The sequence below is a fragment of the Mustela putorius genome, unplaced genomic scaffold (genome assembly GCF_011764305.1).
Source record: "Mustela putorius furo isolate JIRA1106 unplaced genomic scaffold, ASM1176430v1.1 tig00000874_pilon_pilon_pilon, whole genome shotgun sequence".
In the NCBI taxonomy this organism is placed as follows: domain Eukaryota; kingdom Metazoa; phylum Chordata; class Mammalia; order Carnivora; family Mustelidae; genus Mustela; species Mustela putorius.
In genome coordinates this window covers 6,681,004-6,823,692 of record NW_025421505.1, presented here as the reverse complement: position 1 = coordinate 6,823,692, position 142,689 = coordinate 6,681,004, and the positions used below count along the sequence as shown (strand labels likewise).

At 45.1% G+C, this 142,689-nt stretch overlaps 3 protein-coding genes and 1 pseudogene across 6 annotated transcripts; 2 read left to right on the top strand and 2 right to left on the bottom strand.

Annotated features, from left to right (window-relative positions):
* Window positions 1-29,370: 29,370 nt before the first annotated feature.
* On the bottom strand, window positions 29,371-41,409 carry TMEM230 (transmembrane protein 230). Of its 3 annotated transcripts, none has more exons than XM_045086029.1 (4): window positions 41,256-41,409; window positions 38,969-39,089; window positions 37,533-37,655; window positions 29,371-30,420 (listed from the first exon to the last, which is right to left on the bottom strand). In XM_045086029.1, the coding sequence occupies exons 2-4, from the start codon at window positions 39,065-39,067 to the stop codon at window positions 30,280-30,282; spliced, it is 363 nt and encodes a 120-aa protein (XP_044941964.1). In that variant the 5' UTR covers window positions 39,068-39,089; window positions 41,256-41,409; the 3' UTR covers window positions 29,371-30,279. The 3 variants fall into 3 exon arrangements, with proteins under 3 accessions (XP_044941964.1, XP_044941963.1, XP_044941965.1); XM_045086028.1 differs by lacking the exon at window positions 41,256-41,409 and adding an exon at window positions 38,508-38,604; XM_045086030.1 differs by lacking the exon at window positions 41,256-41,409 and adding an exon at window positions 38,526-38,604.
* Window positions 41,410-41,900: 491 nt separating this feature from the next.
* Window positions 41,901-49,114, bottom strand: PCNA (proliferating cell nuclear antigen). Of its 2 annotated transcripts, XM_004751519.3 has the most exons (6): window positions 48,694-49,111; window positions 47,740-47,837; window positions 47,511-47,578; window positions 46,592-46,786; window positions 43,256-43,379; window positions 41,901-43,172 (listed from the first exon to the last, which is right to left on the bottom strand). In XM_004751519.3, exons 1-6 carry the CDS (start codon window positions 48,912-48,914, stop codon window positions 43,093-43,095), a joined length of 786 nt encoding a protein of 261 aa, XP_004751576.1. In that variant the 5' UTR covers window positions 48,915-49,111; the 3' UTR covers window positions 41,901-43,092. The 2 variants fall into 2 exon arrangements, with proteins under 2 accessions (XP_004751576.1, XP_044941962.1); XM_045086027.1 differs by lacking the exon at window positions 46,592-46,786 and having other exon boundaries at window positions 48,694-49,114.
* Window positions 49,115-60,913: 11,799 nt separating this feature from the next.
* On the top strand, window positions 60,914-123,360 carry CDS2 (CDP-diacylglycerol synthase 2). The gene is made up of 13 exons (XM_004751520.3): window positions 60,914-61,261; window positions 101,368-101,504; window positions 102,750-102,846; window positions 103,602-103,699; window positions 105,622-105,761; window positions 107,540-107,598; window positions 108,455-108,537; window positions 110,449-110,536; window positions 111,079-111,147; window positions 112,050-112,202; window positions 113,902-114,021; window positions 114,996-115,099; window positions 115,360-123,360. The coding sequence occupies exons 1-13, from the start codon at window positions 61,205-61,207 to the stop codon at window positions 115,490-115,492; spliced, it is 1,338 nt and encodes a 445-aa protein (XP_004751577.1). The 5' UTR covers window positions 60,914-61,204; the 3' UTR covers window positions 115,493-123,360.
* Window positions 74,216-81,796, top strand: LOC123393566 (annotated as a pseudogene).
* Window positions 123,361-142,689: the final 19,329 nt, after the last annotated feature.

The window sequence follows — 142,689 nt, the reverse complement described above, 5'->3', positions numbered from 1 at the left end:
GCACTGCTGATAGGAATGCAAACTGATACAGTCACTGTGGAAGACAGTATGGAGGTTTCTCAAAAAATTAAAAATAGGGGCACCTGGGAGGTTCAGTTGGTTAAGTATCTGCCTTCAGCTCAGGTCGTGATACCAGGGTCCTGGGATTGAACCCTGCATCGGGCTCCCTGCTTAGTGGAGAGTCTGTTTCTCTCTCTCCCTCTCCCTGTCCCCCTCTGTGTGCTTGTTCTCTCTCTCTCTCAAATAAATAAAAGAAATATTAAAAAAAAATAAAAATCTTTTAAAAAGATATATGCAGTCTTATTTATTGCAGCATTATTTACAATAGCCAAAATATGGAAGCAACCCAAGTGTCCATCCATAGATGAATGAATAAAGAAGACATGATACATATGTATACAGTGGAATGTTACTTGGCCATAAATAAAGAATGAGGGGGCGCCTGGGTGGCTCAGTTCGTTAAGCAACTGCCTTTGGCTCAGGTCATGATCCCAGGGTCCTGGGATCGAGTCCCACATCGGGCTCCCTGCTCAGCAGGAAGTCTGCTTCTCCCACTGACCTCTCTACTCTCATGCTCCCTCTCTTTCATTGTCTCTCTCTACCTCTCAAATAAATAAATAAAATATTTTAAAAAAAAGAATGAAGTCTTGTCATTTGCAGCAACATGAATGGATCTAGATAATACTAAGTGAAATAAGTCAGTCAGAGAAAGACAAATACCATATGACTTCACTTATATATGGAATTTAAGAAACAAAACAAGAAAGAAAGATAAAAAGAGATAAGGAAAAAACAGCCTCTTAAATACAGAAAACAAATTGGTGGTTACCAGAGGGGAGGTGGGGGGGGGCGATGGGTGAGGTGGGTGAAGGGGATTAAGAGTACACTTATCATGATGCCCCCTGAAGAATGTATAGATTGTTGAATCACTATATCGTACACTTGAAACTAATATAATACCGAATGTCAATTATACTGGAATTTTCAAAAAGATTTTATTTATTTATTTGATAGAGAGAGCATGCACAAGCAGGGGAGTGGCAGGCAGAGGATGAGGGAGAGGGTGCATGCCTTCAATTCCGATAATAGCACCACCCAATATTCCAAAGTGGTTATACCTGTTTATATTCCCACCAGTGGTGTAACAACGTCCCTGTTTTCTATAGCTTTCTCAAGTCTTGGTATCCTCGGAGTATAGGATTACTGATTATTCTACACAAATGGAGGAATAGCATATAATTTATTCTCCAATCTTGCCTTCTTACACATATCTTAGAATTTATGCCATCTAGAAGACACAGATATTCATTTTCATGCTTACATAACACTGTATGGTATGAATGACCTTTTTCTCCCTCTAGTCTTGAATAATACATCATTTTCTACATAGAGATTATAGGGCAGAGATAGCCTGTATTCACGGTTCACGCCTCTGCCCACAGCAGACATTACTAGTGGATCATGGCACTCTTTCCCACTGAGCACAGATGCAGCCTCAGATTCTTTCTCAGCACAGTGCTCTGAGACCTTGCTACTCAAAATGTAGTTCCGGGTCTGGCAGCCTCGGCATCATCTGGTAGCTTTTGTTGGGAATGCAAGATCTCAGACCTTGCTTTAAATTCTTTGACTCAGCGGCGCCTGGGTGGCTCAGTGGGTTAAGCCGCTGCCTTTGGCTCAGGTCATGATCTCAAGGTCCTAGGATCAAGTCCCGCATCGGGCTCTCTGCTCAGCAGGGAGCCTGCTTCCCTCTCTCTCTCTGCCTGCCTCTCCATCTACCTGTGATTTCTCTCTGTCAAATAAATACATAAAATCTTTAAAAAAAAATTCATTGACTCAGATTCTGCTTTTAGCAATATTCCCAGGTGGTTTGCCTACACAAGGAACTCTAAGACGTGCTGGGGTAGGGAGCCTCTGGCAATCAGAGTCATTGGATGAAATACGTATGTCCTCCCTAGTCCAAGGCACACTTCAAGGCTCCGTCCTTGGTCCTTTCCAAGCACTTATCTGTGCTGGCATGAGCACAGGGCAGGCTGCTCTGATCCACCGCCAGTAAGAAAAACTGGATTACAGAATCAACACTGGGAAGCTGAAGTAAAGGACTGACTCTAACCATTAGGTGGAACAAAATTCAACCAAGACAAAAGGTTTCATAGGAGTCTATTCAAGAATAGGGCAACATGGAATATGTTGTCTGTTCTAGAGCATTAACCTAGTGTCCTACAGAAGGTTCCACTCCAGATTAGTTTGGGGAACACAGCCATGCTTTTCCCTCCTCTTATAAAGTCAGTTAACACACTAGCAGATACAGAGGATCTGAGATGACATAGTAGTCAGTTATCTTTGTTTAATTCAACAGTCCCCAAACATAACCCTTTCTGTCTATCACCTATTAATACCTACAGAATTGGTGTTCCATGGAACCTAGTGTGGTAAACTCTGGTTTGGGGCTTAGTTTACAGTCTATGAAAAAGATAAAGTTAGGGGCGCCTGGGTGGCTCAGTGGGTTAAAGCCTCTGCCTTCGGCTCAGGTCATGATCCCAGGGTGCTGGGATCGAGCCCCGCATTGGGCTCTCTGCTTAGCGGGGAGCCTGCTTCTCCCTCTCTCTCTCTGCCTGCCTCTCTGCCAACTTGTGATCTCTGTCTGTCAAATAAATAAATAAAATCTTTTTTAAAAAAAAGAAAAAGACAAAGCGAACTCTGAAACACATAAAGGGAAGTATGTTTTCGGGGAGAGAGGAAGTGCACAGCGCCCTACAGTCTGATGAGCACTATGTTGACTTCAGAGGTTTACTAAAGAGGGACACTGAAAGGTTCAAATGTCTCCAGAGATGAGCCTCAGGACAGGATGGGCTACGCCACAACTGTCTTACAGTGAATGTTTAACTCAGAGCAGATTTTCCTTTCCTGTCTCAACACATGATGACAATGATGGGGTGAGGGACAGAGGGCAGGGGCATCCGAACAGCTTAAAAAGTCCCCAGAAGATGGACAATGCTCTGGGGGAGTCCCCTTCTTCCCCAGGGACTGCTAAATAACTGCTATCAAATTTTTGGAGCATCCTGTGAAAGAGGAATTAAAATGTCTTCGAGAGGAACTAGAGAACAGACCAGAGACAGATGGATGACCGTTACAAATAAGTGAAAATTCATACAACTTGTATCCTCTGACAACTAGGCAGTAGAATTACAAAATAACAATAAAAATTTAACCAAAAATTTGTTAACTTGAAAAATCATATGAAAGCTTATGCAAAGATTCTTGGTTTCAAAAGGAAATTAAAGAAAAATTAAAAAGTAATGGGACGCCTGGGTGGCTCAGTCAATTGAGTGTCTGCCTTACACTTAGGTCATGATGGGGTCCTGGGATCAAGTTCTGTATTGGGCTCCTGTTCAGTGGGGAGCCTGCTTCTCCCTCTGCCTGTCACTCCCCCTGCTTGTGCTCTCTCTCTCTATCTCTGACAGATAAATAAAATCTTTAAAAAAATTAAAAATTTTCAAAGTATTCAGAAATAAACAATAATTAGAGAGCTACATGTCAACATCTGGGAGATGTGTGCAAAGCAGTACTTGGGACAATGCATACCCATAGGTGCATTGATAACAAAACCGGAAGGTGAATTGAGTTTCCAGCCCAAGAAGCTGGCGGGTGAACAGCAAAATAAATCCAAAGAAAGTATAAGCAGAAATTATTCAAAATAAAAGCAGAAGTAAGCAAAACAAAGGCAAATGAAACACAATAATAAATTTGATCAAGCAAACGCAATGCTAATTCACTGAAAGAAATACAATAAAGGGGCGCCTGGGTGGCTCAGTGGGTTAAGCCGCTGCCTTTGGCTCAGGTCATGATCCCAGGGTCCTGGGATCGAGTCCCGCATTGGCCTCTCTGCTCAGCAGGGAGCTTGCTTCCCTCTCTCTCTCTCTCTGCCTGCCTCTCCATCTACTTGTGATTTCTCTCTGTCAAATAAATAAATAAAATCTTAAAAAAGAAAAAGAAAGACAATAAAATAGGGGCACCTGGGTGGCTCAGTGGGTTTAGCCTCTGCCTTCGGCTAAGGTCATGATCCCAGGGTCCTAGGGTCGATCCCCGCATCAGGCTCTCGGCTTAGCAGGGAGCCTGCTTCCTGCCCCCCTCTGCCTACTTGTGATCTCTCTCTGTCAAGTAAATAAATAAAATATATTTTTAAAAATATTTATTTATTTATTTTCTTGACAGAGAGAGATCACAAGTAGGCAGAGAGGCAGGCAGAGAGAGAGGGGGAAGGAGGCTCCTTGCTGAGCAGAGAGCTTGATGCGGAGCTCGATCCCAAGACCCTGGGATCATGACCTGAGCCGAAGGCAGAGGCTTTAACCCACTGAGCCACCCAGGTGCCCCATACTTTTAAAAATTGTGATACAACTCGCACACTTTAGTATTCACTGTTTAAAGTATATAGTTCAGCGGTTCTTAGTATATTGGCAAAGCCGGACCGCCATTACCACTACTGGGATCATTACCTGAGTCAAAGGCAGAGGCTTTAATCCACTGACCCACCCAAGTGCCCCTATAAATAAAGTCTTAAAAAAACACACACACACACACAATAAAATAGACATTTCTGAAAAATGTTACTAAAGAAAGAAAAGGATAATGAAAAGATAACATTTGTAATAAGAACAACGGAGCATAGACATTTCAATAGACAAAAATATTAGGTATAATTTTATAGCTACAACTTTGAAAATTTAGACAACTCTATGAATTTTGTGAATGAAATAAAAATTTCCAATAAACATACGAAAAGATGGAAAATTTCATAGAAAGCAGGTTTGGTTTCTTCATATGCAATAATTTCCTAACAAAATGGAATGGTCCATGAATGGCATGACCTAGGTCTCTAGGAAGGGAATTTCAAAGGCTTAGATGCAGGTTGACCAGTTGTCAGGAGCGATGAAGGCACTCTTAAGAGGTACTGAAACAAAGAATTCTCTTTCTTTGATTTCCATGGTCCACCTCCCTTAGCTGTTTGTTGCTTTTCCCAGTGGCCCTTGTTATGGGCAGCAAAGGTGCTCTGACAATCTTAGAGACAAGTAGGCAGCAGAGAGGCAGTGGCTATGGCCAGGAGACCAGAGCAGAGGCCCCTTACTACCACCAGCTTCCCAGATTCCCATGTGGGGATGCTTCTGGAATAACTGGTTAAAGTCAGGGCTTGTGTAAAGACTGGGCTCAAAGCAGGGCTCTGGCATAAAGGGCAGGAAGTGACCAGCCCACAGACTGGACCACAGAGTTTGTGACTCACTGGTTGTGTGGGATGCAGGTCACGCCCTGACAGGCCAGCTACCACAACTGTAGGTCAGATTGGAGTTGCACTGGAGGTGGGCAGAGCCAGCATAAGGGGTGGGATGCATTGAAAATCCCCATCTGTGTGAAGACCAGAAAAGTGATCTTCACAGAAGACCACAGAAGTTGATCTGAGCAAGGGGCAGAGGGATTGATACGCCATGAAAGGAGCCGACAAAATTTCCTGGCTCTGGTCTCTGCCCTCAGCCCTAGTTCTGTTCTGCCCACCACCCACACTGACCCAAAACTGGGAAACCTCACAGCCTTGCCCAGTCATGGTCAAGCCAATCATGGCCAGCACACCCAGCTGGTGACACATCGTTGCCACACTGGCAGGGCTCCTGGACTGGGCTGGGACTGGCCAGCCACGTCCTGGGTCCTGGCCTTGGGCCATTTCGCCAGCCTGTCAGGGTGGAGTCAGTTTTCCCTGAAAGACACTGCCTTCCCTGAAGGAGGATGTGAAATACTTCTCTGTCCTCCTAGTGTTGTTCTAAAGGCCATCCTCAAGGGGGACAAGACTGGGGAGCAGAGACAAGGATATTTCTTTAAAAACAAAAACATGTCAAAATCCCAAACATGCCCAAAGAACCTTACTCACACCTGTGATTCACAGAGTTTACACCTGGAACATTTTGGACTCAGACAGAACATCACCGACCTGGGTCAGCTCGCAGACACGAGTGTGCTCATCCCCGCATTGACTTCTTTGTTTGCAATTTCCACGCCCCCTAACCAGGGTCCCCAGCTCCCAACCGGTTCAGATCTGAGCCCCCGCTTACAACTGCTAGGTGTCCGCATTGACCTCAGAAGAAGCTAATATCCCCGCTAGTCTTAGTTTGACTTCTAACAGAAGCAGATTTTGGGTATAAGTAGTTTGGGAGTGATTCCAGGAAGCAGTGCGGAAGTGATACAGGGAAGGAAGGAAATCCAAGGAAGAGAAGCCCGAAGAAGTTGTCTTGATACCCAGAACTCTCCCTGGGGTGGAAGCCCAGGCTCCCTGCTCTGCCATCCTCTTGTCCCAGGTGAGCCAAGAGCTGGGGCAGGTGGCAGGTGGCACTCTTCCACCACAGTGGTTCCAGTCATCCAGGTGTAAGGCGAAAGCAGGATTTAATTATTGAGTGGGAGAAGACTCAACAAATATTTGTAGGAGAGGATTTTTGCCCACCCCGGGCAAATCACCTGGCAGGTTTTATTAGTTTGTTGTGATTGGTGGTGGAGGGTCTGCTCTGGAGCGGGTGTGTGGCAGAGGAAAAGAAACGGGTTTCTCGGAAGATGCTGGGGATTTTGTTTGTGTGTGTGTTTGTTTTTCCTTGATTGCTGGGAGCTGGCATTGTCTCTTTTCCGGGTGAATGGCAACAGAGTGGTTGTCAGGAAATACTCAAAAGTCAGAGGGTGATATCCGTAGATGCCCCAGAAATGACCGGAAAACTTGGAAATGGGAATGTATTTGACTCCAGTCATTCGTGAATGTCTTGGCTCCGGAAATATTTGTCACTGGGCCCCGTGTGGCTTACCGCAGGGCTGCGGCAAGTCAAGAATACACAGACGGGGCACTTGGATGGCTCGGTGGGTTAAGCATCAGCCTCTTGATTTCGGCTCAGGTCATGATCGTGAGATAGCCCCACATCGGGTTTCACGCTGGGTGTGGGGCCTGCTTAAGATTCTCTCTCTCTCCTTCTGCCCCTCCCCACCACTCTCTCTCTCAAATAAACTGTCACAAAAAACTCTCAAATAAACAGTCACAAATAAACTGACAGAAACAGGTGTGAGTACGGGGAGATGTGGAGCTGGAGAAAGATGGGGACATAAATAGACATACAAGGATATCTAGGTTTTTAATTAAAGTGATATATATAACAAGATGAATCTAGACAACGATGTGTGCATTTAGAGAAAGAGATACCCAGAAAATTACAAAGAGGTGTTACACAAACAGACACACACACACATATATGTACGTATAATTTGTGTGTGGTGAGAATGTTCATGGATATTTTCCCTTCCTGTTTATCTAATATATTCTGCTTTTCCAAAATGAACTTGGGTCATTTGCCCAAAAATAAGGGTTGCTTTGTTTTGTTTTAAAGACTGAAGATAGAGAAAAAGTATACAACAGCTGGTAGGAAGCTGTCAGACTAGTGGACACCTTCACTTATCTCCCATCTAGGGCTGAGGCAATAGAGGGCTTATAGCATCAGGGAGGAGAGGGAACTGGCTACCCTGGAAAAAGGGTCAAAGCTATGCCCGTGGTCCAAATGGCCAATAACGTCCCTCACGCTGTTTCTTTCTCTCAAAAGGGTTAGGCTTTGATGACTATGCATTGGCAAACCAGCTGTTTCAGGAGGACAGCCACGAGTCTCTGTGGGTATTCCTGATCCCAGAGGCCCTTTACATGCACATTTTGCTTCCACAGCCTGTGGCGCACACTTCAAATAAATCCCACAAATAGGCCCATAATTACATGGACCCATGTAAACGACTTTTCATCCTTTGAGGGAGGATTTGAAAGATGAAGCATCAAACATGATTGCTAACCCTGTGTGGGGACTAAGATGGTTTAGAAGAGGCATTGTATTTGCTATTTGGTGCCGTGTAAAACTTACCATAAACTTGGGGTGCTGGGTGGCTCGGTTGGTTAAGCGTCTGCCTTCGGCTCAGGTCATGATCGCAGGGTCCTGGGATTGAGTCTCATGTTGGGCTCCCTGCTTAGCAGAGAGCTTATTTCTCCCTTTCCCTCTGCTTGCCACTCTGCCTACTTGTGATCTCTCTCTATCTCTCTGTCAGATAAATAAATTAAATCTTTAAAAAGAAATTATAAACTTAGCAGCTTACACCTACACATGTTGAGGGGTGCCTGGCTGGCTCAGTTGGTAGAGCATGTAACTCTTGATCTCAGAGTTGTGGGTAGCATTTCCCTAAAAAAGTAAAAATAAAAATAAAAAAACCAAAAGCTTACACCTATTTATTATCTTATACTTCCGTAGATCATTCATCGAAGCAGGCTAGGCTGCGTCTTCTGCTCAGGGGTTATAAGGCGGAAATCAAACTATGGTAGGGACACATTCCTCTCTGGAGGCTCTACTGGGCCAGAATCCACTTCCAAGCTTTTTTAGGTGTTGGCAAAATTCAGTTCCTTCGTGTAGCAGGACTGAGGGTCCCGTTCTTCCCCGGCTATTGACTGGGGGCCTCTCTCATGGTTTCTTAATAGGGCCCACATCCCTTCTCGTGTGGTTCTCACAATCTTCTAACAGGGAATGACATATCAAGCCGTTCTCATGCTATGAATTGCTTTTTCTTCTGCCTTCTTCTGCTGCTTTGGGAAGGCTTATTGTGATTAGCTCAGACCTATCCAGAGAACCTCTGTGTGTTAACATCTATGGACTGGGAATTTCCATTACAGTTGCAAAATCCCTTGACAAAGTTGCCTATAGGTTAGTGTTTGAATAACTAGGGGATAAGAATGTGGTGTGGAAAGAATCCTATCTTTAGCATTCTGCCTACCGTAGGCAAAAAGTAGGAAGTTCAAGATGGACCAAATGCCCCACTTGAAAACATAACTTGAAGTGTTATTTTCAGCATAAGGAGAAATTACCAAAATAATTTTAAGTAATACTAAAATCTAAAGCAATATATATTATAATTTAAGTATTAATATAAATTATAATTATTATATATCATTTAAATATTAATTATATGTTTAAGTAATGTATTTGTCTACTGCTAGTTCAGCAGACAAATTTATTTATTTTTATGTATTATAAATAAATAAATATTTACTTATTTATTTAAAAGATTTTATTTTTTTTATTAGAGAGCTGGAGAGACAACACAAATAGGCAGAGGGAGAGGGAAAAGCAGGTTCCCTGCTGAGCAGGGAGCCCGATGCGGGGCCCGATCCCAGGACCCTGGGATCATGACCTGAGCCGAAGGCAGCCGCTTAACTGACTGAGCCACCCAGGCACCCCAAATTTATTTAAAAAGAAAAAAAGTTTGGGGTGGCCAGGTGGTTTTGTCGGTTAAGCTCCTGACTCTTGGATTTGGTTCACGTTGTGATCTCAGGGTCTGGGGATCCAGCCCTGTGTTGGGTTTTGCGCTCAGCATGGAGTCTGCTTGGGATTCTCTCCCTTTCCTTCTCTTCCCTCCACCTCCCCATCCACTGCACCTGTGCCTATGCTCTCTCTCTCAAATAAATATTAAAAAAAGAGAGAGAGAGAGAGCTTAAGAAAGAGTTGTATATGGATGAACAAAATGAGTGGTGTGTGTACGGGTGTGTGCATGTGTGTGTGCAATGTATATTATGCAGCCTTAGACAGGAAGGAAGTTCTGACAACTGCAACAACAGGATAAACTTGGAGGACATTATGCTAAGTGCAATTAGCTAGCCACAGAAAGACTGATATTGTCTGAGTCTTCTCATCTGAGGTACTTGGAGAAGCTGAATGACCAGAGCCCGAAGGCAGAGAAGTAGGTGCCAGCGCTGGGGGGAGGAGCACAGGGAACTTGTGCTCAGTGGGTGTGGTTTCAGTTGAACAATGTGAGAAGAGCTCTGGAGATGGATGGTGAGGATGGAGTCCAACCAGAACGTCCTTAATACTGTCGAACTTCATACTGAAAAATGCTTAAGACGGCAAGTTTTATGTTATAGGCACCTTCCCACAATTAAAAACGAAGAAAAGAAAATGTTATATAAAAGAAATAGTGGTGAGCAAGGAAACTAATAAAATTTTAAACCAAGTCTAAGTGATTCTTGTTTATATTATTACACATTACTAATGTCATGTTATTAAAAGAATTAGAATTTATTATTAGTATTTTTATTTTTAAGAATTAGAATTTAAAAATAACTCATTACAGGGGCGCCTGACTGGCTCAGTTGTTGGAGCACCTGACTCTTGATTTTGGGGGTTCGAGCCCCACATGGGGCACAGAGATAACTTGAATAAATAAACTTTAAAAAAAAAGATTTTATTTATTTATTTAAGACAGAGACAGCACAAGCTGGGGGAGAGGGAGAGGGAGAGGGATAAGCAGACTCCCCACTGAGCAGGGAGCTCAACATAGGGCTCAATCCCAGGACCTCAGGATCATGATCTAAGCCAAAGTCAGATGCTTAACTGACTGAGCCACCCAGGTGCCCCATAAGCCTAGTTCCTGAAAACACCCCTCCTTCCCAGAAGTATCAGGGAGTGTGAATGCCATTGGTGTCCTCTGTGGGCGTGTTAGAGGTACATGCACACATTTACAGTTCTGAGAAGTCCTGTGATTCGAAACAAACACAACCAAAGAACTTCCTAACATACCTTGAATTTAGCACAGCATGTCCCAAATGCGTCTGATTGTGGAACCCCAATTTCCTGCCTGCCACCCCTCTCAGTAACCCTTGGGAAAAAAGGTTTTGTAGAATATGACTGAGAGGCACTACTTTATTTGGAGGGGGGGATATTTTATTTATTTATTTATTTATTTGAGAAAGAGCGAGACAGAGAGAGAGCCTGAGTGGGGTGAGGGGGTGGAGGGAGAAGAAGGCCCCCCACTGGGCAGGGAGCCCATGCAGGACTCGATCCCAGGACCCTGGGATCATGACCAGAGCTGAAGGCAGATTCCTAACCAACTGAGCCACCCAGACACATTACTTTAAGTTGTTTCTTTTTCACGCTGGCCTGCCCACCATTTCTTTGAAATCTCAGTTGCTTTTTCCAGATGCCCATAAATATAGTATTTGAAGGGAGTCTTGGAAGACCTGTTATCTCCCAAAGTTTCTTTTCCTTTTCTTGCAGTATAATGATATTTTAGCTGGGCACATGGCTGTCAAAAATAAAATGGACTCTGCCCAGCCTCACTCGCGGCTGGATGTGGCCACATGATTAGGTACTGGTCCATGGGACAATGAGAGAAAAGGTTATAGGAAAAAGGAATATGCTCTCCCCTCTTCTTTCCCCCTACCTCCACCATAGTGATTGCAATGCAGGGGGGTAGGGAGCCATACTGAATAGTGCAGTTAAAAGCAACACAGAGCAGGAAGGGCAGAGCAAGAAGACAGAAGCAGCCAAAGCTTCTGGCAACATCACTGAGCTGAGATGCTATACTACCTTGTACCTTTATGTCAGAGAAAACATCATTTCTACCTTGTGTGAGGCGGTATTATTTTTGATCACTGGCACATGCAATCAAACTTACTATTTTTTTTTTTTAGACAGAGGGTGGTGGTGGGGGGAGCAGGCAGAGTGAGAGGGAGAATCCCAAGCAGACTCCCCGATGTGGTGAAGCCTGATGTGGAGCTCAGTCCCAGGACCCTGAGATCAAGAGCTGAGCCAAAATCAAAAGTCAGACAGTTAACTAACTGGGCCACCCAGGTGTCCCCCAAAACCTATATTCTTACAAAAGCAATCATCTTGGGCGCCTGAGTGGCTCAGTGGGTTAAAGCCTCTGCCTTCAGCTCAGGCAGTGATCCCAGGGTCCTGGGATGGAGCTCTGCATTGGGCTCTCTGCTCAGCGGGGAGCCTGCTTCCTCCTCTGTCTCTGTCTGCCTCTCTGCCTACTTGTGATCTCTGACTGTCCAAAAAAAAAAAAAAATCTAAAAAAAAAACTAAAACAAATGCAATCACCATTTATTGTTTTGTTTGACTGGAACAGTAGCTCTGTCACTTAGGAAATGCTTCCTCACCTTTTTTTTTTTTTTTGTAAGACTTTATGTATTTGGGGGGCGCCTGGGTGGCTCAGTGGGTTGAAGCCTCTGCCTTCGGCTCAGGTCATGATCCCAGGGTCCTGGGATTGAGCCCCACATGGGGCTCTCTGCTCAGCAGGAAGCTTGCTTCCCTTTCTCTCTCTGCCTGCCTCTCTGCCTACTTGTGATCTCTCTCTGTCAAATTAATAAATAAAAATCTTAAAAAAAAAAGACTTTATGTATTTGTTAGAGAGAGAGAGAGCAGACGGGAGGGACAGAGGGAGACAGAGAAAGAGAATCTCAAGCAGACTCCATGCCGAGTGTGGAGCCTGATGTGGGGCTCGATCCCACAACCCGAGACCATGACCTAAGCTGAATTCAAGAGTCAGCAGCTCCACCGATTCAGCCCCTCAGGTGCCCCACTTTCTCACTGTGTAGTTGTTGGGGAGTTTGTAGGACCCCATTTTCCCATCCATGGTGATGATTACAGGGATGGACACATGACTCATGTCCGCCAAGCAGAACTCTCTCTGGGATTTTTCTCTTCGGAGTTTGACAGGGAAGAGCTTTTTCCTTTGCAGGACATGAGGCTGTAAGAACTTGAGCTTGGAGCTTCTCAAAGATCGTGCTCCAGCTTCCGGAGGGGACTTGGGTCAGATTCCCCAGAAAGAGATTGAAATGAGGCTTCCGTGTGCACTAGAGGATATTGAGGATATTGAAGGGTTTGTAGGGGTGACAGGAAGGGAGTGGGAAAAGTAGGAGGCGGGTGGAAGGAGGAAGCTGAGGTAGGGTGGCGATCCAGGTGAAGTACGAGCCTCATCTGGTCCCTCAGGAAGCTCCGGAGTGTTGATTCTATGCTAAGGTTGTCGTGCCTCCTGGCGAGAAAACTGGGCTTGCCCTCTCCCATACTCTCACTCAGTGATTAAGGGCTGCCCTGGGAAAGGCAAGATCCCATGCCTACGGAACAACTCCAGAAGTCCAGGACAGGCCTCCCACAAAAGTCACAGGCATGGGGGAGAACGGGAAGCGCCCACAGGCTGAACACAGGGGAGAGAGCTGCCCCAGGATCTGGACCCCGTGCTGGTAGTAACAGCTATGCAGAGGCTGAGCCCAGACAGAGCCTGCCTGGAGGTCCTCCGTGTTTCCTTCCCGGGCCCTGGACCTCAGTGGCTCGGCCCATAAGCTACAGGGTTTTAGCAAGGCGCTACTGAGGGACAGAGATGGAGCCTAATCCAAGCAGAGGGTCTGGGATCTCAGGGCCCCAGAGCCCTGGAGTCTGGGTGCAGAGCAGCTCGCAAACTCCAGACAAGCAGGCTGCCAGCTCGGAGCTGAGGCTTGGGTGGTGGGAGCTGATACCCTGCCATAGGAGACTCTGGAGAAGGGTATCCTCACTTCTGGATTGGCCCAATCAACACCACACTTTGTATACAACACCACTCACTTCTATAGCGGCATTCTCCCAGTCATGTACTGGGGTGTGCCTTGGCCCCACCTGCAGCTTACCGCTCCGTGTGGCACTCTCCGAGGTGTCTCCCTTCTAGGTGCTACACTTGCCGAAGCCCTGCTCTCAGTTCCCCTGGGGCTGCCCATCTGGCATCAGCTTCCATAGCAGATCCTGGTCACTGCCTCTCTGCAGTAGGCTCTCTGGAAGGCCTGCCTCTGATTGGCTCTGTGCATCCAGATCGCACCAGCTTTGCTGTGAGGGGCCTCCACCAGCAAGCTGCAGAAGGCCACCTTGGGCATCAGATCCTCCTTGACTGCTTGGAGGATGGGACAAGATCTGAGAGTTTTAAGATCCTCCTTTGCAAAGGCCAAGTAGCTAAAGACTGGGGTGAAAGTATGATGACAGCCCAGTTCCTTTTCCTGGGGGTGTAATTTTATTTTATTTTTTAAATTTTTTTATTCATTTGAGACAGAGTGAGAGAGAGTGTGAGCAGGGGAGAGAGGCGGAGGGAGAGGGAGAGGCAGGATCCTGGCTGAGCAGGGAGCCCAACTTGGAATTAGATTCCAGGTCCTTGGGGTCATGACCTGAGTCGAAGGCAGATGCGTAACTGACTTAGCCACCCAGGCACCCCAGGGGGTGTGATTTGATACTCAGTTCTGGAGGGATCAGGCTGAGGCTGAATCATCACCCCAATGGCTTCCTTGCTGGGCCTCCCTCCCCTTCCCCGTCTTGCTCCTTCTACCCCAGTCCCTTACAGGTTTCTCCTGGGAGCACCATCTTCATAAATCACTTACACCTGAACCCTTGATTTGGGGACAACCTGATCCATACCCCAGAGGTTCATCAGGATGTTACTTTGTTATGGGACTCTCTGAGTACTGATCGACTGACCTAATTATATAAAATGCATATCAGTGATAACATCACAATGTTGCCCCAGCATCTGTTCCCCCTTTATCACCTGCACCCAATTTTCCTTGGTTAAATTGTCGCTCTCCCATTCTCAGGCATGCAGTTTTAAGGGATCAACCCCCTACCTGAGCTCCCACATGGACCCCAACTGGCTTAAGATAATCAACAGACTCCATTGCTCTGGTTATAGAGATCAGTTCCACTGTGGGCAGGAAACCTGAGCTGATCCAGTGGGGATCCGGGGAGGCATGTGCCTGGGTTGCCAGAAAGGTCCAGAAAGAGAGGGTGGGCTGGTGGTGCTGTCCTCTGTCTGGGAGAGGACACAGCCCCCAGGGACAGAGCTGAGAGGCAAAGAGAGAAGCTAGGGCAGGTCACATCATTTAAGCTCTGGATAGAAGAATGTTTTATTACCGGAGTCTCCAAATTCCCTTTTACTATTTAGCCAATTTGAGTCAGACTGTTTTTCTTTTATTTGCACCCTTAAGAATCCTTATTTGCACCTTAATGACTCACTGACTTTTTCTGGAAGTAGCCCTATTTTGAGACTATTTTAAGAAGTTCCTTATACATTCTGAATGCTCCATTTTTTAAAAAAGATTTTTATTTATTTATTTGACATAGAGAGATCACAAGTAGGCAGAGAGGCAGGCAGAGAGAGAGGAAGGGAAGCAGGCTCCCCGCTAAGCAGAGAGTCTGATGCGGGGCTCAATCCCAGGACCCCGGGATCATGACCTGAGCCAAAGGCAGAGGCTTAACCCACTGAGCCACCCAGGTGCTCCCTGAATGCTCCATTTTTAAGTAAAAAGAAACGTTTCCCCTGCAGTAAGGGGGAAATTGGTATTTACTGGAGTTTCAGTTTTACAAGATGAAAAGATCCTAATGGTGGGTCACAAAATATGAATTTATTTCACACTATCAAACCAGACACTTAAAAATAATTAAGATAGTAAATTTAATGTTAGGTATTTTTTTTAACCACAATTAAAAAAAAAAAAAGCAAGCAGAATGTGAGCTTATATATTTATCTAAGTGCTGCAAGCTGGGCAGTTCAAATAAGTGTTATCTTATGGCATGTAAGTTATAGCCTGGTAAAATGGATTTTCATTTTTTTTAATAAAATTTTTAATAAAATTTTTATTATTTCTAAAGATTTATTTATTTATTTGAGAGAGAGTGCATGCACGTGCACGAGCAGGGGGAGTGGCAGAGGGAGAGAATCTTCAAGCAGACTCCCCACCTGAGCAGGGAGCCCAGCACGGGGCTCCATCCCACGACCTGGAAGATCATGATCTGAGCCAAAATCAAAAGTCGGTTGCCCCACCAACTGAGCCACCCAGGCGCCCCACGGTAAAATTGATTAAAAAAAAAAAAAAGTATTTCCCTACAGGGCCCAACCTCAGGATGTCCCATAAGTGTACATTTCATAATGATTATCAGAATTTCCAGCAACAGGTCAAGACAGACAGAGATCACAAGCAGGCAGAGAGGCAGGCAGAGAGAGAGAGAGGAGGAAGCAGAGAGCCCGATGCGGGGCTCGATCCCAGGACCCTGAGATCATGACCTGAGCCAAAGGCAGAGGCTTAACCCACTGAGCCAGCCAGGCGCCCCTATATTTGTTTTTTTTTTTTTTAAAGATTTTATTTATTTGACAGAGAGATCACAAGTAGGCAGAGAGGCAGGCAGAGAGAGAGGGGGAAGCAGGCTCCCAGCTGAGCAGAGAGCCCAATGCAGGACCCATCCCAGGACCCTGAGATCATGACCTGAGCCGAAGGCAAAGGCTTAACCCATTGAGCCACCCTGGTGCCCCCGTATATTTGTTTTTAAAGATTTTATTTTTAAGTAATCTCCACACTCAGCGTGGGGGTCAAACTCACAACCCTGAGATCAAAAGTCAGGCTCTACCGACTGATCCAGCCATGTGCCCCTCAACTGGTCTGTATTTTCATTTTGCACTGGGGCCCACAGATTACGTAGCTGGTCCTACACACAATACTTTACTCTTTTGGATAGCCTATGCCTTTTCTCCAACACTCCCTTTGAAAACGCAGATGCTTCCAGAAAACATGGATGGTTTGCAATTCTAATACATTGGTGTGAATTGCTTTTCCTCAGAGAGTTGTGAGTAGGAGACAGCAGCTGTACCAGTCAGGGTAGCTGTGTAACAGAAATCCCCAGATCCAGTGGCTTAAAACAGCAAAGGTTTATTTCCCTCTCACTCTAGATGTTCATCATGGGTCAGCTGGGGCCTCTGCTGTGAGTCACGCTCACTCCCGGACTGAGGCTGAGGGTGAGTGAAAATATGGGAAATTGTGTAATGGTCCTAAAAGCTTCTTCTCAGAAGTGACACCCATCTTGTGAGATGGAGCCCATTGTATCCCACTGGGCTCACGATGGGTGTGGAGCCTGCTTAAGATTCTCTCCATGTCCCTCTGCCCCTCCCCACCAAAAGAAGTGACACCTATCACTCCAACACACATCTCATTGGCCAGGGCCGATCACGTGATGGCACCCAGCCCTAAAGGAGGAACTCTAATCCAAACAGGCCCAGGAGAATTGGGCAGATTTGTTAACCAGTTGTTTTAACAACGGATTTATTAAATAATAATAATTTATTTTATTTATTTATTAAATAACCCATCCTTTCTCTCTTTTCATTGTCCACTTATCGTATACTAAATGTTTATTGATCCTCAGGCATCTTTCTGGATCATCTTTCTGCTGCACTGATTCCCCCGTTGATGCCTGGGCATAGTTACTGTTTTAATTTCCATAGCTTTGTAATGCTATTGAATATCAAAGAAGATAAGTACTTCAGGGTTCTCCTTTGACACTTTTTTCCTGGTTATTGTCATCCTTTAATTTCTAGACTGAGTTGAGAATCAACTTGAAGTCCTCTTAGCCCCTGTGTGACTTTGATTAGACAGGGATTGCACTGGAGACAAACTGACACCTCTTCACAATATATAAGTTACTACTAATACAGTCTAGATATCTCAGTAAGGTCTTCTGATGTTTTCCAAGTATATTCAGTAACTTCCTACTCATTTGACCTCCAAATATTTAGTTTCATAGTCATTGTGAATGACACCCTTGCTGTATTGTTTTCTAATAGTTATTCTAGCCCAGCAGAAACACTCTTGATCTTGACCTTCTTTGTAACTGTTTCATCAAGGAAGTTCACTACTGAACTTCCTTAATAAAACCATTCTATAGTTTGTAATCTGCTTACTTCTAAATTATCATTAATTTTCCACTTTCCTCATTAAAAACAACAACAACCCAATCTTATAACTTCTCATTTCTGCAGCAAGAGGGAAACTGGCTGTGTGGACTGATGCAATTTTCATTTCCACTATTTTCTGTGATCTCATGACCACTTCTCTCCAGCCTGGCAAGCAGCTAGGGTACTCTGTGCCCACTGGCTTTGGGAAGGGGTGACATAGCAGAATGCACAGGAAAGGGAAGTCATGTTCTTGGAGTCTTTTTAAGACTTTATTTATTTGGGGGGCGTCTGGGTGGCTCAGTGGGTTAAAGCCTCTGCCTTTGGCTCAGGTCATGATCCCAGGGTCTTGGGATCGAGCCCCGCATCGGGCTCTCTGCTCAGCAGGGAGCCTGCTTCCTCCTCTCTCTCTCTCTGCCTCTCTGCCTACTTGTGATCTCTGTCTGTCAAATAAATAAATAAAATCTTTTAAAAAAAAGACTTTATTTATTTGGGAGAGTGAGTATGTGAGTGGGGGGAGAAGCAGAGGGAGAGGGACAAGCTGACTTCACACTGAGCCCCGCGCCTGACATAGGGTTCCAGCCCACGACCCTAAGCTCACGACTTGAGCCCAATCCAAGAGTCAGACCCTGAACTAACTGAGTCACCCAGGTGCCCCACGTTCTATGAACTTTCAGTTTTGGAGGTCTTTACCAGATTTAAAAGAACAGTGGAGGAGGTGACAGCCTTCATACCAGGTTCCTCAATGTGGCCTCTGACCTCTGCTGGCCCTTGAGCTGTTTAATCGTGGCCCATGATGAAGTAAGTACAGGTATGGAGAGGAATCATTTAGAAACTTTTATAGCAATTTGCTGTCACCACAGGATCCAAATATTTGCATGATAAGCAGACTGGCCTCACTGTACGGTGTACGGACCAAAATATTGCTGCGCGACAACTGGAAGTGAAATGGAAGCTGTTTCATCACAGCTTGTTTGATCTTCAGATTCACTTCTTTAGTTGATGTGCTTTAGTGGAGTGCTTCTTTACAGTAACCAGAAGGCTCCGGATTGAGAGAAAGGAGGAGAGTTAGAAGGAAGCCAGTGGGTGTAGAACATCACCCCCACCCCCAGGAGCCCAGCCATAAATGCAGGGCGGGGGCTGGGTGAGGAGAGCTACCAGCCAGAGAACAACAGATACCCTTGACCAACTGGGAAACTGCAATCGGAGGGGGCCCATGCCCTTTTCTAAGTAGAGCCTGGAAGCAGCATGATTCTATCATTTCTTTGAGAAATGAAAGGGCTCTGGGCAGAGCTGGATGGCTGGGTTGGAGATGGCCCACACAGTTCCCACGCACCCCGGCATGCAGCGAGGAGCAGGGGAATGATTTGCTGTGTGTTCAGAAGGAACCCTGAGGCAGCGAAGAACCACTTGGGCCACCTGATGTTCTCACGGACCCAGAGGAGCTGCAGAAGGAGTTGAGCAACAGAGACCTAGGAAAATGTGCAGCTGAGAACACGGGACACCACAGCTACACAGATGGACCAACACCTAACCTCTAGACCAAAGTTTATCTCGGCAAACACTAGTGAAGAAACACAAGGGCCAGCTGCTTCCTCTCTCTGGAGGCCTTGGCACCACTGGAAGCCTCCTCCTGCAACTGAGATGGCAAACTGGGCAGTGAGGGGACATTCCCATCCTAAGTAAGTACGTTTCAGTCTCCTGGTGGCATGATGACTCGTGGTTGGAATTCAGTGGAATTATTTAAAAAGCAGAAAAGATGAACACCTTCCCTATTGCAAACTTCAATCAATGAACTGAGATTCAAGCCCACTTTTGCTTTGTTTAACCAGAATGACAGGTGTTAGTGGATACCTTTCCCCTGCTTCTGATTTTAAAGGTAATGCATCTGGGATTATACTGTATGGCATTTGATATTGATTCCTCATGTTGTTGTTGTTGTTTTAAAGATTTTATTTATTTATTTGACAGAGATCACAAGTAGGCAGAGAAGCAGGCAGAGAGAGAGAGAGGAGGAAGCAGGCTCCCCGCTGAGCAGAGAGCCCGATGCAGGGCTCGATCCCAAGACCCTGGGATCATGACCTGAGCTGAAGGCAGAGGCTTTAACCCACTGAGCCACCCAGGCGCCCTGATTCCTCATGTTTTTAAAGATGCCTTCTCTGAGTGTCTACTCCTGAGTCCTGAGTTCATCTGAAAGGAGTATTCGTGGACTCCGAGTGACCGCTCTGATGTCCTCTCCAATCTCGCTACAAACATGAATCTCCTCTTGGCACCCATATCCCATTACTGAAGCAACACTCTCCTCATTTGCCTGCTCCATTTTCTTTTGTGTTCTCGAATCTCTTCATGTGCCTCTTTTCATCTTTACCCAAAAGAGTCTGTTTTTATCCAGTGTCAGGAGTTTTGTGGGCTTGATCAAAGGCTGGAATTTTCTGTTCTGATCTTGTAGCCTCAGAGGAGGAAAGTTATACTTTCTGTGGGTTATTTAGCAGAAGTAGAGGATGAGCTGAGAGTGAAGAGAAGAACCGGAACCCCAGCTAGGGTGGGGGACAGGAGGCTGGCCTCTTTCCCCTGCCACAAAGGGCTCTCCAAGATCTCACCAGCCTGCCTCTTCTCTCAGGATCCTCCTGTCACAATGTACTGGTCAGAACTGAGTCAGGCTGCTCTGAGGCGACATCTGCTTTGTCGCCGCTCACCTGACTGTCTGCGTCGCCCCATCTGCCCAGGATGCCCATCTGGTGATCCCTGACTTGACAGGTGCTTCCCTGAGTTTTCACTTTCTAATTATCTAAGCCATACATGTATGTTTTGTGTGCTTTTCTGTATATGTATATTATTTGACAATGAAAAGAGCTGAAAAACAATCTGCATATGGCTTTATATACGCACTTTTTTTTTCCTGAAAGAATACAACGGCAAACTCATAATGGAGAGCGTTTAATTTTTTTTACTTGATACAGTTCTGTATTTAAATAAATTACTGATTTTCGAAGCCTGGGAAATGACCAGGTAGCAGGGAAACCCCAGATTGACCCCAGATGACCAGAGATGCTCTCCCAGGTCTGGCTTTGTCCAGACAGATTTCAACATGCAGCTGTCTCCTTCCTGGACCACAGACAACCACACCTTTGACCTGCTGCCTTTTACCCTCATTGCAGACCTTCAATTACTCACTGTGTTTTGAACTTCAGGACCTACTCTTTGCCAGGTCTCGTTCTATGGGGCTTTCTAAGGATCTCAAAGAGCAACAGGATGGTCTTTAAAAACAAAACCAATTTGTTCTAATCTGATTTCCCTTAAAAAAGAAAAAGGAGTCTTTTCCAGGGTAGAGATTTGAAAAGGAAGAAGCCGTTCTGGGGACTGTCAGAACATGTATTTCTTGAGCAGTTTTGGTTAAACAAGTCAGTGAGTGAAGCAGTGCTTGGGTCTCCTGACTCAGCGAGGTCAGCCAAAGTGTGAGCAAAGGCTGAGCAACTGGGTCTAATAACAGAGAATGCGTAGGTGACCGGAGTCCAAGCAGCAGGCAGATGACACTGCGGATGACACCAGCTTATCTGGATGCGGGGTGGTGGGAAGAAGGCAGAATTCAGGCCTTGAGGGATTTTGGGGGAAAGAAGGAAACAGGGTTAGCAAAGCCCCTGAGGTATGAATCCATGCATAAAAAGTAAAAAATAAAATGAGTTACACTCTATCTCTTCTCAGCTCTAAGCAAAGATCACTCCAGCATCCTGGCAGGAATCTGGAAGTCTGATCTTTGGAGAAAGTTGTGAAATCAGGCTTTTGACTGAGAAGCTGGGCAATACCAGCCGAGGTGGGAGGAGCCAACTGAGAGCAGGGGGCTAAGCAGAAATCGAGACTCCCAGCCTAGGTTGCCAGCTTGGTTCCCAGGCACTGGTGGCTAGCCCTGTCTGGGAAAGATAAGCCTCAGGGAAAGATCTAAAGTTACTGACCATGAGTACTCCCTTGTGAATGGCCCAGGCAGACTATTGTGCAGAGGATCCATCCCATGGTCAACAAGGCATGGAGCTGTGCTGGGTTTTGTGTCCTCACTCTTTTGCATGAGCTGAAAGCCATGGATCACCTGGAAGGTCAAGACTGAAGCAAAGAAATAGAAAAAGCAACCTAGAGAAAAGACCAGTATGCAGGGAGATGGAAAGTTCACAAACCAACCATGAAAATCCTCCATAAGATTCATCCATTCACATATTCTTTCACTCAGCGAAGACTACTGTTGTCCCACGTGCCAAGCATGGTTCTAATGTGCTGGGAACACCAGTGAACAAAGCAGAGAGGTCTGCCCTTCTAAGTGGGGGTGGGGTGAGGGAGTAAAATGGAACAATGAAGAACACGCGGAGTAAGTAAGTAAAATTAGCGAGTTAGAATGTGACATTTACCATGGGAAAGAAGAGTTGAGTGGGAAAAGGAGGCCAGGCGTGGGGGTGCTCTAGGCATGGATGGGATGAGAGTGTGGCAGGTTGCAGCATTACTCATGGAGGCCATGGCCTTACTGAGAAGATGCAATCTGAGCAAAATTTTGAAGAAGTGAGGGATTCTGGGCAGAAGGAACAGTCAGTGCCAAGGTGCTAAGGTGGGAGTGGGTCTGGAGAAGTCAAGGAACACAGAGGAGGCCAGTGTGACTGCAGTCGGTGAACAGAGGTAGAAGAGCCAATGACAGGGGGCCAATGACATTGGGGCACATCAGTCCCTGCAGGGACCCGGGCTTTCCCTGTGAGTCAGATACAGACTCACTGTGGTGTGTTGAGAGGAATGACATGATGTGATATATATATATATATTTTTTAAGATCTTATTTATTTATTTGACAGACAGAGATCACAGGTAGGCAGAGAGAGAGAGAGAGAGGAGGAAGCAGGCTCTCTGTTGAGCAGAGAGCCCCATGTGGGGCTCGATCCCAGAATCCTGAGATCATGACCTGAGCCAAAGGCAGCGGCTTTAACCCACTGAGCCACCCAGGCGCCCCTATGTGATGTATTTTTAAAGGACCATTCTGCCTGTTATGCTGATAAATGAGTGTTTTTATGTCTTTTAAAAATATATTTTTTAAAGATTTTATTTATTTGACAGGGAGAGAGAGCACAAACAGAGGGAGCAGGAGAGGGAAAAGCAGGCTCCCCACTGAGCAGTGAGCCCAATACAGGACTCGATCCCAGGACCCTGGGATCATGACATGAGCTGAAGTCAGAGGGTTAACTGACTGAGCCACCCAGACATCCCTGTTTCTTTCCTTTTTTTTTTTTTTTAATAAGCTCTACACCCAAGGTAGTGCTTGAACTCAAGACTCAAGGTCAAGGGGCGCTTGGGTGGCGCAGTGAGTTAAGTCGCTGCCTTCGGCTCAGGTCATGATCTCAGGATCCTGGGATCAAGCCCCACATCGGGCTCTCTGCTCAGCGGGGAGCCTGCTTCCCCCTCTCTCTTTGCCTGCCTCTCTGCCTACTTGTGATCTCTATCAAATAAATAAATAAAATCTTTAAAAAAAAAAAAAGACTCAATGTCAAGAGTCACATGCTCTACCAACTGAGCGAAACAAGTGCCCTGATTAATATGTACACTGATAATATATTGACATAAGAAAAGATGTTAGGCCACAAAATAAAACTTTATTGCCATAAAAAGAACACTTTGAACATTAAAGAGATTCTTTGGACATTGAAACCACGATAGCAAAAAACCAAAAAGCATGACAGAAGCATTGGAAGACAGAGGCAAGTACGCCTTCCATAAAGAAGATAAAAAACACAAAATATGGAAAAATAACAAAAATACGAAAAATCGGAGAGAAAAGGTAAGGGCCAACCCCTAAAGAAACAATTCCAGAAACAGAAAACAGAGACTTCAGAGTGAAGGAAATTATCAATGAAATTCATTTCAGAAAATTCCCTAACACTAAAAGATATGAGTTACCAGAGCACCTATGCTGAAGAAAAAAGGGCCAACAACAAGATGTGTCCCTGTGAAACGTCAGAACACTGAATGCAACAGTAGCCAACCGAAGAACCTGAAATCTGAGTGGCACCAGACATCTCCACAGAAGTCACATGGGATGGTTGAGGGCTCCGCAGTCACATCCTCATCTCTGGAGGACAATAAGCAGGTAAAGAAAGGGCAACGGGCTCTAGAGGGAGTTCCTGATGACAAGGACAGAACACCAGGGGTACATATAGAAATGGCAGAGTTTGAATTAGTGACAGTACATAGAAGATCACATAAACAAATGAAACAAGATTGTCAGCTCCAGGGAAAGCTAAAAGTTGAGCCAGAAGGGAGATTTAAGTCAAAATGTATGTCACATCACATCACAGTGTTGAATATGGATTCATCTAAAATGACACAGTTACAAGGAGAAAATGGAGGGCTTGCAAGTATGTGAGGATAGGAGACAGTGAGGGAACGGAGCAAAATCTCCACTTAAAGTCAACTGGTTAGGCCTAGTACTGAAAATTTGTGAAGTGGTAATGTATCATGTAGAGAGCTCAACGTCAATACAAGGAGATTCAGCTGGAAGAACCAAAGGTGGGTAAGGTGGGTGGTTTGTCCCTTGGGGAATGAAGGAGCAGGGATTGCTAAGAACAAATGATTTTCATAATAAGCCTGGTTTAACTGCTTATGAAAAATAAAGTTTAAAAAGAAAACTACCATAGTTTCTCATTCTTTAGCTGGTCACAGCCTAGTCCCACGTAACCTAGGCAACCTTTATCTCCAACTCTCCCAATGCCCTGCCTGAACACGACACCCATTACCAGTGTATGTGTTATGTGGGTGTGGGGAAGGGGAACAAGTTCATCCAAGTTCCCTCCCATCTGCCCTTGGTCCAGCTCAAGTCCTGTCTCCACCAGACCTGCTCGGAGCCTGCTGAGCCTCCTTTCCTCTCCAATCCACCTAGCAGAGCAACAATTGTCTAAATTATTAGTGGATAAATATTACTTATTACATTGGTTAGCTAGGTCAGATATGGAGCTCTCCTCCCTAAGTAAGTTGTAAACTTCTGGAGGAAGTGCAAGATTCCTTTTTGATATCTGGCAAATGTCCATAGTAGGTACCCAAAAAGCATTTCATGAATAAACTCAAAAGTAGAATTCAAGGTGAATTAACAGACAGATCTAAAACAAAGTCTGGAGATAAAACTAAGGTTAGATTAAAGCTGTGACTGTTAATGGTTAAGGCATCTAGAGGACCTAACTGTATCAAGATACAGTGGCCTTCAAAGCTCTGTAGTCTACTTTTTCAGTTAATGTTTAAGTTGAGTTGTTTTAATAAAGAGATATCTTGCCCTCAAAGTACTCTCAAGTTCCAAGTTTTGGTGACCCAGGCCTTGGAAAGTAAATAGTAAATGTACTCTACCCTGCCAGCAGCCCTGGGAGAGGAATACAGTGGAAGACAATCTTGAGTCAATGTTCAGAATGAGCAGGAGTCCTTGATCTTGGGCCCATTCATTCCAAGCTCTTCTGGTCCCACTGTGGTTTCACTTTCATTAAATGGAGAAGATACCCGGCATTTGCTGATGTCCCCGAGAAGGGGAAACCTGGTGCTCTTGGCAAATACCCTGGCAATATGCTCTGAAGTCTTCAAATGTTCAGATCCTGGCTAACGGGACAGGAGCCTGCAGCTATATCCAGAGATCTGTCTCAGTCCCAGCCCCTGTTGGTGACAACTCTTGCTTGGTGCCTGTCATCTCCACTCCGCCAGGCCACAAACCCTCCTAGCTGTGTCGGTGATTCAGCTGCTGTCACCTTTTCAGTTGTAGGAGCATACTGGTTCTGAGGGTGGTGGTCTCAGAGCAAACTCTATGGATATTAATCCCAGAGAAAACCCTCCTGAAGGATCAACGCCTTAGCCAAGACTGGAGCATTTTCTAGTTGGCTCTTCTCCTGTTAGTAAGAGGGATGAAAGCATGTAGGTAATAAAGACCCACAGAGCTAGGGAGGAACGACAGCACCTCCAGGGTTCAGGGGAAACTCCTGAGTCACAAAGCCTCCCTCTCACATATGCAGGAAAATACATCCTCCCTCTCACTGCATCTTAAATCACACAGCTCCCTTCCCCTGGCCTTCAGAGCACTCGAATGTGCTCCAGCTCCTGCCACAGACCTTCCCCACCTGTGGAACTTGTTTCGGTTTCTCAATGCTCATGCGAAGCATCTTCACAAAGCCTCCCTGTGTTGTGTCTGTGCCATTTCTGTGAAGCTTCCTCAAGACACTGGGTGTTACCGGCTGGAGAATCATGGTGGACCAAGGGGGGGGGACTCTAAATTTTGGTCCCCCCCAACTCAGCCATTGGTGCTGCCAGAGGAGGTCCAGGCCCAAAGGGAAGAAACGGATTAAGAGGCACAGGGAGCCCCAAACAGTGCTCTTCAGGCACCGACACAGTACAGGTCTCATCGAAACGCAGGCTTGGATTTAACAGGGCTCGGGCAGGCCCAAGATTCTGCATTTGTAACAAACTCCTGGTTGCAGGCCATGCATCGAGTAGCAAGGGCCAAGACTAAGGAGGAAAAAGTGGAGAAAGAGGTGAGAACAGGGCCCACGGAAGATGAAGGGGGGAAGAACAAGCTCCAGGCAAGCTGGTCTGCTAGAGCGACCACTACACCACCTTGCGTCTCCGAGGACCTCCCCGCAGGGCCTTCTGGGGCACAGGCCTCTGTGGCCCACATGATGGCTACAACGGGGTGCTCTGGTACTCTCCCTTCCCCTTGCATTCAGGACTGGAGCACACAGTGTGCCCACCAGCTGCATGCTAATGGAGGGCCAGAGGCTGGAGACTGTCTCATTCCCTCCATTCTGTCAGGTCAGGGAGGCCTGCCTTGGCTGGGGACAGCTGCCATGCTAGCTCGGGCCCCTAACTCCAGGGCGGTCCACCATGGAACAGCAGATTCTACAGGCTGGGCCCAGGGATAGCAGATGGGCTCTCTCCCCTCCTGAGTTTCACCTGAGAAACTACTCCCCGAAGCCAAAGGAGTGACTGCCTTCACTTCCTCCAACAGCAGCTTCCATTAACCCCGCTTACCGTGCGAAAGGCTGTATGTGCAGAGCCCTCCCCCATGGTTTTATTGAGTCCTCACATTTACCCTCACAGGTAGGAACTGGCTTATCCCCACTGTATAAGGCAAGTGAAGCTCCAGACTAATTTGCCCAAAGCCTCACAGCTAATAAGACTCAACCCTCCCCACCCTGGCACTAAACCCTAACCAAACTCGTGAGGCCAGGAGCCTAAGGGATTATGTCTAAGAGAGAAACCTCAAGATAGTTTAGAGGACACAAGTCAACCAAGGCAAGTTAATCTGGTTTATAACCCTTTGAAGGTCCCTCCACCAGCTTCCACTGAACCAGTAACAGAAGGCTCTTTGGTGCCAGCTGGCAGGGACACCCCAGGACCCCGAAGGCAGGAACATGCAGGTGGCTGTGAACTGGGCTCAACGGCTGAGCAGAGTATTAGGTGGAGTGGACTCAAATCAATCTGAGGAGCTGGCCTGCTCGGCAGCCAACAGGAGGGTCATCTAGGACCATCGGAATCAAATAGCACCAGCCCAACTATCCACACCTCGAAGGAACCTAACACAGCATCCTGGGATGGAAATGAAGAACTTTGGTTCTTCATTTAAGAAACTTAAGTGCCCACAAACACTGTGCTAGACTTTGTGAGACTCTGAGACACTCTTGCCCTTAATGAAAACAACTAGTGGGTTGGGCACACAAGCAAGCAGTGGTGAGGACTGTGGTGACCTGGAGAATTCTGCTTAAAGCTGCTTTACTACCTTGTTTCAGTTGGTTGTAGCCTCTCAGGAAGGAAGAAAAATCTAGAGATTTTTCAAGAAAATCCCCAAATCAAAACGTGAACCTTTCCATTTTGAAAAACAAAATGCAGGCCAACATGTGTCCACTAGTTTGCAACCTCTGCTCCTCACTGACCATGCTCAGTTTTTCCTGTTATGTCCTTAGCACCTCACAAAACCTGGCAGGAAGGAACATACACACTGACCAGGCGAAGCTTATCCAGGGGGAACGAGTCTGAATCTCCATCACAGTAGAACAGCTGATGCAACCGGGGAGGATTTTTAGCCTTGGAAATGACAAGAGGCCCGAGAGTTGTTGCACAAATAAGAAAATCTTTATGGGCGCCTGAGTGGCTCAGTCATTAAGCATCTGCCTTCTGCTCAGGTCATGACCCCAGCGTCCTGGAATCGATCCTGGGATGGAGGCCCACACTGGGCTCCCTACTTGGTAGGAAGTCTGCTTCTCTCTCCCCCACTCCCCCTGCTTGTATTCTCTCTTTCTGTGTCTGTCAAATAAATAAGATCTTAAAAAAAAAAAAAAAAACTCTTTATAAAGCTAGAGCATATGGTTCAGCCAACATCATGGGGGACAGGGGTAGGGAGGAGGCTGCTTTTAGGTAAAATATACATTTGACAATTGACTTGGGTCCCCACTACTGTCCTTGGCTCTCTCCACCTATACCCCTTCTTCACTTGCCTGGCCCTTAAAGGCATTCAGGCTTTCATACTTGGTAAGGGGAATTCAGGCTTTACCTTGAGTCCCAAATGTCCAACCTATTACCTATGAATACTATCCAACTTGGTGTTTTTTTCTAAGGATTAAAATTTAACAGTAAGGAATAAAAGTGCTTGTCACATTTGGCAAAGGTTCAAGAAACACTCACCATTGTTATTTAGACTTAGATGTTTTCTAAAAAGGACCAAGATACACACTTACTGTCAATGCAAAGTTACAGGGAGTCTGTAAACAACACTTGAGGGGTACCCGGGTGATTGAGTTGGTTAAACATCTGACTCCTGATTTTGACTCAGGTTGTTGTCTTGGGGTCATGGGATTGAGCCCTGCTCAAGCCCCGCAAGTCTGCTTCCCCTCTCCCCCATCCTTGCTCGTTCTCTTTCAAATAAATGAAATCTTAAAAAAAAGGACCAAATAATTTGGTTTGGCCAAAACCTTCTGGTCTGATCTTTGCTTTACAAACAGTTCCCACGATGGGAGCCTGGGTGGCTCAGCTGGTTATGCCACTGCCTTTGGCTCAGGTCATGATCATGGAGTCCCAGGATCAACAAGACCCAGGATGGAGTCCAGCATCAGGCTCCCCGCTCAGCAGGGAGTCTGCTTCTCCCTCTGACCCTCCCCTCTCTTGTGCTTTCTCACTCTCTCAAATAAATAAAAAAAAATTAATCTTTAAAAACAAAAGAAAACAGTTCCCAGTATAAAGCTTTATCGATCTCTTTACAACTCCAGTGTCAAGGTCCAGGAGCTTCAATTGAATACTGGCCTCCCCACACTTCTCTCCCGTTACCAAATGCACCTAACTTCAGAGGTTGCTTCACATCACACCCCTCTGTCCTTCATTTCCCGAGTGCTAGTTTTTTCCCCATATGCACTCACTCTGTGAGTAATGTCATCCAGCTTTTAGATATTGTCCCAACAATGACTCCCTAATTTCTATCCCTGGCCTAAATTATCTCCTGAACTCCAGATCCACAGTTTGCAATTGCCCACTAAACAGTTTCATATGGATGTAGAGTATGCATCTACAATTTAACACATCCAAAAGTAAACTCACCTCCCCCAATAAACTTGCTCTACCCACAGCCCTCCAAATCTCAGTTGATGGCCCTTCCAGGCTTCTAGTTGCCCATGTCCATAAGCTCAAAATAAGAGGATGACTGAAAAGCAGTCTGACCCACAAGGCCCATTATCTAAAAAGGAAGGTGGTCCTGGGTACTGGGATCAAAGGTATCATATAATCATTAAAATGTTTTCTGAAATATACTTGAAATTAACTCACTGGAAGTCTACGTTTAGATTTTGACATTTTAATTTCTTTTGAATATGTCACTTTGTGCAAGCTAGGAACCAGAATCAAACTAAGGCAGTCTAGTCCATTTAGGGATCCAGGCTGAGTCTTGCAATCTTCAGCAGAATGACATCATAATGCAAGATGCTAACAACAGGTTTATAATCTCTAAATAACAACCACTTATCTACATTTTTTTCCTTAGGAAACAGCCAAAATCCAGTCCTTAAAGGCATGATATACAGAACATCTTGATCTACAAAGAACAGAATAACCCATATTTTATGATGGCAAGCTTACTGGTGGCTGACCAAGGACTGGTGAACAGAGGGGTGTTTACCTTCTAGGAACTTGCTCTGAGACTTAAAAAAGTCCTGGCTGCTGTTAATAAGAAAGCAAGTAAAAAATATTACAGATGCACCTACACTGACATTTGATTTGCCAAGGTCTTCCACTAGAACACAAAGTGAGAGATGAGTGTAGAGGTAAGCTACTTAGATGTTTTCAAAATAAATTACTAGTAACATGAAATTTGACATATTAAATTCTTCCATTTGCTACCAGAACTGACAATGAGGACTATTTAAAAGAAATGCTGAACTCTAACATTCTGCACTACACAAGAACCTCCTGCTTTCCCACATCATTAACATTGCTACTCTTCCAAGATACACATTCGTGTGGAAAAACTTATCAGCTTTTGCCAGAGCCAGGAGATGAAAAATAGAGCATGTCCTAATTAGTTATTTTGTAATTGTAAGCTCCGTTGACATCTTGAGGATGGACCCATTCTTTTGTTTAACATCTGCAAACTGCAGAATGCCTTAGCCCTTTGCCAGTATCTGCTCAGTATCTTAAAGCTGGTCTTAGTCCCATCTGTGACTCTTCTCCTCAGGGTTGAGGGTGGGTTAGCTAGTCATCAAAATCTGGAATGTCATCGTAGGAGTAACCCCGGTAGCCTTTGGATGCATAGTAGGCGATGCGCAGGTGGTAAAATCCTGGCAGGAACACCAGGATGCCAATGATCAGGACAGGAACGGCCCGGTCTGCCCCCTAGTGGCAGAAGGAGGCAAACACATTAGTACCATACAAACGATCACTTAAAGCCATAGGTTCAACCCATACATCAGTATTTTACACTCTTCAGAGTATTTTCCTTTGGGTAGTATGCTACCAATGAAACAAGTATACATCTCTTTTCCTCCTTATTATAAAATTCAGAAAAACTACAAAGCACTAAGTATTATAAATAAATTGTCCATCTGCATCCACAGATAGTTCCCTTATTTCCTTCTGTTCTCCATTCTAGTTTCTAGTTGTGAACACACCATACTCTGTGCCTTGTTTTAGTCTCTTAATATAACAAGCAATTGCCAAAGTCTTATGAAAAGTTCTGCACTGGGGGTGGGAGACAGGCAAAATGGGTGAAGATAGTCAGAAGGTACAAATTTCCATTCACAAAGTAAGTTCTGGAGATGCAGTGTACAACATGGTGATTCTAGCTAAAAACACTGTATTGTGTATTATTAGCAAGTTGCTGAGAGTAGATCTTAAAAATTCTTGTCACAAGGAAAAAAACTAACTATGTGTGGTGATGGATGCTAACTAGACTTATTGTGATCATTTCCCAATATATACTATATTGAATCATGTTGTACACCTGAAACTAACACATTATGTCAACTAATGGTGTCTACCATTCCACTGTAATGAATGCACCACAATTTTACTTAACCATGCCCCACCAACTGTTGGATACTTTGGTTGTCTCTCACTTTTTTTACTTTATTTATTTATTTATTAAGACTTTATTTATTTATTTGACAGACAGAGATCACAAGTAGGCAGAGAGGCAGGCAGAGAAAGAGGAAGGGAAGCGGACTCCCTCCCGAGCAGGGAGAGAGCCTGATGTGGGGCTCGATCCCAGGACCCTGGGATCATGACCTGAGCTGAAGGCAGAGGCTTTACCACTTAGCCACCCAGGTGCCCCTCACTTTTTGTAACTGTACAGGATAACACAATAAACTTCTTTTTCATAGCCTTTCAGATTCTTTCTTTAGCGTATATTCCCATAATCACAATTCACAGGTCAAAGAGGAAGAAATGGTGTTTAGTGTAGGGCTTCAACTATTTGGGGAGTTCCAGGAGGGCAGGGACTTTTGTTCATTTCTAGATCACCACCTGCCCCCAACATATAAATAAATATATTAAATGAATGAATCCACTCTTATAAAATTGCTCTGCCTTATTTTTAGGTATAGTTTTAAATGTTTATACAGTTAAGCTTATCCTCCTTTTTCTCTGTGATCTTTTTCCAATTAATTTTTTTTCTTTTTCTTTTTTTTTTTTTTTAAAGATTTTATTTATTTATTTGTCAGAGAGAGAGAGCGAGTGAGAACGAGCACAGGCAGACAGAGTGGAAGGCAGAGTCAGAGGGAGAAGCAGGCTCCCTGTGGAGCAAGGAGCCCGATGTGGGACTCGATCCCAGGACGCTGGGATCATGACCTGAGCCGAAGGCAGCTGCCTAACCAACTGAGCCACCCAGGCGTCCCTAATTTTTTTTCTTTTTATTAACATATAATGTGTTACTTGCTTCAGAGGTACAGATCTGTGAATCATCAGGCTTACACATTTCACAGCATTCACCATAGCACATACCCTCCCTCCCCAATGTCCATAATCCAGTCACACTATCCCTTCCCCTAACTACCCAGCAACCCTCAGTTTGCTTCCTGAGTTTAAGAGTCTCTTATGGTTTGTCTCCCTCCCTGGTCCCTTTTTGTTTCATTTTTTTCCCCTCCCTAACCCCCAAGAACTCCCCCACTCTCCCTTTCAAATTCCTTGTATCAGAAAGATCATATGGTAATTGTTTTTCTCTGACTGACTTATTTCACTTAACATAATAACCTCTAGTTCCATCCACGTTGTTGCAAATGGCAGGATTTCATGATTTTTTAAAAATAATTTATTTTTTAAATTAACATATAATGTATTATTAGCCCCAGGGGGATTTTGCAGTTTTTGATGGCTGCATAGTATTCCATTGTATATCTATACCATATCTTCTTTACCCATTTATCTGTTGGTGGACATATAGGTTCTTTCCACAGTTTGGCTATTGTGGACGTTGCTGCTATAAACAGCCCTTCAGATCACTACATTTGTATCTTTAGGGCAAATACCCAGTAGTGTGATTGCTGAGTCATAGGGTAGCTCTATTTTCAACTTTTTGAGGAAGCTCTATACTGTTTCCCAGAGTGGCTGCACCAGCTACCAACAGTGTAGGAGGCACCAAGGAAATAAACAAAACAAAACAAGGAAAGAGAACTTGAAGGGGCTCTCTCAGCCTAAAGATGGGACTATGTGAACATCAGAAACAGTAACAGTCTACAACTCTCACAACTGACATAGTTGGTGCTATTTCTGTTATCTTATTTTTCATTTTCTGCTTTCCTTCTTCTTTTTTTCTTTTGCAAGATATTGACTGTACATCCTTAGTGGGATTGAAGAACTGCAAAGGAAATTTATAGTGCATTTAGCCTTCCTTTACTTAGCATTAACACTCACGCTGGTATTTTTTTTTTTAAAGACGTTATTTATTTTGATTTGTCAGAAAGAGAGAGAGACAGAGAGTGAGCACAAGGAGCAGCAGGCAAAGGGAGCTGAGCCAGGAGCCCCATGTGGGACTCAATCCCAGGACCCTGGGATCACAACCTGAGTCAAAGGGAGCTGCTTAACTGACTGAGCCATGCAGGCATCCCTGTTATCTTATTTTTTTCAAGATTTATTTATTTGAGGGGCGCCTGGGTGGCTCAGTGGGTTAAGCCGCTGCCTTCGGCTCAGGTCATGATCTCAGAGTCCTGGGATGGAGCCCCGCATCGGGCTCTCTGCTCAGCAGGGAGCCTGCTTCCTCCTCTCTCTCTGCTTGCCTCTGCCTGCTTGTGATCTCCGTCTGTCAAATAAATAAATAAAATCTTAAAAAAAAAAAAAAGATTTATTTATTTGAGAGAGAGAGAGAGAAAAAGAGAGCGTGCATGTGCACACACATGAGCAAGCTGGGGGTGGGGTAGAGCACAGAGGGACAAGTAGACTCCACACTGAGCATGGAGCCCAACATGGGGCTCAATCTCACAACTTTGAGATCATGACCTAAGCTGAAACCAAGAGTCAGAGGCTCAATGGACTGAGCCACCCACATGCTACCCACAATATTATTTTAAAGCTACTATACGTATAACATAGAATAAGGCAAATAAGTAATGACATCATTATCATAGGATAGATATACCCATACAATATCAAAGAAATTAAGCTCTAATTAAATTAACTCTAATCTTAAATTTGCACTGAAAACTGTTTTCTAAAAAATACCTATTTCTTGGGGTGCCTCGGTGGCTCAGTGGGTTAAAGTCTCTGCTTTCGGCTCAGGGCATGATCTCAGAGTCCTGGGATTGAGCCCCACATCAGGCTCTCTGCTCAGCAGGGAGCCTGCTTCCCTTCCCCTCTCTCTGCCTGCCTCTTTGCCTACTTGTGATCTCTGTCAAATAAATAAATAAAATCTTAAAAAAAAAAAAAGAAATAGGTATCTTTTTTTTTTTTAAAGATTTTATTTATTTATTTGACAGAGAGAGATCACAAGCAGGCAGAGAGGCAGGAAGAGAGATAGAGAAGGAAGCAGACTCCCCGCTGAGCAGAGAGCCCGATGCGGGGTTCGATCCCAGGACCCTGAGATCATGACCTGAGCCAAAGGCAGCGGCTTAACCCACTGAGCCACCCAGGTGCCCCAAAGATACCTATTTCTTGATTCCATTGCTGAAAAGCTCTAGAAACAATCAAAATCGAAGCATGAGCACCACTAATGCCCAGTCTGTGATCTCTACTTCCTATACAGAAACCAAGGCTCAGGCGCCTGAGTGGCTCAGCTGGTTGGGCGACTGCCTTCAGCTTGGGTCATGATCCCGGGGTCCTGGGATCGAGTCCCGCATCGGGCTCCCTGCTCCGTGAGGAGTCTGCTCCCTCTGACCTTCTCCCCTTTCATGCTTTCTCACTGTCTCTCTCTCTCAAATAAATAAATAAAATCTTAAAACAAAACAAAATAAAACGGAACACCAAGGCTCTCTGGAGAAATGGTTGTTTACAAGTTAGGAGACAGGAAATATATAGCTGGGCCTGGGATAACTTTCTGTGCCAGAAAGCAAGAAAGCTATCAAAGGCTACATAGGCCATGTTTAAAAGACAAAGAAGTAACATGAAGGAGTCCTCTGACCAAACATGGAACAGTTTAATACTAAAAAGAATATGGGGGACACTTGTGCGGCTCAGTTGGCTAAGCATCCGACTCTTGATCTCAGGGTTTTAGGGTTTTGAGCTCAAGCCCCGCACTGGGTTCCACACTGAGTGGGGAGTCTACTCAAAAAAAAAAAAAGAATATGGACTGTGATTGATTGAAACACAAATATGTAAAAGAAAAAATAGGAGTTTATACTGATACCATTCTCTGACTACCTTTTGCGGTTTTGAGGTTACTAGGTTACTCAGGCTCCCTGCTGAGCAGAAAAACATTTTTCCTACCTTCACTATACACATTATATTTTGGGGTAAACAGATGGTAGATTTGAGAAAGACCTTTAAAGCTAATGAACGCAGAAAATGACAGAACTGCATTCACTAGTATAAATGGTAATGGGGAAATTTATAATAAATTAATTAGGCTGAAGGCACTTAAACCCAGCAATCTACCTTAATATCAACTAAAAGCAGGATAACCATTACATGCCTCCTAATGTAATACCACAATTTGGTTCTCAAATTGTGGTTTATGGACCACCAGCATTACCTGGGAACTTGTTAGAAATGCAGATTCTCACAACCCACCTACAGAACTGGAATCTCTGAGAATGGAACTAAGGAATCTGTGTGTTAACAAGTCTGCCAGATGATTCTGATGAACATTGAAGTTTCAGAACCAACCTGCCATAGCAAATACACAGCACCTCCCATGAAATATACTTTCTAAAAAAAAACTATTCTGAATCTAAGCAAGTCTCTAAAACTAACAAAAATATGAAGATCAAAGATATTAATACAGGGGCGCCTGGGTGGCTCAGTGAGTTAAGCCGCTGCCTTCGGCTCAGGTCATGATCCCAGGGTCCTGGGATCGAGCCCCGCATCGGGCTCTCTGCTCGGCGGGGAGCCTGCTTCCTCCCCTCTCTCTGCCTGCCTCTCTGCCTGCTTGTCATCTCTCTCTGTCAAATAAATAAATAAATAAATCTTTAAAAAAAAAAGGATATTAATACAGCACCTGTAAACTTACATAAAAACTATTACAGATGCATACTGAAGATGCACACTTGAGAATACCAGCAAAATAGAGGTGCCTGGGTGACTCAGTCAGTAAAGCATCAGTCTCTTGATTTCATCAGCTCAGGGCTGTGATATTGGGCTCCACGCTGGCTGTGGAGCCCACTTAGGATTCTCATTCTCTCTCTCTCCCTCTCCCTCTGTCCTCCACCCCACCACCGCTCCTATGCGCCCTCTCTCTCTCTCAAAAAAGAATACCAGCAAAATATAAATCTGGTATTTGGTTTCCTACACAGGAAAAAAAAAGTTGGGGGGAATACATGAAGCAAAATGTTTATAACTGTTGATGAATGGGAGACATGCAGGGGTTTAATACATTATTTCATTTACTTCTGTTTTTGAACTATCTGTAATAAAAAGTGAAAAAAAAAAACTCCAAACCAAACTTATTAGTGATTCTCTTAATTAACATCTTTATCCTTATTTATAAAGCAGTCTTTTACAAGGTAAAACGATATTTGCTGCATGTGGATCTCACCTCCACTCTCAATATTTGTAATTAACAGAATCCTTTGGGACTGATACCTCATACTGCAATGAAAGTTAACTGAATGGGGCATCTCGGTGGCTCAGTGGGTTAAAGCCTCTGCTTTCAGCTCAGGTTGTGATCCCAGTGTCCTAGGATCGGGTCCCGCATCGGGCTCTCTGCTCGTCAGGGAGCCTGCTTCCACCTCTCTCTGCCTGCCTCTTTGCCTACTTGTGATCTCTGTCAAATAAATAAATAAAATCTTAAAAAAAAAAAAAAGAAAATGAAAGAAAGAAAGTTAACTGAAGGCACAGTCCTGAAGTTAGATGTTCAAACAAAGACTGCACCAAGTAAGCATCTGGTGACCACACAGTGATTTTAAGTAGTTAAGACCAATGGCAGGGCGCCTGGGTGGCTCAGTGGGTTAAGCCGCTGTCTTCGGCTCAGGTCATGATCTCAGGGTCTTGGGATCGAGTCCCGCATTGGGCTCTCTGCTCAGCGGGGAGCCTGCTTCCTCCTCTCTCTCTGCCCTCCTCTCTGCCTACTTGTGATCTCTCTCTGTCGAATAAATAAATAAAATATTTGAAAAAAAAAAAAAAAGACCAATGGCAAATCAGATTCACTTCTTAAAAACCATATGCAGCGATTTTATTGCTACAGTGCTACTATTCTCAATTTCTATAATGTCCACAGTTTTTCAGATGTTGGCTATGTTCCCTCTGCAGGACAATATGACCATGACTTGTGATCATTATTAGTTCAGATCAACTTGGGCACTATTAGCACATGTATATAGCCCAAGAAAAAGAACCACCAAACACTCCTTTAGGTAATAAAGATAACATTCTAAAGCTCAACAAGAACTCCAACCAAACCCAATGTAGTAAGGATCAGAGTCAAGAGTCACAAGTCCTGGCATGGTCAGTGGCCCCAGACCTATACAAGCCTCACTGCTTCTCCCCACACATGGAACATCTATGGCACTGCAAAATTATAACAACACATTCTACTCTGGCTACAGCCTTTATCAATCAGAAATCCTCAATGCTAGGCTCACCTTTGCTGTTCCAAACTGTGACAGTAGGAAGACTGCTTGACATCTCAGAAGGAAAATGTCACACACACACACACACACACACACACACACCTCATAGAAACTGGGACAAGCATGTTGTTGCTCAAAAAAAAAACGTATGTTTTGTTACCAGAGAACAAAATCTAAAAGAAAACTCTCTTCTTCTTTCTGCTGGAAACTCCTGTACTAGATATGAATATAAAACAGAGCCCAGACTCACACTTTAAGGATTTCATGCACACCCCCACAAACTCTTCAGCTTACCCCTTTGCTGATATAGCCAGCCAGCAGGAGGGAACCTATGATTATGAGAAAGGCCCCAATCAAAAACAGAACTGTCGCAAGCGCAATGGCCTTATACGGGATCTTCGGAGGACTCTTCTTAAACTGGAAGAAAAACAAACAAAAGACAGCATTATGAAAATACCAGGACTGAAACACTTTAAAGCAAGGAGGATAATAAGAACCAATGTGGTTAGTTTGTGCGTCTTGAAGGAAGTCCTACTACCCACTAGAGCTCTGGGAAAGAAAGGCAAGGGACAAACAGGAGGTGAAGCTCTAATTACTGCTCTAACAGCCACTCGGAGGAGTCCCAGCAGAATGTTACTCTTTCTACTTCTAATTTTATTCCATATACCACTCACCATAAGAAAATATTTTCTCACAGAAACAGAAGATACTTTATGGTCATTCACTGATTAGATATTAGATACTTATTAAGTGCCTGGCACATGGAAGGCTGTACTAATCTCTAGGGATTCAAGATGAACATCGTGATCTGGAGAAGTAAAGAAAACAAGTGACTTCTGGCATTCAAAGTTAAGTGAGCATACAAAGGTTTTAGAAACAGCTTTTTCTCAAGCATTAGTTGCCCACCCCAGGGATCAAGTAGCCTGACTTGTTAATAAGTTCTATTCAAAGTTAAGATTCAGACACAAGCTTTCTAAGGTTTGCCTCATTTCTGTATCTGACCTAATGGACTAGAAGATTCTCAGATGTGCTTTTAAAAAACAAAACTCCTCTCCTTCAAGTATGGGTCCAAAGAGTACAAAGAGTCATTGATTTGTTTATATTTAAAGGGATGGGTTCCTGCCTCTTCCTCCTTGGCCCTGGTTCCACCTAAACCATTCCAAGGGAAAGTGGGCAGAAGGAGATATGCTACATCATTAAGTATTTTATAAATAACGAATCAGGGTAGGATACAAACTTAACAAATATTAAATATTCTGTTTTACTTACTGTTTGCCAAAAGAATACCTTTAATAAATTGGATCTCATGACATCAGGAAAGAAGGAAGATTCCCACAATCTGTTGGCTTTAGCAGTTAGTTTCTCCCTTAAAAGATGAACTGGCTTTGACTAAAGTGTAAATGAACCAATGACACAGTCCTTAAAAAAAATTCTACTTAACAAAACACAATCTGAGCATTTTCCAGAAAAACTAAATAAAATTTGTAACTACTGGGTTTTGGTGTTACAACTAAAAATTCTTAGAAATGAACAGTGTTTATATTGGTTTGAAACTGCTCTACCAAGGCCTCTCCTTCTGCAAACTACGGCTGAAAGGGTCTCAGAGATAACTGTCCTTCTTGCTGCTGCTTCTAATCCCCAGAGACAGCAAAACCTCCACCTAGAAGGTCTTCCTGCTAACTCAACAGAAACGGAGCCAGCCAGTCTCATTAATTCCCTTCCGCATTTACCTGAAGGTCAATGTAGCCATCGTCTGTGCTGGAGAGCCTTGAGTATTTCACTTTACTACTGGGGATTCCAGTAGCCAGGTTGGTACGAGACGGCATCATAACACACTGACACAGCTACAGTCTGAAGACAAAGAAAACTGTCATTATATGCCACTGACCACAGTGTGTTACATATATTAGAATTTGGGCTAAGATGTCATACTAAGCAACTGGCAATTCACGCCCCACTGCACTTAAAATCTGATATTTCCTTTGACAAAGTGAAAACATTCTCCTATGTACCTTCTCTGCCTTGTCCTGGTAGAATGAAAGTCAAGACACTGACCAAGAAACAGACCTCATGTTTATCTTCTCACCAATATTCCTGTGCCTCCTAATTTTTCCAAACCCTCCACACAGAGCAGGTGGAAGAGTGGTGACTTAAATACAAGTCTGACACCGAAGTCCACATTTTCAGTCATTCTGCTATAGTACTGCCTGGCCCCTGTCCCTGCTTCAGGAAATAGCAAGAGGAGCATAAGCTCAAATGATTCTTACCTGCCAGGGACGGAGAATGGGTGGGATATGGAATACACTCACATTAAGCATTTTGTTGATCCCCCCTAATGGGTATCATTCTTTTATTTATTTTTATTTTTAAATTTAATTTAATTTAATTTTGAAAAGATTTTATTTACTTATTTGTTAGAAGGAGAGGGCACAAGCAGGGGAAGCAGCAGGCAGAGGAAGAAGCAGGCTCCCCACTGAGCAAGGAGCCCCATATGGGATTTGATCCTAAGATCCTGAGATCACCACCAAAGCCCAGCAGAAGGCCAACACTTAACGGACTGAGGCACCCAGGCATCCGGTATCATTCTTTTAATGCAAAAAAATCTGCAGAGTCTCCAGTAAATTTGGCTATCAGCACTATCACTACTGGTAATCAGCACTGTACCAGTGCCAATTTGTCTGCCTCTCTGCCCCACCCCAAGCACTGAAAGTAGTGATTTCATTTTCCAGATTACTTCTATAGCCTCCTAAAAAAATTAAAAATAAAAATAAAACTTGTTTTTTGCGCAAAATATTCAAAACCAACTTCAGTAATGAAATTATGGCTATTTTGTCACTAGTTTAAGAGGTAGTAGATAAGATAAAAAAAACAATGACATTTAAGTCGGAAAACATTCGTAATTTGATACAATAGACAAATCTATTTTGACTGTGAAGCTATTTCTAAAGGTGACATGGATTTGTAAAGAGAAAATTAAGTATCTCACAATAAGGGCACCATTAAAAAAAACAATCCAGAAACCATAAAGACTTTGTCTTCCTCTGGTATGACACTTTGTAAACAATCTTCATTATAATAATGTTGGTTAATAATTACCCACACTTAGATACCAGGTCCTAGTCAAAGTGCTTTCTATATACTTTATCCCAATTATTAATGAGCTGTTTTAAGTGGCCAAGAGTCAACCTAATATACTATGTATAATAAAAATGCTAAAATAATTAGCAATATGATGGAATTGGTGCTAAATGTGAATGTCCCTTTATAGCAATTATATAACAGTGCAGAAATCAAGTACTGGATCCAGTATGTTAATTTATATGCTCTTCTGAAGTTAGCTCAAACTGCATCGAATACCAGGTTTTTAAGTGTTGCGATCCCGATTACATGGTAATCTAAATTAATTCTACAAAATTTAAAGGACAAACTACCGGTATGTGGGGGTTTGAGGGCATTTAATCACTTGTGATTTCTATCGTCTTTATAAAATAAAGTTTACGGACTCTGCTTTACCTATTCACACACCCGCATCAAAATAAAAAAGCGAAGGGTGTGAGGGAGAGGGGCGACGAAGGCTTACTGGTAGCAAAGAGTAAGAATTCTGCAAGAGGAAGGAAAAACGTAAACCGAGGTTTTCAGAGTACCATTTAAGTTCCCCAAAGAATTACTTTTTTTTTAAACCGGTTCCACCGCAACTCTCAAACTCTCCGAGCCCGCCGGGGCTGCGAGGCTTTAAAAGCATCAGTAAAACACTCAGCGCAGTGCCTAGCATTATGCGCCTCCACACACACTATCTTCCTGCCCGTCTCCAGACCTAGCCAGGAAGACAAAAACCGACGCGAATTTAGACGGAAACAAACAAAACCAGTTTCTGGGAAGAGGCCAGCGGTGGCCCAGGCTGGTGAACGCTCCACACCCAGGACGCGAAGCTAGATTTCGGCAGGGACCGCAGTCTCGGCCCCGCCGGGCGCCTGAGGGGGGCGCTTCTGTTCCCGCCCCGCCGAACACACGCCTTACCGGAGCGCCGCGCCAGGCCGCCCGCGTGCCGACAGCTCGCTCACGGTTGGCAGCAGAAGCGCCTGAGGCCTCATGGCCCGCCTCACCTAACTGCCACCCCTCAGCCGCCCCCTTGACGCCGGAAGTGGCCCGCTGAACGGCGGCGTACCAACCGGAAGTGGCGTCACCGGGAGCGACCTCTATCAGTCCCCTTTCCGGAACTTGTTTTCGCCTTGCGTTAGTAGTAGCTAGTGGTAGTGTACTGCGGAAGGTATCGGCGGCGGGAGTCGCTGTGGCCTGGATTTGTTGCCAGGCACCTCCACTGGGTTGTGAAGCTGTCAAGGGTGACGGCTCCCGGAGTCCCAGTCAGACTCTGGGTGAACCGGCTACTTGTTTCTTTCCCTGATCCCTCGGGCAGTGTTGGAAGCTGAGTGGTACCCACAGGAGACAGAAGCTGACAGTGAAGCTAAGGATGACTGGAGCTGGCAGGACTCCTAGTCAGTGTCCACGGCTGTAGCCCTTCTCCTGGGCACGCCACGGCCTCAGCATCAATACCCCACCACTACTTTCGCGTGGCCCCACATTCTTGTGTTTGTTTCCTGCTCCTCGACATCAGGCCTGGACCAAGTAAGAAGCCCGCCCACAAGGGACATTTTGCAGCACATGAAGCTTTGTAAATGTCAGATTTATTAAAGTATAATTTACATACAATAAAGTACAATTGGATGAGTTTGACAAGTGCATACAGTCTTGGAACCATCACCGGTCTATATTAAAGTTACACCATTCCCAAAACTTCCATCAGGCCCCTTTGCCCCCAATATCCTTCCCTGCCCCCAGGCACACAGAATGTAATTATTAGTTACCTACTGGGTATAGTGGGTTATACCTCCAGTAACCAGAACTCAGTCCAGGTACTACAACAAAGGAACCAGTCGTTTAAAACACCAAGCACAGAACATACCAGGAATAAAGGACTTTAATAAAGCGATTCTCAGTATGTGCTATGCCAGTTTGGCACAATTAGTAGGAACATTTAAACAGTCTGTTTCACAACTGCTAGGATTAAGTCACAAAAAAGGCTACTTATACTAGAAAAATTATTTTTGCACCAACATATTGCTTGGCCCCTATCACAGATGTACTAAATCTTTCAAGATTCTTTTAAAAGGCTCCCTAGGCTAAAGAAACACTGCGCTATAACAGTGCTAGTCTTCTCAAGCTCACACAGCTTTGGGTACATAAAGCTGGAAAAAAAAGTGTTAGTTTTTGCTAACAAAATTAACAAAATAACAAAATATATAGGTCTACTCTCCTGTTTATTTCCTGAACTCAAGTTAGAAGAATACCAAAATAAGTTTGAAAATGAATCCCCAAAAATATTTTGTCACCTACTGTAGTTGGAATACTTTTTATTGCTGTATCAAATGTATTTTTATCAGGCTGCTCTAGACTGGAAAAATAAGCACATTTACATGAAATGGTAGCTTGAACTGAATTCCCCAGGATACTTGCAACAGTCATGGTCCAAATGAAGGCACTGTCTTGTTATGTTTGAAATTCAAAAAACTTTTATTTAAATTGAAAAAAATTCTCAAAACTGCATTTAGAATCAAAACCCTTTTGTTATGAATACACAAGTATTTTTAGGTAAGGCAGAAATATTTCTAGGTTAACAAGACCAAATTTGACTTTGGATTTTATTCTTTAAACAAATTGTAAAGAATGAAGGAAAAAATAGGTTATTTACAGAAAATATCTACATATGTACTCAAGAGGTACAAATTTGGTGATGAACTTAGTACATGCCGGCAGTTCTTAAAGAGCTTAACTTTATTTTCTTGGATTTTAATAACACCTACGATCCTTCTTCATCCTCGATCTTGGGAGCCAAATAGTACTTTAAATGTCCCATGTCGGCAATTTTATACTCTACAACTGAAAGAAGACAGGAACACAATTATTGAGAAGTACCACATATACCATCTACAAAACAAGATTCAACAAACCAATTATCTTACCAAGGGGTACATCTGCAGACATACTGAGTGTTACTGTAGGAGAGAGTGGAGTGGCTTTTGTAAAGAAGTTCAGGTATCTCAGTGCAAAAGTTAGCTGAACTGGCTCATTCATCTCTATAGTAACCTGAGAGAAAACAGAAAGAGTAACCATATTGAAAAACATCAAGAAATTGCAGTCAATTAGTTTAGAATATATTTCTTTTTTTTTTTTTTTTTTTTTTTTTTAAAGATTTTTTATTTTTATTTATTTGACAGAGAGAGATCACAAGTAGGCAGAGAGGCAGGCAGAGAGAGAGGAAGGAAGCCAGCTCCCTGCTGAGCAGAGAGCCCGATGCGGGACTCGATCCCAGGACCCTGAGATCATGACCTGAGCCGAAGGCAGCGGCTTAACCCACTGAGCCACCCAGGCGCCCCAGTTTAGAATATATTTCTAAAGATTTATTTATTATTGGGGCACCTGGGTGGCTCAGTGGGTTAAGCCTCTGCCTTCAGCTCAGGTCATGATCTCAGGGTCCCGAGATCAAGTCCCCTATCTGGCTCTCTGCTCAGCGGGGAGCCTGCTTCCCCCTCCCTCTCAGCCTGACTCTCTGCCTACTTGTGATCTCTGTCAAATAAATAAATAAAATTAAAAAAAAAAAAAAGGTTTATTTATTAGAGACAGCGTGGGTGCAAGCAAGACCTTGAGTGCGGGGAGAGGCAGAGGCAGAGATTCCACGCTGAGTGCTGAGCCCAAGCAGGGCTTGTTCCATGAGATCATGATCTGAGCTGAAACCAAGAGTTGGATGTTTAACTGACTGAGCCACCACCACCCAGGCACCCCTAGAATATATCTTTAAAAACAAAACTAAAAATCCCTTATTGGTTTACTTTGGAGAGTGATATGAAACTAATTTTAAGGACTGGTAAATAAAGCAAAAGAATCAAGTATTTAGTCTGTCCCATATAAACTGTAGCTCAGGTAAACAAAATTATGTGGTAAGAGAAAACTTCTTATGGGAATGTTTCTAATAAATAAATCAGCTAATAAAAGGAGGAATGAAATGTATTAATACAACTCTAAGGACCTAATATTCTAAACAATTATTATGGCTGCTAAGAAAATGCAGATACCTCATACCTACAAGGGGTATACATACAAGCATCTGTAAAGTATTCTTATTCTCTCACTCCCCAAACAAAGAAAACACTGAATATCAAGCCTCTAGCACTGTAGCTACCAGTTTATAGGAAATACAGGTTAGAGAAGAATATTAATTGACATAAGGGATAGAATAGGCAAAATCCAGATTTCAGGAAAACTCAATGACAAAGGACTTGCCTCAACAAACTGTAATGGAGAGGGGGGATAAAGAAATTGAATGGAAAACCAATGGACTAAAAGAATTTGAGGGCCTATCAATGAACTACAGTGTACAGAGCTTATTAAAATTTTGATTCAAACAACTTCTGAAATAACCAAGGAAATAGGAAAACACTGAAAAATTCTTTAATACCAAATAATGTCAGGGGCGCCTAGGTGGCACAGTGGGTTAAAGCCTCTGCCTTCAGCTCAGGTCATGATCCCAGGGTCCTGGGATAGAGCCCCACATCAGGCTCTCTGCTCCATGGGAGGCCTGCTTCCTCCTCTCTCTCTGCCTGCCTCTCTGCCTACTTGTGATCTGTCAAATAAATAAATATATATTTTTTAAAAATACCAAATAATGTCATAAACGCTCACATTTCAGATACAAAAATACTTATAGAAAAACTAATCTGAGGGAGGCCTGGGTGGCTCCGTTGGTTGGACGACTGCCTTCGGCTCAGGTCATGATCCTGGAGTCCCGGGATCAGGTCCTGCATCGGGCTCCCAGCTCCATGGGGAGTCTGCTTCTCTCTCTGACCTTCTCCTCGTTCATGCTCTCTCTCACTGTCTCTCTCTCAAGTAAATAAATAAAATCTTTAAAAAAAAAAAAGAAAGAAAGAAAAAAGAAAAACTAATCTGAGATTTAAAAAAAAAAAAAATCCAGAATGGCAGGGAAGTTACCATGTAATACAGAGATAATACAGAATTAGACCCTGAACTTTTGTTAGTAATATTTTTAAGTCTTCATTTAAACTGAGGGTTGAGGGCGCCTGGGTGGCTCAGTGGGTTAAGCCTCTGCCTTCAGCTCAGTCATGATCCCGGGGTCCTGGGATGGAGCCCCACATTGGGCTTCCCCCTCTCTCTCTACCTGCCTCTCTGCCTACTTGTGATCTCTGTCAAATAAATAAATAAAGTATTTAAAAAATAAATAAATAAAATAAACTGAGGGCTGTCTACTCATGCAAGGAACTAGAATATTGAATAATTACTATAAACATAAAATGTCACACACTAAGGTAAGCACTTTGAATGTTACCCCATTTAAGCCTAATAATCCTAAGAAGTTAGAACCTTAAATTGTCCTTCATTTACAGAATTAACTGGTGTTTTTTCAAAGGCTAGTAAGGCTATAAAAAATAAAATACAATTACAAAGTATTTGTTTATAAATACTCTTCTTAAAAAAAAAAAAAGGACGTGAGGGGTGCCTGGGTGGCTCAGTGGGCTAAGCCTCTGCCTTCGGCTCAGGTCATGATCTCAGGGTTCTGGGATAGAGCCCCACATCAGGTCTCTGCATCAGGCTCTCTGCTCAGCGGGGAGCCTGCTTCCTCTCTGCCTGCCTCTCTGCCTACTTGTGATCTGTCTGTCAAATAAATAAATAAAATCTTTAAAAAAAAAAAAAAACAAAAAACCACACTTGATTTTCTAGGAAAACCTTAATTTAAGGTTGTTTAGTAATTAGTGTTCTTTGTCCCTAAATGGAGGTTCTCTAGGCCCCCTACTGGGCCTACTTTGTTGAAACTTAAATATAAAGATTACATAAGAGCTCCTAACAGGTTACTTTTTACCTCTAACTAGATCCTCTGTTGAGTTGCAATTACCTTGCTATGGACTGAATGTCTGTGTTCCCAAAAAGTTCATGTTAAAACCAAATCCCCAAGTGATGGTACCTAGAGGTAGGGCCTTTGGGAGGTGCTTAGTGCTAGTACCCTTCTAAAAGAGACCTGAGAGCTCCTCTGACCCTTCTATCGGGCGAGAAGCCCACTGTCTGAACCAAGAAGCAGGTCCTCACCAGACACTGAATCTGCCAGCTTTCCAGCCTCTACAACTGTCAGAAATAAATTTCAGTTGTTTATAAGTCATTGTCTACAGTATTTTGCTATAGTAGCCTGAAGAGATTAAGGCACTATCTACTGTTAAGAAGGATTACCATTCTCAAAAGAAGAAGGGTTACCATACTCTTCACAGTATTTTGTTAGTTAAGAAACTACTTACAGCTTCCTCCTCCTTATCAACATTACTTGTTTGTGACAACTTAATATTTCCATTTCCTAGTTCTCCACTTGCAGAAAATTTCACTCCATCTTTTGCACAGGAAATTACAACAGCATCTCCAATATGACTGAGATCTCGGCATATACGTGCAAATTCACCAGAAGGCATCTTTACTACACAGCTATACTCTTGTTCCTAATAAAAGAAAATAAAAGTTCATCTGCTGGAAATTAAAAATTCTCCTTTTCTGAAAACTCTGCATCTAGACAAAAATTCAGAATTTAAGACTTCCTGATTATTTTGAAATATCTCATTGTGTAATTTCATAACATACTCTAAACCTCGAAAAGCAAATGTAGATATAAAACAAGAAGTATGTCATAATAATTATACTTAGAAAACTAAAATAAGAGTTTAAACCTTTAATGACAAATGCACCATTCAAGGAAAAGAGCCTTCCCCAATCACCCTCCAGGGCTAAATCAAGACATTAGGGCATGGCATACAAATGATGATGTGTATGCAAACAGGCCCAACTGCTTACTAAAACAAAATAAGAAAACAAGACACTAAGGATTTAAAAAACCTTAACTCTCCTTTTATGTTGATAAACCCAACCTTAATGAATTTCTGCTAACACAGCCTTAAAGTCTAAGGCTTTTTCCTCTGGGAGGAAAAAAAAGCAAGGAGGTTAACGCTAATATATATTTGGAAACAATCAATTCAACCAGATTCCATTTAGAGTACTGTAGTTTAATGAAAAAATTACAAATGTCAGTCTAAATACTAAATCCCTACTTTGGAACATGTACAGCAAATATACATAAGTTCCATCAGGAATTGGGCTTTAAACTGTATTAACACTCTTATGTAACTATCATGCCCTGTGTACAGTACATTCAGAAACTTTGATACTCACTGGAATTCCAAGTTGTTCAACATCTAAATCCATTAATTTCATTTCATAGTCTGAAACCTTTTCTTGATCTACCAAAAGAAAGTAGATTGAAGAAAAGCATTTAAGTTTATAACTATGATGTTAAGTTCTACAATCATCACAAACATTTTCTTAAAATTTCTCACAACTCTGAGAGACACATTGCATTTAAATTTCCCCTAGTATAACTTAGTTGAAGGGTATGACTTACTTGGAGCTTCAAATACTAGGGCCAGGGTGTCTGCATTATCTTCAGCCCTTAGTGTAATGATGTCCTCATTGCCAGCGCATTTCAGTATTTTGGACATGCTAGAATACAGAAGACACAGGATTTAAAATCCACACAATGTTCTCAAGATCGATTTCTGACTCTAAAGAAGGAGTTGCTATTTTTACCAGGGTTGTCAGAGCAACTGGGTATGTTAGGTAAACTGATATGGCCATTTTGTAATGCAATATAGCAGTATTTATATTTTAGCAAGCACACACCCTATCACGAGCAGTTTCACTTCTGGAATATCAACAAAAGAGCAGTATTTTACGACCTGCACGTCCCTTTGGTGGGTGAAGCCAATTATTCGGTTGTGACGATCACGAAAAATGATGGAGGATCCCCATTTAAACTAACACTCCATGTAGTCGGGTAAAGTATTTCTCACAAACCTTAAGATTTAAACATGTTTATGTACTAGACAAGTAGCGATCAAAACTTTGGAAGCCCCTGCCGTGGATAAATTTTAAGTCATGACCTCAGGGTGCTCACTGCAACTTTATAATAATAAAAGACCAGAATCGACCGACTCTCCGTCCCCAGGTAGGGTGACAGAACTGGTCAATCAGGCCAAAGGTCTCTCGCCCAAGGCCGCCGGCACTTAATGCCCCAAGAGCTGTGCAACTCTCTTCCTGGCATTTCGAAGAAGCCCGTCATTTTCCCGCCACCACCCGCTTTGTGACTTTGGCGCGGAAAGTGCCGGTGCGCGCGGCTGCCAGCGCGGGCTTTCCGAACCGCGCGCTCCGCTAGGTCCCGCCCCTCGGCGTCGCAGGCCAATGAGATGGGGCGGGTCGCCTGTGCCGGCCAATGAGGGCCTAGCTCGCCGGCGCTCCCGCCAAGAGCCGGAGGTGGGGGTGCACGGAGAGCCCGGCTCTCCGCCACCCTGGGGCTCACCTGGTGAGGTTCACACCCATGGCCAAGTTGCGGTCGCAGCGGTACGTGTCGAAGCCCTCGGAGCGCAGGGTGAGCTGCACCAGGGAGACGTGGGAGGAATCCATGCTCTGCAGGTTGACGCCGCTCGAGCTTATGTCCCAGCAGGCCTCATTGATGAGATCCTTCAGCGCCTCCAGCACCTTCTTCAGGATGGAGCCCTGGACCAGGCGCGCCTCGAACATGGTGGCAGAGTCACAACGACGCAGCTACAGGCGGAGATAAAGAGGAAGTTGTTCCCGGCTTGGGCGTCACTGGGTAAGAGCGAGCCGGCGAAAGCAGGAGCTCACGTCGGAGAGCCCGGACGATCACAACCAGCTCGAGGAGCCTGCGACGGTTTAATAGCGCCGCGTCTGCGAGCGCGCGCTCTCCGCCTCTGCGCCGCGTGTGGATACGTCACCACGCTGCCCCGCCCATTGCCTGTCGGCGAGACTCCAGGGCCAATAGTGGCCCTGATCTGCATGTAGCCCGCCCTCTCTGAACATCCATTGGAGGGTTGGACGCAGGGGCGGGGCAGGAGCGTGGCGCCTCCGCCTTCTTTTTTACCTAGTTCTGCGAACCCCGAAGCTAAACAAGTCTAGGCATGTGAAGGCCTGACAGGGGTTCTGGGTCTTAGAGTTTTGTGCTGCCTGCTCAACCTCCCTCTTCAGGAATACCAAAAAAGTGAAAATGAAACGCAAATCCAACCTAGCAGGAGGAAGACGCCTTGCAGCTTGAGTACAGCTGTTTTAAATGTGCGTTTTACTTTTGCTGTTAACGGAAGTGATGTGCTCCTAAAAGTCAAAGGGTACAGAGGTGTGCAGTGACGATTAGAGAATTACCATGCCCCTTCCTCGTCCGCACGCACCCCAAGCTCTTGTTACTTACTGTAGACAACTTTCTAAGCATTTTTTTCTCTACAAATACACTTAAAAGAAAAACAAATTGAGTTCATACCAGAAACACTTCTACAATGTATACTTAATAAGCTTATGTTTAATTTTATGTCACATACCACCCCAATATCATCACTTCTTAAAACGATGGAATAGTATCCTATGCATGTAGCCAAACTTGTCAATTTCTTGTAATTACAAACACCTTCGGGGACTTAGTTGATTTTTGTGAGATCGACTCCTTGCAGTGGCATACCCATTAAAGTTTTGACAAATATTACTAAATTGACCGCTGAAAGATTGCAGTTTGCCTAAGCCTGTGGACATGCTCATTTCTCCATGTTTTCCTAGCTATAGATACTAGCAATTAAAAAAATTTTTTTATTAACATAGAATGTATTATTAGTTTTAGGAGTACAGGTCTGTGATTCTTCAATCTTACACAATTCACAGTTCTCGTCATAGCATATATCCTCCCCAGTGTCCATCACCCTGGCACCCAATCCCTCCTATGCCTCTCCCCTCCAACAACCCTCAGTTTGTTATTTGCTGAGACCAAGAGTCCCTTAAGGTTTTTTTCTTGTCTGGTTTTGTCTTGTTTCATTTTTCCGTCCTTTCCCCTATGCAATCTTGTTTTAAAATCTATGCTTATTTGTGTGAAAATTCCAATTTGCACATTAAAATATTGTTACAGGGGGCACCTGGGTTGTTGGTTAAACATCTGCCTTCCCCTGGGGTCCTGGAATGGAGCTCCACAGGCAGGCTTTATTTAGCTCAGCAGGGAGTCTGCTTCTATCTCTCCTCCCTCTTCGCCTCCCCCTGCTCATGATCTCTCTCTAAAATAAATACATAAAATCTTTTTAAAAAAAGGATTACAGGGGTATGAGTGGCTGCCTTCAGCTCAGGTCATGATCTCAGGGTCCTAGGATGGAGTCTAGCATCCGCTCCCAGCTCCCTCTGCGTCTCACTTGTGCTCTCTCTGTCACATAAATAAAAATTGTTACAGGTTGGATATCTTTTATATATATATATATTTTTTTAAGATTTTTTATTTATTTATTCAACAGACAGAGATCACAAGTAGGCAGAGAAGCAGGCAGAGAGAGAGGAGGAAGCAGGTTCCCTGCTGAACAGAGAGCCCAATGTGGGGCTTGATCCCAGGACCCTGGGATCATGACCTGAGCTGAAGGCAGAGGCTTTAACCCACTGAGCCACCCAGGTGCCCCCTTTCATATATATATGAAATATATATATATATATTTTAGACTTAAAATATATATATATATTTTAGATTCTTGACCATTGTATATTTTTATCTTTTCCCTTAAACTCTTTTTTCCTATTGATTGTAAGGAGCACTTTATATATTAAGCATTTCTCTATTACATTTATTCCCCCACCCCATTTTGCTATTTTTCTTTTACTTTGGTTATAGCATTTCCCTTTAATTGTGTTTGCTATATTATCTTGGTCTGTAGAATTAGTTTTTCTACGGTGTATCTTCATATAGATTTAGTTTTATTTATGCTATCCAGAGAGTTTAGTTTCCCAAATCAGAAGATTTATGTATTGCATCAAGTCTAGAATATTCTCAATTATTAGTTTCAAATATTACCTTTCCCTACTCTAGTCTCTCCCTCTGGCAATTCAAATGGATGAATGTATTTAACTGAAAGTAAGATAACTTTACTGTAAGATATACCATTGTTTTATGTAGCACAAGAAAAGAAAGGTTGAACCATCACACAATGCTATATCATTTAGAATTTCTACTTTTTTTTTAAAGATTTTATTTATTTATTTGAGAGAGGTGAGAGAGAGAGCACGTGCACAAGTGGATAAAGGGCAGAGGGAGAAACAGACTCCATGTGGAGCAGGGAGCCGGATATGGGGCTTGATACTAGAACTCCAAGATCATGACCTGAGCTGAAGGCAGAGGCTTAACCAACTGAACGACCCAGATGCCCCTAGAATTTCCACTTTGTAATTATTGAAAGAACTTTTAGATTAGGGCCCCTGGGTGGCTCAGTGGATTAAAGCCTCTGCCTTCAGCTCAGGTCATGATCCCTGGGTCTGGGATCGATTCCTGCATCAGGCTCTGTGCTCGAGCCTGCTTCTTCCTCTCTCTCTGCCTCCCTCTCTGCCTACTTGTGATCTCTGTCAAATAAACAAAATCTTTTTTTTTTTAACGCATTTCTTTTTCTTTTCTTTTTTTTTTTTTTAAGATTTTATTTATTTATTTGACAGAGAGAAATCACAAGTAGATGGAGAGGCAGGCAGAGAGAGAGGGAAGCAGGCTTCCCGCTGAGCAGAGAGCCCGATGCGGGACTTGATCCCAGGATCCTGAGATCATGACCTGAGCCGAAGGCAGCGGCTTAACCCACTGAGCCACCCAGGCGCCCCAAATAAACAAAATCTTAAAAAAAAAAAAAAAAAGAATTTTAGATCATTTAAAATATTTGTATCATATATTATTCTTCTGCATACAAAAGCATATAATCAAGATGAATTAAGGTATTCTTAATATTTCTCCACATTCAGTCTTTCACAGTTGCTGATACTGCTGTTTCCATATGCTAGCATACCCTTATCACAGGTGTTGATGCAGCATTCTCAAAAGTGCTACACTCTTGTCCCTGGAATCTTTTCCAAGTCTGTGCCACCCATTTGTAAATTTAAAAAAATATATATTTTTTAAGTTTTTAAAGTCAATTTAAACAAAACAAGAAAGCAGTACACCTATTTCTCCCACTCCCACCCCTCACCCCTGGTAACCACCTATCTGTTCTCAAGTTTTTTTGTTTTTGTTTCATTTAGAGGTTCCACACAAAGATCTTGTGCTATTTGTCTTTCTCTGTGTGATTTACTCATTTAGGGCAATGCCCTCAAGATGCAGCCATATTGTTGCAAATGGCAAAATTCCATCCTTTTTTGTGGATAAATAATATGCTGGTGTATATATGTGTGTATTACATTTCTGTATCCATTAATTCATCAGTGGATACTTAAGGTTGTCTATACCTTGACTAGTGTAAATAAAGCTGCAGTGAATGTGCGGATATATATCTATATCTATATAGATATATAGATATAGATATATATCTTTTCAAGTTAGTGTTTTCATTTTCTTTGGATTAATATCCAGAAGTAGAACTGCTGGATTACATGGTAGTTCTATTTTTAATATTTTGAGGAACTTCCATAGTTTTACATTGTTGTTATACCCATTTACATTCCCACCAATAGCGCACAAGTGTTCCCTTTATTCATTTCCTTGCCAACACTTGTTTTTTTTTCTTTTTTTGATAGTAGGTGTGAGATGATATTTCATTGTGGTTTGATTTGCATCTCCCTGATGGTTAATGATGTTGAGCATATTTTTATATGCCTGTTGGCCATCTGCGTGTCTTCTTTGGAAAAATGTCTATTCAAACTTTTTGCCCAATTTTAAAATTGAATTGTTTGATTTTGTTATTGTGTAAGATTAGCCCCTTATCCTTTACATGCTTTGTATTTATTTCCTCCCACTCAGTAGGTTGCCTTTTAATTTTGTTGATGGTTTCCCATTGGTAAATTTTGATGCGGGTACTTTCTTGCCTTATGTATGATCAACTATCCTTTGCATACATTTTAATATCAAAACATAATAGGTTTATCCATTAGTGAGTATTTTCCTTTCTTAGTTCTCTTAGAGTCTTCATTCGTTTGCAAAAATGTGGAATTTGTTCACTCCAGAGAGGAACATTTGCTTCACTAACAACAAATATACACTCGGCTACTCTGTTTCTTTACTTTTTGCTTACATAATTACATTTTGGTCTAATGCCAGATCTAAGTGTAATTACTTTTTTTTTTAAAAGATTTTATTTATTTATTTGACAGAGATCATAAGTAGACAGAGAGGCAGTCAGAGAGAGAGAGAGAGAGAGAAGCAGGCCCCTGCTGAGCAGAGAGGCCCATGCGGGACTCGATTCCAGGATCCCGAGATCATGACCTGAGCCAAAGGCAGCGGCTTAACCCACTGAGCCACCCAGGCACCCTAAGTGTAATTACTTTGAAGGCCATTTTATTTTTTTTTTTTTTTAAAGATTTTATTTATTTATCAGAGAGAGAGAGGGGGAGAGAGCGAGCACAGGCAGACAGAATGGCAGGCAGAGGCAGAGGGAGAAGCAGGCTCCCTGCTGAGCAAGGAGCCCGATGTGGGACTCGATCCCAGGACCCTGGGATCATGACCTGAGCCGAAGGCAGCTGCTTAACCAACTGAGCCACCCAGGCGTCCCTGAAGGCCATTTTAAATGGCAATTAAACTCCACCAATGTGGCACCCAATCAGTTGAAATAAGGGCATATGAATGGCAATGACCTGTCAGAGAAGGCCTTCCAAGGTAGTAGAATTTTATCAGAAAAGCTAGCTGTTTGGAGAGTGGAAGAAAGCCTGAAAAGAATAGTATGTTGAAAAATGATGCCAGATGTTCCAGTAATAGTTTGTTTTACAATTCAAAGACTTTTTTTTTAGCAGATGTTCCGGTAGTGGTTTGTTTTACAAGTCGAAGATTTTTTTTTTTTTTAAGAATTTATTTACTTATTTGACAGACAGATTACAAGTAGGCAAGAGAGGCAGGCAGGGAGAGAGAGGAGGAAGCAGGCTCTCTGTCGAGCCGAGAGCCAGATGTGGGGCTCGATCCCAGGACCCTGGGATCATGACCTGAGCCGAAGGCAGAGGCTTTAACCCACTGAGCCACCCAGGCGCCCCTCGAAGATTTTTTTAATGGGTACTCTCCCCCAGTTTTATTGAGATATAATTGAGTTATAATAATAGAACTCAAAGATGATATGTTTGGGACACATTGATAAAAAGGGAGACTGGTGCAAGGTGATGTTGCAAAGGAAAGCAGGAGTGACAGCTCATAGGACTTTGCAAGTGCAAGGGGAAATTATCAGAAGATCTTTGACATGATCTAATGTGTGTGTGTGTTTTAAGCTTTTATTTGACAGAGAGAGAGATCACAAGTAGGCTGGGGGTGGGTAGGGGAGGGGGAAACAGGCTCCCTGCTGAGCAGAGAGCCTGATGCAGATGCTAGGCTCAATCCCAGGACCCTGAGATCATGATCGGAGCAGAAGGCAGAGGCTTAACCCATTGAACTATCCAGGTGGCCCTCTAATTTGTGTTTTAAGAGGATCACTTTAACATTTGGTAAAGGTACTGTTCCAATCAGTGAGAGAAACAATGTATTAAGTAAACTATCAAACTTGACTAAATGTCTAGGAAATAATAAAGCTATAGACTCTTCCTAACAACTGTTCACCAAAATAAATTCCAGATAGATTAAAGAGTTAAAATTCAAATAAATAAATTCAAAATTCAAGTCAATATTGGCTCAGTCAATAGAGCATGGGACTCTTGACCTTGGGGTTGATCCCCTTTTTAAAACTAAAATCTTTAAAAAATTTTTTCAAATAAATATAAATCCAATAAGATGTGTAAAAGTCTTTTGGTAAATATGTATGAGATCTTGCTACAGGCTTCTTTTTTTTTTTTTTTAAGATTTTATTTATTTATTTTACAGAGATTCCAAGTAGGCAGAGAGGCAGGCAGAGAGAGAGGGGAGGAAGCAGGCTTACTGCTGAGCAGAGAGCCTGATGTGGGGCTCCATCCCAAGACCCTGAGTACATGAAGGCAGAGGCTTAAACTCACTGAGCCACCCAGGCACCCCTTGCTACAGGCTTCTAAACATAAAAGGATAATTCCCATGAAACTAAGGAATGACTACTTAATGACTAAGTTTTAAAATTTCAGTATGGCTAAGAGCATTGTATTGGTTAGTACATTTTATGTTTCCATGACAGAGAATCAGTTCAAAGTGATCAAGAGAAAAGGAGACTTTATGCATTGAAACAAAAGCCAGAAGTAGCTAGCTTGCAGTGTCCAAGGCTCTATCTTAGTAAGTGTATGAACAAAATGGTTAGCCACATTACAAAACAAAGAAGAGTAAATTAAAGGGTGACAGAATTTTAATCTACCAAATTAGTGAAAATTATGTCAATATTAATTGTTAGGAAGAAATCAAGGAATTGGGCACTTTTATGCATTGAAGATTAGAGTATAAATTGCATAATTTCTCTGGTAATAATTTGGTAATGTGTACGAAAGTCTTCAAATTTTATTTATTCATTGACACCCAAATTCAATCTCTAGGGTTTTTTTTTTCTAAAGAAATAATCAGAGGTACTTAGCAAGATGAAGCATATTTAAGAATATATCTTATAGAGGGGCATCTGGGTGACTCAGTTGGTTAAGCACCCAACTTTTAATCTTAGCTCAGGTCTTGATCTCTGGGTTGTGAGTTTAAGCCCTGTGTTGGACTCCATACCAAGCCCGGAGTCTATCACATTAAAAAAACAAAAACAAACAAAAAAAACTTCTAGAATTATTAAAAATTCCTCTAAAATTGGACTTAACCTTGAGATCTAACAAATGTCATTTGGTAAGTTATGGTAAATCACAAAATGGAATACCAAACAGCATTTCAAATACCATATTTTAAAAATATTTTATTTATTTATTTGACAGAGATCACAACTAGGCATAAAGGCAGGCAGAGAGAGAGAGAGGGGGAAGCGGGTTCCCGGCTGAGCAGAGAGCCCAATGCAGGGCTTGATCCCAGGACCCTGAGATCATGACCTGAGCAGAAGGCAGAAGCTTAACCCACTGAGCCACCCAGGCACCCCTCAAATACCATTTTTTTTTTAAGATTTTATTTTTTTATCAGAGAGAGAGGGCGAGAGAGCAAGCACAGGCAGATAGAATGGCAGGCAGAGGCAGAGGGAGAAGCAGGCTCCCTGCCGAGCAAGGAGCCTGATGCGGGACTCGATCCTAGGACGCTGGGATCATGACCTGAGCCGAAGGCAGCAGCTTAACCAACTGAGCCACCCAGGCGTCCCTCAAATACCATTCTTTTTTTTTTTTTTTTAAGATTTTATTTATTTATTTGACAGACAGAGATCACAAGTAGGCAGAGAGGCAGGCAGAGAAAGAGGAGGAAGCAGGCTCTCCACTGAGCAGAGAGCCCAACGCGGGGCTCGATCCCAGGGCCTGAGATCATGACCTGAGCCAAAGGCAGAGGCTCAACCCACTGAGCCACCCAGGTGCCCCCCTCAAATACCATTCTTAAAGAACATTTAATGATAAAAAGAAAAGTCAGGTTAAGAAATGGTATAAATAGGGGCGCCTGGGTGGCTCAGTGGATTAAAGCCTCTGCTTTCCGCTCGGGTCATGATCCCAGGGTCCTGGGATCTAGCCCCACATTGGGCTCTCTGCTCAGCAGGGAGCCTGCTTCCTCCTCTCTCTCTGCCTGCCTCTCTGCCTACTTGTGATTTCTGTCTGTCAAATAAATAAATAAAATCTTAAAAAAAAAAAAAAAGAAATGGTATAAATAGAGACACCTGGGTGGCTCAGTTGGTTAAGCAGCTGCTTTCAGCTCAGGTCATGATCCTAGCGTCCTGCGATCGAGTCCTGCTTCAGGCTCTTTGCTTAGCAGGAAGCCTGCTTCTCCCTCTGCCTCTGCCTGCCACTCTTGTCTGCCTGTGCTCACTCTCTCTGACAAATAAATAAATAAAATCTTAAAAAAAAAAAAAAGAAATGGTATAAATAGTAGCATTCCAATTTTCTAAAATTGTTACATCTGGAAAATAGAATGAAAATTCAGTAATATAAATAACAACAGTAGTTCCCATGGCTGATAGTACCACTAATGATTTTAATGTTTTCTATTATACATTTATGCATTTTCCACACTTTATCAGACATGTATTATTGATTGGAAAATGTTAATGAATGCTGGGAGAGAAAATGCTGTAAACTATTTTATATAATTTCTGGCAACTTTCTTTATAAGGTGATATCATTTATTACAGTGGGTCTCAAGTCTAGCTGCCCCTTAGAAACACTTGGAGGAGCACCCGGGGGGCTCAGTCAGCTAAGAGTCTGCATTTGGCTCAGGTCATGATCCTAAGGTCCCTTGGTTGGAGCCCGGCATCAGGCTCCCTGCTCAGCAGAGAGCCTGCTTCTCTTTCTCCCTCTGCCCCTCCCCACTGCTCGTGCTCTCTCTCAAATAAATAAAATCTTTATAAAAATAATGGGAACTAATCAAGGAATGTAATGAAAAGAAGTCTCTGTAAACAAGATATGCCATAAGACTGAAAGAAATGAGCCTAGAAGAAAGAGATAATATGAGGAAAAGAAGAGAAAAATCAGAGATAGAGGAGGAAGTATAAGGTAACGTAAGGATCTGGGGCAGCTGGGTGGTTCAGTTAGCCAAGCATCTTCCTTCAGCTCAGGCCATGATCCTGGGATGGAGCCCTCAATTCAGGCTCCCTGCTCCGTGGGGAGCCTGCTTCTCCCTCTGCTGCTCCCGCAGCTTGTCTGGTTTTTTTTTCTTTCTCAAATAAATAAGAAAAATCTTTATTTTTTAAAAAGATTTTATTTATTTATTTATTTGTCAGAGAGAGAGAGAGTGCGAGTGCACAAGCAGGCCGAGGCAGAGGGAGAAGCAGGCTCCCTGCCAAGCAAGGAGCCCAATGTGGGACTCGGACCCAGGACCCTGGGATCACGACCTGAGCCTAACGCAGCAGCTTAACTGACTGAGCCACCCAGTTGTCCCTAAATAAGTAAAATCTTTAAAAAAAAATAGTAAAGGATCAAAATTTTTCTTTGGGTCGGAGGTAGGGGGAGATTTTTACTTTTCATTTCTTTCTACAGTTTATAAATAGAGAAACCCTAAAGCTTGCCTAAAGACCCATTAGTATGACTTTCCCGGGTCTGAATACTGCTTCCTATTATCTACAGCACTGACTTCAGAAATGTTCTTGGTTTAAGCTCAGCCTGGGAGGGCTGAGGGCAATGGCTGAGAAGTTTGTTCTGGCCAAACTGTAGGTTTATTCAACCTAGTAATCATACTGTTCATTCTGAAACTGATTTATATGTAGTGCTCTACCAGCCTCTTTTATATTAGGCTAGGTTTGAAAGGCAACAGTTGATTTCGAAGGATTGATGCATCTTTAGTTGTGAGCTTCCACAATTACATACCCTAAGGGGTGAGGATTTGGATTCATCTCTTTCTATCTCTATCTCAGAGGATGACCTTGTGGCGTTTTCTGTGTTTACATCCTTCCTACATATTTTAGATAATAAACCTGGGGTAATTTACTCAAGAGGTGTCTGGTTTTTAGATGAAGAAGTAACCACTGACGTTGGTCAAAATGGTGGTCAGAGTCCTCCAGAGATTAAAAGAGCTTTAAGATTACCATCACTGTGCTGTTTACTTTTGTAAGGTCAAAACAAAAGACAAAATAAAATACAAAAGCAAAGCTTTCTATAAAAAAATTATGGACTGAAAGGAATGGTCTGTCATGTATGTGGAGTCCCACCCATCCAAAACCCACTAAGTATTTGTGCAATGTTGTTTGTAGGGAACAAAGCACACCAGGAGTTCAGAATTCCTCCACACCTAGTTTACCATCACTGTGAAGCAGTTACAGGAACTTTGGAATATATTTACAGAAATCAAGAAAATAGAATGCTTTTCCCAGAATTCTCGCTACTGTACCCAGAAACCACAGCTAAGGTCAAAACTGGTAACATAAAATTGGAAAATTGCAACTCCTACCTGCGCAGGTTTCTCTCCTTGTTAAATTACAGTATGCTTATGGGAAGGGACCCCATTTCATACTTGTCTTACATTACTCACAAAGCAGAGAATAGGGACCGCTGAAGGCAAGGCAATGTTTGACAACACAGGTATTTTTTTTTTTTTTTTTTTTTTTAAAGATTTATTTATTTGACAGAGAGAAATCACAAGTAGACAGAGAGGCAGCCAGAGAGAGAGAGGGAGAGGGAAGCAGGCTCCCTGCTGAGCAGAGAGCCCAATGTGGGACTCGATCCCAGGACCCTGAGATCATGACCTGAGCCGAAGGCAGCGGCTTAATCCACTGAGCCACCCAGGCGCCCCGACAACACAGGTATTAACAACGAAATTAGGAAGCCAGAAGTATGTGCAATGGTTATCACGGGCTTTGGTAACAAACGTATCTGTGTTCTAATTCCTAGTGGGTACTTTGTAGGTATGAGACCTTGGTTAACTAATTTTCCTTTTCCTTAGGATATATATATATATTTAATGATATTATTTATATTTAATATATATATTTTATATTTGATATATATATTTAATGATTTTATTTGAGGGAGAATGAGCAAGAGAACGTGAGAACACGAGTGGAGGGAGGGGCAGAGGGAGAGGGAGAAGTAGACTTCCCAATGAGCAGGGAGTCCGGGGGTGGGGGGCTCAATTCTATGGCCCTGGGATCCTTACTTGAGCTGACGGCAGACGCTTAAGCGACTAGGCCACCCAAATGCCCTTCCTTTAGGAGAATTTTTTTTTTTTAAAGATTTTATTTATTTATCAGAGAGTGAGGGGGGGAGAGAGTGAGCACAGGCAGACAGAATGGCAGGCAGAGGCAGAGGGAGAAGCAGGCTCCCTGCTGAGCAAGGAGCCCGATGTGGGACTCGATCCCAGGACGATGGGATCATGACCTGAGCCGAAGGCAGCTGCTTAACCAACTGAGCCACCCAGGCGTCCCACCTTTAGGAGAATTTTTAAATCCATTCAAGTACTAAGTATATTTCAGGTACACAGGGGATGGACTGCAAACGAAGGAGGCAGCATTCTTGTCCAAGAAAAGGTCTTTCAACAGTCCAGAAGACGGAAATTTGAAAAACCGTGGAAGATCTTATCTGTAAAATAAAAATCATATCTGCTTCCCGGCAGCTTCAATGAGATAAAGCGATTGCTTAGTTCAGTGGCTAGCATAATTAACCATAAGTACTAGAGACAGCTTGGCAAAGCAAAGCCGACTGAAGTTTGGGTTTCACTTCCTTACACGTGGGCGTCTTCTCTTACAGTGGGGGCTCCTCGGGCTTTTCCACTTCAGGGCCTAACAAGTGTCTACCTGTATGCGTGAGGGACGAGCCCTGGCCTCGGAGAACGCGAAGCCTAGAGCAAACACCATCCTCCAGGCTGCAGCTTGAAGGATGCCGCTTCTCGACCCGGCTACTCATTTTGCCTCTGGGAATCAGGGCGCCAGCGCCCGCCTTCCGCGGTCAGGCCGGAGCTCCCATTGGCTAGTCTCCTTAGGAAACACATGCCTTTTCCCGCCTCCTCTCGCAGCTAGCCCAATGCACGCTTCTCCGTTCCACTCCTCCCCGCCCCCATAACTCCGCCTCCCTGATGCATTCGCGCCATTCGTGGATCTCCGCGGCCGTGATGGCGGCGGTGCGCGTGCGCGCTCGCTCCGGAGGCCCTCCTCCCTAGCGGAGTGAGCGGGCCGGTGCTGGAGCAGGCTGTGTTCCGCCCGGGTGAAAGGGCGGCGGCGGCGCTGGGCGGGGCAGAGTTCCACGGCCAGCGGCCGGGCTGTGGGGGGTCCTGAGAGCTTCTCAGGCGGGGCGGGGCCGGCCGAGCGGAGTCCGCGCGCGCCCGCACTAAGCTGCCGGCTCCGGCGGCTGCGCTGCTCGCCTGCCGCGACGTCGCGCCGGGGTCTCCAACCATGACCGAGCTGAGGCAGAGGGCGGCCCGCGAGCCGGACGCGGCGTCCGAGGACAAGGTAGCGGCGGCGTCGGTGTTGGCGCGGCCGGGCAGCGGCGCCCCCCGGAGGTCCGCGGGGCCGCGCGCAGAGGGGTCGTCTCGCTTTCTGACCCTTTTGTCGCGGCCGACGGCGGCCCCGGGCAGCACCGGGGTCTTTGGGTGGGGGGCTTGGCGGAGCGCGTGAAGGGGGAGGTAGGTCGGAACCCCGGCTCCGGGGACTGGTTGGGGATGGCATCTCCGGGGCGCAGGAAGGAGCGCGCGGGAGGTTGCGCGGGGCCACCTGCCTCGCAGCGTTGGTTGGGGTCCCGTTCTAGTCCCCCACCTCCGCGAGGCCTTCCTGGTGTGGAGACATCGGGACCACCGCAAAGCCTTCTTTGGTAGGAGACTCATCTGAGCCGGTCTAAGGCTTTCTGCTTCCCTTTACAATGTTATTTGGGCGAGGAGGCAGCTATCAGGACAAGGCCATGGGATTTGCCTCTTAGATTTCATTTCTTTCTTGAAAGTGAGATCTATTGGCTTTAAATTAAGCCGAGAGGTCTCTTGACTCACGTCGTCCGCAGGTCTTGGAAGGTATACTCCCTGCGTAGGTTTCCTGCTTCAAATGTGGGCATTGATGGGGTAGAGCAGGAGGGTAAAAAAGAGGCCATCTTGGCGGGGACGCAGCTGGTTGGGGGGTGAGGGATGAGGGGAGTAGACAGAGACCTTTCACAGAAGTCAAAGATTTGTGTGGGGGAGTTGAGGAAGGTGAGAGTGGTTGGTTCTGTGGACGTTGAATGACAGCGTAAGGGTTGAGACTTGGTAATAGTTCGAGCTTCAGGAGCATTGTATTTGGTGGCAGTGATGTGGGGAATGGACCGACGGAGCCTGGGTCAGAATGGAAGACCCTAATTAACTTGGGGGTTGCCAGTGGGTGTCCTGCACATGTTCTCTTTGGTTCACATGCTATTTTAAAGACCAGAAGGTTTCTCCTAACAGTGTGAATTTCAGGCCTATGTGAATAATTGGGAGATCTGCCATCATAGTCTGACCTGGTTAACATGGGGCTGGATCTGAGGAACAGCTGTTGCCACCAATCCCTGTTGTCCTACACCAGGACTACCCCAGACCTACAGCACCCACTTATGTATGTAGCTTGCAGATTTTGATAACTAGAGGAAAGGGACGTTGGGGAAAACACCAGGAAGGAAGAAAGCACAAACTTTGGGGATAGGGTGTCAACAGAGCAGTTATACTAGGATGCATGTTTGGGGTGAAAGATAATAGGGTGTTGAACAAACTTTTTGTTACTGCTGTTGACAGTAGATCATTCAAGGGGCACTCTTCATATTAATTTTTAGAATACATTTTGGAGAAAATTAAGGGTTTCAGCCCAAGTTTAGGGGTCAGTTTCAGAGAAACGGTACTTTGAAATCTCTTATCTTCCCATTAAATATTCTGGTTGGGCCTGAAAGAACTCTTCCCTATCCTGCATATATTGGTTGAGGAATCTTTAGATGTTTAGAGGTTGGGTAACTCTATTTAAGATTTAATGTTAATGGGACTTTGTGGCCTAAAAGCTATGAAGACAGGGAGACAAAAGAAGGTAAAATAGCCAGGGGGCTATAAAAAAGCCATTTGTAATAGACATACTTACTGGTGAAAACACTCCCCTCCATGGATTGTGAGGTGAAAGTTTTTACCTTTCCCACTCCTTGGATCCATCTCCCAGATAAAAAGTTGCAGTTGAGTCTTAATAATTTTCTCATTCCATGTTTTAGGTAGGGAGAACGTGAGGAGCTGTCCAGCTAAAGGTACCTTAAATTTTTACAACTGCCCTTGAACTGCTTGTACAATGACAGAATGCCTGGGGTTGTGAGCTCCACTAAGTGCTTGTTCCCTAAAACACAGCAGCTATGCATTCAGTTAAAAACCTGATTGATGTAGTCCATTAGCCCAGAACAAGGTACTCAGCTCCTCCCCTGCCCTGTTATTCAGTATTTCTGAACTACCGAGTATGGTATTTTTAATAATAAAGATACATTTTAAGAACTGTGAAATGCTTTATGTACCTTTGATGAATGTATAGAATCTTTAAAAATACTCTATTTCATAGTTTGAAAAACCAATTTCCACGATTCTGGCTTTGCTGATATTCTTATGTTAAAACTTAAGAAAATTAGAATAAAACAAGACTGTTTCTTTAAAGAAATGAATTGTGAAATGAGAATTTTCTTATTTCATAGTAGAAGAATTCAGAAAATAATACCAGGTCAGTTCATTAAAAGAACTGGAACAAATTTGAAAGAGTCTTTAAAATGTTCCATTTGCTTAATGGTCGTGGCAAAATTGTTTTGTAAATAAGCAGGCAACCATTAGTTTCAAAATAATGTGGAGAATGTGTTTATTAGAAGTCAGAGGTATTTTGTTATATTTAGCATCCTAGAATGGAATTCTCAAAGCCAACTGCTAATAAAGGAAATGTTTTCCTCTGAGAACCGTGCTTATAATTTTAAAGTCCCAAAGCACAGTATTGTTGCCAAATTTAAGAAACTTGGAATTTAAGCTTTGAGAATGATCCTCTTTCCGCCCAACCGTGTTTTTCCAATGGAGGTTAGGAAAGAAAAGGATGAAACATGGGCCAAAAGATTGGCATCTTAAAATTTATGTTTGGGTTCGCATTACAGGAGACTTTGTTTTAGAGGTTATAGTGAAGGCTCTGCTGTATTTAGGTGCTGGGGTGCTACTTAAATTAGAGGTTTACTTGTTTCAAGGCTTCCTTTGTAGATGGATGAAGGCAGCATGGGGAGGAAATAGTGACATCATTTAGAAAGGGGAGTTTAAAGTTTAAATGAAGACACTCGTTAGGGGCAGGGACGGTGCCACTTACCAACTGTGTAACTTTGAGCAAGGCACTTATAAAAGCCTCTTTGTCCATCCCTAAAATGGAGGTGATAAAGTAGCATGTGTTTCAGAGGATATTCCTATGGATTAAATGAATATGTGTGTTTCAGAGGTAGGGCAGGAATTGTCACATTGTGATTGTCTATTAGCTAAGGTTGTTTCTGGCTGAAATATAGTGTTATAGAAAAAAATAATATTCACCTTCCACTCTTGTTAGATGATTAAAACATCAAGTTATGAGTGTTTGGAGTAGTTTTTCGCTATTCATCACTTTTTAAGGAAGGTGTTATAGACAGGGCTTGGCCTTCTATGACCTGTGTTTTCAATTCATTTTCTTGCTGAATTTTTCAATGCTCAGAATTAGTTTAGTTATAGAAGCAGCATTGCTGTATGCAGTTATCTTCCCTTCCCTTCACTAGCTATAATGTGTTTGAGGACAATTGTGACTAATTAAAAGTGTTTTTGTGATTTTAAGAATGAATTACTGAAATAATGAAATCTTATTTTAAAAGCTGTGAAACTACAGATGTAGGAGAAATGCTCTATTTCAACTTCTTTTTTATTGAGAAATACTTCAGGTATTGAAAAATCAGTAAACCTTGACCATGGTTCTTTTTAAAATTCTAAAAATTTTATTTATTTATTTATTTAAAAAAAGATTTTATTTATTTATTTGACAGACAAATCACAAGCAGGCAGAGAGGCAGGCAGAGAGAGAGGAAGTGAAGCAGGCTCCCTGCTGAGTAGAGAGCCCGTTATGGGACTGGATCCCAGGACCCTGGGATCATGACCTGAGCCTAAGGCAGAGGCTTTAACCCACTGAGCCACCCAGGTGCCCTAGTTTATTTATTTTTAAGAGAACACGTGTACAAGCTCCCACTGAGCAGGGTGCCTGATGCAGGACTAGATCCCAGGACATTGGGATCATGACCTGAGCCAAAGGCAGATGCTTAACCGACTGAGCCACCCAGATGCCCTTGACTATGGTTCTTTTTTTTTTTCTTTAAAGATTTTATTTATTTATTTGACACAGAGAGAGAGATCACAAGTAGGCAGAGAGGCAGGCAGAGAGAGAGGGAGCCTGCTGAACAGAGAGAGCCTGATGTGGAGCTCAATCCCAGATCATGACCTGAGCCGAAGGCAGAGGCTTAACCCACTGAGCCACCCAGGTGCCCCAATGACTGTGGTTCTTAAACAGGAAGAGAAGGTACAAGATTTGTCACATAACCCACCATTAAAAATTTTTTTTTTAAAGATTTTATTTATTTATTTGACAGAGAGAGAGAGATCACAAGTAGGCAGAGTCAGGCAGAGAGAGAGGGGGGAGCAGGCTCCCCGCCGAGCAGAGAACCTGACACAGGGCTCAACCCCAGGACCCTGAGATCATGACCTGAGCTGAAGGCAGCGGCTTAATCCACTGGGTCACCCAGGCGCTCCTTAAATTTCTTATTTATGTTGATCCAAGTGTGTAAGTTTAAAAACTCAATTAGCTCCCATTTTGTGACTACTTAAAATTCTTTTTAATTAGTTTTTTTTTTTAAGCTAATTTTGGGGGTGCCTGGCTGGCTCAGTTGGTAGAGCATGCAACTCTTGATCTCAGGATTCCAAGTTTGAACCCCACGTTGGGTGTAGAGATTACTTAAAAATAAAATCTTTTTTAAAAAAGCTGATTTTGTTTGTTTTGTGTTTGGACACATTTGTGATATTTCATTAGAAAAATTTATATCTTTTTTTTTTAAGATTTTATTTATTTATTTGACAGATCACAAGTTGGCAGAGAGGCAGGCAGAGAGAGAGAGGAGGAAGCAGGCTCCCCGCTGAGCAGAGAGCCCGAAGTGGGGCTCGATCCCAGGAGCCTGGGATCATGACCTGAGCCAAAGGCAGAGGCTTTAACCCACTGAGCCACCCAGGAGCCCCAGAAGAATTTGTATCTTATTAAAATGTTAAATTGTTCTCATTGGTTATTAGAACTAGAAAGATCTTAGAGGTCATTATTTGATAGAAGAGGATACCATATCCCAGAGAGTTTACTTGCTCAAGGTCACACAGCTTGTTAGTGGCAGAAGGGGTCATATGAAGGTTTTCTTCATTCTTATGAAGCTTTTCTTATTTCTCTTTCTTTCATTATGTTGCATAATGCTGCCTGCAAGGGTATAGAATTAATTTACAGACTTTATTTTCTTTTAAAGATTTTATTTATTTATTTGACAGACAGAGATCCCAAGTAGGCAGAGAGGGGGGGAAAGCAGGCTCCCTACTGAGCAGAGAGCCTGATGTGGGGCTCCATCCCAGGAGCCTGGGATCATGACCTGAGCTGAAGGCAGAGGCTTAACCCACTGAGCCACCCAGGTGCCCCTAATTTACAGACTTTATTTTTTTTTAATTTTAATTTTAATTTTTTTTTAAAGATTTTATTTATTTATTTGACAGAGAGAAACCACAAGTAGACGGAAAGGCAGGCAGAGAGAGAGAGGGAAGCAGGCCCCCGCTGAGCAGAGAGCCCGATGGCGGGGCTCGATCCCAGGACTCTGAGATCATGACCTGAGCCAAAGGCAGTGGCTTAACCCACTGAGCCACCCAGGTGCCCCTAATTTACAGACTTTAAAAGCATGCCCAAAGAGCTTCTATTTTTCTTATGTGGCTATAAAAATCAGAAAAATAGCAAAATAGCTAGTATCAGTAGCAAAATGAGTCTTTCAAAGTATATGTGTGTGTATATTTTCATATATATATCAGTAATGTGGAGATCCTGAGGGGAAAAAATGGGCAGAAAAAGTTGATTAGGCCCAGTTTTCCCAGTTCCTGGTGGTTTATATATTTTGAAGTCCATCCCTGGGAGCAGCCGCTCGGATATCTTTGGAAGAAACTCCTGGTGTGGGGTGGGCTCCTCATACTGAGCTGCACATGAGGCTGCTTTCTGGATGATGACTTTTAGTATCAGAACTGTTTGTTCCAGCAATAATCAGTCACTCAGTATTACACACACCTTCTCCTCAGAACATTCACTGAATCCTGTGTCTGCTGTATTCAGTCTCTGTTAGCTCTGAGGGTGGGCTGGTGTCTGTTCATGAAGAAAATGTTCAGGATTTTTTTTTTTATACCACTTTTGGCTCCAAATCTCCAAATATTTCATTCTTTCTCCATTGATCTCAAGAAATACAACTGCACAAAAAATGAATCTTGTAACTAATTTCCCAGTTGCAAAAGGATGCAAATAATCATCCTTTAAACTGAAAGAATGTGAGCGTCCATACAGTACCCCCCCCCATCTGCAGGTGATATGTTCCCAGACCCCAGAGGATGCCTGCAACTGCAGATAGTACCGAATCCTATATCTACTGTGTTTTTTCCTAGACTTAAATACCTACGATAAAGCTTAATTTGCACATTAGCACAGTGAGAGATGAACAATATTGAAATAGAATAATTACAACCATATACTCTAATAAAAGTTATGTGAATGTGTTCTCTCTCTCAAAATGTTGTTCTGTACTCGCCCTTCCTGTAATGATGTGAAATGATAAAATGCCCATGTGATGAGATGAAGTGTGGTCAGTGACTTAGGCATAGTAACTTAGAGGTTGGCTACTGTTGACCTCCTGACAGTACCTCAGGAGGATCACCTGCTTCCAGGCCCTGGCCGACTCCTGGTAACAGCCCTGGGAGAGCAAAACTGCAGACATGGGGGGCTACTGTGTTTCTGGTTTGCACGCTCTTCCCTCTGCTCTAGGAACCATGCAGGTGGACTGTATTGAACTCATTTGCGTTTTCACTAGGCTTGCAGAGTACCTGTCCTGCACACGGCTTCATGTTCCCCATGCTGTGACAGCCTCCCTGACTCTCCTGACCCGTGCTGGAGGCTGCTCGGCATGAGAAAGCACAACCTTTCATGTGCTGTACTGCCTCTGGTTTGTGAAGAAGACGTAGAGACCCTGACTCTTGATTAGTATTTTTCCAGGGCCATCTTGGAAAAATACAAATTTGCTCCCGGGCTTTGGGCAGAGCTCTTGCCTTCCAAGCCTTGTGCATGGTGGTGCAGTGCCAGTGATGGTAGTCTGGATCCGTTAGGCAGCTCCCCGCCAGTCCCCGGTCTTTGTTCTCACGCCATTTGCCCCAACAGTGGGGGTGGCAATAAGGCCCACTAAGTTGAGTGACCTTTTTAAGGAAGTTAAACTTCATTGTGTCCTTTTGACTGGGCAGTGCATGGTTCCAAATTAGAGAGGTGCAAAGGGTACACTGTGAATTGCACCTTCTCTCTTCCCCAGAGTGCCGCAGAGGCAGCGTTTTGAGCCAAGTTTCATTGCTCGTGAGTGCCCACTGTTGGTGCAGGATGCAATATCTCCTTCCAAAGTCAGATGTCCTTTTGTTACTTTTTGTCAGCAAGTCCTTTGTATTAGGGTCACCGCAGGGCCAGCCTGGGGCTTCTCCATGAAGACTCTGCTGAAAGATCTGGTGAGACTTGGGATTTACTGACAATACTCTCTGCTCCTGGGTCCCTAATGTTGAGAGGATTTCTGTCATTGACCCCAGATTCCTCAGCAGGTGATTCTCAGAGCCTTCACCCCACAATCTGTTTCCTGCTGGTCCTGGTGGTTTCAGTGACATCCAGAACATTCCTTGGTGCATATCCCTCAATCAGCGACTATCTCAAATCTGACTTCCTTTTTTCTAGACATTGACCCTCTTTCTGTCTCCTCTGCAGGTAGAATCAGATTTCTAAGTTGCTGTAGGTTAAGTCCATTGGTTCCTGTGTCTTCTGCTCTCTCACCCCATCCAGGTTCTAACCAGGGGTTAACCTGGATTCCTTACCTGTTGCTCTAGTATATTACTTCTAATTCTAGTCCATCTATCCTTTCTATCCTCTGACAGCTCTGAAACCATCCTATAATTAGAGGGGAAAAAAGGAGTCCTGGCTGTCGAAGACTATAAAGTCTTCTCTCTTACCCAGTCCCTCCACTTGCTTGGTGCCCTGTGATATCAGTCTAGGCTCTTGCTGTTTCCACTTCCTGAATTGTGCTTTTTCTCTGTCACCCCTCTCCCTACCTCTACCTATTTAAATCTTATTTTCTCAAAATCTGTTTTAGCTCTTCTCTGTCTCATTACTTCATCAGCATATATTGTAGAAATCACAGAGATGTGTACATATGAGTATGAAACCCATCTGCAGTCCCATAATGCAGGGAGACAACTATTGTTCAAATGCATGTGGTTGCACACGGTCATAATAGCAGTTACCATGTCTGATCTGATAGCTTGCCTCTTTATGCTGCCAGAAGCATTTTACCACACCGTTAAGGTTCGTTAAGTTCTTCATAAGCATTATTTCAAACTTTTTCTTACCGTGAAAGAAACGATGAAAATAAATGATATTCATTGTAGAAGCACCAAAAAAGAAAATAAGTCACCTCAAACCTGCCATTGAGAGAGAACCATTGTTGTTGACATTTTGGTGCATAGCCTTTCTTTGTATTGAATACTACTGTTTTATAACTCATTTTTTAACTTAAGAATATGCCCCGAACATTGTTCAAGTCTATAAACATTTAACCAGCATCGTTTTTAATGTCTATATGTCATTTCATTGTGTGTCTGTACTTGAACTTATTGAACCAATCAGGCTTTTAAGTTGTTTAATTTTTTTGCTATTATAAGCAAGCTGCAGGAAGTACCCTTGTTGAAATAAAACAAAACACAAAAAGCCCTTTATGCACATGCATATCCTTAGATAAGTACTATGTTTAGAACTGCTGATTTAAAAAGGGATGTACATTGTCTAAGCTTTTGATACAATTAATATATTTCCTTCCTGCAGTAAATTTGTAGCCACCCTAACTGTATGAGAGTGTCTATCTTTGTGGTCTCTCCTTCCCCACAAAGACATACTGAGTATTCGCATGTTTCCTGTTCTTAGAAGAGGCATTAGAGCCTAGTAGTTACAAGCCCAGAGTTCTTCTTGGATTGCTTGGTTTATAACCTGAGTTCCCCCCAATAATTTGCTTCCGTTTTCTCCTCTGAATAATGGGGCTTAGAATGAGGTTGTTCTGAGGCACTATCATGCTTTTCCCATAGGAACTATACCTTAGAGTAACAAAATAGTTGATTATTTTACTAGAACAAATGGAAAAAGAGTGATAGAATATTAATATATTCAACTCCCCACTGAATTGATAAACAAGACCATAACCATCAATGCTGCTACCATCAGACAACCAGATATTGGGTATCTCCTGATGGAAGTACAAATCAGAGGAGGAATCTTGTCCAAAAATCATACCAGAGCCTAATCAATACTTTAGTTCTAAGGGCTAGTTTACAGGAAATTCAAGGGACAGAACACATTGAAAAACACCATTGGACAAATGACCTGGTTACTTTAGAAAATACATGGCAAGGAGATATTGTGCCCCATTTTAAGAGAAGGGGGGAGCAATAGATATGATAAGCCTATGCATTAAAATAATAAGGCATATTAATTACTTCTGGACCTTATTTGGGTCCTGATTCAACCAAATTGCTATGAAGAAGAAAAATATGTGAAAATTTTGGGTAAATTTGAATATTGGAGGTTTAATATAAATGAATTGTTAATTTTTATAGGTGTGATAATGGTATAGTGATATTTAAAAGCCCCTAATTAGAAAAAATAAACACCAATTATAAAAGAAATGGTAAATAGAGCTACATTAAAATTAAGAACTAAATGAAAAGGAAGTCTAGAGATGGAAAGGAGGTCTAGAGATGAAAAGGAAGTCTACAAATGAGAAGATAAAAAATACATTTGACATTAGACTCATATCCAGAATCTATGTAAAGAAGTCCTACAAAATGAATATATAAAAAAGACAACTCAATTAAATGGGGCTCTTCATGGGGTGCCTGGGTAGCTCTGTTGTTAAGCATATGCCTTCAGCTCAGGTCATGATCCCAGCGTCCTGGGATCGAGTCCACATCGGGCTCCTTGCTCCACGGGGAGCCTGCTTCTCCCTCTGACTCTGCCTTCCACTCTGTCTGCCTGTGCTCGCTCTCGCTCGCTCTCTCTCTGACAAATAAATAAATAAAATCTTAAAAAAATATATATACGAAAGTGTGACCAACATCATTAGTTGTTAGGGAAGTGCAAATTAACAACATTTTAAAAAATTTTTTTAAAAGATTTTTATTTATTTATTTATTTGAAAGAGAGACAGTAAGAGAGAGCATGAGTGAGGAGAAGGTCAGAGGGAGAAGCAGACTTCCCATGGAGCTGGGAGCCCGATGTGGGACTCGATCCCAGGACTCTGGGATCATGATCTGAGCCGAAGGCAGTCGTCCAACCAACTGAGCCACCCAGGTGTCCTGGGAAGTGCAAATTAAAACAGCAATGAGATTCTACTGCACACCCATCAGCATGGCTAAGATTAAGAGGACTGAAGATACTAAGGGATGACAAGTATGTGGAGTTCATGTACTGTTTGTGGGAGTATAAATTGGTAAAACCACTCTGGAAAACTGTTTGGCAAATATTTACTGACACCTATGTATAGGGGCATCTGGGTGTCTCAGTCGGTTGGGTGTCCAACTCTTGGTTTTGGTTCAGGTCATGATTTCAGGGTTGTGAGATCGAGCCCCATGTTGGCCTGGGTTCCGTGCTAAGCTTGGAGTCTGCTTGAGATTCTTTCCCTCTCCATCTGCTCTCCCCCACCTGACTCATGTGTATGCTTTCTCTCTCAAATAAGTAAAATCTTAAAAAAAATAAAACCCATGTATACACAAATCCTATGAACATTCACAGGTGATTACTTGATAGAAATTTGTACATAATGTTCATAATGTTCACTAAAAGACAAGTTCTAGAATATTGAAAGCAGTGTTCTCTGCAGTAGCCCCAACGTGCGAACAACCCAAATTGTGAATAATGCTGCTGTGAACATGGGTGTACAAATATGTGTTGGGATCTCTGCTTTCAGTTCTTTTGGACATAGACCCCAAAATGGAATTGCTGGGTTATGTGGTAATTCTTTGTTTAATTTCTTGAGGAAATGCCACACTGTTTTCCTGTATTTTGGGAATTTCTGTTTTAATATCTAATAATGGCAGTTATTGATTGATATAAATCACATAGGCAACTACTGAGGTCCTCAGTAATTATGAGTGTAGAGAGGGAGGTGCCTGAGTGGCTCAGTCAGTTAGGTGTCTGCCTTCCACTCAGGTCATGATCCCAGGGTCCTGCAGCCAGATTCCGTCCTGCAGCCAGCTCCCTGCTGGAAGAGGAGTCTGCTTCTTCTTCCTCTACTTGCTGCTCCACCTGCTTGTGCATGCACTCTCTCTGTCAAATAAATAAATAAAATCTTGAAAAAAAAGGCAAGAACTGCAGCTTTAATGAACTATATTACTCACCAAGGAAGAGAAGGGTTGAAGCAGTCTTTGCTCATGGATGTGGATGAGGTGGGTGATACTCTCCCTTGCAGTGTCTCAGTTTGGAGGACACCTTATATGGTCGCACTAATAATGGGATCCATTATCGGGTGGATCGGCAGACTGGGTGTTGTTTGGGGTTGTAGTAGAGCTTCCTAAACTGGCAAGCTTTCATCTTCTTGTAGACCATGCTTTAGGATGAAGAAACTACAGAGTATAGCTTTATTTCACCCTGGTTGCTACACTAAAAATTTCTTTATATGGTACTATAAGACATCAGGTCATTTTCTTTCTTTTTTTTTTTTTTTTCCCTAAAAGAAAGCCTCTTATTGTTTATTCACAAAGCATATGTTGTCAGTGTGACCACTCTCAAAATACCAGTAATCTGAAGACCATACATTCCTTTTGAATTTTGATTAATGTTTTGAAATCTATTAATTCTGACCTCCTGCTACTGTTATTTGGAATGTAACTAAAATTTCCCAATGTACTGTTTTGTTAAAAGTCTAAAATGCGGGTGCCTGTGTGGGTCAGTCAGTTAAGTGTCTCACTCTTGATTTTGGCTCAGATTGTAATCTGAGTCTGTAGTCTGCTTGAGATTCTGCCTCTCCCTCTCCCCTGCCTTCCCCCCACCCTGTGCTCTTTTTCACTCTCTTTCTCCCTAAAAATAAAGAAGTCTGTAAAAAAAAAATGTCAAATGGTAAAGATTTTACTTATTTATTTGACAGAGAGACAGCGAGAGAGGGAACACAAGCAGGGGGAGTGGGAGAGGGAGAAGCCGACTTCCCACTGAGCAGGGAGCTGTATGCAGGGCTCCATCCCAAGACCCTGGGATCATGACCTGAGCTGAAGGCAGATGCTTAATGACTGAGCCACCCAGGCACTCTTCAGATGGGTTTTTGAGACACAAATATTTGTTTCTTAATAAATGCTGACTGAAAACATCACGTTGAGGGTCATGTGCACTGTATGAAGTTTGCATATTAACAATCTCTATGTGTCTTCTCAGGAAAATACTAACGGGCGGGGGGGGGCTGTTGCAGGGTGTACTGGCTTGAGTCAGTCTTTTCTTCTGGTCTGCAGGACACAACTGCTTCCTCCCAAGGCAGGCGGCACCGAGCCCATCCAGTTGCTAGTCCTTGTATGCAGCCTAGAGTCTGTATCGCAGTTTGATGTCCAGTAGTCTCATTGGGTCTGGTTACCATGCACTAAAGGTTATCTTCCATCCCTCTCCCCTTCAAGGACAGTTGTGGAAGAGGGTCTGGATGAACGGGGCAGGATAACCCAAATAAGTAAAATCTTATTTTACTTGTCCAAATTCTTTCCATTTGGATAAGGAGAGAATGAGCAGCAATGTCTGGGCTCACCTCTCTCCTGACTGGGACTTTGTCTGAGACCTCTGTGTGCTTAGATGGGGCCTGTTGCTTGATAGGCTTCATTTTAGGTTGAACGGATGGGGAGCCACACCTCCTAAATCTCATCTATCATCCCATATGTCAGATCTCAGTCCGGAACTCCTCCAGGGTAGCAGAGGGCTGCTACTTTCTCAGCCTTTTTTTTTTTTTTTTTAAAGATTTTATTTATTTATTTGACAGAGAGAGATTACAAGTAGACAGAGAGGCAGGCAGAGAGAGAGAGAGAGAGGCAAGCAGGCTCCCTGCTGAGCAGAGAGCCTGATGCGGGACTCGATCCCAGGACGCTGAGATCATGACCTGAGCCGAAGACAGCGGCTTAACCCACTGAGCCACCCAGGCGCCCTTTCTCAGCCTTTTTGAAGTATATCTTTTTCAGCCTTTCTGAAGTATATCCTCTTGGCTATGCTTTGTTTTATATCCTCCATCTTAGTTCTTCAATCTACACTATTATCCAGAAATTTCTCGAAATCTCATATATGTGGTTGGTCCCTGTCCCTTACTATTTCTGCCTAAAAGGACATGGTTTTATTCCTTACTATGCTTATTGACATTCATTTAAGTGGGATATTGAGGTCAAAAGGCATGCGCCCTGTCTGCTTTCATCAACAGGAAGTTCAGTTTTGAGAGACCGAGCTCATCTTACATTAGAAGCAGTCACTTGCAACACTTTTGTTGTTCCGTGTTTGGGGTGAAGGATAAACTGGTTCCTCTTGATTGATAGCACCTGTGAATTCTGGGCTTCTGCTGTTGACATTAAGAAGGGCAAGAGCTGACAACTGATCATGGAAAGTGCCTGTGTTTGACTGGAGTTGACTGATGGAGGAGAGGATGCTGGGTAGGAGATCAGGGAAGAGTCAGAAGAGGGTGGTGTAGGTCCTGGCCGCGCTCCTACCTGAAGGGCCTAACAAAGATGCCGTGGTTAGATTCTTAGTGTGATGGGGCACTTCTCTTCGGAATGAATCAGTTACTGATACATTCAGTCTTCAAAATAATAATAGTCTTCTAAATAAGAGGTTATTGGTGGAAAAATAATCAGTTGAGAAGTGGCTCAGAGGGATTGACCAGCCAGCATGCATTCTGATTCCCTTGAGCTAGTTTTTCCAGGGGCTTCCCTCTGAAGGCATAAATCATAAATCCTCTGTATTCCCCTCAACTGTCGGTGTGTAGTGTCCCACCCTACTTTTTGAGTAGGAGGGGCGTTAGTAGAAGCCCGAAGACCTCCTTCACTGGCTACTTTAAGTAGAATCTCCTACTGCAGTCCGGTCTGTTCTGTGTTAGAGGTGACGTCTATCACCCCCTATAGATTTGGGAGAACAAGGGCCACATGGGCTTTGTTTTCTCACAGGGATGCCAGCCAGACTCTCAGTTTTCTCTTGAACAGCTGCCATTTCTATCTTCTGTCTGCTCCACAGAATTCTCTGTACAGAGAATTTTTAATTTTCACATAGTGGTCTGTTGAAAACATACTACATTGAGCACTTCTGACCAAGAACCATTTCTTCCAGAGATATCAGCCTTTCCTAGAGGCTTATCAGACAAGTGATATCTTAACATTCTAGAGGGTCCTGCTTGAATCCTAGGAGCTGTGGTTAGATCCTCTTTCCTAGATCTCAGGAAGAATTATCTGCATTACGAGGTTTGGTGTTCTAACACACAATTCTTAACATTTCTCATTGGTCTTAAAATATCCAGTATACGAGCTCCCTGTCTTCTGTGCATTGGGAGCAGCTCTCCTGCCACAGCCCCTCATTCCCTGGACACGTAGGTCTGTGCGAAGTTCATCTCTGCCCCCTTCTTGGTCAGGGGCACTTCTCAGCCCTTGAACGGATTAATGTCTACAGCAGTGCTAAAAGCACCGGAAACACTGACGGATAAGAGCCTCAGCAGCTTGGCAGCCCTGTGTCCCCTGACTTCACTTATTCCCAGTCGCAGCTGAATCAGAGCCATTTCAAGGGACATTGGCCCAGCTGCCAAGTGCATGGGGGCTGGGGCTGCAGTGGTAGGCGTGGCTGGCTCTGGGGCTGGAACTGGGACTGTGTTTGGGAATTTCATCATTGGTCATGTCAGGAACCTGTCTCTGAAGCAACAGCTCTTCCCCTGTGCCATTCTGGGCTTTGCCCTCTCGGAGGGCATGGGGCTCTTTGGCCTGATGGTGGCCTTTCTCATCCTCTTCACTATGTGAAGGACCTGTGCCTCCATCTTTTTCCTGTTTCTCCTCTACCCTGTATGTTCCTTTTCTTACGCCTCCCCAGGCAGCCAGAGGAAAGTGGTTAGCTCAGAGTTTGACAGAGGGAAGGCAAATAAATCCTGTATTAATAAGATAAAAGAAAATCCAAAGTATAAGAATGAGCCATTATTTGAAGTTGGAAAACCAAAGACTTTTAGTGTCCAAGGGATCAAAGGGGGGTGGAAAACCAAGATGAGCTGAGATTTTTCAGGGCCCCTTTTTTTTTCCAGGGAAATTTTCCACGAAAAAATTTTTCCTGGAAATTTCCTGAAGATTTTCATCTTCGTTCATCACAAATGTCTCTTAGCTTTGATGAGTTTAGATAGATAGTGTGGTTGGGGAAGCTGACCTCAGGGGCTGGTTGTTTTGGTTGCTTTGCAGAATCTCCTGTTGCCTCCCTCCATGTGGGACTGGGGCTTGCTCATCATTCTGACCTATTTAGCATGGCTTGGGGGCAAGGACAGAGGAAGTGCCTGTGGGGTGGTGACATCTGAGCTGAAGGAGCAGGAATGTGTCTGGAAAGATGGACCAAGAATAAGTCAGGGGTCCCAGTGGAAAGGCCTGAGGGCCAGGCCAGAAAGTTTTAGGGTGAAGCCAGCACAGAGGAGTTGAGAAGCTTAGATATATCCATTGGCACTTTTTCAAAGTATAGAAACAATACTTGTTTGGTGGAAAATGTGGGGCTGATTGGAAAATATTTAAAAATTTAAATTACCTTTAATTTTACTACTTAGAATATAACTGCTGATAACATTTTTATTGTGCCCTGCTTATCTTTTTTTCTATGGCTGCTTGGTGTTTTTCCCTATCTTTGTTAAGTAGATCATATAAGTTGCTGCTGCTGCTGCTTCTTCTTCTTCTTCTTTTTTTTTTTGTTAAAGATTGTATTTATTTGAGAGAAAGATAGAGCGAGAACACACATGAGCAAGGGTAGAAGCAGGGGGGAGGGAGAAGCCTACTCCCCGCTGAGCAGGGAGCCCAACATGGGGTTCCATCCCAGGACCCTGGGATCAAGACCCGAGTCAAAAGCAGATGCTTAACCATCTGAGCCACACAGGCGCCCCAGTTGTTTCTTCTTATAAGGACATGATGAACATCCTCATGTAAATGAAGTATTTCTATAGATATTCACTTTGGGTATATTTCTTGCCAAGGAATGACTAGATCAGAGGAGATGTGAACCATTTAAAGGTTCTTAATACATATTTCCAAACTGCCTTTCAGAAAGGTGGTACTAATTTACATTTGTGTGAGTACTGTATGAGTTTATGGGTTTTCTCCAAGCCTGGTCCAACATGAATGTTGTTTTGATCTGTTCAGTCTGATGTAAGAAAATGGCTTCTATGGCCGTTTTATTTTTTATGACACGGATTACTAGTGAGGTTAAATAAGTGTACAGGTTATTGTATTTGGCAAATTGTCTCTTGCTGATTTTTTTTTCATGTGGACGTGGATACATCTCATTGATTTGTAAGAGTTTTGTTTTGTTTTGTTTCTCATAGTTAAGGAAGCTGAAAGATCTGATTTTTCACAGACATGTTGCAGTGATCCCTGCAGGTGTGTGAGGGCCAGGGGGCGCTGTTGAGCAGGGCTGTGATGTGATTACAATTCCCAGTCATAAGGTCATGGTCATACCATGACCAGCTGGTGACTTGTATATGCATCCAGAGGCAGGCTTCCTGGATGATCAGAAGTATTGGCTCTTGTTTTACAGGGATGAGCAAAAAGGCCTGAACTTCAAGTCAGAATTTGAACCCAGGTAGGCTGAACCTGAGTTCCATGCTCTTTGCTTTAGCCATTCTGTTTTCCTGACCTCTTGGTCTCCCTAGTCATTTCCTTCCATGGGTTGGTCAAAGAGCCTGTAACAGAGGAAGACCTGTGAGCATCTCACGGTTAGTCAACAGGGCAGCGGGGCGGTGGGGGGGCGGGGAGCACTTGCCTTACTCTGCACCTGTCTTGGAGAGAGGAGGTGGGTGGCCCTCCCACAGAGGAGGTGGCCCCAGAGTTCTTTGGGGCCTGCATGCTGGAAGCAGGGACATCTTAGCATGGGCCCTGGAGCCCTCACCAACGTGAGGCCTGTGTGGCCTGGAGCCCTTACATTCTTATGTTCGCTTCAGCCCCAGCTTCTCGTGGAACCCTCTCTGCTCCTGTACTCCATTTCTTCATCATCCTTCCTTTTCCAGTCTTCTGTGGGACTTGACTATTCAAATTCTGGTTAGGTGCTTTCTCATCAGCAAATAAAGTCTCTGGGGTTGGGCTCCTGGTCTTGGAGTTCTATATCTCCCACAAGATTCATTAAAGGATGTGTGTCGATTGGTCATGATGATTTCTGGGAGGGAGGCAAAACCGACTGTCCCTGGGACAAGAAAGCGGGAAAGCACAACCCTCCTGCCGACTTGGTCAGAAGCTCTTGGTTACTGTCACACTTGGCTTGTCCCTAGCACATATGGTTGTCAGACGGTGGAGTAGTGCTAAGTCAGCTGTGAAGATTAGCAACCGGTTGGGCAGTGAGAACCAGGCTTCTGGTTTCAGGAGGAATTTGTTGAGTGTAGTGATTAGTGTTGGAGAGCAAAAAGAAAATATTGGCATGTCAGTATTTATTTCTAGTACTGAAGTACCACATTATGTTAGCATGATGTTTACCCCTTTCAGAATTAGCCTGACTCCTGGCACCATATTTTATTTTTTGCTAGTTGTGATCCACTGAACTGATTTTTAAGACCCAGTAGGTTTCAATCCACAGCTCAAAAAACACCAATACCCCTGAGATAGGAATTGTTTCTGTCTTACGGATGAAAAACCTGAGGCTCAGAGGTGACATGATCTCTTCTAAGATCACACAGCTAGTACTGCTTTCCCCCTTTCCCCATTCTTCTTGGGGTACTCTTCTTTTTGAGATAGACTTGCTTCTTTGGAAAGTCAGTTGCAGCCCTTTTTTTTTTTGGTTTGTTTTTGTCTAGTTTTGTCTAGTTCACCACTCCCTCTTACTTGTGTTTGCAAGATTGATGTTCATTATTAATGAATGTAGCGTTAGTGAATTCTAGGATTACAGTTCTTAAGTACTGAGAATGTATTTGTGACGATGAGTAGTATACATTTGCTCATTATTTTGGAAGTTGTGTGATTTGGAGCCTTTCATGGTATTCATCCTCTGCATCCCCCTAATAGAATGAAACTCTACAGGTGCATAGTTGGCATGCAGGTGTGAAGGTGAATTGGACTAGGTATAGACAGTTCCCCACTGTCACCAGCTGCAAAGCATGATGACTCACATTTCTTTCTCTGTGTGTAGATACCTGTAGATAGATTTCTTCTCACCTGATGTCTCCTCAGGCCTCAGAATACCTGCCTACGGAGGCTATGTGTCTTGTTGGTCCTGCTGATCTCAAGCCTTTCTGGTTGACAGCTTATTGCTCCAAGCCAGGACCTCTTGGAGTAAATGGCTCTGGAACATCAGGGACTGATGTTTAACTGTGCATTTCTAGAAGCCCTTGAGTGGGCACCGAGTCTGAGGACCCTCTCGGACAGTGAATTGCTCACTCGCTGTATCCATTATTAGGTCAGGCCTAGTTCTAAGAGCCTGGGCCATCTGCATTGTCCATCCTTGATAGAGTTATCTGGGAGAGAGGCAGCTTGGAAACACTCTGAAGACAGGTCTGCAGTGGCCTGAGAATGAGGGAGGATCTTCTGGAATTCACATTTGAGCACTGAAGCAACAGTCTATATTATTGGGGCAGATAGCATCTTCATTCATTAGTGCCTGAGTCCTGCCCAGGCAGAACAATTGAGATTTCAGGCACTGAAAACAAGATAGCAGGCCTGTAATGGAGTCCCTCATTCTGAGCCTTACATCACCAAATTGAGACTTAATTAGTTTCAGCTGTCCCAGAAATGGAATCTAATCAAAAGTTATCTGACAGCACTAGTTAGTAATCTGCCTGATAGACCCTTGTTATCCCCTGAAGGAAAATGACTTCAAAGTAGCCAGTCTGCTTTGGCTTAGCATGACTTCCTTATTCCTACTCACTTCTGTCTATAAAAGTCTTTCATTTTGTACAGCATCTCAGAGCTCCTTTCTGTCTGCTAAATGGGATGCTGCTGTATTCATGCAACATTGGATACGGCCAATAAAATCTTTATTTAAGATTTATTTAAATTTATTTATTTAAATTTTACTCCGCTTAATTTTTTTTTTTTAACAAAGAAAACCTAGGATGATGTCGTTAAATAAGTGTCCTCATTGCAGAGGTGCATAATAATCTTTTGATAGAAGATTTGCAACCCCGAACATTTATAAGAAATTTTTTTTTTTTAATTGATGAAGCAGGTACATTTTGGTTATCTAGAAATTTCACTGTGGATTAGTGGAGTTTTTCTTAATACTAGATGACTGAGGTGTTAGAGCTTATTCTATTCATCAAACCTCAACTTCTCAGCTGAGATGGAGTTGGGTGGGGACAACAGCCAGCCTGTCCACAGTGCGATGACTAGAGGGGCCGCTACAGTTGTGCTTGATACACAGATGGTGAGTAAGTTTTTTGGTTGATGCATCTGTCTGTCTTTGCATAGAGTGACAACCAGTTTGGCAGGGGCTTAGCTTCTGGAAGTCCAAGCTGAAGGAAGCAGGTATTTCCCTTTTGCAAGATTGCTGGACAGAAAAGCAGCCAGCAGCTGCTGGAGATTATTTTCTTATTCTACTACCCACCTTCATCCTGGAGGTTTGATGTCTCATCCTTAGAATGTTCTTGGGAATTTCTCATTCTTTCCACTTACGGAATTAGCAAATCTGTGTGAATGCCGTGAGCTGGTGCTGTTTTGTGCAGAGTGGCTGGCTATGTGAGAAATTATGCTTGCCATTTTAACCTACAGACTCAGAAGGGGAAAACTCCTTAGTTGTTCCTTAACCTGCCATCTTCTCTCTCTTCCTCCTTTTGTGAAGAAACCTGCATTGGGGACCTTGTATATATCAGTCAGTGTTGTAGGCAAAGGGGGATATAGCAGTGAATAACTGAAGTCCCTTCCACGTGGACTTTGTGTTCCAGTGGGGGAGTCAAATGTGTAATAATTTCAGGTGGTAGTGATGTTATGAAGAACAAAGCAGGTTTTTTGTTTGTTTGTTTGTTTTAATATGGGGGTAGCATTTTGAATTGTTTGAAGCCCTTCCACTAATGAATCTGATTGGCTCAAAGGACAGATGTGTTCTTAATCTTTCTGGAGCATTTTTCATTACTCAAGGGAAATATGCAGAGACTTCTACCTTTTTGTAGGGCAGGACTGAACCATTTAGGGCTCTGAAAGGTTTTACTCTGCCCACTTATTCATTATTCCTGGCAACATAAGTTACTGTTTGCAGGTAGAGCTCTTGACCACTCTGGGTTTTATGGGTGCCCCGGGGGATCTCCCTCACCAGCCTCCCTGGCCCCAGTCATTTTAACCTTTGGGAAAGGCTGAAAATGCAGCCCTTTTAGTCATTAGTTGGATTTGTATAGCTGTAGCTTTAGGGGTGGTCTTTCCCACACAAATGCTGGCACACCATTATTCTAGGCTTTGTGGATAAAACATTAATGACTTTGATTAAAATTTAGTGAATTTGGGGGCACCTGGGTGGCTCAGTCAGTTAAGTGTCAGAGTCTTGATTTCAGCTCTGGTTTTGACCTCAGGGTCATGAAATTGAGCCCCATCTGGTTGGTTCTGCACTGAGTGTGGAGCCTACTTAAGATTCTCTTTCCCGGGGCGCCTGGGTGGCTCAGTGGTTTAAGCCTCTGCCTTCAGCTCAGGCCATGATCTCAGGGTCCTGGGATCGAGCCCCACATCGGGCTCTCTGCTCAGCGGGGAGCCTGCTTCCCCCTCTCTCTGCCTGCCTTCTGCCTACTTGTGATCTTTCTCTGTCTATCAAATAAATAAATAAATAAAAATCTTAAAAAAAAAAAAAGATTCTCTTTCCCGCCTCTGCCCTTCCCCACTACTCCTGTGCGTGCTCGCCCTCTCTTTCTCTCTCAAAAAAACAAAAAAACAATGAGTTTTAAAAAGACAGTTATTTAGCTTTTACCAGATTCAAGGCAAGGAACATTCAAGATAAACAAAGATGAATAATGCAGTCCCTACTTTTGATGAGCTTGAAATCAAATCAGCTTACAGGAAGTTCTATCTGAATATAAATACAGATGGGCAACAAATGGTGTGAGAGAGGTATAAGTTACATCCTGTGGGAACTTTATTTGTAGGAGATAAAGCTGGTGGGAAGAATGGTCTGTTAGATTCCTGGGGCTCTTCTAACAAATTACCAGGAACTGGGTGGTTTGAAACAATAGAAATTTATTCTCTCACTTCTGGAGGCTGGAAGGCTGAAATGAAAGTGTTGGCAGGCTTGCATTCCTTTCAGAGTCTCTAGGGCAGAATCCATGCCTCGCCTCTTCCCGGTTTCTGGTGACTATTGGCATTCCTTGGCATATGGCCACATCTCTGCCTATGCTGTCCTCACATTGCCTCTCCTCTGTGTGTCCAAAATTTCTGTGCCTCACTCTTAGAAGGATACAGGTGATTGCATTTAGGGGCTAACTGGATAATCCAGGATACGCCTTCTTTCAGGACTCTTAATTCAATCACTCTGCCTTATGAGGGAATATTTACCCTTTTGCCATGTAAGGTAATTATTCACAGATTCTTGGATCAATTTATTTTCAGGGAGGCCCATTTTTTATTCCCGCCTGCTACAGATGAGAATCAGGAAGGACCTTCCTTCCTTGAGTCTTGGTGGCTTCTAAGATGGGGCTTGAAGCATGAGCAGGGAGGTGAAAAGGCAAGGAGCAAAGGGAGAGAAGAAGGAAGGGTGGGATGTAATCAGGGCCAACGGGTAGTTAATTGTGCTTGGATGGAGCATGTGGTGTGTGCAGGGTGTAAAGGGCCTGGAGTGGAGGTAGTTTGTCTAAAGACATTTCACTAGGCAGAAATGAGTGGAGGAGGGGGATGCTAGAGCTGTGCTTTATGAAGATTAATCTGAGAGTATGTGCAGAATAAATTAGAAAAGGGAGGAATTGGTGGAGAACCAATTGGGAGGCCGTTGTAGTAGAGAAAGGTTGACATGCAGACGTGGGAATGAGAATAAGGAAAGACCCTGTCATAAGAGGATCACACAGTTTGAGAATTGATGAGGGGATCCTGTGTGTGTGTAGGGGGGTTGTTAACCACAGTTCAACTAAGTAAATTTTAAACAAGATCTAATTGGTTTTTATTAAATGATTCATGAATTGGGCAGCAAGTAGAGGGGAGCTCTGAGGAATTGTATGGAATGGAAGGTTTTTATGGGGGCAGGGGGTGGAAGAAGTTACTAGCAAAACATTCCAGGCAAGGGGAGAGAAGCTGGAGGTCTTCTCATGTAGATAACCTTATCTTCCTTTGGGGGATAGAGAGGGCCCACGTGGCAGACCGACAGGCACTGATCAAAAATTCCTGACCAACCAGTTAAGACTACATTTCTGGGGGAGGTTGAAATTGCAGTTAGATTCAGTGTTAAGCTTCAGTTTGGGAAGGTAGTGTAAGTGATGCCATTTGGGGCCTGTGGCTTCCAACAGGGGCTTGGAGACAGTGGTGAAGATCAGTGTTTCCCATGGAGTGTGTCTCAGGTACATTAGCGTCTTGAAGGAGAACAGAAGGAAGAGCTTGTGTGGTTGGAAAGGAGGTGATGAGTTTGGACCTATCAAGTTTAAGGTGCTGGTTGGACATCAAAGTGTCTTACTGGCAGGTTGAAATTTAGAGCTTGGGAGAGAGGACATAACTAGTGTCCTGGAGGATGAGCCCACAGAAGAGACGCTGATGACAGTGGATTGCTCACTAAGGATACGGTGAACAAACTCCCTAACCTGCACTTAGGGAGTGTGGGGAAGAAGAACAGAAAAGATGTAATCGGGGGCACTTGGGTGGCTCATCATTAGGCATTTATTTGCCTTTGGCATGGGTCGTGATCCCAGGGTCCTGGGATCAAGCCCCACATCGGGCTTCCTGCTTGGCGGGAAGCCTGCTTCTCCCTCTCCCACTCTGCCTGCTTGTGTTCCCTCTCTTGCTGTGTCTTTCTCTGTCAAATAAATAAATAAAATCTTAAAAAAAAAAAAAGATGTTAATTGGAAAAGAAGAAAACTAAGACTGTTTTAGTTATAAACACAGCAAGCTGCTCAAATTTTATGAAAAAGGAATTCATTGGCTCATGTAACTTAAAGACCAAGGGAATTCCAGCTTCAGGCCTAATTTAATCTAGGGGCTCAAAAAAAAAAAGAAAAAAAATCTAGGGACTCAGATGTCACCAAGCCTCGGTCACTCTCTTTCACATTGCTTTTGTTTTCAGGCTTCACATGGTTGCAAGATTTTCCAGCAGGTTAAAGCCCCATGGCCAAGGTCATGCCTTCTTCCTGGGGCCCCCACAAGAAGTACAGGGAATCGCTGTGATTAGTTTGTGTGTCCAGTGAAAACATGCCAACTGTTACCCAAACATATTTATCAATATTATCAAAACTTACTGGTTGTTGAATGCTATCATTTTGTCAATAGACTCATGGTTTAAGGTACGTACAGTTGTTAAGCAGGGATTTTAGAAGTTTTGTTAGGGCTTGATTGTAATGTCCAAACCAGTGTTCTCTTTGTATTGAACCAACGATGCTTAGATTTCCTATTGTTTTTCCCTCTCTGGGGTCAATTGTTGGGTATCTCTGGTCAGTTTTTCCAAATCATCATTTGGCAGAACATTCTTTTGAAACATGGCAGAAGTTAGGCTGTTGGTTTCCTTGAGAACAGTGTTTTTGGCAGAAATTTCAGCAAGGTGTTCAATTGGCATCCAGGGAGTTGAATCTGGGATTCCTAGGAACCTAATAGTAGCCAGAGCAACCAACAAAAGTATGGCATCTAATAAATTTTGGACATAGGAACTATATTTAATTTTGTCCCACTGTAGGTAGGGATACCTGGTTGTTTCCGTAACATTCCAAATCATGAGATACCCCAAAGGCATAGCCCCTATCAGTATAAATATGTACTGTTTTGCCCTGGGCTAAGCTCAAGTAACTCTTTTGGGCTGAAGTAGCTAAAGGTAAAGGTGCTGCCTCAATGACTTCAAAGGAGTCACACTAGCATACCCAGCATGATATTTACCATTTTCATCCTATAAATAAAAATAGCCAACCATGAAAAATTTGCTTTGGTTATAGGAGTTTCCTATAAAAGTCATTGAAATCCAGAAGGTAATCTGTCTGTATTAAGCAGTCATGAAGAGTTCTGTCTGGATGCAAAAGTAGTTCTTGTTTCCAGATCAGATGCCCTAAATATGGAACCTGAGTTTGAACATATATATGTAGAGAGAGAGAGGGAGGGAGAGAGGGAGACTTTATGTCCCTTTAAACCCCAAAGTGGTTGTTGTTTTTCCTTGTTTGTTTGTTTTTAAAGATTTTTAAGTAATTTCTATACCCAGTATGGGGCTTGAACTCACAACCCCAAAATCAAGAGTCATGTGCTCCATCCATTGAGCCAGCCAGGCGCCCCTAAGGCCAAAAGTTTTAGCAGATGAGTGTTGTCTCCTGTGAAGAGATTTGAGAAAGGGAGCGGAGAAGCAAATCATATACATATTATAACCAACTAGAGCCTGCAGAAAACTTTATATCCTCCAAATCAGCTTTTAAGGTTTATAAGGAGTTAAGAAGGTCTGCCTGTATAACCCGGAGCATTACTGTCCAGGTTTATTACTGTTCTTCCCAGGTGAAAGCAAGAAGATACTGTCCTTATGAACTGGAACACTAAAAGTGCACTATATAGAACAATTACAGGGAAGGAGGATTTGCTTTTAGTGGGAAAGGACATCAGTGTGTGGGGGTTGAGAACAACAGGGCACCCAGGGATAATGTTATTTATTGCTCTGAGGTCCTGGACTAGCCTCCATCCTGGCCAGGGGTCTTCTCACAGGTAAAGTAGGGGCTCCCAGGGCCTAGTACAGGGGATGATAAGGCCCTGAGTCTGTGGTCTCCTACTCCGGGCTTGATTCCTTAAAGGGCTTCTTTATTTATAGGGCATTTGTTCTGGGGAGAGGTGGCGAGGGATCTGTATGAATCTTGGTGGGAGGCGTGCTGTGAATCCTGCCAGTATCAGTTGAGGAATCTGCCCATAAAGAGGGTGGCAGCTGACCCGATGGGGACAAATGCGCCGTGTCCCCAGACTCCTCTATCATGCCATTAGAGATAGAGCAAACAGAAGAGGCTGAAGGCTCATTTAATCCACCTGGTTGGCAATTTTTTTTTTTTTAAAGATTTTATTTATTTATTTGTCAGAGAGAGAGCGAGCGAGAGCGAGCACAGGCAGACAGAGTGGCAGGCAGAGTCAGAGGGAGAAGCAGGCTCCCTGCGGAACAAGGAGCCTGATGTGGGACTCGATCCCATGACGCTGGGATGATGACCTGAGCTGAAGGCAGCTGCTTAACCAACTGAGCCACCCAGGCGTCCCCCTGGTTGGCAATTTTGATTCTAAACTTATTTCCTTCTTTCGGGAGAAATTCTGGCATAATACTTTCCTAAGAAATCTTGTCCCATGAATGAATGGGATGGAGAAACTAAGGAGAAAAGGGTGGGAATCTCTCCAAGGGTCTAACCAAGAAGGTAAGGTGCAGAGACAGGAACCTTTGAGGTTTATGAGAGCCCCCCCCCCCACACTCTATTTGGGCTGTTTTCATGTTCTGATGCCTGCAGGACCTGCTCTCCAGGACTGGCGTTGCATACGGAGAATGTAGCTATGGAGTCAGTAAGACAAAGATTTATTCTCAGTCTGAAGAGTGGTTTCTTCAGGCCAATTAAGAGTGGGGACTGGGAAGAGCCCCTGTAGGTCCTTGGAGCTTCGTCGCTGGGAATTAGTATATGTGCTGCCGAAGCGAGCACCGTCGCTGGGAATTAGGAGGACGTTGGAAAGGCTGGCAAGAGGGCTGAAGGCTCCTGCAATACTTAAGTTTGTAACAGTCTTTTTTCCCATTGCCCTGGCCCTTTGCACCTATAGCAGAAACCAAGGGGTTTTGGTCTGTTTAGAGGCCGTCATAGGCCAGGGTTGAAAATCAAGAATTTTAGTGGTCTTTCAGGTGGCCCTTGTGGGTGTGAGTGAGCTGGTTTGCCAAGCTAGCTAAATGTGGAGTAGATGCAGTTTCCCATTCCATGCTGCTCCTTCAACTAAAAAATCCTGGTTCAACCTGTTAGTAAATGAGAGCTAAATGCTACCCAGGTGGATTCTCTAAAGGAAGACTAGAATCTTCCCCAGAGACACTGTGGCGTTGGTTATAGTAGTTACGACCAGGTCACCAGGCTATTGTGTGCAAATCTGAATTCTGTTTCAGTCAACAGGCTTAGGAAAAGCTACTGTAATTGCCTGATGGAGATTTCCGGTGAGCGTTCTAGGATCTTGCCAAAGTTAGGGGTTTGTTTCTCTAAATGTTTTAGGATGTTCTCATGGGGCTAATTTCATCCAGCGTTTGGTGTGGTCCTCCCCAACGAGCGCATGGCCTGGCTGATACAAATCTTAGAAACCGGGGTGGTAAGTTGGAAAACTATGTTAAATTCTTCAGCGAACATGGATCCTGAGTCACTTTAGGAAATTTTAACTCTGGCTCACAGTCTGACTTTGGTCCAGGGAACGTAAGAGATTTGGGATTTATTTGGATCCAAAGACTTAACTTTTTTAAAAAATTTTTTAAAAAGATTTATTTATTTATTTGACAGAGATGGTGAGAGAGGGAACACAAGCAGGGGGAGTGGGAGAAGGAGAAGCAGGCTTCCCACCAAGCAGAGAGCCCGATGTGGGGCTTGATCCCAGGACCCTGGAATCATGACCCATACTGACCAGGACCCTGGAATCATGACCCATACTGAAGGCAGAATATTAACGACTGAGCCACCCACGCATCCCAAGACTTAACTTTAAAGTGGCAGGTTTTATTACATTCAGGGAAGGAGGGAGTGGGAGAAGTTCAGAGGAAAAGGGAAGTTCTGTGAAAGGGTCAGTATACAAAGGGGGGGTGATGTAGCAAAGGTAGGAACTGAATACCAGATAAATTGGAGATAGAAAACAGGAAAGGAAAAAAGAGGCTTCAGAAGCCCCCTTTTCTCCTTTGCTTGCTTCCATTAGTCTAGAAGAGGCGTTTTTAGATTCTTGGTAACGTTTGGAAGCTTCAAAATCCCCAAATCCCAAAATCATACTCAGTTTTAACAATTTTAGAGCCATGGCTGCCCAATTCAGTTTTGAGAAAGTAAGTTTGGGGAGATTGAAAGTTCTTTATAATGGCCACTAAAGTTTTAAATTACTTTTGTTTAAGTTGGTCCATTTAGTTAGAAAAAGAAGACTTAGAAGCCGTTTAGTCTTCTTTCCATGATTTGCTTGGCTCAGTTAATTTAGAAATAGTGTTTTGCACAGAGGCAATCTTTGAATCCTGAAAACGTTTGGATCCCTCAAGGTATCAATTAAAATGGGCATCCCATTCAGGTCTCTCTCTGTCTCTCATTTAAGGAGCCACAGCTTTCTAATTTAATTTGAGAAAAACAAGTTTGGGGAGATCGAAAGTTCCCCATAATAGCTATTGGTGCTCTAAAGTACTTTTCACTAAATCTGTCTATTTGGTTATAAATGTGCATGTGGAGGGGCCATAGTTTTTAAACATAAAACCAGTGAGGGTCCCAGAAAGGGGGGCACTTTCAAAGCATTCTGATGACTGGGATCCCATACCTTAGAGGTTTTTCTCTAAAGCAAGGAGAAAATGCCTGAAAGCACAATTTAAACAGGAAGAGCCTGGTTCGAGAAGGAATCAGGCCGAAGGCCAGGACAGTTCCAATAGGAAGTCTATCTCTGAAACGGAGTCAGACTGAAGGGCAAAAGAGTACTCTCATAAGAAACAAGACCTTAAGATAGATTTCAAATAAAGAGCTTGGACACAAAGTAGAGCTTAAAATCCAGGAAAAAACTTAACCTTCACACTCCAGGGTCATCGAGAAAGCAGTGAACCCATTTGGCTCTATGGGTACTGGCACCTGTTTGCTCACCAGCCTTGGAGTTTTGAGGGATCTTTCCTGGGTCCCACTTCCTACCACAACTAATGTTAACATTAAAGATAAAAGTCATGTTACCAGCAAAAGTGGGTTTGCTGGGAAATGACAGAGACTTGTAATCTGAAACAAGAAAACTGCTTCCAAAACCATGGGCAAGTTAACAGAACAAAGAAGAATGGTCTACCATGGAGGAGAATGGGGGAAGGTGGCAAGGCTGTTTCAAACAAAAAGTCCAAGGGAGTAAACTGGAATGGTAGCTTTTCATTGGCTGGGTTGGGACTGTCTCTCATTGGCTGGGCTGTTACCAGGGAAGAAAAAGAACCTTTCTTCCTCCTGCTGAGATAGTAAAGTAGTAGTGACTTGACCTACTGACTTGAAAGATAGTGTCTTCCTGTTGGGTCTGCACTTGACTAGGAGAGGTAGGGCATGAGAGCTTCCCCTGCTGGCCTCCTGACTTCATTGTGAACAAGGCGTCCTTTCTTTAATTTTCACAAAGTGATACGAGTTTTAGAAAGACTACTGGCTCTGAGGAGAAGGGAGGCTGGGAGGGAGCAATTAGGAATCCATTGTAGATGAGACATGATGGGGGCTGGGATGAGCCTAGTCACTGCTGAGATAAAAAAGGATAGATTTGATATATTTTGGCTGTGGATTCAACAGGACTTGCGTTTGCAAATAATTTGCAAATCTAGTTGCAAATAAGCATGAAATTGATTGGCTTAAACCATTCTCTGTCCTTGCCTTTCAGGTGTTGGTCATCCTTAGGCTGTTGTGGAGGTGCATGCCAGTGCTAATAGCACCTGATTTCCTTTTTCCTCATGCTAGTGAGGGAGAGCTCAAGTGTCTCCCCCATGGCCTTTTTATCAGATTCTAGAGCTATATTTTGATTGTACCATCTTAGGCTAAGTGCCTACTCTAAAACAATCATGGCTTCGGCTGGGGATAAAAATGCCTCTTCAGGAAACTGTTGCTGTGAAAAAGGAGATGGAACTAAAATAATTAGTTTGCACAGACTACTGTGTGCCCTCTAGGAAGAGTGGAATGGATTTTTGGAGGGAGACACCTATAGTGTCTGGTACCTGGGGGAAGATGAGGGGAGAGGAATTAAGCATCACTCCCAAGTTTCTGGCTTATACAGGATACAGATTGTGGTGTCAATTACTTTTGACACTTTTGTTAAATTACAGTTACAATTACAATTACATGTGGGCATGGTGAGCCCTCAGGATTACCAGTTTTGTGGGCAACATCTGTAGTTTTGTTTAGATAGTTAGGTTTGAGATGCCTATGAGACCTTTCTGGTGGAGGTGTCGTTAAGTATTTGGAAACAGTAGTTGTGTCTGCCACTGGAGGAGGGATTGAGGTTGGTGGAACTGGTAATTAAAACCGAAGGGCTGGATGATGATAATTAGGGAGAGAGTGTAGGGGGTTTAGAATCTGACCAGAACAGTCCAGCATTTAGAGGTCTTGGAGAGGGAAAATAGTACAGATACTGAGACAGAGCAGTCAGATAAGATGAGAACCTGGAAAGTGTGTATCATGGAAGCTGAGAGAGGAATGTTTCAAGGAGGAAGCCGTAAACCAGATCTAACATTGCCAAGAGGTACAAGATGAAGACTGGAAAGTCCATCCAGTTTGGCAGCACTGAGGCTGTTTTATTTCTAAACGTGTTAGAAATTTCATGTTTGTTTTAGTTCTGAGAGCCTGGGACATCACACTGAGGCCATGTTAGTTTTTCTCTGTTGAGGAATCTCATAATCACTTGCCCTTCAGCAGACCAGGCAGCTCCTGCCCCTGCACCTTTTTTCCCTTCTAAACTTTTTTATTAAAGGAGCTTTTCAAACACAAAAGAGAATAGTTTAATCAATTTCCTCATACCCATTATGTGGTAAGGGCACGCTAAGGACTCTTTCCTTTTAATTATTGATTTTCAAAAGATGATCTAGTGTCCCAGCAGCCTTCAAAGGTAGCCAGTGTGGCTTCTTACAGTTATCATTATGAACTCACAGATTTTCATATACTTGTGTTTAAATCACATTTAGTCTTTTAACACTCAAATTATCCCATCTTTGGGGATCAGGAGTCTTTTATTTCTTAAATGGCTTTCTTGTTTTCCCGTGCATCCTTAATGATTTATCAAAAAAGCCATTTCACTTTGTTGCTTTCATAATTTCATCTACAGTCAATACGACAATTCTGAGATTGAGAACACTGTTAAATTTTTTTTCCCCCAATGGAGAGGAAATCTATTTGATTAGCATGTATTTCCATGACTGTTGGTTATGAATCAGGAGTACCAAAAAAGTGACAATATTCCAATGCTATAAAACAGCTTAGGGTGCTTGCCCACTTACAGGGGCAGGGGAGGTTGGGGCACAAACCACGGGGACATCAGCTCTCATGTCCACTTACCTTGTCACCTTTGTAGTAAGCACTGTTGGAGATGAGGGAAACTGAGGCAGGTACCAGATGGCAATTTATGATTTAGGGGCTTGTCAGATAAATGGACCTCAGCAGCTGGTCTTGGTTTCACTTTCTTTTTTTTTTTTTTTTTTTTTAAAGATTTTATTTATTTATCAGAGAGAGGGGGGGGAGAGAGCGAGCACAGGCAGACAGAATGGAAGGCAGAGGCAGAGGGAGAAGCAGGCTCCCCGCCGAGCAAGGAGCCTGATGTGGGACTCGATCCCAGGACGCTGGGATCATGACCTGAGCCGAAGGCAGCTGCTTAACCAACTGAGCCACCCAGGCGTCCCTTGGTTTCACTTTCTGGCAGAGGTCTAAGGAGCACACTTGAGCCCATTTTTGGGATTGCAAATATATCTTTTTCATTTTACTATATTTTTGGGTAGTATTTTTTTTTTAAAGATTTTATTTATTTATTTGACAGAGATCACAAGTAAGCAGAGCAGCAGGCAGAGAGAAGGGGAAGCAGGCTCCCTGCTGAGCAGAGAGCTCAATGTGGGGCTGGCTCCCAGGACCCTGGGATCATGACCTTAGACAAAGGCAGAGGCTTTAACCCACTGAGCCACCCAGGGGCCCCTTTTGAATAGTATTTGATATATTCTCTTTGAAAGAGTCTTTCTCTAATAAAGAGGAAACTTTTTTTTTTAAGTTGCTTTCTCCCTCAGCAAGGCTGAACACTCGTTTTTCCTTAAATGTTCAATAAAGATCCATGACTAGGGAACAGAAAGTAAGAGGACCTATTGGATTCCAGCAGGGCTTCTAGTATTTTGTGCTCTGACTCTGTAAGACAGTGGAAAAACAAGTGATCTCCTCAGGACAGAACCTTGGGCAGAGCCTCCTGGGAGACAGAGGCCATTTTTCCACCTTTGGTCATCTCTGACCTGAATGAAATAATGTCTTGCGATGATGGATACCAGTTAAGAGTTGTATGGTTCTTCTATTAGTAATGGATGCATTTACTCCAGAGGGAGGTTGAGTGGGAAAGGTGGGAGAGGGTGTTGGGAGAAAGGAGAATTCCTGTTCATTCTCTGTCATCCACACTCTTGGTTTTATGTATGAGACTGGCATTTTTGAGGAGGTTGGGACCCAGTCCTGTGTGTGAATCTGAAAGCCTTACATTCAGACAGCTTCTTCTTCTGTTACTGAACTGTTCTCAGAAATACCTCTATTGCAAATCCTGGGCTTTTTTCATCCCCGATAGCATTTAGGATGTGTTTGGCCACAAATGACTGAAACCCCAGAATAGAAGTGCTCTTCTCTCTCATGTAATAAGCAGCGCAGGCCCTTTTACTGTGTTTGCCCTATTAAACAGTCATCCTCCATAGCTGTTCTTTCCTCGTTGTCAGCTCATTCCATCTTAGTCATTCATAAGAGGTGGATTTCACCTCCTCATTTGTTGCTGGAGCCCCAGTGAGGCAGTCTGCATTCTAGTCAGCATGAAAGAAGAAGGGTAGGATTGTACACAGCATCTGTGCTAATAACTCACTGGCCAGAGTTGGAAAACGTAGTCTTGGTTCTAAGCCCAGCTAAAAATCAGGGCTTTTATGACAAAGAAAGAAGATAGATAGTGAGACCATGGGCTTCAGCCCTGTGATGCTTCATGTAGTACTTGTTTTGTTTTAAAGATTTATTTAGGGGTACCGAATGGCTAGTTACTTAAGCATCTCCTTTGGCTCAGGTCTTGAAGAAGCCATGGTCCTGTAATCGACCCTTGCATGGATTTTTTCCCTCTGTCCCTCCTCTCACTGGAGCTCTTTCTCTCACTCACTCTCTTTCTTAAGTAAGTAAATAAAGTCTTAAAAAAAATATTTACCTGAGAGAGAGTGAGCAGGTACACAGTTGGCCACATGCACACAACTTGGGGGAGGGACAAAGGGAGAGAATCTTCAAGTAGACTCTCCAATGAGCATGGAGCCCTACATGGGCTTGGATCCCCCGACCCTGAGATCATGACCCCAGCCAAAATCAAGAGTCAGACGCTCAACCGACTAAGCCACCCAGCCGCCCCCCTCAAGTACAACAGTACTTGTTAAGAGCACAGAAAATGAGTTGCTAAGTCACTCAGCTCTCTGCCAATTCAGGACACCCTGGATCCTCTTGGAGTGATTGGCTGAGTCCCCTTAAGCATATGTGGTAAGACCTGCTTAACTGTCTTCTCTGTTGTGGGCCCCATGCCAGATGCTGGATGTACTGTGAGGCAGTCAATAGCAGGAGTCCGTGCAGTGTGGTGTGTCCTCTTAAGAAATGTTAGGGGGCCACTGGGGCACACAGGGAGTTGGGAAAGCTTTGGAGAGAAAGGGATCTTTTAGCCAAGATTCAAAGGGTAAATTAAAATTGGCCAGAAAGAAGAGAGATGGGTGTCCGTAGAAGTGATGTGCAAAGACTGTTCTAGGTAGGAACAGAATGAACAAAAGCCCTGAAGGTGACAAAAAGTACGGCCTGTTCTAGGAACTGACTGTACTTCAGAATGGCTGTGAGGAATGAAGCTGGGAAGGTAAACAAGACCCTTATCTCAGAGTGCCTGGAACATCATTGAAACAAGTGTGGACCTATCCTGTAGCTATCTATCCTTCAGATCACTAGAGGCAAATTGCCTCCATTTAGACTGGGCTGCTCCAGAGGGAGTTCAGGACAGGGAGTGACAGGATCAGATTTTTCTTTCTGAGTCAGGTTTTTAAAAGCTGAGTTTCGCACACTGCATCTTTCATGTCCTTTCTCTGGAACCCTTTGGTGTGGAGTGCAGTCACCTGTGGACATAGGTGAAGCAGTCCATCTGAAGTAGCTGAGCACATTTTCTGTGGGTCATATTGATGGGAGGCTTTCAGAGGACAGGGGTATGGCCATATTGCAGATGACTGTGAACTTTCAGAGTAGGACTCCTCTTCCTTGATCTTTTGTCTAAAGAAGTGAACTTGGCAAATGGGATTAACATTAGAAAAAGCTAGAAATATTTGCTATTCCTAACACTACATACACACACACCCCACCCATACTTGACTTTCTTAGTAGGAGGGACACTTAGGTCTCTGATGCTCTTATTAAAGATAAGCCTGTTTCTGGCGATTTCTCTCCTGGGGATGTGTCTATAAGTGGGGGAGTGGATTGCCCTGGCAGCTCCCACAGGGTTTAAGAAGATGGCAAGCCCAATATTTAGCAGAAGGGTTAGGCTCAGCCTGATGACTTTCTTCCAGGATAAGGTTTGTGATTTGCATCTAAAGCGGCGCAAAACATAGTTTGTATGAATTCCATAATTCACCGAGTAAATGAAACTTATGAATTTGAATGCACTGCCAGTGGAAAGGGCCGAGTTGTTGGAAGCAGAACCAGCCAGTGCCCTGAGCATACCTCTTAATGAAATTTCCCTGAAAGTGAAAAAGAGAGGGAAGAGCCTAGTGGTTGCTATCACTTATTTTTTTCCCCTAGTTTTTTGCCCCTTTTGGGCAAACAGGAACAGAATATTAATATGTTTTCTTTAGGAAGGTAGAAAACTGAGTTGGCATCTGGTAAGGAAATGGGGTATGGGATAGGGTGAGTACCTTCTGCCCAGAGTCTGGTAGATACAATGCCAAGGACTCCTGTGTAGCCTGGCCACAGCCACACTTTTTTTTGCTCAAGTTCTGACCGTCAACCACTTGGGGGTGTCACTGTGGAGTCTTGAGAAACAATAAGGTCAGAGGGTGTACCCTGAAACCAATGATGACCAGAAGGGAGCTCCAAAAGGATGCTGCCTTATAAGCTTTCATAAGCTCAAGGCAGTCCTTCAGGAAGCACTGGGAATTAGGAAGGAGTGGGAAGAGGGTAGGGTTTTCTACCCAGAAAATAACAGTGAAAATGAGCTCTGTGAGTGCAGGTCCATCCCCAGGCCAGGAAAAGCCAGGCCTCAATTGCAGGGAGCTTCCCTTCCCACCTGCTGTGTTCTCTGGCCCTCTCTCATTGCCTTCTCTTGCTTCCACTGAAGGAAAGTTTCTGTGCTGTGCTGTTCTGACCCTCGGTCAGGGCTAGGGTTGCCTTCTGGGCAGGGGCCCTGGAAGGCTGGTAGGGGAAGCCTTTCCTAGAAAGAGTTCCTCCAAAAATGTCAGCAGGCCTTGGTACCCATGATATTCCCTCTGTCCCTTATCAGTCAGACTTTCTGCTTTCCCTTCAGGGTCTAAGTGGACAAGGAAGGCCCAGAAGGGAGCTTTTTTCTTTATTTTGAAATTTCTTTTGTTTCCTGTTTACACTAGCTCCAGGCCCCTTAGGGAATGACTAAGGGACTGTGGAGGAAGGTTGTTGATGGAGATAGAATTTCAGAGCCTCTGATCTGGGCCTTTGGGTTGAAAGGGAGGGGCTGCCTGGAAGCTGGGCTGAGACAGTTTAAAGCAGCAAAGCAGTTTTTCCTTGCTACCCTCCCGACAGGGAGGGGGATGGAGTGGGACTGGACTAGTCTGGTCCCGCTGTGAGGGCCACTGGGGAGGCAGGGGCATGGGTGGTGGCATGTGAGCTAGAGATCACAGTGGGTTCTGTCACTCTCTCCATGCAGTCTGATGCTTTGGTCTGTGGTAGGTCAAGTAGAATTCTCATTAACTCATTAGGTCACCAAGTCCTTGGGTGCCTGCTCTGTTCCAGGCACTGCTCAGCACACTGGGAAGCAGGGAGCCCATGGCCACTGAGATACTGCCGAGTCTGACGTGTATGTGATGCTTTAGCCCTGTGCCCAGCTTGCACAGACTTACGGAGTTATGTATGTGTACTGGTAGGCCCATTATAAAGCATGCACAGGAAAGAAAATACAAAGGAGAAAAATAGAAGTTAGTTGTAACATTTCTTCCCACACTTCAGTGGATTGTGTTGCACACATCCCACTCCAGAGAGCACTAGTATGGGCCGCTGCCTTTATGTGTCAGTAGCTTTGGGAAGTGGGTTACTTTTGAGTTGGGGGGCTGCGTACTGGGTGAATGGAAGCCATGGAAGAGGAAGCCGGACAGGGCGATGCTGAGCTCACGTAACTGGTGAGCACATGGGCCCCAGCAGGTCCTGCCGGCCACCATTCTTCCCATGCCACCCTCCTTGGGAAGGGTGCCCAGGTTGCCTGGTGGCAGGGGGTGGGGGGATTAAGGCTCTATGTTGCTGTCCTATGTGCCCTGGTCAGGATACTGAGGGCTGTGGGTGGCGGTGTTGCTCTTCCGCCTCCCTCTTTATCGGTTTCACAGACTTCCATTGCTGTGGCATTTGATCATTCCAGATAAGATAAGGGATCCTTTCTTCCCTGGGAACACCAAGAGATCTGAGGCCTCCGGGGAGTATAGTGAGCGTCAGAGCTGGGGCCTGGGCCCTGCTCTCCCAGACTGGCCACTGCTTCCTCCTGCTGGAGGTCATCCTCTGCATCTGCCGATCTTGTCATCCCCTGGAGGAGCGCACCAGTGTACCTCTAGCACCTCCGACTCTTGGTCTGGCATGTGCCACCTTGCTGCTGGGCAAGAACTTGGGCCAGGTCCCTGGCCCCTCGGCATCCCTGCCTATGATGGAAGCTGCCGCTTGGACTTGGCTGCTTTCACTCAGGCATAAGCAGCCAAAGAGGAAGTCCCTGAGGTCTGAGCGAAAGGCCTTTTCCCACGGGGTGGAAAGGAGCCCCGAACACCGTAAGCCTCCAAGTTCTCTTCGCTTTTTATTCCCTTGGCCTGTTCTCTTGTGACATCTACACCAAGGGGTTGAGGTGGTGAACTGGGGGTCAGGAGCCCAGAGAGCTGGCTGTCTTGCCTGCTTCCCATCCATGTTTTTTGGGCTATGCCCTTGCCCCTTGCACAGGGATTTGCCCTTCCTCCTTGCTGGGTCCTATTGTAGCTTGTGAGGGAGCGGTTGTCTGGGTGGGTGCTGGTCTCCTGCTCAGAGGGTGCCTCCAGTAAGGGTTCTGGAGATGCTGATTCAGTGACCTGCATCACGCATGGGTCCTGGGGTTACTTGCTTATGAGGCAGGTAAAACTTAGAAAGTTACCCTCTTTCAGGCTTGTTCCTTTAGGGTGTTAACTTCATTTCTTAGCTTTATTTCTTAACTTCATTTCTTAGCCCCTGCATCAGGCAAGGCTGGATCCCAGGACTTTGAGATCATGACCTGAGCCAAAATCAAGAGTCGGCTGCTTATCTGACTGCGCCCCCCAAGCACCCCTTATAGCATCTAGAACTATAGATAGAGCACTAGCTCTTGTACTGCTTTCTGCCCCGGATACCCCACTACCCCTCACCCCTTCTCGCAAGGAAGGACAGGAGTCAGGGTGATCTTGCAGGACACAGTGCTGGGCGAATGCTCATCAAAGGATGTGGAAGGACCAGAGAGGCTCAGCACTGAGCTGGAGCTCACTGCCCCTCCCCTGTGGGCACTCTGCCTGGGCTCCTTCCTGCCCTTCCTCGCCTAGGGAAACCAGCAGCCTTTGTGAATCTCCTTGACGACGGATGGATAAGTTAAAAATAACCTTGTGCTGGGGCATGCATGCGTGCGTGTGTGTGTGTGTGTGTGTGTGTGCACGCGCACATGCGCTTGTGGCTGGATACAGGCTCTCTCCCGTGCTGGACTCCAGCTAAGCCCCTGTGGCTTCCTGATGCTCCTGGTGAACAAATGTGGGAGGCCTTGGTGGGGCCCAGGAGGTCACATGCTGAAGCTCCTTGGGTTAGGGGTCAGATCTAGATAATCTGCAGCATCATTCCTGTGCTGATGGTTGCCACTGGGGTGTGGGTGTTTATGTTAATATAAGGAAGGGAAAGCTTTTCTGAATGCCTCAGTCTTCGTTCACTCTAACTGGAGAGGGATGATTCCAGAGGCATTGCTGTGGTTCAGAACCTTCAGTGCCGGATTAGGACAGAGCCATGCGGTGGGGGTGGGGGGAGGGGTGGTATCTCTTTAGGAAGGAAGATCTTTCTGGGCCTGTTTGATAAGGTGAGGACACTGCAATATGGCGGCACTTGCGTGGACTTGTCCAGAGCCCTCGCTGTGCTGTGGCAGCCTAAGGAACAGTGACCATGTCATTAGAAGCTAAGGCTCTTGCCTCACATCCTGCTGATGAGGTCATCTGGATAGGTCCCTCACCAAAGCCAGCTGCCTCTTATTAGCAGTCTTACACTAGTTAAAGCCCTCGGTTTTAGTGTAGTTTAGAAGGAGCTATTTCCCTGAGGGCAGGGGCTGGGTAGCTCTTTACCATACCTGGAATTAATTCCTGGCTTCCTCTCTCCATTATTTTCCCATCCATTTGTAAGCATTTTGCTCTGTACCAGGCATGGGTACGTGAAGAGGAAAAGGTGGTCCTTGTCTTGAGGGAACAACAGACAAGTACAAAAATATCCCCATCAGTCTGCATTGTGGCCAGCACCCAGAATGAGAAGGTTAAGAGAAGGAGTGATTGGGTTAGAGAAGGCTGGGAGAACACAGTGACACAGGGTACTTAAGGCTGGAATGCCTGAGACGCTCCTACAAATCCAAAGGAGGGCAGGAAACTCAGTAGAAAAATGATCAATGACTTGATAGACACTTTACAGAAGAAGATATCCAAAAAACCAGTAACCATGAAATGGTGCTCGATTTCATGTACTTCTTGGGGAAATTCAAATTATTCAACTTAAGAAAAAGTGACTGTTTTCTTTTTTCACAAACATATATAACAAAATCTTTGAAGATGTGGTGAAATACCCGTTTGCCATTTCTAGTTTACTTCATAGTGAACTTCTTGCCGAAAAGTAAAATGGGGTCCCCAGCCTGACCTCCACAATCCCGTCTTCGCGGCTGTCGGCCCCACACCTCCATACTCAGGGTGCGCTGGCCCCTGGCGAGCCTGGAAGCCTGGGTGCCCTGCGGCTCCCTGTGGGCTAAGGTCTGCTCATCGGGAACGTGCCATTCCTCCAAGGCAGTGGTCCACACCCTACCCGGGTGAACACACTGTAGCAGCTTCTTGTACTAGCTGTCTAGCCGTCAGGAGGATATCAGGAATGAAGACATCCTGAATTCCCTCAAGGACCTCTGACCCAGTGGCGGGTTCGAGCCCACCCTCATCCTTTTTTGAGAAGTGCGAGGTGAAGTGTGTGCAGGTGCACCTCCTCTTCACCTTCCTGCTCTGCCTGGCCCCAATGACTACACCACTGCCTTCATGACTGACCCCCACTTCATCACACGGTCTCCAGTCTGCCGCAACGATGTCGCCTGGAACATCCTGGTGGGCCCAGATGGCATGTCTGTGTGCAGTCCAGCCATCGACGTCCAGCCTGATTTCGAAGACCTGCTGTCCCAGGGGCCCAGCTGTGCTAGGGTGCCCCTCCCCTCTCTGCTGCCTGGCAGTCACAGTGCTGTCCTCTGGGGAATTCATTCACGATGGTATTTCCTCAAACTCTGTGTAGAGGAATGCCTGTGGTCCAGGAAAATCCCCTGAGATGGGCACTTCTTGTCCATCCCAGCCCCACCCCCTCACGAAACCAAGTTTCCTTACTAATAAAGTGTCAGGTGTCAAAAAAAACCCAGTAGATTCCAAGATGCTTAAATAAAAGGAAATGTAGTGGGATGAACATGGAGAAGTCAGAAGACATGGGTTAATAGGAGATTTGGGGCCCACCATTGAACTTGCTCAGATAAGGATCTTCCTGTCTCCTTTCCCTTCCTTCCAGAATGACTCTGTGGCTCCCAACAGGTATGGGAAACAATCTTACAGCTGTTGAGAACTCTGCAAACCGAAGCAATATTGTTCGACTCTAATTTGAAGTGATTTGACTTCTTTTCCATCTCTTCCCAACAGCAGTGGTTCTAAATTCTTCTAAGAGATAAATGCTCCGAGTAGTAAGGTCCCTAGGATTCAGAGCAGCCTGCCCTTGGTACTTTGGATAGAGAACCAATTGCTGGCATGACTCTGCTCCCCTCGTGGGGGGGTTGACAAGCAGGGTGAGTTTCTGACATGGCCGGAGCCCAGATGGCAACTCTGTGGGTGACATGGCAGGGTCCTCTGGTGCCTGGGGCTGTGTGGCTGGAAAGGACAGCGGCACCCCAGTCTTGGTGAAGCCAAGACTCTAGTAAGCAGTATGGTGTGTTTTCCACACTGCCTAGGGCTGACCTCCTCATGGGGTGCTCCTGTGGAGTCTGGAAGTAACACAGCAGACTTTGGGGCATTTAGTTGGGGGGACAACAGCCTGCATACCCAGCTCTTCTCTGAGAGCCTGGCCAGAGCCACTGGCCACTCTGGGGGTACTAAGGTTCCACAGCATGTTGTGGGAGAGCAGGGACTTTGCTGCATGATTTAGGTGTTGGTGGAGAGGTTTTAGAGGTGGATTTGTCTTTCTGGGTCCCCGCGGCCAAACCCTCCTTGGCAGTAAGCCTGGCAGCAAGGGCAGGGTCAGGAATGAGGTCCTGCTGAAATTCAGGCCTGCCTCCCCTTTTGGATACAAAAGAGTCCCTTTCCCCCTCCTCCAGACTGTTCCCTCCCCTGCCTCTGGGAGGGCAGGGGGGATTGAGCAGATAGTGGCTGTTCCTCAGTCCCCCATGGCAGATGTGTGCTTCCCTTCCAGTAGAGTCGGCCCCCTCGGCACATGTCAGAAGAGTGTCGGGATCGCTGTGAGTCCCATCTGCTCTGTCACCTGGCTGTGCTAGGTCCTCGAGCCTTGTTGGGGGGTCTTTTCCCACAGATCTCTTATGACGGGCATGTACTTCTCATTTTTGACCTTCTCCTCATCCTGTTTTTCTGCTGTGTAGGAATTGGAGTCAGAAGTGAAGATAGATGGAGAGACTGCGTCAGACAGTGAGAGCCGAGCGGAGACTGCTCCTTTATCAACGTCTGTAGATGATACCCCAGAGGTCCTCAACAGGGCCCTTTCCAATTTGTCTTCAAGGTATAACCTGGCTTCATGATGCAGATGCTTGCAGGGGCCTCACCTCAGGTCCGAGTGCTGTGGAAAACCCAGAGTCCTCAGGCAGCCTGTGGTCATGGGACGTGAGCCCATGGCTATCAAAGTGTACAGGCTTGGCCTGCCCGGAGGCAGTGGCCACAGTCTCCCTGCTTCTGCTCAGGCCTTCTCTGAATGAAACCTTGTGCTTGATGGCAGCTATGGGCACAGCCTAGAAGGATCTGGCCTTTGAAGGGTGCTTTGGTGGGGCCGGGAGGGACAGTAGTCTGAGGAGGAGGAAAGTGTGGACAAAGGGGTGGTGGCAGGCAAGGTTGCTGACAACTTGTGAAGGGTTTGTGACTAATCAACAGGCTGCTTTTCACAGAGGAGCCCAAGTTTCTAGGTCAAAGTTTAGTTTTCCCTCTCCCACACACATCCATTGTGGACATTCCTTAAATTCACCCAAAAGAATTGAGAAATCTCAACTTGGGTGAATCCAGAGCTAAAATATTAGTCCCTTGAGACTCTGGTCCTCCAACACTGGCTATGTGGGCAGATTAAAAAACGCAAACTTTAAGACCTCAAAACATTATCTGAAGGTGTTGCTATGTGTGTCTTGCACACATATGTCTCTTTGAAAGGTAGTGTCGTGCAATGGTCAAGGGCTTGGGTTCTGGAGCCAGACTTCTAGGATTCAAATCTCGGTTGGACCACGTCACAGCTATATGATTTGTGTATATCCATTTCCTATCTGGAAGGGTTAGTAGTGTTGAGGCTTAAATGCATTAATATATGCTGAGTCCTTATAAAAGTGCCAGATGCATCTTTGTGATTGTTATTACTGTTGTTGAATGTTGTTCTTACTATAAAGATACAGGAGCAGAGTGATTCAGGATTTTGCTGCTGGAAAAATGTGCAGTGTTTTTCTTTGGATAGAGAGCCCTAGAAGCCATCCAAGTAAATACAGAACTGGGCACCACATTTCCCTTGGGACTTTTGCCAGATTCGTTTGTTAAGATAGTAAGCTGGGAGTATTTTTCTGTACACCTTGGAGCACCTGCTGAGTTTGGTGTGGGTGAGGTGATGGCTGTTGGCCCTGCTTTTGCCCGCATGTGGCTAGTACCTCTGTCAACGGGAAGGAGGTACGCTGCAGGAAGGGATTGATCTCTCCTTCCGGAAAGAGCAATCCCCCTTGACTTTGTGCTTTGCTTCTTTCCCGGCTCCTAACATGTTTTCTCCTTCTCCTCTTAGATGGAAGAACTGGTGGGTGAGAGGCATCCTGACTTTGGCCATGATTGCATTTTTCTTCATCATCATTTACCTGGGACCAATGGTTTTAATGATCATTGTAAGTGCCACTTTGCATGCTTTTTGGTTTTGCCTTCAGTTTTTCCTACGGCTCCATCATCTTAAGTGTAGGGTATTGGGTTGGTTCTGGGAATCAGTGGGAGTCCTGGGTCCTCAGACCACATCTGCCTTAGAACTGTCACTGCTCCCCTTCCAGGAGCCAACCGGAGGGCTGTTGGCATCAGCCAGTTGTGTGTAGTTAAAGATATCTCTTCATTTTAAAAGTTGATACTATTATTTCAGCCCTTTGATTAGCCAGTGACCCTGGCTGTGACTCTATGTGACTCTCCGTTTTGTTTCTTGTTTCCCTGGGGCCTCACTGTGGGGCTTAGGACTTTGATTTAAAAAATCCCAGTCCACAGCACTGCTCTCTTAGTCTTCCTGCTGGCACGGACAGGGTCAGATGACTAGTGGCTGACTGCTGAGCAAAGCAGTTGGGGATTTTCAGGTATTTCCATTCAAAGTCAAAAGGGGGAAGAGATTGATGGAGTCCAGGGAAGTACAAAAATAAAAAGTTAATTGAAGCTTCAGAGGGGCCTATTTCTTGGATCTAGTCTGTGTGACACAAAGGAATGCACTGCCAAGGGGGTGTGGAGTAAGTGGGAAAGGAGGAGGAGAGCAGAGTCACCGTAGGACTGACATCCTTAAATATGATCGTTTTTCTTCAAGGCCCATGACCTCTGTGTGGGTTTCTGTTTCCAAAAATGGTAAGAACTGGGGAATTAGCAAATACTCTGATTATTTTCTATCTTGTAGGTGATGTGTGTTCAGATTAAGTGTTTCCATGAGATTATCACTATTGGCTACAACGTCTACCACTCCTATGACCTGCCCTGGTTCAGAACCCTCAGCTGGTAAGCCCTCTAGCCCCACAGGGGCCCTGAACGGATTTGGATGACGAGCGTTTTGTTATAGGTATTTACAGTCATGGTGGATAGAGGGGAGTGATGGCCTCCCACTCAGATAGCCCCTTTAAGACCCAAGTATTTTATGTGGCTGGCCTGTGGGGAGTGTTTTGTAGTTGCCTGGGGTCTGGAGTCTTCTACATGACTGCGTCTGTGAGCACGTTTGCCTTGGTATTTGGATTTATCAGATGTTGCACAGCAGCCCCCACCTCTAGACCAGCATATTTTTTATGCTCTGATGTCCCGGCATCCCATGAGAGTCCTCTGTAGGTTGTCTGTGCTGGTGTTGCTGTCTCTGGAACTTGGTTTCCTTGTCCTTGAGACAGATGGTTGAGACTGAGTCCGTTGGCTTTGGAACCCTCATTCCTTGGACAGAGGTACCTTAGGGGCCAGGTGGGCAGGAGTGACCGTGAATACAGAGGATCTGGGCTCCTCAGAGAAGCTCTGGTCCCTCTCTCATAAGAAAGGGCTCAGCTGCCTTCAAGCAGAAACAGAATCAAAACCTATAGCCCAGGTGATGTCTGAGGTCCCTTTCTGATCTGAAACTCTGCTGTATTGGCCACACTGTCCTTGCGGGACACGTGAGCAGAGCTCTGCGTGGTGCCGAGAGGACTTGGGGCAAATATGGACCCTTCTCACCTTCTGTGCTGGGATGCAAGGGTTGGTTCCATGACTTAGCAGCCTGAAAGGAATGTTTCATGCCTCAGCAACGTGGTCATGACCAAGGGAGCTGACGTGCACAGACTTGGGCTGGACACATCCTTCCTAGAGATGCTTCCCCACCAGCCAGCCATGCAGGCTGCCTCATGGTCTCCACACAGGCCTATGCCTGCCACCCAGGTTCAAGTGTAGGTTTCTTCATGGCTCTTCTAGAGCTGGCAAGTGGTATTTTAAATTTTGATCACACACTCAGGGTGTCTGACTTTCGATTGTGGTCACTGACCAAAGGGAGTGTTTTTCATGTAACAGAAGACAAATCCAATATGAGAGTTCTTGAACTTTTACAATTAAAAAAAAAAAGAAAAAGAAAAAGAAAGAAAGAACATGGCAGAGAGAAGTCCTCCACTCTCTTTCCTACCTCAGGAACCTGGCTAAGTATTTGGAGTAGGCCTGCTTGCTCCCATACTCTGAAGCACCGCCGAGGCTCTAAAGGTATATGAGCCATGGCTGCCCCCTGCCCAGAGCTCCAGTAGAGGAAGCAGGTTATACACACATGAAGAGTTAATGCTGGTGAAAGGCTGATGTGTCAGAGATAGGCTTCAGGGAGGCAGATACTTTGAGACCGAGAATAATTAATTGCTTAGTGAAATGACCAAATACTACATACTATAGAAATAAACATGGGGGAGCCAGAGACCATGTTAGGTTGTACAGGCTTTTATGAAGAGAATGGTATTTGAGCAACGAGTGACAAAACGGGGCGAGTGAAGTGGATGTCCCAGGCTGTGGGAGACAGGAGGGAAGCGAATGGTGGCAAAGCCAGAGTAAACCACTGTGAGAGGTGTGCGGGGGTCCTGGAAGAGAGGAAATAGGATGGGGAAGCAGGATGAGCCACGCTCTGGAAGGTCCTCCTGTGGTGGGAGTGTTCTTAGATTAGGCATGGTAACTTTGCAAAAGGGGCAAAAGCTGAGTCCCAAGTTTGTGACAAATGGAGAGTGAGTGAAAGCTGCCACAGATTTCCAGATGGACTTCCCAGCCACAGGGTTCCCAGTGAACAGGGAACCATGGTTGGCTTGTTCTCAGCAAGCTGCCGTGGGTGGTGCAGGGTGTGGGGGTCGTGTAGGCTGCTGCTCTGAGTTTTTGCTGGCAGCCTCACCGGAAAGGAGAGGCCACAGGTGCTCCCCACAGCAGTTACCTGTCTTCTTTTACAGGTACTTTCTACTGTGTGTAAATTACTTCTTCTATGGTGAGACAGTGACGGATTACTTTTTCACTCTGGTCCAGAGAGAGGAGCCTTTGCGGATTCTCAGTAAATACCACCGGTTCATTTCCTTTACTCTCTACCTAATAGGTAGGCATTCAGCGGTTCACCAGTTCTTGGGTTTGTCTTGTTTGTGTTTGCTGAGTAGAGGTTGGGGCACTTCTTGGTGCCTGCACAGTCTTGATGATGTTAAGCTTGACGGTGCAAGGCTGCAGAGCTGAGGACCCTGCCTTAAATCTGAGTCATAGCAGCTCTTGACTAAGAAGTGGGACTGAGGGCCTTGTGTGGCTGTGGGGACTGCAGTCATTGCCATCTGTCCTTGTGTCCCAACCTCTGTGGGAGGGCAGCATAGCACGGTCCAGTCTTGACTCCCCTGTTGGCAGAGATTCTGCGGTGAGATCAAAACAAAAACCACCCAGGAATTTGGGTATAAAACCCAGCAGCTGTCTTTAGGGGAGTCACCTGAGAAGCTACGTGAGGGACACTGCAGTGTGGTGGAGATTTTACCCAACTGGGTTTAAAAAGACTTTGTGACTTCGGAGGAGCTGGGGCTTAGTCTTTGGGTCTCTTGTTCTCTGGAGCTAAAACAGCAGACGCACTGTGAGGATTTGATCAGATGCATTAAAAGTTCACAAACAGAAGGGTGCTGTGTCAATCTAAACTCAGTACTACTTGAGAGTTAAGTGTTAATGCTCGTGTTTCTCATAGTTGCCCTCAAAGCCAGTTTGAGGCACAGGAGAAATTTGTTCTGACCTAAATTTCAGTCTGACCTATTTTTGATGAGCTTGATAGCAATACTTGGCTCCATGAATGGCCCCTGGCCATTAAAATAGAAAATCCACCGCCAAGGGGGTCTGTTGCTGATGAGCATAGTCTGAGAGTGTGCCTCAGGCCCTGAGAGTAGCCCCCCATAGCGGAAGGCCAGGGGTCTGGAATAGCCATGTGTCGTCTTCTGGGCAGGGCTATGTTTAAGGTGCCTAGCCACTCTTCTGGGTAAGCGTTTCTCTCTTTCCTGAAGGAGTGTAGGGGCCTTAAGGTCTATATTTATTTTTATTTTTATTTTGCCACCATGTGGGTCAGTGTAGAGATGCAAGGCTCTGACTCCATGCTAGGGAGATCTGCCCCCCTTAGCCAAACCTATAATTTAGGACAGGGGTCAGCCACCTTTTTCTTTAAAAAAAAAATATTTTTAAAGATTTTTATTTATTATTTATTTGATAGAGAGAGAGATCACAAATAGGCAGAGATGCAGATGGGGGTGGGGAAACAGGCTCCCTGCTGAGCATAGAGCCCAATGCGGGGCTCGATCCTAGGACCCTGAGATCATGACCCGAGTCGAAGGAAGAGCCACCCAGCAAACCCCACTGAGCCACCCAGGTGCCCCCAGCAAACTTTTTCTTAAAGGTCTAGATAATATTTTAGGCTTTGGGGCCCAGAGGCTCTTTGTTGCAACTCTTCTGTTCTGCCCTGGAGCATGAAAGGAGAACCCCAGATAATATGTAAACAGGTATGGCTGTGTTTCAGTAAAATTTTATTTGTGAAAACTGGTGTCTGGTCTAACCATTGTTGTTTGACCCCTGCTCCAGGATCAAAATGTTCCTCTCTGGTGAACAGTCTTTTAAATTGAGTGTAGTCTGCAAGATTTAAAAAAAATATTGCCTTCCTTTGATTGTCTTGAAGGAGTCTGTTTTTGCTTCTGACACTTACTGGAATAGCTAGGTTTATTCCCCCTGGGCTTTGGAATTGTGCATTGCTTAACTGCTGCAAAGAAATTGGCCAGAAGACCGTTTAACACATCTAAAGGAAATGATTAGGACAAACATAATGCAGAGTGTGATTCATTTTGCCCTTTCTCCTTCTCAAACTAGGGTTCTGCATGTTTGTACTGAGTCTGGTCAAGAAGCATTATCGACTGCAGTTCTACATGGTAAGCGAGATGTGTGTGTGTGTGCATGTGTGTGTGTGAATTCTTGGCTTAAGTGAAGTTCTACAGAAACTCACAAGGCCTCTATGCTTTCTGTGACAGATCAAAACTCTGGAACACAGTCTGTTTTGTGTGCATAGAACCTGGAGCATGAAGGGATATCTCCCATTTAAGTTACCCTGCTCTACATCCACCTAGACCCAATCACTGTTAACTTACACCCCCAGCAGCCTCTCCACTAGGACCTGTAGGTGGCGTCCAAGTGCGGCTCAAGGTGAAGCTTTAGGCAATGCCCACAGATACTCTACCTGCTACATCACTTCCCCAACTTGGAAGCAGCCCCTCACTGAGGGGCCTAAGCAAGGGTCCTAAGTAACATTTTCTTAAGATTTTATTTGTTTACTTGAGAGAGCGAAAGAGAGGCAGCAGAGGGAGAAGGACAAGGAGAGTCCCCACCCACTGAGCAGGGAGCCCGACCTGGGGCTCCATCCCAGGACCCTGAAATCATGACCTGAGCCAAAGGCAGGTACTTAACTGACTTAGCCACCCAGGCATCCCAGCACTCAACATTTATGGAGAAAATGAGACGTACCCAGGCTTTCAGAGCATAGAAGGACTTGTTCACTGGCGGGCCCTGTGGTCCCTACTTTTGGTGGTAATTGTAGCTGGGGGCAACGTTAATCCCAAATGCCTGTTCTGTACCTTTTTACTTCCAATAAGACAGGTAGAGAAGCAGACATATTTTCTACCTGTTCTGTTGTTGTTGTAGTTTAGCAATTTCTATTTGTTATTGACTGTTATTTGAAGTTCCTTTCAAGGTAACAGGTAGGTCAAATGTATTCTTGATTTTCTTTTGCAGTTTGGCTGGACCCATGTAACATTACTGATTGTTGTAACTCAGTCACATCTTGTTATACACAACCTATTCGAAGGAATGATCTGGTGAGTGATGTCAGGGAGGGAGATTTCCCTTTTATTTTGTGGATTTTTCTCATGTCCAGGTAGACTGAGAATCCCTGCTTACCTTCTAAGCCAGGGGTTCTCACCTTGAGCTACGTCAAAATCCTATTCAGGGGCTGGTTACAACACAGATCACTGGGCCTCACTCCTGAGGCCTCAGCAGATTCAGTAATGAGAATTTGAATCACTAGTACATTCCCAGGTGATGCTGCTGGTCAGGACCTATGCTTTAAGAACTGATATTCTAGACTAACAAGTACATGGATAATTAAAGAATCAAAGACAATGCAACCCTATAGCAACAGATTTAAAAAACTAAAGGAAAATGTCGTGATCTGGTAAAATGTAAACTACCAACAGTCATGCAGAAGAAAACTTGAAAGATCACTATCTGTTAAAGATCTTTGAAAATTACCTAAGAATCCATACCTGGGAAGAAAACAACCAATGATAATAGCAGAGTTTTATCTACCCCTTCATACTAAAGCTGATAAGCTTGGGGAGGCAGAAAGAAGAATGTTAAACTGATTTCTCTAATGATTACAGATAAACCTTTGTACATATTGGCAAATAGAATCCGGCAATGTGTCAAAAGCACCATGTACTCATTACTTAGTAGATTTTATTCCAGAAATGCAATGGTTTCAGTAGGAAATCTGTCAACATTTATGGAAATCAGCAGGCTGAGAAAGCCGGATGATTTTGGTGAAAGGCAAAGGCATATCCTCGTTTATATAAGAGGTACTGAAGTGTTGTGCTTAAGACCCCAAACTGTGCTCTGTTTCCAGATCTCAGAATGAGGGTATAGTAATATTCACCTCCTGAGGAATAAATTAGTAAATATATGTAAAGTGCTTGGAACAGAGACTAGCTCATATAAATGCTGGTCTTACCATGTTTAAAACAATGGTAGTAATGATCTGGGGAGGCTCGCGATTTTCCCCTTTCAGTTTTTGTTAGGTAATTCTAAAGAATGGCTTCTGATAAGTCCTTATCTTTAGGGCCAAACATGCCACTTGTTTCTACAGTGAATCATATTAAAATCTCTGGTTATTGGTTTTCAGCTTTACCTACAGGATTTAACTGTAGGTATAGAAAATATGAAGAGCAGAGGATATGTGCAAGAAGCCTGGACGAAGTAAATACTGGGCGGGGTTGTGAGGATACAGATGCTCCCTTAACAAACAGAAGATATTGCCTCTAGTTGATGGGCTAGGAAGTCAGAGATTTACGTATATTATGTTAAATACAGAACTTTAAATAGAGGACATTTGAAAAACATGATGGTCAGGGAGCGGAGAGGGGGGAGAGCAGAAGGATACAAATGTGGAAATGGCCTCCTTTGTCATAGTGGGGATCAGCAGGTGAGGAGGGGGGCGCGGGAGCTCGAAAAGATAGCTAGATCTGTGAGTTGTGGTTCTGTGCTCAGCGTAGCCCTAGGGAGAGGGAGTGCCCCTGAGAGCTAGTCATAAACCGTTCACCTAGATAAATTATGAAATAGACACGAAGTAGTCAGGAATGAGTAAAAGTAGTTATTTGGGGGGAATGGAGATAGGGATGGGGAAACAAGGAAAACTTTCTCTTCTTTACAGTTCAAATTTGTATTACCACGTGCATATATTACTTCATAACAAAAAAGGAACACATGACATTTTATAGAATCCCACCTCCATTTACTCGGGAGCCATTTGGTAAAGATTGGAATGTCTGCTGTGTGCCAGGTACTAGGTATAGCTTGTCTGGTATTTTCTTTCTTTCTAGCTTATTCCTTCATGGATGACAAGTACTTAACGGGTTATTTTTTTCCTGGAGTTGATGAATGGCATTGTTTTGTAGACCTCTGAGGTACTGTCATCTGGGGAGAGTTGGTTTTCACTTTGGTTTATTCTCTAGGTTCATTGTCCCCATCTCTTGTGTGATCTGTAATGACATTATGGCCTATATGTTTGGCTTCTTCTTCGGTCGGACCCCACTCATCAAGGTAAATGGGTCACCCTAACATGAAATACCACTGTGAGGGAAGGGTGGTCCTTTTTGTAGAGTAGATCAGCTTGGGGCAGAAGAAGTCTAGCTTGTATGAATGTCTTCATGTCGTCCTGGAGAAAGGCTGGCAAAAACTTAGTTTCAGGAGAAAAGCCAAAGGAAGATGACTATTCATAGAGAAAAAAAGAGCTAACAGAGAAAATATCTTATAGATTATATAGACACATTTTTGGGACTTTGATCGGAATTTGCGTGTTGTCATTTAATTATATTCATATATAATATAAAATATATTTTAAAAATATATTAAAAAATATATATATATAAACTGGGACAGACAGAAACTGAGGGGTATCAGGCCAGGAACAAGGAGAGCAGGCAGGGGTTGTTTTAGAAGGGAAGGAGGTTAACAGAATGAGGTGGGGTTTTTGTTTTGTTTTGTTTTGTTTCTTATAGTAGGAAGGTTTTAAATAAGTAATCATTGTTCTCAAAGCCAGTTATCAAAATGCCCTTTGTTAAGAGTTTGCTTTCTGTCTGTAGCTGTCCCCGAAGAAGACCTGGGAAGGCTTCATTGGGGGCTTCTTTGCTACTGTGGTGTTTGGCCTTCTGGTAGGTGGTGGTCTGCTGCTGGGTGGGGGAGTGGACAGAGACCTCCCACCCTCCCTCAGAGCTTGTCCAGGGCTAGAGAGCTTGTTTCCTGAGGCCCAGGACTCTGTCCTGCTGCACGGTAACCTTGCCCCTGAGGGGCGTGAGTATGGCACTCTCTGTCACTAGCCCCATGCCAGTTCTCAAACAGGGTCTTGGCAGCTGAGGGGCGGGGCCATGTGTGCCTGCACTCCCCTCGGGCTGAGGCATGCGATGCCCAGCAGGTAGTGTTCTTGTCCACCCTTTTGATATTTCAAGGTTGAGTGACTGGCAGCTGAGAGTAAGGGGGGAGGCGGGCTCTGCCGCTTTGGCCGAGGTTCTCTCCCATGTGCATCCTGTGGGAGGAGGATGATCTTCCCGCCCTAACCCTGCTTCTGACCATCAGCCCAGCCTCTCTCCTTTTTCAGGGGTGTCTAGCTGTCCTCCAGTACTGATTCCCTTTCTTCATTGCTCCTCCACCTTCTTCCCCCAGGCTGGCTGTTTCTCACTGTACCACTCCCTGACATCCTGCCTCCAGTTCAAATGAAATTAAGGGATCCTGAGGAAAAGGGACCATAGCTCCCCTAACTGGGGAGAATCTTCTTGTAGTTCTTTGCCCAAATTCCTTCAGGTCTTTCATGGATTTTGACCTAGGTGTTCAGGCAATTCTGTGTAAAGCCTCAGCAGGCCATGTACCTGTTTTCAAATGCTTTTCCAAATTCAGGCAAAATACACCTGTGGGGAAGCATGAACCTCTGATTTAGTACCCAGCTCACAGTTAGCAGGGTCCTAGGCACTGTGAGGGGGACAGCCAAGCCCCATGTGTGGGGCCTGGGTGGGCTGGCTGGGCCTCGTCTCTTCTGCCCGACTCTGCTTTTCATCCTCAGCTGTCCTATGTGATGTCCGGGTACAGATGCTTTGTCTGCCCCGTGGAATACAACAATGACACCAACAGCTTCACTGTGGACTGTGAGCCCTCGGACCTCTTCCGTCTGCAGGAGTACAGCATTCCTGAGGTGATCCAGTCGGTCATTGGCTTGGTATGTGCCGCTCACATCGGGCAAGCTATCCTTGGTTAGGTAGTGACTACAGAGAGAGAGAGCCCTCTCTCCACCACTGCCACTCCCTCAGAAAAAGCTTAGCTTCCTCCCTCCACAATGCCAGGGCCCAGGATAGAGGAGACTCATTCAAGTCAGGTAAGGGCGAGAGCAGAAGGAGACCTTTCGTCTCACCTCAGTTCATGTAGACCAGTGGTTCTCAAACTGTGCTCTGTGGATCCCTAAGGAACCCTGAGATCCTTTCAGGGGGCCTGTGAGGTCAGTTATTTTCATAATAATAATATGACATTATTTGCCTGTTTTTACTTTGTTGACATTTGCTGTGAATGGTGCAAAAGCAGTGGTGGGTAAGCTCGCTAATGCTCTAGCACAAGTGAAGGCAGTGGCAGGAAACTGGACTAAGTCGTGGGATTCTTCATGCCACACACTCGCAGTTAGAATAAGCCAGCTCTTCTCAAGAATGTCTTTGATGAAAACGTAATGTGGTTCATTTTATTATATTCTGACCCTTGAATACATACCTGTCTATACTCTTGTGTACCCAAATGGAAACTATGCCTAGAACATTTCTGCTAAATATGGCAGTCCGGTGCTTACCTAAAGGAAAGTGCGCATGTACCTGTTTGAGCTGAGCTAGCTGCTTTTTTTTAATAGGGACATACTTTTTACTTGAAAAGAACTGACAAACTCTAGTGTTTCAGCCTTGTGTATTTGATAACATTTTTCTTGAAAATGAATCAAGCGAGCCTGTCACTTCAAGGAAAACCCCTGACAGTGATTGTTACTGATGATAGAATTTGGATTCCAAGTGAAAATTAATATTTTGGAAAGCATGTACCTGTCCCCGGAGTTTGACAGCTTCCTGATACTTCAAAGCTTTGTGGATGAGAGCTGCAGTGATTTTTGGGTGTGTGTGATTTTTATAGTGATTTTAACATAACGATGTTTTGACATTGCATGTAGCAAGCTGTCTACACTTGGAAGACTTACATAATTCGGTGAACTTTCGTTTTCTAAGTGGCCAGTGCGTGGTGTTAGAACTGTCAGGTGTGGGTCAAAGATCCATTCAAAGTGCAAAACAGGTTAATGGATTTTAATGTTAAGAGCACAGAAAGTTCATTTGTAGGATTTCAAATTCCACACTGCACCAAATTCTTAAGAAACTACCACTTGTCAAGTTCTGGTGTAGTGTCAGAGAAGAATACCCATAATTATCTAAAATACTCTTCCTTGGGGCGCCTCGGTGGCTCAGTGAGCTAAAGCCTCTGCCTTGGGCTCAGGTCACGATCCCAGGGTCCTGGGATCGAGCCCCGAATCGGGCTCTCTGCTCAGCAGGGAGCCTGCTTCCTCCTCTCTCTCTGCCTGCTTCTCTGCCAAGTTGTGATCTCTGTCTGTCAAATAAATAAATAAAATCTTAAAAAAAAATAAAGTACTCTTCCTTTTTTCAGCCACTTAATTTGTGTGAGGCTGAATTTTCTTCACATAGTTCAATTAAAACATCATACTGCAACAGACTGAATGCATGATACTGAATGTCCTCTATTAGGCTGAGCACTAGAGAGTTACAGACAAAATCCAGTTTTCTTACTAATTTTGTATTTGGAGGGAAAATAGAGTTCATTTCATAAAGACTCACTTGTGTTAACAAGGCATCTTGACTGATTTCATTTATCCTTCTTAGACAACAGTCTGGATGTACCCCTTCCAGATCCACAGCATCGCCCTCTCCACGTTCGCCTCGCTCATTGGCCCCTTCGGAGGGTTCTTTGCAAGTGGATTCAAACGAGCCTTTAAAATCAAAGTAGGAAAACCCTCTTTTTTGTTTCTCTCATTGTCTCCCAGCCTGGTCTCCTCCTGTCCCACCCCATCCACTACCCTCTCCTTCAAAATTCTGAGCTGTAAATACCAAGCTATAAACCAGACTGTTAATGTGTGCTCCTCTTCACCCATGGGTGGGATTTAGGCTGGTAAATTTAAAGTACATTGTTTCCGGGGCACCTGGGTGACTCATTTGGTTAAGTGTCTAACTCTTGATTTCAGCTCAGGTCATGATCTCAAGGTCCTGAGATCAAGCCCCACATCAGTCTTGGCACTGGGCATGGAGTCTGCTTAAGATTCTTTATCTGCTCTTTGGCCACCCCCTCCCCACATGCGCTCTCTCTCTCTCTCTCGCTCTCTCTCTCTCTCCAAAAAACAATAATAACAACATTGTTTCCAAGAAAATTCATCATAGTTGACCCTTGAACAACACAGGGGTTAGAGGCACTGATCCCTCCCTCTTGTCCCCATCCTCCCACGCAGCAGAAAATTCACATATAACTGCTGACCAGAAGAATTACTGATAACAGTTGATTAACACTTATTTTGTATATCATACGTATTATAGACTGTATTCTTACAATAAAGTAAGCTAGAGGGAAAAAAATGTGATTAAGAAAATTTGAAAGAAGAGAAAATGCATTCACATCAATGTACTGTATTTACTGAAAAAAATTCATGTATAGGTGGACCCGTGTAGTTCAAACCCCTGTTGTTCAAGGGTCAGCTGTAGTTTGATTTTCAGTGTATTTGTTCATATATCTTGTATCTTTCTTCATAAGAAACATTATATCATAAGACTCTGTCCTATTATACCCTCAGCATTTGAACCAATACTTCTTACTTTCTGTTGCCCTTAGCTACTCAGGACAGTAGCTGGGCTCAGAGGTGGGACAGTAGGCCAGGGTTTGGGGTTGGCCTCCCCAGGTTCACCAGTCTTGCCCCTTCCTTTAACAGGACTTTGCCAACACCATTCCTGGCCACGGAGGCATCATGGATCGCTTTGACTGCCAGTACCTGATGGCCACCTTTGTTAATGTGTACATTGCCAGTTTTATCAGGTACAGTGCCTTTCCATCTGGACCAAGTTGGTGGGATTCTGAATGTGGTGAAATTCTAGAAGTGTAGCTACAAATCAGTGGGAGGGAAATGCATCCCAAACATGAATGCGGTTTTCAGTTGCTACTCTCTCTGGGTTCTCTGAGGGTCCCCCTGCCCTCCACAAATAGGGAATCCAGCGGGAATAGCAGCTGTTTGAATAATCAGGCCCCAGAAACTGCTGGACCTCCGCTCAGCGCTGTTTCCTCACATTCTCTTCCAGGGGCCCCAACCCAAGCAAGCTGATTCAGCAGTTCCTGACCCTGCGTCCGGACCAGCAGCTACATATCTTCAACACCCTCAGATCTCACCTGGCCGACAAGGGGGTGCTGACAGCTGCCGTGGAGGATGAGTAGCAGCCCCAGGCCCAAGACGGCAGGAACAAGCGAGCGAGGGGCTAGGGGAAGGCAAAGCCTCCCTGGTGTGACTCAGTCGATGACAAGGCTTCAACTCACTGTCTTTTTTTTTTTTTTGTAGAGCATTTTTTATTTGTGGGTTTTCAGAACAATCTGTATATACAGTCTATGTGCTTATGATTTGGGTCGTGGGTAAACTACAGCTCTGAGTTGGAAAGAAATCATCGGGGTCAGACCTTTCAGGCTTTTTAAACAGAAGTTTTAACCTGGAAGACAGTGTTGCCCACCTGGGCTGCATCTGCTTGGTGCTTCTTGCTCCCAAGCTAGAGTTTCTGTTGCCGGGCTCCTTCAGGGAGGGAGCGGATGTTTATCTGTGGCTGACCAGTTCAGGGCCCCTCCCCTGCCCCCGGCCTGCCCTTGTAGCTGCCCCCCAGCTGCAAAGAGGTGCACGGCTTGGATGTCTTTGGGGATGTCTTTGCTGCTGAGAGCTTTCACCTGGGCCTCTCGAGAATCCCTGCCCTGAAGCGACGGGACAATTGCCTTCTGTTTGGAGGGACAAAGACTGTTTAATTAGATAAACATTCTACCCGCAAGATCCTGTAGGGCGTGAGCTCTGCTTTATGACCTGGGTTAACCTTACTTCATCGCAGACTGAAAGAAGGCTTCAATATTTTTTTTCAGGAAGCACGAGAAATTATTTATAATAGTCCGAAAAAGTACACTGTAATATTTTGAGTGTATGGGGTAGAACGTGCGGTCACGAGCCCTTCCCCCAGGTGGTCGGCTCACGTGGCTCCTCTTGGGCAGTTCGGCTAACTGTGTCTTTTCAGGGCCGATGCCTTTCACCTTTGTGCTGTAGACTTGTTGCTGCTGAATCCCTCCTGGGGGCTCTCCTGTTAGGCAGGGAGCAGGGGGTTTCTCGTTCACGTGCCCTTTGCCTGACAGACCACCCTTGTAGCTGCTGTGTTGTGTATATACTACTCTAAAGGCAAGTGTGTACCTGTGTGTGTGTTTTAAAAAAATCACTTACTTCTTACAGTGATTTCAGTTGTACCATGACTTCTTCACTGCAACCACAAAATCCTGCTTACAACTCTGGAAACCTAACCTGATTAGAGGTATAGAGGTGTGACTGTTCTGAAGATTACATGCACACTTTATATATATATATATATATATATACACATATATATATGTGTATATATATATATATATATATGAAATGTGACCAGTTTAAATGTGGTTCGTATTTTATTGAGGGACCTTTTTTTCTTTTAAACTGTGATTCCCCCCACCCCACCCCCGCCTTCTGATAGGAGTGATGTTGACTTTAGGGAGACAAGTTCTTTGTTAGGTCAACAAGCAGGGGAGGATAGGAAAGAGAACTGGTGCCCATCTGTGTTCAGTTATTCCGTGCCATGCTGGTTCTCCTTGCCAATTGAGGGTGCGGTGACTTGCTTCAGCACCTTAGTCTGCTACTGTTTCATTCTGTTTCTGTTTTCGTTAGTCGTCCTTGAAAGCTCACTCAGCTTTGAGTGAGTCAGCTCAGCTCACTGCCATCTGCGGGCACAGGGCGGCAGGCCCTTGTTGACATGGCAGCTCAAGGTCACTGCCTGGGTCTCCCCACGAGTGCAACATTGAAGCAGCTTTCCCCGTCTGAGCTTGTACTTCCGTTTCAACATGTGGCTTTCCTGGTTCAGGGCTGAGGGCCCCTTAAAAACAAACTGTGTTTTTGTGTGGGGTTTCCATTCTGCCCGGGTGACCCTGGGCAGGACACATCCCTCTCTGGGTCCTCGTGTTCTGAGCACTCCCTTAATTCAGTATTCCGTGATTCTGACTGAGCAAGTTCGTGTCACCAGAGGCTACTTGTGGGTATCAAGTTGTGTCCTGGGCACACAAACAGCAAGAGCTTTCTGGCCGTTTCTAAATGCTTGTCTTTGAGATGAATCAGTATCTTACCAACCAGTCTTAAACAGTGGAGGTCATTAGTAACAAATGTAGTTTTCACATTGAAGAATGGACTTGGTTCCTAAAACCAGAGACAGAAGGGGTTGTCTCTGTCACCTTATTGTGGGCCTGCAGTGGGCGCCTTGGTGCCTGGGGCCCAGCAGCCCTTGAATAGGGGCATCATTGGGATCGGCGTGCCTGGCACAATCCTTTGTGGAAGGCGGTGGTTGCTGAGGGGGCCTCTGGCGTCCTGGGAGACTGAAGCTGGATGCTCACAAGAGCTCTTCGCAAGAAGTCCAGAAGGTCAGCTTCGGTTTTATCTTCTATTTTCCGCACATGCTTTCTGGTCAAGGAAGAGGAATTTCCTAGCCTAGTAGCCAGGCAAGCAAAGCCACCTGTGTCTGTCTCTGTCTATACACAGTGTTTTTCTTTCTCCCATTTATTGAGGTATTTCACCATATAAACAAGATTGCTAGAGACTATTTTAACATACCCCTGTGCAGGTCTTCATGAATGGCATAACTTGCTTCAGATCCACTTGTTTGTGTGTGAGAAATAAAATGTGACAGAAACTGTGTGCTCTCCCTTGTGACTTCCGCGTCTCCCTCCCATGTGTGGTGTGATGTTTCCCACTTGTTATTGCATCATAAATATCCTGCAGTCCTGGTTTAGAGACTTTTGTTTTCTGCTCTGAATCTTCCACTTTCTCACAGCGGCCCCCTAAGGCGCCTCAGGTGGGAGTCCCAAGCACCTTGTGGCTGAGGACGCAGAGGCCCAGAGCAGAGGGAGCCTTCCCTAGGGTCACATGGCAGAGGCAAGCCTCACTCTACCTTGCACTCTGCTCACAGGGACTGGGTTCATCCCTAGCCCCACTTGCTTTTGTGAAAGTGGTGGTCAGTGTGCCAGGAATTCAGCATCTGGTGGACCTGTGCCCCAGGATGGAGCTTAGGGAGGGAGCTGAGGAGCAAGGTTGTCATGGAAACCAGGGAGCATCTACAGAGTGTCCTCCCTGGGGACTGCTCAGGGGATACCCGAGTCTTTTCCCCTTATGAGCACTTGCCACCCCTTTCACTGCATTGCCTCAGCATTGAGAAAGTCACATATATGTTTTGCTTCTGAGAGTGAAACCCCCTAAGGCAGCCTGGGTCTTGTTTGTGTTTATTATTTTTTGCCTATTTCATATTCTGAGCATATTAGTAGCTATAGTATAATTATATTTAAAATGTATTTACTCTTAGTATTTTCTATATTCTGTATTTCTAAGTCGATAATGTATGTCTGAAGTTAGTATCTCTTTCACTTTTAGAAGGGGTGAAATGTATTTCATCATACACAGGTGGACTTAGGAGCCATTTTTGTGGTATTTATTTATTTTCCCCCACTGTGCTTCTTCTCCTGTAACTTGACATATTTTTGGAATCTTTCTGTATACCCTATTTTTTTTTTTTTAATTTATTTATTTGCCAGTGATAGAGGGAGAGAAAGTGAGCAAGCACAGGCAGACAGAGAGGCAGGCAGAGGCAGAGGGAGAAGCAGGCTCCCTGCCGAGCAAGGAGCCCGATGTGGGACTCGATCCCAGGACGCTGGGATCATGACCTGGGCCGAAGGCAGCCGCTTAACCAACTGAGCCACCCAGGCGTCCCTCTGTATACCCTATTTTAAAGGAGATTAAACAGACCCTGATTTGAGTAAGCTAGTTGCTGAGTTGGCTAGAGGCTGATACGAATGGATCCTTGAGTTCAGATCTTCCAAGTGTCCGTGAGTCCGCAGCTGGCCCAGAGCACCCCTGATGTTGATGGGAGACGGCGGGGGCGGGATGTGAATGACTCAGGGCAAAGTGCGTCACTGCTCAGAAAACTCAGCAATGGCCTTGCTCTGTAAGGAGCCTGCCCAGGTCCATTTCTAAGCAAGTAGCTTTTCATTTCTCTACCAGATGTTGTCTATCTTTGCCAGAACCTCTTCTTGTGTCTGAAGTGTCTTTGGCACCGTGGTGATCTTTCAGACTAACTCTGTGCTCACCTTCCTTTCCCATTGCAGTGATGTGCTGAGTAGCAGGTAGAGTGGGGAGGGGGTTGGTTTCACTTGGACCCACCAAAGTGGGTGGGAAGAGCTAAGAGGAGGATGTCCAGGTGGCTGTGTAGACATCACAGGACGGTAAACCATTTGCAGACTCACTGTGCTTGTCTGCAGCAGGGACCCCGAAGGAACAGCTGGAAAAAACCATTGGCTTCCCGCAGACCGGCTAACTCTTGGGCAGAGTCTCATTCTGTCCTTGTCATGGTCAAAATGAATTTCTCTTTCCCTCGATTGCTGTCCACACAGTTGCCCAGTTTCTAGTTTTTGAAAACATTTGCTACTCCCACTACCTGACTTGGTTTCCCTTGTTGGGTGAGGATCTGATGGCTTGACCTGCAGAGGGTGCTGCCCTTTGGGCCAAGTGATAATGAGTGAAAGGTCTCTTCCAGGCCCACCTCCTCTTAGTCCCAGACTCTGCTCACCCACATCCTTGCAGAAGGCGGCCCTCTTCTCAGTCACGAATGGAGTCCCAGCTGCTGACTGCTTGTACCACTGGATGGTGGCCCTGTCTTTCTGTTCCTCCTGGCTCTGCCCTGCCACCCTCCCCTTTTCAGGCTGACCAGCAGTGACCTTACTTATCTGGGCTCTCAGAAGGGTAGAGGCTATTCTTCCCTGGGGCTGTCTCCTGACTGAGTGAGATTTTCGCTGGTTTGTATGTAAACTGTTTTCAAGGGCAAAGAGATCATAGCTGTGAGGGCCTTTTGGGAGGTATACTTTGGATGCTGAAATGTTAGGGTTTGTAGAACATGTGGGTGATTTATGAGACTGGGGGCAGAATAGGTGACATCTAGGACCTTATGGCCAGTGGGTTTCAAATCTGTTGGCCATTTGAAGACTCTGTCCCGTTCTGTCCCTCTCTCCACCAAATGCCTTTCTGCTGAAGCTCCTTTTTATTCTTGAGCCAGTAAGATGCCAACAGTGTGTTTGTTAATAATAACTGCAATAATAGTCATAGTGCTTAATATGTGCCAGGTATAGTGCTAAGGGCTTATCCCTTTTAATCCAGAAAACAACCTTTAATTAGGTATTATCCCCATTTTATAGGTAAGGAAACTGAGGCACCATGACAGGCTGATCTCAGTGGCTGAGGAGATAGACTTCTGGCTCCAATAGCCCTAGGTCTGGGCAGGTTACTGGGTGTGACTCCAACTGGTGGGGTCTGAGAGTTACACCTCCCTCGTGGGAATGTTGTGAGGGTTTTTAGGAGATAACGCATGTAAGCATTTAGCATAGTGTCTGGCACATAGTAAGCCTTCAATAAATGGTAGTTATTTTTGTTGAACTCAGCGAGTAAATTGAACCTAGTTGATGTAATGCCAGAGACTAGATTCTTAGTCACTGCACTGTTACTGCCCAGCACGCATCCTGGGTGTTCACAGTCTAAAAGATTTTGAGAGAAGTTATCCAACCTTCACACCCACCTCCAGTGTCTGGGTGCATCACACTTCTCTTTCCTTTTATCAGGCTGGCCTTCTAAATGGCCATAAGGATGGTCAGAAATTGTCCACTCTTAGTTGGAATGGTTTCCTTGAGGTCTTGCCCACTTCCTGTTGCCCCTGGTGTGGACTTTCCTTGGAGAAGGAGGCCCTTACTTCCTCCCTGTTGGTGCCTCTGCTCCATGAGAGGGGAGGGCCTGTGAGTCACCATGGACCCTGTTTTCTTCTGCCCAAGGACTATGCCCTTTGCACACAGCTCAGGGGCCTGCAGCTGTTCCCTGTGTGGGGGGACCTCTCAGTGGGGGAAAAGAGAAGCCTTCTGTGTGGCAGATTATAGCAGTGACAGAAAGCCTAAAAGCTCTGCCCGCACCCTCACATCGCCAGACAGGGGCCTTGTGTTTCGAGCTTCCTTACAAGTACTAACGGGCTAGAAGCAGGTGACCTCTTGAGGACAGATGGTGTGGGGTGTTTCTCTTGGAGTCTGGGTTAGCTAGAATCGAGCTAGTTTAAAGGATCACATGGGTGTGTGATGAACGAAGGGGAATAGGCACTAGATTGTGCAAAAAATCTTTTCACTTGGTTTTCTGAGTAGAGATGGGGACTTGGGGAGGGCATGGGTGTGAGGTGGAGGCTTCTTTGCTTTGGAGGAATCTTGTTGACAGAATCCACGAAATTCTCAAACCAATGAACTAGTGATAACAGAACTACCGATTGAACATGGACTGTTTCCTGGGTGTTGGTGGGGAAAGAAGACCAGACTCAAAGGCCCATTGTATTTAAAGAAGGGTTTCTCCCCTTCAGTTGAATAATGAAGTACTGGCTATGACAGGAATCAGGAGAAGGTTGTGGAAGAGTTCAGTAAGCAGCTGCTGCGACAGGCTGATCTTGGCCTGCCCTCATGCCCTTCTGGACCAGCATTTGCCAGGCCTGGCACTTCTTCCCTTACTGTTGAGTCTGATGGACGCAGGCTGCTTTCTGTCTGTAGAGAAGTTGTCCTCTCAACTGGGGATGAGGACCCAGTTGGGCTGTCGATGGCCCTGTGTTGGTCTCCCAGGCATTAGGCAGGGCCTGGCTCCTTGCAGCCTTTTCCTGTGTATAGTGCTCTAGGGGTTTACGTGGTTTGGCCACCTGTGATTCTGTTCCAAGTGAAATTGTGTCTCTGATCTCATCCCCGTTGCTGTTTTTGTCCTTGGCTCCTGGAACACGTCTGCTTCTCACCTCCATTCGGTTCCTAGACTGGGCTTGCTGCCTTGGTGCCTGGAAACGCCAGAATCGGAAGGGAGTTAATATTTTCTAGTGGACAGAATGTATATACATGTTTTTCTGAGAGTGTCCTCGGTGTGCTGCTTCGTTTTCATACACAGAGCATTGTGTTGCTACCTTATGTCCCACTGGCTGGGTGTCTGGGACCTGGCTAGAAAGAGAAAGGGCTGAGCAGACATCAGGGCCGATAAAACTAAAGGACTTGGACCCAAGAGAACAAGTCAGGACAGGATGCAGAGAGGGGAGGTTTCCAGCCAGAAGACCGCTGAGGAGCTGTGGGGGCAAAGGAGAGGCCAGGAGCCCCACAGCTGAGGACAGACGGACAGAGGCCAGCACTGTGTTTTATAGGTGTGGGGACCAGAAACAGGGCTCAGAAGCCCATCCAGGAAGATTCAAAGCTCGTGGATTATGGATTATCTTCTGGAGCTGATGCTGATACCAAATTTTAATTTTTATTGATGTTTAATATTTTCCAAAAGAGGGAGGGAAAACCAAAGTGGGCGAGGTAAGAGGCTCCCCCTTGGAGCCCTGGGAGCTCTGTGTTGTTGGGTGAGTCGGGCGCAGCTGTGGACCTGCTCAGGTCTGTGTGCTCCGAGTATCTGTTTAATGGGAAAGACGCCCCACACAGAAATGGCCTCCCCACCCGCACTGGGGAGTGTGAGGCAGTCACCTAGGGCCCATCACCGCCTGTGTCTGCCACCCAGAGCTTAGCCTGGATGGATCCTGCCCCCTCGAGGTCAGTTTCTCTGCCCCTTCTCTGGGGGGTGCGATTCAGTGGACCCACACGGATAAGCCGGGTACTGACATTCGGTTTCTGGCCCTCAGGTGTGGGGGACCTTGGAGCCACTCTTGGGTGTGTGTGGAGCCCACCAGACAGCTGCTAGGGCCTCCACAGTTGTGTGTGTGTGTGTGTGTGTGTGTGTGTGTGTGTGTGTGCTGTGCCCTTTAGTCGACGTGGGGGTTCACAGAGTCTGCGTGTATTCGCCACAGCTGACCTTTGTGTGCTATCTGATCTGTGTTGAACAATACATGTAGATGCTTTTTCAGCGCAGTTCCAGAACATCCTATATTGTACATTGGGAAATATTTACCTTATTTATATACCTGAATGTTCCTGTTACACAAATAAACATCTATTAAATTCTGTGTTGCTCGTGGTTTCTGCTGGGGGAGGAGTGCCTTTTGAAGGCGCACACGGGCTTGGCTTGAGAAGGGGGTGGTTTGTGTGGAGCCAGCATCCTTTCCCAGAATGCTGCCGACCCCTGCCTGCTTCTGGAGACACAGCCCTTGGCCTTCGCAACCTCCTCTCTTGGCTTTCCTTCTGCTTCCCTAACTCTTCCTCCTCTGCCACTTTTCTGAGTTATCTTCTTCCACCTGTCAGTCCCTCAGACCGTGGCACTCTGCCCAAGGCTCTCTTGTCCCCAACACCGAACTCTGTCCTGTGTTCTGACCCACTCCCAGGGCTCCAATGACCACACTCACCTCCACGATTCCCAAGTGCACATCCCTAACCCACATAGGCTGTGAGGTCTCTTCATATGGACTTTGCACGACCAAACCCAGACCCTGGCCCTTGACCCACACGTGCCCCAGTCCAGTGTTGTGTCCCACAGAGTTGTGTTCCACGGCTGGTACCTGGGGGCCATCTCGTCCGTGAGCACAGCCCGCCCGTCCTACCTTCATCCTGCCTGCCTGCGGGCTCTCCACAGCCTGGCTCCCTCTGCCGTCCCAACCCTTCCTGTTCGTCTGGGGCAAGAGTTCTCCGCTGAAGCCCTCCTGCGGCCTGAGGGCCAAGTCCAGGCTTGTTTATGAGTTCCCCAGTCTGTAACCTCTGACCCCACACCTGGGCCCTATTCTCTTACAACCATGCATGTCCCTGCTTTGTCCCAACTCCCTGCCTCCGTGCTGGTTTCCCTGCCAGATTTCTCTTCTCTCCCCTGGTTTCCCCCACCTGCCTAACTCCTACTCACCTTACGGTCCTACCCCAAGACTCTGCTTTCCCAGCAAGACTGTGGGCCTGGTGGAGGTGGTGGTGGAGGACACCCTGAGTCTGTAGTCCCAGGACCCAGTGGGCCAGCCCCACCTGGGCTAGTACTTTGGGCCAGTGGGACCTCCACTGTTTGCCTTTTGCAAGGGGCCTCTGCCTTTTTTGCCCACAGGGACCCTAAAGGGGGGGGGGGACTTCTGGGATGAACTGCTTCCCAACAGTCAAGGTGCAAAAAATTCTGCATTTACTTCTTTAAATCCCACAAAATCTCTCTCCAAACCTTGGGTTTCCAAGGTTAAGGAGAAGCTGAGCATTGGTTGTTTGCCCTGGCTGCCTGCCCCTCTGTTGTACTGGGAGCCACGGGCTCGTGTGGTGCTGTCCATGTGCTAAAGGCTCTTGTCGTCCTGGCCTGTGAGGTCCATCTGCTCACTCGGAGGAGGCCCCAGTCCCCCGTGGGCAACCGTGCAGTCTGCTGCTAATGTCCTTCCACCTCAGAGCCCCCGTGCTCGGATCTGGATGGTCTCCATGCACACAGCACAAGCTCCTGGAGCGCCCGCTCCGTGCTTGGCCCGTCTGGACACTGGGATGCAACAACCAAGTCTCTGTGCTCATGGAGTTCATTTCAGGAGAGTGTGGCAGACACTTGAAAAAGGCAGTAGCTAGTTAGCTGGAGAAAAGGTAGCCAGGAGAGGAGAACGTGGTGGGGAGTGATTATTTTAAATAGGGTGATCAAGGAAGACCTTGCTACCAAGGTGACGTTTGGGCAACTGGGCACACTGAAGGGTGTGGGGAGGGTGTTTGTGCAGATGCGCAGCAAAATGCGACACGTCCTCGAGGAGCTGCAGTGGTGGATGGAGTGGGGTGAATGGGGAGCAGCAGGGGTTGGAAACGAGGTCCCAGAGATGGGGGGTTATCATGCAGGGCAAGACCACTGGCTTTTACTTTGTGCAAGATGAGAGCTGTTGGAGAGTTTGGAGCCCAGGAGTGATTTGATCTGATGTTTGTTCTCAACGTGACTCGACTGCTGTGCTAAGAGCAGATTTCAGAGCTGTGAAAGGAGGAGGACCAGAGAGGGGGACACAGCAGCAGCCGAGGCAGCAGGGGACAGTGGCTCGGTGTGGTTGGTACAAGGAGAAATAGCAACATCGTTCAGAATTTGCTGGAAGATTCTACTTGGCATGGGAGAGGGGTGAAGGATGGCTGTGGCTCTACTGGTCTGGGCTACTGGCATCCCCATTGTTTGGGGATGAAGAAGGCTAGGGGAGAACAGGTTTGGGGTGGGAGGTGGAGCGGGGGAGAAGATCAGGAGTTTGGTTTTGGACACAGTAAGTCTGATGTGCCTGTGAAATACCCACGTGGGGATGTCCAAACCAGGGGGGTGGCCAAGATACGGAGATTATTCTGGACCAGAAGACTAGATGAGACCATTGATGGGGAAGAGTTCAGATCCAAGGCCAAGGTCTCTGTTCATTGTTCTGCACTTAGGAATCTGCTTCTTTTCAGCTAGGGCCCTTGCTTTCAGTGAGATGGTCTCGTTTCTCAGGGATTCTCAGACAGTCCAGCTCTTGGGCCAGGACAAAGACTTGGATGAAGTTTGTCTTTGGGTGGCTCCACCCCCACCGGACAGCAGAAGCAGCTGCTAACTTCCTCCTGGGTAGGGGGCCAGAATTTTAGAGGCTTGAGTGCCTTTTCCTTGAGAAGGAGGAGAGCCATGAACTTTTTGGTCTTTGGGGGGAAGGTGGCAGAGGGAAACAATAGAAGAATGACTTCTGTATTCGGATATTCAGAGGACAGGCCATTGCAGTAGAAAGCCCCAGAGAATGGACTGATGGCCTGACCATGACATCATCACAAGCCATTTCCTCTCCATAAAAGACATGGCTAGGGACGCCTGGGTGGCTGAGTTGGTTGAACAGCTGCCTTTGGCTCAGGTCATGATCCCAGCCTCCTGGGATCAAGTCCCACATCAGGCTCCTTGCTCGGCAGGGAGCCTGCTTCTCCCTCTGCCTCTGCCATCCACTCTGTCTGCCTGTACTCGCTCGCGCTCCCTCTCTCTCTCTGATAAATAAATAAAAATCTTTAAAAAAAAAAAAAAGACACGGCTAGTTCCAAAATCCATCAAAGCCCCAGTAGCCGTCAAATGGAATAAAATAATGTTGCCATTCCCTTCATGCCTCTTCTCAATTTTAACAAGAAAGCTCAGTACATTTTCAGGGTCAAATGCGTGTCCATCCGAGACTAGGTTCAGGGTTAATTCAGATTTCTATTTGAGGTGACTGAAGCTGTTATTCCTACAGCAAAAATGGGCCCCTCTGATCTCGTTTATGTGGTCTTGATTTCTCTGAGATTCGAAGAGCCTTGGAGGTAGTACTTTCTAAGTCAGTGGTTCTCAAGTTTGGCTGCACATTGGAATCACCTGAGCAACTGGAAAGAGAACATCAGTGCCCAGGCAGCACCTCGGACCAATGACATCAGAATCCGGGTGTTTTAAAGAAATTCCCAGGTGAGTCCAATGTGCAGCCAAGGTTGAGAACCAGTGGTTGAAACGCCCTCCCGGGAGTCTGTCCCCTGTCAGACACCCCCTCTCCCCCTGAAGGTGGTCAGTGCCCTTGTGGGCAGCATCTCCAATGGAGAGTCGCAGGTGCCCGGAGGTGAGCCTTCTGGATTAATCGCTGGAATGGTGTTGTGCACCACAGCCACAGTGTAGAATGATGTGCCTTCCAGCCCCTACACCCAGAGCTCATTCTGTCATCTTGCATCTCGCAGATGGGTCTGCTTCTATTTTGCTTCACAGATACCCTCAGTGTTCACTATGTGCCCCCAGGTAGCTCCGGTCCTTGCCACCAGCCTTGTCTTCCCAAGCTCCCCATTTTCTGCCCTTCCTTCTTCCTTATGAGAAATGCCTCTGCCCCTTCCCTCTGCCAACCAGTGTCTGGACACACACAGGCTTATCCCTTTTGAGGGTGCCCTCTCGTTCCCTGTAGTTGTGAATACGTGTGTGCAATGGTGGGGCTGCACATGGGGTCCTTGGGAACTGAAGACCTAAAGCCCAAGAGGTAGCTTCTGCTTCCTCTCATCTCAAGCTTGGTCCGCGTACTCCGGACCGGCTGCAGTGCTTGTGATTATCGTCATGAACACGAGCCCTGAGGGTCATCGTTTTGTGGTCTCCTGCAGACTCCATCAGTTGCCAGCTACTGTCTCAGGAGAGCTGTGGTTGGTGGCTTCCTGTAGGTACAATTATTTACATTTTTATTTGAAATAATTTTTAAAAGCATTTAAAAAAAATTTTATTTGACAGAGATGGGGAGAGAGAGGGAGAGAGCAAACAAGCCGGGGCAAGGGCAGGCAGGAGAGAAGCAGGCTCCCCAGTGAGCAGGGAGCCCAGTGTGGGGCTCGATCCCTGGACCCTGGGATCATGACCTGAGTGATCAGTGGCTTAACCGACTAAGCCTCCCAGGCGCCCTTGAAATAATTTCAGACATATAAAAAATAGTGTGAAGAATTCCCTCCAGACTTCATCCAAATTTCTCAAATGTGAACGTTCTATCAATTTAGTTATTCCCTCTCTCTCTCTCTACACACACACACACACACTTTTTCAAATTGTTTGAAATTATAGACATGAGGCCCCTTAACTGTTATGTAACCTTATTCAAATTCCACCAATGACTGTAATAACGTTCTTCATAACAAAACAATACATAGAGTTTGGACTGAGGAAATTCGGCATTGCCAGTGGCTCTGCCACTCTGAGAATGAGAAATACCATCCCCGCTCTCTTCCCACCCTGTCTCCCCATGGCTGCCACCACTTCGGGGTCGGATGGAATCACTCCAGAGGCCTAGGGGACACAGGGCCCAGCACAGCGGGGCAGTGCTCTCATGAGCCCAGCAGAGGGCAGCCGTGAGTCACAAGTGAGGCCCAGGGCTTTGCTGTGAGAGGACTCCGGGTGGAAGCCTCCACCAGTGGCTACCAGCTTTGTTGTCTTGAAGGAAATACTCAACCACTCAGCTTCCTCCTCTATCGAATGGAGATAGAGCAAATCTGCAAAGCACTTGTCCAGCACCTAGTACCTACTACGCACCCATCAGAAACTTATTTGTGGTACTACCCCCGTGGTCTGAGAAGAGAATTTCTGGGGGATGCAGGCAGGGGAAGGAGCTGGCACCCACGCTCCAGCAAAGACAGGAGCAGAGCCGGACACAGAGGCTGGTGCACCCACCAGGCAGGAGGCTCTCGGGAAGGAAGGCAGGGGGAACTGAAGTTATCAATAGCAGCTAAATTATTGACCTTGGGCATCCCAAGTTCAGTTAGATCTGAAATTCTCCCTGGGATGCTGCCTGAGCATGTCAGGGCATTGCACAGATTCCCACGTGGTGCTGCAACCCCCGGCCCCCCGCTCCGCCATGGAGGCCCTCACAAACCCACAAAGGAGGCGTGGCTGGCCTTTTCTTTTATGGCTGGGAGAATGACCCACCTTGTCTCCTGAATCCATCATTTCCCGGTGTGACCTGATGTGACCTGGGAGCTTCGGGCAAGTTCTTTAACCTTTCTGTGCTTGTTTCCCCGGCTGTGAAGCAGGGGTAATGGGAGCCCCCGCCCCACGGCATTGTTGTGAGGGTGACATGAGTTAGGTCTTGGGAAGACCTTAGACTAGCTTCTGGCACATGATATGTTTTCATAAATATTAGTTCTTATCATTACAGTGTTTCCCTCCTCCCTTCTCTTCCTGATCTGTGTCCTTGGCCTTTGCATATCGCCCTGGAGACAGCCCCATGGGGGTGAAGGAGTTAGTGGGGAGGGCAGCCGTCCCTCGCTTGAACATTTCTGTTGTCCACAATGGCTGCTCACACTGAATTCCCCGGAGTCACCAGGGATTTTAAGCCATGTGGGATTTTAAGCTGACCAAGGGCTCCCTACACGCCCATTAGCTATTGCCGCAAACATACCAGAGAGCAAGGGAGCTATAAAAATCAATAGGGCCATATTGGGGCGCCTGGGTGGCTCAGTGGGTTAAGCCGCTGCCTTCGGCTCAGGTCATGATCTCAGAGTCCTGGGATCGAGTCCCGCATTGGGCTCTCTGCTTAGCAGAGAGCCTGCTTTCCTCTCTCTCTCTGCCTGCCTCTCCATCTACTTGTGATTTCTCTCTGTCAAATAAATAAATAAAATCTTAAAAAAAAAATCAATAGGGCCATATCAATAAGAAGAGGCTGCCGAAGATGGGACACTCCAAACGTCAGTAAGAGTAAGAAGTGCAGTTGATTGAACCCTATCAATTGTGTTTAAAAACATGAGTTCTGGAGGATATTTATGCTCCGTGGATCACCACCAAAGGATGCTAGAAAAAGAGATCTCTTTCTAGAATGTGTAAACAAAGGGGCAGAATCAAGCATGGACCCTGCCTTGTCTAAATAAACTGTACCCGGAGAATCCAATACCTGCTGCATGAAGATGAACGTACTAGCCGCCTAGGTAGCGATTTTGAATTTGGTAAATAAAGTGAAGAATTAAGAGCAAGGAGACAGACTGCACATCTATGATCACTTGGTGTATGACCAAGGTTAGTACTGCCGGCAAAGGTGGGTCTTTCCCGTAATTGCGGACCGGGCGCCACTGTTTCCTGGTAAGAGGCTCGCTGCTTAGCCTAGGACAGAGGTGGTCGTGGGGAGGGGGAGAGAGCCAAGGGAGCAGGCACTAACTGCATGAAGGATGTTTCAGAGGAGGAACATCTGGACATCTCCCGCTTTGCCTGTCCCCACGCTGCAAATCAGAACTTCTTATGGTAAAGTCGCGCTCATCTGGGAGCTGAGAGCCCCATCCAGGGCTGGCTGCTTTGGTGCTTTTGTTTCTGCTATCTCTGTTTTGACAGCCTCTCTCTTTCTGGCATTTCGTGGGCGTCAGCATAATTAGGTTTGCAGAAGTAACAGTGCTGCTTCTTCTGCCCGCTGAGTGTGATTGATGTGACTGTCCTTTGCGTGTGTTCAGTTACTCTGTGAAAATGATACCCCGTCTACAATGGAGCTTGCAGAACCGGAAGGGCTGAAGGGAGAATCCACGTGGTCAGTCCTTTAAGCACCTGCTTTAGGTTGGGCTTCTCCGGGAGCAGACCCCAAGACGGGGAGGTTATTGAGAAGTACGTTCAGGGCAAACCTGCAGTGGTGTGGGAAGCAGACCGAGAAGGGGTTATTAACCAGCAGGTCCTGCCAGGGGCAGCTGGGCTCCATCCCCCTGCAGGAGGGGGGAAGAGCACGTTCTTTGGCGTTGGCACCACCAGGAGGCGCCGAAGTTCCTCCAACCTGCTTTGTCCCCGGTTGAGGGGAACTTCTGGTGGCATCAAATCCTCTAGCACCCTGAACCCCCTGTTCAGTGTGCTAAGAACTTTTCCACAGTCCAAGGCAGCCCCGCAGGCGACGGGTGGCAAGCACTTGCGTAGGAAGCCGTGGCACATTGGGAACCTTGAGGGCACAGGGGGTTTTGGTGGGGCCCTCATGTCCTCAGCCACAACAGCTTTCCAGGAAGACCTGGGCTTCAGGACCTCAGGACAGGACTGGGAGGGCAGGCGGATAGTCTTTCCAAGCATGACACAAAGGAGACCTTTGGAGTCTGTGGCAGTGAGATCCTCATGACCGATTGTGAATAATAGCTAAATAATGGACCATGACCGCTCCATCTCAAAATAGCCCATGCATTTTTGATATTTCATCCAACTATTTTGTTCTTTAAAATAGCCAGCTTAGGGGTGCCTGGGTGGCTCAGTGGGTTGGGGTCTGCCTTCGGCTCAGGTGGTGATCTCAGGATCTTGGGATTGAGCCCCGCATTGGGCTCTCTGCTCGGCGGGGAGCCGGCTTCCTCCTCTCTCTCTCTGCCGGCCTCTCTGCCTACTTGTGATCTCTCTCCCTCCCTGTCAAATAAATAAAATAAAATCTTAATAAATAAATAATAAAAAATAAAAAAATAAAAATAAATAAAATAGCCAGCTTGGATGTAGCCCACGCAACTTTTGGAGAAAGGATGGGCTGGGTGTGGCCAATCTTTTCCAGAAATGCCTGCAGGCACTATTGAGATAATTAGCTGGCTTTAATTTATTGATACCTGACCCCTGGGAGCTCAATCTATTGGATTCTGGAAGGCACACAGCATACTGCATAAGGATGCTGGCTGATGGGGGTCAAGGGCAGAACAGCTACGCTCACTAGCCTCCAATGTCCGGCAAGGAGTTATATCCAATCTGGATACATCTGGACACAAGGAATCTACAACCTGTCTGGAGGGTGAATCTGTTTCTAATTGGTACCAAGTTAGCATATGGGTTAATGGGAGCCCTACATAGGAAAAGTGAGTTTAGAAGAGAATGGTTTATAGCCGCAATATGTCATTGGTCAGCCGTTGGGCATCATGAAGGCACTGTACTGGTTGGTGTTCAGTGCCGACAGGAAGAGGAGTCCTAATTGTTCTGGGAGGTGCCATGTTTCTTCCCACCTCAGTCCAAATGACACTAACCCTTCTGAGGACATTTAACCATTAACTCGAGAAAGAGTGGAAAGGAGTGGAAAGTCACGTCAGCTGTCTTTAAAAACACCCTTTACTCCAAAACAACTGTGATAACAAATACCAAATAACCATACATTCCTACTTCACACAAAGGGAGAGAAAAACAGGAGCCTACCAGTGGGGGCCTCGGAGAGTCCACAGCCTTAACCAGCTTCTGGAGCCATGTGGATGTCACAAGCCCATGTAGACTTCAGAGTCCCCTGCGACTAAAGATCCAGTGAGAAGAGTGAGTTAGTCACCTTGAATAATGTAACAGGAAGGTTGCAGTCTGCACTCCTGCTTTGGGCAACGTATGGAACAGACCTTCCATGGGGAAGATGGTAAAAGTTCAGAGAGGGTCTTTGCATGAGGAAAGGAATGAGGAGGAAGGAGTGGGGAGCTAGCTGAGTGATTGGACACCGCCCCTCATGTCTCCGAGCCCACACCTTACACAGGCAGTGTCCACGTCTGGCTCTCTTCTTGCCGTGTAGGTTTTATGGCATGGGTATCCAGGGTGTCACTTCTGGTACAAATGACATTCTACTTACACTTTCTCTTGAAAATGATGTACTTTGCTTCCGATCACTTCTTGCCCCTTGCTATCACTTTGAAATGAGCCACTCTCCTAACTGATCTCCTATCTCTTTCTTCATTCTAGTAGCAACACAGCTGCCAGAGTGACTCAGCCCACTCAGATCCTATCCCTCCTCTCCCAGAACCCTACAGGAGATTTCCTCTCACTCTTCAAAAGCCAGGGTCCTTACAATGTCTGTACAATCTGGCTTCATTTCCTCCTCATGTACTCTGTACCAATCACACTGGCCCCCTGGAATAGTACGTCCCGCCTCAGGGCCTTTGCACTTGCTGTTCCCTCAGTTTAGATTGCCCTTATCCCAAATATCCATATGGCTCCTTCAGATCTTTATACCAATGTCTCCTCTATAGTGGGCTTTCTCAGCCCACCTGTCAGACCTCCCCTGTCCTCTTGCCTGATATTTCTTTTTCCATAGTGCTCACCACAATCTAACATACTACGTATTTTACTTATTCTCTCTCCCTCTTAAGGATGAGATTCCCAAGGGCAGAGATTTTGCCCACTGTGTTCACTGTTGCATCATAACCTCCTGAAACCGGGCTGGGCCATAGTCAGTGCCCTACAATACAGATTAAGTATGAACGGTGGGAACGGAGTGCTGCTCATTCCATGAATTTATCAGCAACCATCCCAAATGGCCCCTGGGATCACTTCCCTTCTGGATTCCCAGGTATGTGAAAGGTTAGATGTTTTGGCCTCTCCTTCCTAATCCCCTATTTCTGTCTAGCTGTATGGACAAAATGACATGAAGTCCTCTGGTCTATGGTTTCCCATAAAATAATGGTTTTGAACTGGATGATCCTGGGGCTCTTAACTTCTAAATTTAGTCTCCTAAGCTTTAGACCTCCCCCCCCCCATTTCTACTTTCATGTGGTCAACCTTCAACAAAACTGAACTACCAGGGTAATTTCTGATTCCTTCTGGGGAGTCTCAGCTGCCTACTGTAGACCCCCCTCCCCCGCAGTGACTGGCCCAGGTTTTGGCTCTCACCAGTCCAGGGCACACTGACTACAGTCCATTGTGAGCCCCTGCACCTTTCTGCATAAGACTTTTCTCTCCACAGGGAGGAGGTGGAAAGTTCTGGGGAGTAGGCATCCTTCAGCTGCTGGTGTATGAGTTGGCAGATAAATGATCCAGTCCCTTTGCCCTGCTGGTGGGCTAACTCTGAGGTGTGTTTTATGCTCTGTCCTGGAGCTGCCTGAAGACTGAGCCCCAGTTTCCCAGGGGGGTGTTCTGCTTGTTGCCACTTCCTGCCATCTCTCTATCTCTCACCCTATTCCCCTTACCAGTGTTTCAGTGTTTCAGGGGATCACCTCCCTAATCATCTACTAGCACTCAAATCCTGTCTCAGGTCACTTTCTGGGGAACCCCCTAAGACACTGTTCCCTAACTTCTGCTGTCTCTCAGTGTGCCTGCCTCCATGAGTCCTCCTTTCTCTGGGATTGGGGGCAGTACTGGCCTCATCATCCTTTCTTTCTTTCTTTTTTTTTCCCAAAGATTTTATTTATTTGACAGAGAGAGAGATTACAAGTACAGAAAGGCAGGCAGAGACAGAGCGGGAAGCAGGCTCCCCGCTGAGCAGAGAGCCCGACGTGGGGCTCCTCGATCCCAGGACCCTGGGATCATGACCTGAGCTGAAGACAGAGGCTTAACCCACTGAGCCACCCAGGTGCCCCCTCATCATCCCTCTATGGTCCCTTTCTTCCACCATATTGCTAGGACACCTTTGGTCCCAATTCCCCTTCCCCTTTCTCCACACTAACTCCAGGCTTCAGCAAGCAAATCCCAAATCATTATGCAGAGTGATTTAACTGTTCTTTATCCTTATGTTTCTCACCTAGGCAATGCCCACAGGGATCTTTACTTCCCTACCAACCCTACCTATCAAGATGCTTGGCTAAGCGAAACAGTAAGTCTCACCCTGCACATTTTGCTTACTTCGCTGAGTGTTAGCTGATGCTCAAGCTGCAAACAGTTTAAAAACTGTATTTTCCTCATCGCATCTGGCATCCTGAGGACAAGTTAGCTTAAGGTCCACCAAGGAGCCTTAAAGCCACAGCTGGAAAGTTCTTTTGGTTCGCAGTGTTCACAGTAAGGCATGCTCTCTGTTACTCACAGGAATGACAAGCAGAGATACAAACTGTACAAGAAGATAATGTTCCTTCTTCCTGGAATCTCTCTTAAAGAGGAACGATGAGGACTCTGGGTACTATTATTTGAAATATTAGCATATAGCCTCAAATTGCCAATCAGCCTCAAGCACACACTTGAGCCTATAATTTTTCCTGAATGTCGAGCATACAGACGTTAGCCTCCATGTCCTTCACTAGACTAGCAGCACGGACACACTGGAAATAGTGAATTGCCTGCCTGGAGGCCAGGTGGATTGGAAAATAAATAATGCATTCCACAACCCCATGCGACATCATGCTCCGTGGAGCCTTAGAGATGTAATGCGCTACTGTCACTCTGTGCTCCCCCAAGCACTTCTAATTAACTCAAGGACCGTGGGCCCCTGTGTGGGATTTCGGGAGAAGGAGACGTCGGGGAGAGAATGCAGATCAGAGAGGTTTTTTCCCTTCCTTCTCATCTTCATCTCCATTTGGCCACCTCAGATCTCTTTGCCTCAATGGTAAGGGGCAAAACAAAACAAAACAAAACAAAACAAAACAAAACAACTTCCCAAACTCCATTAATTGCAAATCTGTCCATCTAAACACCCAACCCCGAGATCCAGCTAGATGATCAAGGTGTGACCAGATGCCATAGCCCTTACAGTCATGTTTGGAAGAATATTGGTACACAGGGATAAATGTTCACAACAGATTGCAAGGTGCAAGGCAGAATGTACAGAAAGCCTTCATTTTGACAAACTATATAGGCAAATAAAAATCATAGACACGTTGGTAAATTCCTCCCATATGTATGATACATGCTAGTATTATACCTTTAAGTTACTTACACACATCAGCTACATATACAAAAATTCGGGGAAAGTGGATATGACTGTATTCATAATGGGTACATTGGAAGGAGGAGTGGTTTGGAATTTTGGGGAAGATACTACTGGTGCGTTTTCACAGGGTTTTTATTGACCGTATTCTTTTTGTAAATCGAAAAACATATCAACAAAAAGAATATTTTCTTTCTCCTCTTGATGCAGATAGTTTGAGCAAAACTACTCCTTTTTTTTTAAGAGTTTTTATTGATTTATTTGACAGAGAGAGATGACAAGCAGGCAGAGAGGCAGGCAGAGAGAGAGGAGGAAGCAGGCTCCCTGCTGAGCAGAGAGCCAGATGCAGGGCTCGATCCCAAGACCCTGGGATCATGACCTGAGCCTAAGGCAGCGGCTTAACATACTGAGCCACCCAGGCGCCCCCAAAATACTCCTTCTTTCAGTGGCTTCTCTTCCAACCCTAGCTGTGGCTCCGTCATTCATACTAAAACAGTTTACCTAGGCTGAGGTGCTAGTCAAGGTCAGCAGACCTGAGGGCAGGCTCCTCACCCATGGGGCCTCTATCCCCATGAAGAAACAGCTGTGTGTCCTCCAAGTCTTGTCAGAACATGCCACTGGCCGTGGTTATATGCTCTTCATTGTCTTCCGTATCAGCTTAGACAGCAGGGGAATTGCTTTTAGTGCAGGGATGACTCCAGCTAATGACAGCATTGCCCTGCCCACCGCAGAGATGGACCTACCTGCTGCTTCAACAAGGGCTCAGCGTGTTTTTATAATGACGCTGTTACACTGAGATATAACTTGCCTTGACACCAGAAAAATCTGGCATTAACTCGTAGGTCAGAATTCCAACCCTACGTGCTGTGTGACTTGGGACACGTTACTTAACTTCTCTAAGCTTCCCTTTACCCATCTGTAAAACAGGATCCATGAGAGGGTTATTGTGGGGATTAAGAAAGTTCATCACCCAGTGCCAGTGCTGGTGGCCTAGTCAACATGTGACGGCCATTATTATGGTCTATTTTGTCACTTTCTAGCTTTTGACCTTAGGTTAGAACTCTTTCTGAAACTCGAGTTTTGCGTTTATAAAGTAAAAACAGAAACAACAAAACCAAACTTGCCTGGCTAACCCCCAAGGGATTGGGGTGAGGATTAAGTAAGGTGAAAATGAGAAATGGTTCTTAACCAAAACCAATGGGAAGAACTCAGTAGTCTCTCATGGAGAGGAACCAGAGAGAAAGATTAAGGAGCCACTTTCACTGCAGAACTGATTGCAATTTTAGCTCTACTTCTTCCTCTCCTTGTACCTACCTTGGCACTGCGACTTTGTAGCTCCTCCCATCAAGAGAGGTAGTTCAGGGTGCCTGGGTGGCTCAGCTGGTTGGGCGACTGCCTTCAGCTCAGTTCATGATCCTGGAGTCCTGGGATCGAATCCCACATCGGGCTCCTTGCCCGGCAGGGAGTCTGCTTCTCTCGCTGACCTCTCTCCTCTCATGTTCTCTCTCTCTCTCTCTAATATATAAATAAAAAAATATATTTTTTTTTTTTTTAAAGAGAGAGAGACGGAGTTCATATCTTACTCCTGGAATGGGGCTGGGACATGTGAATTGCTCTGCATGGCAAATGGAAGCGTCAAAAGCCCTTGCCTGTGGAGCTTTCCGTTTCCGGGGGCTCTTGGGAACCCCAGTTCCACCACTATGCGACAGAACCCACTGCCAGATGAGCAACACATGCTCTGATGAGCAGACCTTTACCACCCCTGCCGACAGTCAGACACTCGGTGAATGTGGGAGTGAGCTCATCCACCAAGAGCTGACGGCAGTGCACAAGGGAACCCCGCCAACACCTTGGTGAGCAGCCATCCGTCTGGCCCAGCCCATCTATGGCGAAAGGCATCCCTCCCTGTCTATAAGGGAAAGGACTCTCTGAATTATTGCCCTTGTTAGTTATGAAGCTACAGTTTCAAACCTTATCCTTGTTCCATGTGTGTTTGAAAGCAAATGGTACAATCCCAGGCTCAGACAAGACACGTGCTGAGTGTTTGTAGACCGACTGACAGCAGCAGAAATGGTGATGTAGGTCAAGGCAGGATACAAGGCTGGAGCAGGGGGTTCTGGTGAACAGTAGTTAGAGCAGGGTTTCTCAAACTTACTGCTGTTGATATTTTGGTCCAGATAATCCTTTGGGGTGTGTGTGTGTTGGGGGGAGGGACTGTCCTGTGTATGGTAGGGGCACCCCTGGCCTTTATCCACTAAATATGAGTAGCGACCCCCCTGTTCTCCACACTGTGACAGCGAGTGACAATCCATACATTGTCAGATGTCCCCTGGGGAGCAAAACCAACCCCCCCATCCTCACAGAGTCCAGGGAGAAGATTTTGATCAGCTGTTGGGGTTACATCTAAGCCGTGGTGAGCAGCTGCCTGAGATCGAGGGCTTCATCCATGGAGCCGTGAACAGCACGGAGCGGTCAGGAGGGCTGGCTGCAGCTTCTGGGGCTGAATGTCAGAGTTCCTGAGCCATGGGATGTAATGGAGCTCCGAAGCTCAGGTCCAGGGTCAAAGTGAGAAATGAATGGTCTAGTTTGTGATAGGCATCTCTCTCCCCTGCCTCCTCACTCTTCGTTGGTATCTCACGGTCAGTGCACAGAGGAAATAAAGACCGAAGAAACTCCAGGGAACCAACATTGTTGTTCGCTGTAAGGGTGGGGGGAAGGGAGAGGAAACAAACCCAAATGGCCTTTGTGGGAATTTCAGTTTCCGGGGTCTTCATCCCCATATAGAAAAGGTCATTAAGAAGTAGCTTTAGGGGCGCTTGGGTGGCTCAGTCAGTTAAATATTCGACTCTTGGTTTCGGCTCAGCTTGTGATCTTCAAATTGTGGGATCAAGTCCCACATTGGGCTCCACACACGGCGTGGAGTCTGCTTGAGATTCTCTGCCCCTCCCCCACTCTATGCTCCCTCTGTCTCCCTCTCTCTCTAAAATAAATAAATCTTTAAAAGAAAAGTAGCTTTATTTCTAAATAGCAACATACACCCAAACTGACAGCAATCCTTACCAAAAAGCAACTGATTGGCGATTGTTTAGGAGAAGATGGTGAAGTCAGAGCATTAAATATTTCTCCCCATACAACACAGCAGAGATCAATAGCTATTTGAGTACTTCTCCCTCATATAATCCAACCATCCACAAGCCGCTGGGTAAGATGGTGCTGTTACAAAGCCTTGGTCCACCGATGACGTTTTAATGTTCCCTGACACCATTACAGAGCGAAGATGTTCTATAAACAGAAGGCAGCAAATATGCCTGGGCTAATAGCTTTTCTCTCCCACTGTTATTCAAACCACCCTAATGCAGAAGCTCTCACATTTATAATTCTCAGCAAAACAAAGCCTGCTTCCCGGTGTTATCAACCGCCGGTACAGGGGTGGGAAAGAAAATACACCAAGGAGATGCCTGAATGTCCATGTTTCCACAGAGGTAGAGTGTTAGATGGATGTGTTTTTATTGGCGGTCTCTGGGCACTGGGGATAAGGATGCTCTATGGTCAGGGGTTTTCTAACAGGATTGGAAGATGAGATTTCCAAGTGAACCAAGCATCCTGGCCTTTTGGAGAGCTAATGAGTATCAGTGACTTTTTGCTATATTAGACTATTAGTTTGCCATGACAAAGTACCACAGACCTGGTGCATTTAGCACCAGAAACTTATTTATTTTTCACAGTTCTAGAGGCTAGAAGTCCAAGATCAAAGTGTCATTGGAGTTTCTTCTGAGGCCTCTGTCTCCGTGTCTTCACATGGCCTTCCCTCTGTGTGCATCTGTGTCCCAATTTCCTCTTATAAGGACGCCAGTCTTAATGGATTAAGGCCCACGCAGGCACCTCATTTGACCTTATTTACCTTTTTATTCATTTATTTTTATTTTTAAAAGAAGGTTTATTTATTTATTTGAGAGAGAGAGAAAGAGAGAGAGCATGCACAAGCAGGAGGAGCAGGGTGAGGGAATCTCAAGCAGACCCCACTGAGCTTGGAGGCCGACATGGGGCTTGATCTCATGACTCAGATCTTGACCTGAGCCGAAACCAAGAGTCGGATGCCTAACTGTCTGTGCCACCCAAGCACCCCTTAATTACTTTTTGAAAGACCCTATCTCCAAATACAGTTACATTCTGGATCCTAGGACCTACATGCTGGATCCTAGGACCTCAATATACAAACTTGGCGGTGGTGATGATGGGAACAGTTCAGCCCCAACAGTGACTATAGCCAGGCACATATCCTGTCTCTTCCCAATCCACATATCACCAAATGCACAGAAATGCCAGACCCCTTCACCAGCCAGTGTACCTGTCTAGGAACTTCCTTGGGAAAGGATCTGTCCCCTCTCTGGATGCCCACAGCTAATGAAGACTGATTTGGGGGTACAAATCAGTACAGAAGGGTACTGTACAGCCCCCTTGCCTTAAGGTGAGACTGACCATGTGGTGCAGATCACACTCTTGAGCTCCCTGTGGACCAGGCTGACACCACACTCCAGCTGAAGCCACAGTCTTGCTCAGCTCCTTCCCCTGCCCCCTCCTACTTCTCTCACCCACTTCTCTAGATAGTCCCCCTCTATAAATCGTGCACCTGAATCCTGTCTCAGCTTCTGCTTTTTTTTTTTTAAGATTTAATTTATTTATTTGAGACAAAGAGAGGGAGATTATAAGCAGGAGAAGGGGCAAAGGGAGAGGGAATAGCAGAATCCCCGCTGAATAGGGAGCCCGATGAGGGGTCCAATGCAAGGCTCGATCCCAGGACCCTGAGATCAAGACCTGAGCTGAAGGCAGATGCTTAACTAACTGAGCCATCCAGGCACCCCACCAGCCTCTGCTTTCAAGGGACTAACCTTGAGACTGAATTTCAAAGAAAGCACTCATATGCATTTAACAGGAATATTCTTCAGAAGATAATGTAGTTGTTCTTGGATGGCCCAGAAGAGACTCCCTTCCCATGCAGTGTCACAGGGCTCTTACTATGATCGTCAGTTATGTATTTCTACAGGTGGGAGGAAATAGCCCTGCACAGAGCACACTTCTGGCTAGAGCATGCGAGGACACATTTTGATTTAACAGCAGCTAGAACGCAGTCTGGCTAGATGCAAATAAAGCCAAATCTGATGGCAGAGCCAGAGATCAGAATATCTCTGGTTGACATCCTCTGTACCAACGCCACAAAGCATAGTCATGGTGCTCTCTCCTGTGTATCTTCTTGCTCCAACAACACTTCCCATTGTTCATTTCATTTCTAGATACAAAGGATATTAGTGTGGGGAGAGTCGGTCATCATTCCTCTAACAACTATTTTGAGCTCTGTGATAGGCTGGCTGGCGTTTCCCCCCAAGATACGTTGAAGTCATAAACCCTGGAACCTCAGGAGATGGTCTGTCTTACTTGGAAATAGGGTCATTGCAGATATAATTAGGGTGAAGTAACACTAGAGTGGGGGTGGAGGGAGAGTCTAATCCCAAACGCTCTACTTTCTCATTGTTTTGTTTTTTAAAATCATGGGAAATGGGTTTTAGAACTTGACAAAATTTTATGAAACGTCATGGCAAATAGCCACTTGTTATATTTCCTATTTAAGAGTTTAAAGATGGAAAGTTCCATGGCATTGTGTAAAATGTCTCATCCTACTGGAATAAAAAATGATTGAAAGAATATAGGAAAACAGTCTGGTAGCAAAATCAAAATGCTGTCCTTGGTCAGAAATTATGTAGAGGACTCCCGGAGATTTGGAAAATGTTAAACGACACAGGTGGGAAGTTTGCAATGTGTTTGATGGAAGTCCAGAGAGCTGTTGCTTATGTGTGTGTCCCAGAGTATCATGCTTGTTAGATTCAATCAGTAATAAAGTGCAGAAGGTGTTTTTTTAAATGAAGCATGAAAGGAAAGACGAACTAGACGAATAGTCTCAGTGGTAATGACTTTTCAAATAAAGCCAGTGTTTGATGAAAGGGAAAGCCACCAAAACTTATAGCCACCCAGGATCATCTATTTTGATTTGGAGAGGGGAACAGAAAGGATTTTGGTGTAAGGATTTTGTACATCTCATAAAAAAACCCGCATTCACCATTGTTTCGGAGACCACGTTTTGCAGCAGAGCGGGGGAAATCAGAAGGGCTCTGTGGACATCGCTTGCTGAATAAGGACATGTTTAAGAGGATGACCATGGAAAGCATTTGATAACATGAGAATTCATGAGTGATCTGGTGGCCAAGTTTGTTAAAGAGCTTCTTACTTGAAGATAAATTACACAGTTTTCCTTGAAAACAAGACACGCGTTTCAAATTTGGGAGCCTATTCTGGGAAGATGAGTAACTATCAATCGAATTGACAAATGACATATGAGGGCTCAGCCTGGCAGAAAGCCAAGAAACACTCATGGTTGGGTAAATAAGCAAGGCTCACTCATTTCACCGATGGGAGTCGGTTATAGTCAGAATTCACTGCAAAGAGATCAGGAATGTTCACTGAGCCACACGGAGGTGCAAACGTGTGCACTAAATTTCCCTGAGCTTCACAAGGTCAGATGACAAAATCTGATCAGGTAAGGATTCCAACAGACCTTCTGGAAGTCTGTGTCTTTGGCTCCAGACTTACCCAGTAAATTCTGCACTAGAGCCAGAAGCACCTCATCACTCTTGGAGTTTATGATATGAAGTATTATTATAGGTCCTAGTACCCTCAGCCATGAACACAGCCTTCTGTGTCCCTTTGGTTCCCTGGGCTAAGAGCCTTGTCCAGACACATTCCTGAGCTTACTGCTGTCCAGCTGTCTTGGATTAAGAGGGACCTGAGAGACCTATCAACCAAATGCAATATGTGGTCCTTGTGTGGATCTTGGCTAAGACGGACCAACAGTAAAAGACGAGATGGCGCCAATTGGAGAAATCCGAATATGGATTGGGTACTAGGTGACATACAATAATTATTTGTTCATTTTGTTGGGTATTGTAGTATAGGTTTATGTAGGAAAGTCCTTATTTTTAGAGAAGTATATAGGAGTATTATGAGGTAAAATGTCACAGTCTGTAATTTATTGTAAACACTTTGGCAAAAATTATGAAGCTAATCTGGCAAAAAGGTTAACAATGGTCAAGTTTAGGTAAGGTGTATATGGAAGATCATTACACTAGTTTTTCTATTTTTCCATATGTTTGAAAATGCTCATAATAAACATTTTTATAATAAGCAAAATTAATAAGAAACCATCTGTACCATCAAGTTGAAAACGATGGGGTTCAGCATTGAGAAAGAAAGCAAATATTTTTTGAGATAAAATATATGGAGAGGATATTTTGAAAGTTTATATTTTATTTTATTTTATTTTTTTAAGATTTTCTTTTTTTAAAGATTTTATTTGTTTAT

Bases quoted from the DNA above. Each gene is read 5' to 3' on its own strand.
- TMEM230 (XM_045086028.1), bottom strand. From the start codon at position 38,988: ATGGCTACATTGACCTTCAG. The intron at 38,605-38,968 runs GTAAATGCGGAA...TCATCTTTTAAG, and splicing joins ATGGCTACATTGACCTTCAG to GGAGAAACTAACTGCTAAAG. The intron at 30,421-37,532 runs GTAAGCTGAAGA...TTCTGCCACTAG, and splicing joins CTGGCTATATCAGCAAAGGG to GGGGCAGACCGGGCCGTTCC.
- PCNA (XM_004751519.3), bottom strand. From the start codon at position 48,914: ATGTTCGAGGCGCGCCTGGTCCAGGGCTCCATCCTGAAGAAGGTGCTG. The intron at 46,787-47,510 runs GTGAGTATCAAA...TTCTTTTATTAG, and splicing joins TTGAACAACTTGGAATTCCA to GAACAAGAGTATAGCTGTGT. The intron at 43,380-46,591 runs GTAAGTAGTTTC...GTTTTCTCTCAG, and splicing joins TTGATAAGGAGGAGGAAGCT to GTTACTATAGAGATGAATGA.
- CDS2 (XM_004751520.3), top strand. From the start codon at position 61,205: ATGACCGAGCTGAGGCAGAGGGCGGCCCGCGAGCCGGACGCGGCGTCC. The intron at 61,262-101,367 runs GTAGCGGCGGCG...TCTGCTGTGTAG, and splicing joins ACGCGGCGTCCGAGGACAAG to GAATTGGAGTCAGAAGTGAA. The intron at 110,537-111,078 runs GTAAATGGGTCA...TTCTGTCTGTAG, and splicing joins GTCGGACCCCACTCATCAAG to CTGTCCCCGAAGAAGACCTG.